Source organism: Mytilus californianus, unplaced genomic scaffold (genome assembly GCF_021869535.1).
Source record: "Mytilus californianus isolate M0D057914Y unplaced genomic scaffold, xbMytCali1.0.p SCAF_1, whole genome shotgun sequence".
Classification (NCBI taxonomy): Eukaryota; Metazoa; Mollusca; class Bivalvia; order Mytilida; family Mytilidae; genus Mytilus; species Mytilus californianus.
In genome coordinates this window covers 96,768,994-96,871,838 of record NW_026262581.1, presented here as the reverse complement: position 1 = coordinate 96,871,838, position 102,845 = coordinate 96,768,994, and the positions used below count along the sequence as shown (strand labels likewise).

General features: G+C 32.1%; 2 protein-coding genes across 6 annotated transcripts; both read right to left on the bottom strand.

Annotated features, from left to right (window-relative positions):
- Positions 1 to 1,728: 1,728 nt before the first annotated feature.
- On the bottom strand, positions 1,729 to 13,818 carry LOC127726591 (uncharacterized). Its single transcript, XM_052234010.1, has 4 exons — positions 13,589 to 13,818; positions 11,101 to 11,327; positions 9,447 to 9,600; positions 1,729 to 8,538 (listed from the first exon to the last, which is right to left on the bottom strand). The coding sequence occupies exons 1-4, from the start codon at positions 13,800 to 13,802 to the stop codon at positions 2,255 to 2,257; spliced, it is 6,879 nt and encodes a 2,292-aa protein (XP_052089970.1). The 5' UTR covers positions 13,803 to 13,818; the 3' UTR covers positions 1,729 to 2,254.
- Positions 13,819 to 18,550: 4,732 nt separating this feature from the next.
- Positions 18,551 to 80,901, bottom strand: LOC127726565 (uncharacterized). 5 transcript variants are annotated; one of them, XM_052233988.1, is made up of 7 exons: positions 80,841 to 80,901; positions 65,063 to 65,179; positions 37,761 to 37,837; positions 28,089 to 28,260; positions 23,558 to 23,703; positions 22,933 to 23,089; positions 18,551 to 21,451 (listed from the first exon to the last, which is right to left on the bottom strand). In XM_052233988.1, exons 3-7 carry the CDS (start codon positions 37,801 to 37,803, stop codon positions 21,232 to 21,234), a joined length of 738 nt encoding a protein of 245 aa, XP_052089948.1. In that variant the 5' UTR covers positions 37,804 to 37,837; positions 65,063 to 65,179; positions 80,841 to 80,901; the 3' UTR covers positions 18,551 to 21,231. The 5 variants fall into 5 exon arrangements, with proteins under 5 accessions (XP_052089948.1, XP_052089929.1, XP_052089962.1 ...); XM_052233969.1 differs by lacking the exons at positions 65,063 to 65,179; positions 80,841 to 80,901 and adding an exon at positions 60,407 to 60,648; XM_052234002.1 differs by lacking the exons at positions 65,063 to 65,179; positions 80,841 to 80,901 and adding an exon at positions 54,033 to 54,088.
- Positions 80,902 to 102,845: the final 21,944 nt, after the last annotated feature.

Below are 102,845 nucleotides of genomic sequence, written 5' to 3'. Positions count from 1 at the left end.
GCGTGCTATATATATATAACATCTTCGACCTGCTAGTCAAATGCGTTTTGTTAAAATATACTTTTTCACTCATTTTGATCTTTTTGAAAATGTTGTTTGTGCTGTATTTAGACCCCTCTACCAAGAAACTTGTTTTGCATGCACACGTATAAATATTGCGGTTTTTATCCAACGCAATCATAGGCTTGGACGTTGTTTTCAATTTAGACTTGTTTATATTTTTTCGTTTGGGATTGTATTATACTTGCCTTCGGCTTTATATGATCCGTTCATCCTATTTTGACTCTTTCAAAATTCAAGAGTCTATCCTAAATTGAGCTAAATTATATGGCCTTCCAAATACCGTTTCGATTCCTGACATTTCTGAAGAGACATTAATTGTCGAAATCCGGATATGGTGTACAAATTTTTGCACCTCATGTTTGCGGTATACCATCTTTTCTGCAAGTTTATTGTTTTCTGTTTGGTAATTAATAAATAATAAGATCTATTTTGTTACATCTTGTGATCCGTTTATTTGGCAATCGCCAATGGCAGTCAGCAGGGTTTAAGAACATCAGTTGTTCGACCTGCTAGTCAAATGCGTTTTGTTAAAATATACTTTTTCACTCATTTTGGTCTTTTGGAAAATGTTGTTTGTGCTGTATTTAGACCTCTCTACCAAGAAATTTGTTTTGCATGCACACGTATAAAAATTGCGGTTTTTATCCAACGCAATCATAGGTTTGAACGTTGTTTTCAATTTAGACTTGTTAACATCTCGTCCTGAATATACAAAAGTATTTGTCATTGAATGTTAAGTGTAGATAAGCAATCGATCAATCTTCAAACAATTCGAGTTCTGAGATGCCATCTGTGATTTATAGTTAGTTGTTAGTCAAACATAAAGTGTGATACAACTTAAAGATAGAGAGTTGCTGCAGATATCAATGTTTGTTTCGTCCCCCTTCTTTCACAGGTCAAGTAAAATACCTGAAATAAAATGGAAACCCGCAGTTCCCAACTATTCCCTCGATAATCAAAAGTAAATATTTGACAGTTAAACTACACTGTTCGCTCCAGCTTCAGGACATAGAGACATACTGATTTATTTAATCAGTGATACACAAACAAAGCAAGGTTCCCTACAAATTGTTGACTGAAGCAAAAAAATATTATATCAAATTTCAGGTAGAATATAATATGTAGTTTAGTGACTAATTTCCAAAGAAAATATAACATTTAGTTGACACATTATTTCTGGCTATGAAATATGATTCATTTTGGTTCGATTTATCATAGATTAATTCCAATTCTGATTCACAAAACAAAAGTTCCCTAAAGTACAGCAATGTATAAAATTTATTTCACACGAAGTTAACAAATAAATTCAGATATATAAAAAAGAAGATTTGGTATGATTGCAAATGAGACAACTCTCCACAAGAGACCAAATGACACAGAAATTAACAACTATAGGTCACCGTACGGCCTTCAACAATGAGCAAAGCCAATGCCGCACAGTCAGCTATAAAAGGCCCCGAAATGACAATGTAAAACAATTCAAACGAGAAAACTAACGGCCTAATTTATGTACAAAAAATGTACAAATATGTAACACATAAACAAACGACAATGTCCGCATATTTTCAAACTGTTTTGTGATAATAAGAAGAGAGTTTATGATTTGGGAGCAAGTTTTAATGGTTAATGTCGTAATGTTCAAAATATGCATGAAGAACTATAGCGTAAAAAAATCATGTTTAATTTGTGATTTCTCTAAAAATAGTAAATTATAAGAATATGATGAAACACTGCAGTTATATATAAATTAGGATGTCAAAATCCGACAAGAATATAAGTTCACAATATACTTTTTAATGAAAATGTGATTTTATATGAAAAAAGTAAAATAACAAAATTACCGAATTCCTGGGAAAATTCAAAACGGAAAGTCCCTTATCAAATGGCAAAATCAAAAGCTCAAACACATATATACGGGTTGATTTTGTTACGGGGACTGGATCATGGCCAGGTACTGTAAACTACCTGAGAGTCGAGGTGAACATTTAACTGTTCAAATTTATAAAAAAAGGAAATATAACACTAGTAGTAGTATACCGACTTTTTTCTACCACTTATAAAAATGTTGAAACGATTGCCATGCGCATCATTTTCCTTTCAAATTTGAAAAATAGTTTTGTTCCAAAAATAGATTTGTTCCATGGTTTTTACAATTTTAATACGAACTGTTTTCAAATCAGCTTTATTAGGCTTACAGAACAACACATGCCGGGCTTTTCTTTAATACTTCGCGTTCTACTACGCTTTTAAATTTCTTCTTTTGGTCCGGAGTAGGAGACTGAAAATCATCTCTGTCATTAACAGCTTTATTAGTTTTTATACTTTTAGAGGATCTTTCAGTTTTTATTAGTTCTGGTATTATATTTGTTTCTTTACTACGTTCAGTTAATGCTTCTGACCGTTCAGAAATTGTTTCCCGACATTCATATTTGCCCATGTCATTTTCGCTATATGGATGAGTGTTGTGCTTGAAGTTTTCACTTATCTCGAACTCATCTTGTATTGGTTCAGATTCATCAATAGAATAAATTGTCGCCAATCTTGCCATTAATTCGTTATCTTGCAACTGTGTGTGTGCAATACCACGACCGTCATTGTTATGTTTCGCTCTTGTTTTGAGGTTACCAGTATTGGTAAGTATTTCCGTAATATCGTCATAGCCATTTAACATTGCGACTGAAAAAGGAGTATGTCCTTTTTTTGTTGTCATGTTAACATCTGCATCATTTCTTAGTAACATATCAACTACTTTCCTATGACCTTCCGCACATGCAATAAACAACGGGGTTGCGTTCAGTCTATTAACATGGTTAACGTTTGCGTTTCGTTTTATCAGTAATTTTACTATGTTGAAATGACCTTTTTCACAAGCCGTATAGAGCGGCGTCGATCCACTTGTATCCTCTATATCGACAGATGCATGATGTTTCAACAACATCTGGGCTACCTCTAAAAATCCTTTATCTACAGCAACATGTAAAGGCGATTTTCCATCCTTTGTTTTCTGATTCACCTCAGCATTACGACCGAGAAGGAATTTTACGACAGGGATGTAACCATTTGAGCAAGCAACATGAAGAGGCGAAAGACCATTGTTGTCGCTGATGTTAGTGAATGCATATTGGTTGATCAGTTTCTCTACTATTTTCTCGTGATTTTCTTTACATGCAACATGCAGTGGTGAAAAACCACCAGATGTAACTTTATTCACTTTGGCTCTGTGTTTAAGAAGGACACTAACGATCTCTATGTGGCCCATTTCGCATGCCGTGTAAAGGGGAGAGAACCCATCTTCTTTACATTTGTCGACGTCAGCCTCATTTTTTATCAGAAGGCTCACGATTTGTTGATGCCCTTTCTCGCATGCCTTGTAAAGAGGCGTCGCGCCTGCGTTTGTAGCTTGGTTAATGATAGCGTTATGTCGAATAAGCAAATTAGCAACAGCAATATGGTTTTCCTGACATGCGAGATATAAAGGAGTCCCCCCTTCGTCTGTTCCTAAATTTACATCTGCGCCATTTTCTATAAGCAATGCTCCAATAGCCAAATTGTTCTTTACACATGCAATATGTAAAGGCGTTGATCCACGTTTCGTTTTCCGATTTGTGTCTGCTTCAAAATTTAGTAAAACTTCAACTATATCCCAATTTCCTTGCTGTGCTGCCAAATACAAAACTGAAAATCCTTCATTAGTTCTTTGGTCTGGATCTGCCTTGTTTTCTAACAAAAGATTTACAATATCAGTTTGGTAATTCTCACAAGCAATATATAACGGCGTGAGACCGTCCTCTGTTGTTTGGGTAACGTCTACTGCATACCGTAGTAATAATTCAACAAGTTCGCGATAACCCTTTTCACAGGCAATTGACAATGGTGTTGACCCATTTTGAAAACTACCATTCGGATTCACTTTATGTTCCAAAAATAGTTCAGCCACTTTTGAATTACCCGTCTCAAAAACATTGTACATCGGAGATAACCCACTTTGCGTACAAATGGTAGGATCAGCGCCGTATTTCATCAATAATCTAACAATGTTGAAATGCTTCTCTTCGTAAGCGATATACAAGGGCGTTGCACCTTCGTTCTGAGTCTGATTAACTTGTGCTTCATATTCTAATAGTAATTGCACAATATTTAGATGTCCCTTTTCACAAGCTATATACAACGGAGAAAAACCGCCTTCTCTGCATATGGTGCTATCGGCGTTGTTTTTGAGTAGCAGTTCTACTATTGAGGTATGTCCGAAATCACAAGCAATGTACAATGGTGTAACTTTCGATTCTGTACTCATATTAACATCTGCACTACTGTGAATAAGCAACTCTACAATTTCTTTTTGTCCTTCCTGGCATGCTATGTAAAGAGGAGTACATCCATCTTGTGTACTTAAACTAACGTCAGAATTATATTTAAGTAACATCTTTATTATATTTGTATACCCTTTTCCGCAAGCAATATGTAAAGGCGTAAATTCTTGTTTGCTTTGTCTGTCAACATCAGCTCCATTTTGTAATAAAAATCCGACCATTTTTTCATTTCCTTTACTGCATGCTATAAATAATGGAGTATATCCATCTGGTACTTCTTTGTTAACATCTGCGCCATGACTTATAAGTTTTTTAGCAATGAGCTCGTGATCTTTTTGACATGCAAACTGCAGTGACGTAAGTCCAGAAGGCGTTAATTCGTCCACGTCAGCGTTATTTTTCAGCAACAACTCTAGTAAGTCTGTCATTCCTGTATCACATGCAATCATGAGGGGTGTATACCCTTCGTATTTTTTGTTTGGATTTCCTTTATTATTAAGTAATAGTTCTGCTAACTTCACATTCCTCATTTGACAGGCCATATGTAAAGGTGTTAACCCACTTTCTCCGCATAAATTCGCATCAGCGTCATTTTCCAACAACATACGCACTAAATTGAGATTTTGGGTTTCGCATGCAATCATTAATGGTGCGTTCCCAAAATTTTCAGATGAACTTACAACAGCTTTATACTGTAGTAATAAATCGGCTATTTTCAGATCTTCATTTTTACATGCAATGTGAAGGGGCGAGACGAGTTCCTCATCCATTTGGTTTACGTTTGCCTTATGCTCTAGAAGTAGTTTCGTAATTTCTGCGTTCTTCTTTTGGCATGCAATATGTAATGGTGCAGTTTCATCTTCTTTTTTGGTAGAACTTACCCCAGCTTCTTGTTCCAAAAGAAGCTTAATTATGTGGATGTTTTCATTTTTTGTGGCAATCAACAAAGGAGTTTGACCATAACTGTCACAAACCTCTGTGTTTGCTTTGTTTTCTAGAAGAAGTCGTACAAACTGTTCATTATTTTCCTTGCAAGCGATGTGGATAGCAGTTTCTCCTCCTGGTGATGTTTCATTTATATCTATGTTATTCTTAAGCAAGATAGTTGCAACACCGATATCACCTTTCTTACTAGCAAGACATAAAGGAGGCATGAGTGCATCTTTTTTTGTGTCTTCAATGGCTTGTCTTTTTTGCAATACATTAGCTAAATCCATATGTCCATTCTGAATAGCGATGTAAAGTGGCGTTCTTCCGTCTGTGGTACTTTGATTGAGATCAGCTCCATGATTAAGTAATAGCTCTGCTGTTGGTTTGTTACCTTTTTCACAACAAACACAGAGTGGAGTGAAACTATTTTGTGATGTTTTGTTTACATTAGCGTTGTGTTTTAAAAGGAGTTCCACGATAGAAAAGTTGGCCTTCTGAGATGCTATAAATAATGGCGTAAAACCACCCTTGTTACTCTGGTTGACATTGGCTTTAAAATCTAGTAATACTTTAGCAGTATCATATCTATTTTTCTCACACGACATATACAGAGGAGTTGCACCTGTTTTAAAACTGATATTCGCATCTGCATTATTTATCAACAATAATTCTGCTACGGATGCATGACCATTTTGACTTGCAACGAATAAAGGTGTTACTCCATCTCGAGTAGTCTGATCAACTTTTGCGCCATTAGCTAAAAGAATGGCAGCTAATTCAGCAAATCCATGTTCGCATGCTATATGAAGAGGAGTAGCTGTGTTGATGGTATGTAGATTGACTTCTGCATTCTTCTTCATCAACATATCAGCAACTTTTACTTGGTTCTTCTGACAAGCAATATAAAGTGGCGAGGCACCTACGTCTGTACACTGATTTATATTTGCCTTGTTGTCAAGTAGCATTTCAGCAACTGATTTATGACCGTTTTGACAGGCGATATACAGTGGTGTGGTACCAGTTTCGTCACTTTTATTAACATCAGCTTCATTTTCGATCAACGATTTTGCCATTTCAAGATTGCCTTCCTGGCTCGCAATATATAGGGCCGTTGCCCCTTTATAAAATACAGCATTTATATCTGCACATTTTTGCATTAGCAATTTTAAGACTGTTGTGTGACCTTGTAAACAAGCGATGTAAAGCGGCGTATACCCACCATGATTTGCGTAATTCGACTCCGCGCCATTTTTAAGTAGAATTTCGACAACATCTGCATGACCCTCTTGGCTTGCAATATAAAGAGGTGTAATTCCCGACTCGTTTGTTCTGTTAAGTTCAATGTCGGTGTTTGCTAACGTTTCAACAACTTTGTTATTTCCGTTTTTACATGCAACGTAAAGCAGTTTGAATCCTGAATCATCTCCCTTCAAAATGTTATCATCTGCTTTCAGTAATAAATCAACTATAGCAATATGACCAAGTTCACACGCTATATACAATGCTGTTACACCTGCTTTTGTCTTTTGGGTGATATCGGCCTTATTTTCAAGAAGAACTTTAACGATATCTTTGTTGTTCTCTTGTGATGCAATAATGAGTGGAGATGTTCCATCCGTTTTACTTTTGTTGACATCTGCTTTTTGACCTAGCAATAATTCGACAACAGATATGTGACCATTTTTACATGCTACAATTAACGGAGTTGTTCCATCCAATTTTGTATTTTCAATATTTGCTTTAGCACTCAAAAGAATCTTGATAATACCTGCATGTCCCATGCTTGATGCCAGGTAAATTGGAGTTGCTTTGTCTTTTGTAGTAATGTCTACATTCGTTTCATCAAGAAGTAATTCTACAACCGATTTGTGGCCCATCATACATGAAGCGTGAATAGAGGTAAATCCACTCTCATCAACTGCTTTTATTGCAAGACATTTTTCACGTTTTTGGAAAAATTCTACGAAGTCTTTATATCCCATGAATGAAGAAACGTATAATGGCATAACTTTATCTCCAAACAAGGAATCCAGTCCCTCGTATTTTTCAAGAAAATTCAGAAACTGTATGCGAAATATTTCAAATGCTGTCTGTGAAGCTGAAAATACTTCCCACCATTTTTGGTCTTCAATGTCTTTTACAAGTCGCCTAAAGTAGACATGTTCCAATTCTGGAGGAATCAATATTGTGTATTCCTTACACTCTTCACTCAAGGACTGAAACTGAACCCGCTCGCTAATGTATTTACTACTCCCATGTTTCAATACTGATCGAAGTGCATTTTTGTTTTTAGCAACAAAAAGACTTGTGACATCAAATATTTTATCATGAATTGCTCTGATGTATTTATAACGTTCCTCTATAAATGTGTCTAGCAGGGCTTTAATTCTAAATGATATGAAAAGCATGGTAGGATGATTAAGTAATCCACAATCTGAACACACCTCGTCTATTGCATCTTGTTGTGATTTTCTTATTTTACCATGAAATAAACGTGTGTCCAACTTGTTGTCGAAAACAACTAAAAGTGTTAGAATGAAAAATGCCCATTCATCTGTATCACACATATTTTGCAGTTCTGTATTCAAAAGTCTAATTGGTTCTTTAAAGAAATCTACTTGATTTCTCACACTTGCATTACTACGAAGTTGACAGAAAAGGAAAAAACTCTCAATATCATCTACAATATCTTCGTCCAACCTTCTCATATTATCTTCTCCAATATATTTCGACGCTATTGTACGTTTCTCCTTCTTACTAAGAGTAAAGCTCTTCGATAACAATTTACATTCAAACATTTTGGTATTTCTAAATATTTTCGAAAACTGCTTTGAGTTATAAACTTGTTTTCTGCAAGTAATGATAAATCGAAGGTCCTGGGAACTTTTAAAAATGTCTTCAAAAAGGTCCATATGTATTGCCCATTCTGCTATGCATTTTTGGTCGGCAGAAAACCTTCCACAAAAATTATCAATTATAAACACTTGCTTCTTAAATCGTCGTCTTAATTTTACAAGTTCTGCTGATCTTTTGATTACAACTATTTCAAACCCTTCATCCTGGTTTAACTGTAATAAAAGATGTCGCGATGTTATTGTCTTGCCATTGCCAGACTCTCCAGTAAGAACAACGCATGCGTTCTCTTTGATTTTTTCCATGGCCATTTGTGATGCTAGTGTCGTAACAAAATGTTGGTCTTGCTTTCTCCACCTCTTTACCTTTCTATCAATAGATTCTGAAAAAAAATCAATGATTAAAGTTCAAAAGGAGATGTGTTTTATGTACCCCAATGGTTTCAAAATTTTCGTAATAGTCCACATATTATATGTTGTTGTTTTTTTCTGCAGTGTGCATTTCTAGATAACCATTATACTACAAGAAAACCTGATTTTTGTATTAGTGTGATTGGCTTTGAACTAGCTTTCGGTAATTGCGAGTACTCTCATATCTGTACTGTGTGTCTTTTGTGTTTTTATAAAAAAAAAATGTGCTTTGTGTCGATCTGATGAGTCAAGTCTTTTTCAACTGATGTTCTTGTGTTGTGCTGTTACACCACTGTCCTAGGTTAGACATTCTGTATGTGCCTGTCCCAAGCCAGGAGCCTGTAATTCAGTTGTTATCGTTTGTTGCTGTATATCATATTTGTTCTTCGTTTATTGTATTGTACATACAGCAGGCCTTTAGTTTCTCGTTTGAATTGTTGTACATTTGTCACTTCGGGGTTTTTGTAGCTTACTATGCGGTATGGGTTTTGCTCAATGTTGAAGGCCATACGGTGACCTATAGTTGCCAACTTCTTCGTCCTTTTGTCTCTGGTGGAGTGTTGTCTCGTTGGCAATCATACTACATATCTTGTCTTTATAAAGAAGTTGCACGCATTTTGTGCTAAACATAACCCTACTCGTAATTCATAGTAATCTAGAACAGGAAGATGGTGTCTGACATTCTAATATCCAAAAAGCACAACTCATTACTGTCAATCTGCTAACCAAATATGATTCCCAGGCTTATAATCATAAATCTTTTCGAGTACGATATCGTACTTAGTCTCTGAAATCAACCAATCAAAATATTTGAGTACTTAGTAAGTGGTTTAATATTTGTTATTTCCACATACTAAAAAGTTAAATATAACCTACATACCTCTACGATCTTTGGGTATAGGGTCTTCTGAAGAATTGATATCTTTCTGTTGCTGTATTAAATGAATCACTTGATTGATTTCATCGTTGTCAAGGTAACCGTGAACCTTGTTGTGTTCTTCAGAAATTGTGCATCCTCCAAGTCGTTCAATAGACTGTAGAAATCAAAACGAAAAATTATATCATGAATATCTTTTATATATATATCAAACATTCTATCTCATTTAGAATGAAAAATATATGATGGGAGTATCACTACATCAATGAGACATCAACCCTAGAACAACAAAATCAGATAAACACCTAGAGGGTTAAAGGTATAAAGAAATAGTCAGATTCCTCTAACACAGCGCCAAGCTCTAAAACCCATGAATTAATTACTTCAACATAGAGTTCTGCAATCAACAATGAATTTCAAATGTAATGGAAAACTCCCAAAACAAACCAAAAATGAATTTAAAGACAACTTCTTACAAGGTTCCGGTTAGTAGAAACATTCACATCTATACACGTTGCGGGTTAGAACAATATTTGCAGCATTGCCGCAATTAATCATCGTTTTCCCGCGTTTATTTTATAACATGTAAAAAAAATAAAACTTTAAATCTAACTGTTAAAACGAGGAGGTTAAAAAAAAACAAGGTTAAAAACCATAAAAAGTTATATTGGTCGATTACAAATGGTTTTCCTCTATAAGATTTCATGCAAAAACATCTAAGTAATTTACAATTGTTTGTCTTTAGGAAAAACACATTAAATAACCCAATATTCCCCAAACCAAAATTAGAACTTGCATATATCTCTTATATATAAAATGCTTTTACAAAAAAAAAAATGTCACCTTACTTTGTTCTTACTCTAAAAGACAAATTCACTGTACATTCCTTCATAAAATTAAATCATCTAAGTCACCTCCTCTTATAATGCTAAGCTTAAACGTTTTTTGGGTTGATCGTGAATCAGATAAAATCACCCAACTTTTTTCATTTAAATAAAGAAAGTAATAGTTAATATTGGATTAAATTCCTAGTTTATGGTTTGTTTATTTCATTGAAATTCTAGACCTTTTGTGTTCAGTGGCTCTTTTCACAAAAAATCTTAAAGAGTAAAAATACTCGTAAGTCATACACATTTCAGTACAACTTACGATCAATTTTAATCGTAAGTTTTTCTGTGAAAAGAGTCGCTGATATTTTACGATTCGATAGGGCGGATTACTCCCATACTACCTCTTCGTTGTTAGCTTTGGTAAATGTACTCCCAATATAACAGGTTGTACAAAAACTTTTTATTAAATAAACTTTTAAATACTAACGATTTTCTCTGCGTTGTTAGCTTAATATACAAATTAATTGGGTAATGTATGAAAGACGTGTGTGATCTATGAATAAGACCCGACACCAAGTAGGCCTCGTCCGATCGTTTCAGCGTGGTGCACATACATTATATTTTAGACTTATCATGTTTTATTTAGAAGATGGTTTTTTTTTTTGTTGCGAACAAAAACTGGTGTTGTTTAATCAAAAAGTAATCCAGCTTTCTCGAACTGTATTCAGTATTTTCTAATAGCCAAAAACTAGTTAATTTCACACAACATAACATTAAAAATAAAGATAATATAAAGACTGGTCTTATTTTCTTTAAAATGTACTAACTTTAGCTATGTCCTTCAGTTTTTCATAAAATTCTTCATCGTCGATCTTCTCTTCTTTTTTGTGAATGATATAATTCAGATAAAATTCAACTCTGTAAAGATCTGCACCAACCGAAGTGTCCAGTACTGATGGTCGCCACGGTGGAATCTTTATCCCTGTCAGAGATTTAACTAGGATCAACAGAAGTCCGGTATCCAGATCAAGACAGGGATTATCGGCATCGTCATCTGTAAAATTAATTCATATTCTTTTCTTTAATATTGAAATTATTTACGACTTAAATTATTAACAATCATAAAAGCCAAAAACACCTTAAAATGGGTAAAACTTAGTGTTGTCAAATTGAACAGTTTTGCCTAATCGGTTACTCGGATAATCTTTCGACCGATTATCACATGTAAGTTGATGTTTAAAGACCTTTTATCTATATTACCCTACGCATGTACGTTTTTATGATATGACAAATTGAAGAATATTCTTGGGCATTATAAAGCTAGGCTATGAGCGTTCCTGGTGAAGTTTACTTGAAATATTCCAATTCTACCGTATCTACCATAAAGTTTGTAACTTCAGATTGAGAAGATTAAAATCTTCTTGATCTGGTCGAGTTGACATGTCTGAAACCGTACGCGCGGTTGACTGTTTCATTTTCTCTGGTGTCTCGCCAAATTTTCAATTGGTTATATCATCTCAAAAACAAGAACACAGACCTTCCATTTTTTCTGCTTATTAAGTACCTTTATTTATATACTTTTCATTTATTATAGTCTTTTTAAAAGTTTGTTATTTTGAAACAGAGGAGCGAACATCCTTAAAGTATGACAAAAACTTGGACGATGGAGGTAGCATATTTACATGTAGGTCTATAGATATAAGAAGATGTGATATGAGTGCCAATCATCGGAGACAACTCTCCATCCAAGTCACAATTTGTAAAAGTAAACCATTATAGGTCAAAGTACGGCTTCAACACGGAGCCTTGGCAATATTAAATCAAAGATGAAATAATGAAGTAAATCGTAAAATGTAATCAAAATACATGCATGCTAATTATGTGAGTTGATTAATTTTGTAAGGTTAGAATGTTTTCAAGGTTAACAATAGCAATCAATATACTGGACAATTGGTCTCTCATACTAATTATCACGACGATCATTTTAAAATTCAACAAAATTTATTAATGATTTCAATACACATTTATATCAAATCTATTAAAATTGAAAAAGGTCCGGTTAACCGGTTAGCGTTTTTGGTATTCGATATTCGGTCCTTCCGACGGTTAACCGGTTAATCGTTGAAAACACTAGTAAAAATGACATTTATCTGTTTCATTTTCAAGATAATACTAGCAAACTAACAGAAAACAATGTCGAATATCGTAATTAAAGGGCAAAGGCTGCCTTAAGGAGCCAACAGCCGATTTCATCCGTTGTTTCTTATTTGAAGATAACGTCCAGTTGGTCGTGTTAGCTGTGTATCCAAAAGAAACACAAAAATGCATTAAAAATATCATCGCAGGACAATCACTCCTATAAGAAGTTGATGACGATTTCGGTCATTTGACTTCTTCGCTTCAAGATTACAATCTAACCACTAAAACTAAAAATGGGTAAAAATCGTCATTTAAGAGCATTTACTCCTTTAGGAATCGACTGATGAATTCAGTCAGTTTGGTTTATTTGACGAACTCACTCATTGGTAATTTTTCTCCTTAAAAGTCTCTTTCTACAGTAGTTTTGAAATTAATAACAAAAAAAAATGCGAAATTAGCTAAAAAAAAGAATATTTCAAGGCCAAAAACTCCAAATCCCGTTATCCAATATTTCTGAAAATTTCAGGGTAGATAGATTTAGACCTGTACTGATCACTTTAACCCGTCAGTTTTGCTCTGATTGTTGCAGTTTTTTTTAATATAACAACAAATAAAAAGCTGCTTTAGCCTTATGTTTTATTGTAGCTGTACATGTGACAACCGCTAGGAACAAACAAAGATCGTTTTTTAGAAGACATCCCTCACATCCTTACTGACACTGTGTGAAAACAGAGTAGAAGATGTTTCAAAAGGTTAGCGATCGAAAACCGAACGACGACGGAGGGACGACGAAGACGACTTCTCCAAATGATAGCACAATATAAAAGTAAGAAGATGTGGTATAATTGCCAATGAGACAACTATCCACCCAAGTTCATGTAATAATAAAAACTGTTAATATAGTCAGCTCTCTCACAAGTTAAAAAACCCATAACTGTAAAATAACTGTAAGATATAAGGGCATACACTACAAGCACGGGGACACATTCTATGGCATCAATATAGCACGAGCAACAAACCCTGCAATCAATATGAAAATAAGGACGACAAGTTCACATGGCCCTAAATGGTTAGGTAAGCTATATAAAAAGGGTGCCCTCAACTTTCAATTGACATGATTTGTCATTTTTTATGTATGAAAAGTGCATATGTGACCTCGCATATCGTAATGTTCACCTGTGATGGTATTCAGTTGTTGCCACTGAGCATTCGTGATGATCTTTTCGTCTTTCAATTCACCAAGTTTGTCTTTCTCTCCCAGTAATGCTGCTTTAAACCCGCCATTGTAATGTCTGTCAAACAACTTAGAAAATGCAGATGGCGCAACACGGAGAACAAGATGACCGATGTACAGGTACTGTATTCTGTCTTTCTTTAGTGTAATGGACATCTTGGTGCATTGGATAACTATAAAATACAATTTATTGTTTTGTTCTTTTGTAATTATGACTATTACCATAACTTGTAAAAAATGTATGTTCTTTTGTAATTATGATTAACTTGTAAAAATTGCAATGCTCCTCTGGATTTTTCTAGGTTATATTTAAGGGTAGTCGGATAAATTTGAAATAATTGACAGAGGCATAATACAGACTCACCGCTGATGTCATATCATAATCATCGGATAAACATCTTTAAGATAACATAAATAGTTTGAAATAAAAAACAATATTACAAATCCGCAGTTGAAATCTTTGAGATTGGGGATGTGTATTTCCATTGTGGCGACAACATTTATACCTCGGAACCTCAAGGAAATTATATAGGGTTTTACCTAGGACACATGTAAGAAGCTAACTGTACTGAGGTAGACTATAGACCTCATTAACTGGGCCTTTGTGAGCGCAGTGAGCAATAACGTATAGATACATAATACACGCCCTTGTGTGTTTGGTGTTTACCAATAGATTTGACCCAATACGAAAATTTGAAGGAATGTTTCACTAATTGGGGAAAATGTTTTAAATCATAGACTAAAATCCTGTATAGAAGTTTTGGCGAATATTTCTCAGTAGGACATCAACGCAGATTGTGTTGGTTTCGAATTTTAGTACCAAAAATTACACCATCAGTCATGGATAGACAATTGAAGATAAGATCCAACTACTGAACTACCTCTGTAACCACAATATAGGGACTCTTTTGGCCAGTCGATATACGTTATACTGTTAATCCGGAAATATTGGTTGTTGAGTAAATTATAGTTCAACCATTTTTTATGGGTTCCAAGGTTGACTTTACAGTAAGACATGTCACACCAGTTTTTGAGAGCAGATACTATAATATTGTCTATCAAAGGTGAAATCAGGGGATGAGCCAAAAATTGAGGTTAGGAGGTGTGCCCCTTAGAATTTCTCCGAGAGAGAGTGTTTTCCAATTGTAGGACTAAGGGCGCACACCCATCCCCGCCGCCCCAAAAAAAGCGATACTTTTATGATTACTTACAAAAAATTGCATGTTTACAAAATATGCTGAAACTGTTGATTTTACCTGATAAGCAATGCTTCAGAAAAAGTGGAGCACTGAGTATTTCATCACATACCTTTGATACATATGATCAGTGGAATAATTACAAAACTATTATTTCTGGATCATGGTGAACCGTTAAAAGTTTGTTTTGACCTCGACTCGGACGCTTTTTTCCAATTTTGTTGTTTCCGTCCTTAAAAAATCTTAATGATGAGAAACAACCAAAAAGAGAAATGTCACCAGTGGTTTCTTTATCATAGAACTAATTATATCACACTTTTTGTTTTTAAACAGATATTTGATCGTTCTTGAGTTTTTTAAGATAGCTTCTGTAGTGTGCTAATTAAATTCTCTGGGAGGCAATCAAAACAAATTCCAACATCTGCGTTTCAGAAATGAAATTGGAATAGAAATTTTGATTCATATGAAACTCCATGAATATGACTATTTGCATATGGATACCATTGGACAGTTCTTCACTCGACCCCTCGTTTAAACGTTTTAAACTTTTATTAACCATAGAGCTTACATGGTTTCTTCCCATTCATTGAATGGTTATGAGTACATTTACTTGGTTACAATTCGAATGCCAACGATAGTGGTAAAACCTTAATGAATGAACTGATATATTCACGATGCATTCATACGAACAATTTTAGGGGAGATTACTCACCAAATATCACCACATTTACTGAATTTCCATAGAAACTGGCTATGCAACTATGATCAACCATAGTAACACCAAAACGGCACAGCTAGTTTACATGTTTTAAAATTTCAGATAGTTCATCTTGCAAAGATTAAATTTTCAGAAAGTTTTGTCGATTTTGCCCTTATGCTAGTATTTTGTTTTCCATATGGATATCTTTTACAATAAGTTAGATCTGTAATTAAAAAAAAAACAAAATAAGGGGAGGGGAACGGGGGTGGTAGGGCTAAGGAAATCCTCTTTTAACGTTTGAATATTTCCCAATTTCGGCTCTTCGATAACCATTATGTGTTAAGGTGGCGTATAAAGAAACCAACGACCAATCGATCAGCACAAGTCAACATATGGAACATGATATACTAATCGTGTAAGTGTACTTGCCTTTATACAGATTCTTCTGCCTCTAGACAGTTCGTCACTTCTTGCCTCTAGACAATCCTCCGCTACTCACCTCTAGAGAGTTTCCCTGCTCTTTATATGTTTTAGTGTGCAGATATATGGAAAGCGTAAAGAAAGCTCGAGTAAATATCATTAATACATACAAGAATAGTCTTCACGGTAAATGGTTATGAATAAAATCAAATGACTTTAAAAGTCATATCAGTTTGCATATGCATTGTTTAATCATCATAAATGACACAAGAGACAATTGATTTTTACCGATACACAACTATGTGTATATAGTTACTAATAGTTTTCAATTTCTGTTTTTGGTGATATGTTTGAAATCAAAATATAAACGATTAACTAGCACGTATAGATAAGCATCATAAGTTGCCTTCCTTTGTATTAATTTTTCAGCATTTACCAAGATCTTTTAGCAAATGGAGTTTTAAAAGGTTACTTAATTCTTCATTCATGTTACAAATAGAACTAGGGTATTCCCCGTCATAGCAGAACTTATACTTATTGTACTTCTAGACTTATTTTCCTATTCGACTACAAGAAATTTGAGGACGATAAAAAATAAGGAGATGTGGTATTATTGCCAATAAGACCTATCCACAAGAGTTCAAATCACGAATATGTTGTCCAGCATTACACATCTTTCTATTGAATTTAGCAAAACATTTTTTTTTTCAACGTCATTAGTTCTCAAGAAAGATATTTATTATACTAATATGAATAGTGTCTTTTGACTTGATCTGCGGCTATGTTATTTGTTTTATATATTGAGTTGAAGTGTTTGTCTTGTGAAATGTCCATGCCCCCGGTAGGTCCATGATTTGAGCAAAAGTATGTACTAAGTAAGAGCTGTACATAAATGACTGTAAATCTAATAATAGTTTGGTATGAACTAGTATGTCGTATTTTTTTGTTGAATGTGTACTGTATGCATGCATTTGTTCGATGACTACAATGAAAGTTAGACAAGTTCTAATTTAGTTTTCCTATTCTAATAAAGAATTAATTATTGTTTATTATCATAGATCAGTTGCCTGATAAGCTTTTATCAAAACTAAAGGTGTTAACTATATCCACCCCAAACAATGCTTATAAGGAGAAGGTATAATTATAAGGCAACTTTTTGATCCTTGAATTCACTCGAAAATCAAAAGTATTATAATCTATCAAATAATATATCTTTTAGAAGTACACAAGACATTCATTTAGTCTGTTAGATATCATTGTCAATATTTTTTCAAACTTCTTCCTTTCATGCAAAACTGATAAAAAAGGCCTCATCATTAATAGTTGGATATGAGCTTTACACTCAAATATATTTAGCTACAAGACCTCTTCTGCAAAGATGTAAGTTTTGATAAAAAATCTTCTTGGTAAGGCATTGGCTCATAACTAATTTTATAAAAAAAAAAAAAAATATGTGTAAAATCGCATTTTAAGGTCATATGCGTCAATTTTCAACATGTTTATAATGTCATAATGAGGCAAATTTGACCGAAAATGATATTGCTTAAATTCAATAAATTTGTTCCGTATATAAAAACAAGTGTCAGAAATAATGCAAAATAACTGAACTGTTTTGCAAGCGGTAATATGGCGCTACGATGTCCTGGACAATGACGAGAGAATGACAAATTCTGAAAACATAAACTTTGTTAAATCATCTCAATTGCAACAATATGAAATTATTGTTGAAATATATGCCATTTTTGATAAATGCACACATAACACAGGATGAATGACTGGAGCTAGTGATCAGACGAATGACACAGGATGAATGCCTGGAGCTAGTGATCAGACGGACGACACAGGATGAATGTCTAGAGCTAGTGATCAGACGGACGACACAGGATGAATGTCTGGAGCTACGGTGATCAGACGGACGACACAGGATGAATGTCTAGGATGGGGAAATGTTACAGACGACAAAGGCAACGTGGTTTGAAAAAGGATTAATGAATTTTTGTGTTTAAGCGGCCAATTTTCAGAACTATTGGCTATATCGTGGCGTTCAGTTTTTATTGTTGGAGTCCTCACAGAGAACCACCGACCTTCGACAGGAAAACTTGCAATCCTAGTCTACAAAGATTAGAGTCGAACGCACCTACCATGTGCGAGGTTCGAACTCACAACCTCATTGTTGACAGGCGATGAACTCCTTAGATCAACGAGGCCCCGTGTGAAAAAAAGGAACAGACGACTAAGGAGGAATTCCTAGTAATAGGAGAATGTTGCAGACGACAAAGGAATAATGCCTATTCAAAAGCAAATATTACAAACAATAAAAGAAAGAATTCCTAGTATGGGAAAATGTTGTTAAGAGACAACGATGGAAGAATGCCTTAAAGATGACTAAGGACGAATGCCTATAGTCATTGGACGATGTTACAAACAACTAAGGACGAATGTGATCACAAAAAACGTTACAAAAATATAGGATGAATACGCAGGGATGGTGAAAATATTCGACGGACGGCAAATAACGAATACCCAAGTGTAACAACAGATATATTTATACTGGCCAGTAAAGCTATAAAATAAGTGGGAAAAATCAATAAAGATTTTTATTTTTTATTAAACAACAATGTTTTCATCTTAATGATATTTTATATCAGTATTTATAAAAATTGAATAAAACATAAATAAATATTTACTTAACTAACTGTAATTTGTATCTTAAAAAATAATAAGTAATCCTTTACTTAGATAAACTATACTTCTAATTTGTTTAAGCATTTCAACATAATTATACACCAAATGCATATAAAAACCAGCTGTCGCTAACGCCAAAATCCATTTTCCTAGTTTTATTGTTACACAGAACCTTTGACTCTTACAAACAATAGTAATAACACTAGACTGTGTAATGATATGCATTTAAGTGTATAGCTATAGTGATTTACATAAGAACAAATTGCAAGATAAAAATCTCATTTATTAACTCTTAAAACCATCTGGAGCCAGTATAAAAAATTAAACTGAGGATATCCTCTCAGTGAAAGAATGGGAATCGAAAAGTGATTACCACAGCTCTTTGTAAAGCCTGTTGAAATGTGTTAAATATATAATACTTTTTCAACTTTATCACACTGATAGATCTTTCATGATCATTATATTTGATAATACTCCTGGAATGTTTAATCTAAACATAAAAACTAAAAAAAAAAAATTCTTAATAGTCAATACATAGTTATTATCATCCCACTCTTGAGATACTATTAAAAAATGAAACAAACAAAATGAAAATAGAACAAAACAAAAAAGTTCACATGCTTCAACAAGAATCAATTTCTGATCCTGTATATATCACTTGAACTTAAAAAAAATATGATTAAATAATAAAAATTAAAGACAATTAACAACATTATATTTGTGTGTTAAACCTGTCAGAACACATAAAATCTTTCAAAACATAAAAATATCTTTTGATCAACAATCACTCTTAAAAGCATAAAAACATGCATATTAAAACAAGCATAATAAGCTTCAATTGTTCATGTACAATGCTAGTTTGTCACACACATGCATGATTGCAATTGCATAATGATACATTAAGCCATATTTCTTGCAATATACAAGACAAATTGCTGTTACATATTCAACAGAATCTTAATAGATCCAGTCAAACAATGGAAAGCATTTCCAACTTACAAATTTCCTTTTTCACAAATAGAAATACATTAAAAGGAAGTCTTATTTTAAGAATTCTTTCCCTTGAATCAAACAGTGATGTCCATGGCAACACTAACTGATGTTTATACACAACATTATAGAGGTGAAGTTTTGTAAATGAATATCAATCTATGTATTTTGTATATTTACAAACTTTACATGTTCACACTGCTGAGCCTACACATAATAAATTGACAGTTTTAAGTCAATACAAGAACATTAAAATATTCATTGTTTATTCTGAATGTTTAAAATCCAAAATTGAATACATAATATTTTGTTTGATCTTCAGAAACATCAGTATTTCAGTATTTGATCAGGACTATAGTATTTCCACTCCTTTAAAAAAAAGAATATAATTTGTAAACTTTTATCAATATTTTCTCTTCAATAATAATTCATAAAATAAAGTCTTTTGAATATTTGTATTCAGTTCTTTTCAAAGGAAATTCCAAATTGTTCCACATAATTATCGTATAATAATAAAGTCCACAATAAAATAAAGCAGAAGTCTTTTTTTTTTTTTTAAATGCTGACAAAATCTTGCATCTGCTAATTTTCTATTTAAAATATCTTAAGTTCCTATTTAAAATATCTTAAATTCTTATTTAAAATATCTTAAGTTCCTATTCAAAAACTTGTAGCAACAGTTATGAATTAATTCCTAGTAGAAAAAAAGCCTAAAAGAACTTGAAAATGACTGCAATGATAAGCAGGTAGTCTAGTCATACAAGATAAAAAGAGGATTTAATACATTTTCAGAAACAAAGTGATTGCCTACTAAATAGTCTTCTAGTTTCAAGTAGCTTTCAATACATAAAGAAACATAAAGGTAATACATATACATAGGTTCTGGTAAAATAACCACTTAAAGCCATTACATGGCAAACGTTCAACATAACACACATTTTTTCTCACATAACATGTGAAATGATATGTATCAGCTAACACTGAAACACATCAGACTTTTTAGGATCTAGAAACCAATCCTTTTTATTTTTAGTTTTAAATAACCGATAGAGCATATATAAATTTGCTTTTTACTTTGATAATGTTTGAGAATTCGTTAGAACTATCTTGATCTATACTTCATCGTGTGTTGAATAAATAGCATAGTTTTGTATGGTATTTCTAGCAATACCTTATGCAATTCACATTTCCGATACATTCTCTTAAATCTATATGCATTTTAAATGCTCAATTTTAGTTTATCATCTCAATTTTCCTCATCCACACATTAAATCATTCATTCACATACCAAATATGTGGATGTCTATTGGTGAATTATGGCCCTATTGTTCGAGACAAAACACTCAACATTGAATAATTGTTGTGTTTATATTAGCTATCCATCCACAAATAGTATATGCCGTCACATGATATAAATATTAACATTATTTTAACATTGTCTTAACAAGACATTTCGTTGCCCATTTAAGGTAAAGTTCATCTGTACTTTAGTTGCTAATGTACCAGTGCTTCCTTAGAAACACCTTGAAGATCTAAGTTGACAGTTTACTTAATGAATGACACTTATGCATCCACACACTCTCTGAAATGTCCATCACCGTAGACGGGAGAACAGTATATACGATAATGCACATGTTAATATCACAATAAACTTGGACGAATGCGAAGTCCTTGTTGATGAACTGTCTACTTGATAATTAAAACATAAAGGAGGAGTAATCCCCCCATTAAAGTCTGCTACTACAGCGCCAACTTCTCTTCCACACTCGTCTCCAAGTGGACCACTCAAACACTTATCTGTCCAATGAAATACGCTGAAATGAAGAAAGATTTGTAATTATTGTTCGTGAACACATATCGATTATAAAACGGAAATAAGTCTCCAAAAATATACAGCGTTTGAGCACAGAGTTACCAATGTTGCCTCGTACACGTTCTAATGCTCTTCAACTTCGTACTTTATTTAGCCTTTTTAACTTTTTTTCGAATCGAGCGTCACTGATGAGTTTTTTTTGGACGAAACGCGCGTCTAGCGTAAAAAATTGCAAGTCTGGTATCTATGGTGAGTTTATTCTAACATTTGTTCAACTTTTTTTTTAAATCGAATGTAGATTCGTTGTAAAGAAAACATGTTTGTACCCACAATTCAAGATGACTCAAAACACCCCAAATATGAGGTAAATTTTATGTTTCTAAGTGTATTTAAAATTGCTTTTGACCAATAGTGTTAAATCAGGAGTAATACATTACGTCGGTTGTAACTTAAAGGAGGTCATAGAATTGAGACGAAGGTTTTTACCAACTGAAACTTCCACTTGAAAAGTGTCTTTAAAATCGTTGTTTCATTTCTTCATTGTTATTAAATCGCTCCCATTTTGCAAATGATTTCGGACTTGATGAGTTTGTTTATACATTAATGTAAAGCGTGTTCATTTCCTCTAGAAACTTTCGTCAAAAACTTAATAAATTATCAGCATACACTAAATGTATCAAAATGACAAAACCTTTGGTTTATATGATCATATTGGATTTCAAGATATAGTAACAACTTCCCCTTTTGTAAAATTGTCTCCGGATTTCAAATCCGGACTCTTATGACAGTCCTGTCATGGTTATTGGTCATGTCTATACTCTATGTAAGTCGTGGAATTATTAATGACCAGTCAGTCTACTAGTATTTCAGTCCTCGCGCATGTTTACTTGCCAGCTGAAAAGTTTATTGTCATTCGTGGTACTGTTACTTTGCAGGTCAACACAGTCTTAGTAATTCTTGACATGATCGCTTGTCAGACAAGGAGCCTTTACCAGTCTTACATGGTTACTTTATAAAATAGGAGTCTATGAAAGTTCTTGCATGGGAATAATTGCCAGATTATGAGGCTCTCAGTCCTGACATGGATAGAGGCCAGGTCACGAGACTATGAGTTGACAGTCCTGCTACAGTCGCTTGCCAGGTCAGAAGTATACTCGATTTAGAGTGCCCTAAATATTTTTGTAACATTTGCTTTTTAATTTTATCATATGACAGTAACCCTTTATTATTCATTTTGAGTATTCTTCCAGCTTTGGGTCTGGTTGATATCCGTCTTTGTCCACTGATGTAATTGAAACTAATTACAGCTTTACAGCAAAATGTCAATATATGTCCCAAAAGTATGACATCATGTTTGGTCTGCGTTAGAGTACAAAATGTCTGTATGATAAAGATGAAAAATAACTACAGAATTAACATCGATATATAGATAGAGTTAGGTTTTTTTTTACTCAAATGTTATTCAGAATTATACAAACATACCTGCATGTAGGTTTTATTACATTTTCATCGACCTTATAGCCATCTCTAGTAGTAGCCACGTATTTTTGCTCATTGTTAAAAACATCTTTATTACTATTGACGCAGGCCAAAACTTTTTCGTTTTGTTTCTGGATACACAATTTCTGTTTTGTATATACTGGAAAAAAATGGAAATGTAAGTTGAATAGAAAAATATTGTGCAGAATTTTACATTATACTATTGTAATGATTATAGGTGATGTCTTTCTTGTAAGACATGGCGGGTGATACATATATAGCAGTAGACGCTTACACTGATGACGCATCCGGTCTGGCTTCGTTTGGAGTTCATGCTATTCCCTCAGTTTTATTTTTGCTAACCTGTTTGGTCTTCTTGATCGTTTGGTGAGGCTTGAACATCGGTAAACTGCTGTTGCGATTATTTGTAAAATTTGCATTTATATCATCACAGAGCAAAATCGCAAACCATTTTTTTTTACTTGTATTTTACCCAAATAATGCAAGAATGTCGAGATTTTCATTCCCATTCGTATACTATGTATAAAATCGAATATTTGCTTTGCCAACTTCAACATATGAACAGATGACCTGGTATAAATTAACCATTTAAACACCAAGTACTTACAATTTACATGTTTGCAAAACCTATCAAAACCAGCCTTCCATCTCCCGGGCTTAGCTAATTTATGTAACCACTCTTGTGCCTCAGGGTCATCACAACGTTTATATAATCTATCTAGGCACTGAACACTGTCGTCAAATGCTCCAGTTCTGAAAAATAAATTAAGTCTTAATCCGCTATTCTTCATTCATGGTTTGTCACCAAATACGTTTTATCGCCTGATTTTTATTTATTGCCCGAAGCAACACGACGTTTGCCACTAGCGTAACACATATTAATACTATAGGGATTTACCCTTCCTGAGCACATGGGCTCAAGCCAGATGATAGGAATTTAGTAAGTATTGCTTTATGAACCAATATTTTTTTCGTTATTATTTTTTTTTTTCCGTGTCTTTTATCGACTTGTGATTTTGTTTATAACTCCTTTAAAATCCTTTATTCTTTTTTATATTTTTAAGTCCAACATTTATTTACACATGGGTTTATGAAATGGAAAACAGCCATAAAAATGTGTAGCTTCAAACGAAACATAATTCTTATATTGATTTTGCTTGCGATAAATGGCAGGCGGAAGCATTTTAATCAATCCCCGAGGCTAAACATGATCAGATGCTTTCCTGTATCCTATCGCTATCGAAATAAAAAAAAAACAACAACAAAAAAAAACAAAAAACAGAGCTTCGATCAGTGTAGCATTACAACTGTACTAAGTCTTGATTCAATTTATAAGCGTGATTATCGATTTTTTTTATGCACTACTTGTATAAAAATTTTGTTTACCCCTTTGACGCATGATATCGTGGAAACTAGAGTTATATGAAAAATCTTTTTTTATGATTCATCATAAGGAAAATACTTTCATTTTAATTGGTTGAAAATGAAAGAAACACTGTATGTCCCATCTAAAAGTAAAATTTCGACACATTTGAATAACAGCGCTACAAGAAGTTTTATTGACAAGTAAAAAAAAAGGAATTCCATTGAAAAAAAACAAAGGAAAATATACCAAGATTGGACTTTATATTTGAAAGATTCAACTTCTCTGGGGATAGCCCTATCAAAATAAGAAGAGGTGGTATGATTGCCAATGAGACAACTCCCCACCAGAGACCAAATGACATAAAAGTTAAATATGGCCATTTATGGCTCACAAAATTAATGGCAAGAATTATACAAAGTCCATTGACACATGCATTACCAAAAGATCATGTCAAGTAGATGTTAATTTATAAATAACGCATAGTTGAGAGGTTAATAGTGCAGATTGTTACCCCGAGAAAACATTGTCAACTGAGGCGAAGTAACATCTTGATTACAACGACCTACATTTCACAGTTGACTTATTTCATTTCAGTTTGTCGTTCAGGTCCATCGTTTAGGATGAATACATCGGTATTTTAAGATTCCAACTTTTCTATTATTTCATACAGCATATCGTTTCTATAGTTCGGTGACATATTAGACACAATGAACACATATTGAAATCGACAGTTTGTTCATTGTCATATTTTTGCTCACCGCTATCAGCCGTAGGTTTTCTAAAACCACGATATGCGTGTTTATTTTTTTTCTTAGAAGTTTTGAACAAGTTGCGTTCAAAAACAACTCAAAGAAATTCTTGTATAGATGATGCTATGGACAATAATTTTTATATGACCTTATTACTCAGGACTAATTTGATTATATATTGTTTTTATATTTTGTATATATTGTGTGATTTGTTTTTTTATTGTGTTTATTTAAATATGTTTATTGATTTCTAAAATGTATTATTACTATTTTTCCAGAAAAAAATTTCGTTCAAGATTTCGGGACGAAATCAGCTGAAGTAGAGGGGAGTTGTCATGGAGTCATTTTAGACCTCATTTTATATTTTTGTGAAAATTTGGTTTTCAGCAAAAAGGAATAAGTTTAAGATATTTTATTTATATAAAGTCCATTTCGAAGCTGCAGTATTGATTAAAAGTATTTTTGTTTTATATTCGTTCATTATTGTTGAAGGAAATCATTTTTATATTCTCGATATATTTAAGATAAAAAGTTCAAATTTGACAGATATTTACTTTGGCATTTGTCACTTCAGATTTTCTCTTTGTTAGGCATTATTTTTATCAATTTAAGATGTTTAGCGACAAGCTAAGTGGACACAATTAGACATGTCTTTTTACTAAGTCTATTGTCCTTTAAACACAAACAAGTTGTTGTGTAAACAACATATGTCTAGGTAACCTGGTCAATTAGGGTTCTTTGTTCTGTCCAGCAAAGACCTTTCCACGCCCCTTTTTACCCCAAATTATCAGGGTAACTAAGTGGCTCGGGTGTTTAACGAATCTGATTGGTCGAACCTGAAACAGTAACGCAAAATCGAACAAGTGAATTTCGGTCTCAAAAGTGGCACTTTCTCATGCGCTTTTGAAGATACAAGTTCTAAAACCTACTTCACTGTGTTTGTTATAACTGTTTTCAGGTGAGTCAAGTATTTTAATTATTCAAAATTTAATATGTTTCTTTCATTATTTTATTCAATTAAATCATGAAACTTCGTAAAGTTTCGTTTCCATTTCATTTAGTAAAGTTGAAGTTAAATATCTATGAGTTCTGCAAGTAAAGAAGTTAAGACCAAATTGTTGTTTCTCGATCAGTGTAAATAGATGTATATATGTTCAAAAAAAGGTTGGTTTATTCTTCACAAACTTTCTGTACTCAAGGGTATTTTTAAACGCTTTATAGAATTTAGTTTTACGCTCGCATGTTGGAAATGATAATTTTAACCTATCGCTTGTTCATACTTAATAAGAATTAAGGTCAGTTCTGCAAGGGTAAGATGTCAATTATTTTAATAAACGCTTTATGCGTAATTTCCACATGTGTAGGCTAATTTAATAAGAAATTATTTATCGTAAACTATTCTTGTTGTTTAGCCCTATATTATTACGAGTCATGAATTTTTGATACAAAGCAAGCATATATATTTTAAAAAGCTAGTTTCCCCATTTCATATTATATTGTTTAATATTTATATTATTTGAATATTCACGATTAGTTTCGTAATGCTAAGTTTGTCTCGATTTCGAATATTTCTCAACCAATGCTCATCGTCGGAATTGATTATTTTTGGGTTAATAGGTTTTTATATAGTTTAAGTTTTTACTAGCGCAATATATGCTCTACCATGATTATAAGTCGAAAGATAAAAGAATTCAACATGTTTATTCATGTCCATTGTTAAGATATTATGCATTCAATACTTTATGCTGTTCAGCACATGCTTTATGCTCCGTTAGGTTCAAATATTAGGTCTCGCATTATGCTCATACATTTAAGATTTAGTCCGCATCTTGCTCATATATTTGAATGCTAAATACGCTTTTATTTATAAGAAATATTATAAGCATCCGTGTTCGTCAGCTAAAATGCATATGCTCATGCATTAACGTAAAGTTTGTATACCAAAGATATTAATTGATCAATTATATTGTAAAATTATATGAATTATATGTTTCTATTATTTGCATTATATACTATTATATTGTTATTAATTATATACACTTTCTCATGCGCTTTTGAAGATACAAGTTCTAAAACCTACTTCACTGTGTTTGTTATAACTGTTTTCAGGCCCTTACTCATCCCCCTAAGTCCGTAAGGTGTGCTGTTGGTTAAGTCCAACCATAACAGTCAAACAACAGGCCATACAACCCAGAAACCCAATTCTGATAACTACTAAAGGCGTAAAGAGAGTTGCTTTCAATCCTAACTTTTTCAAATTCTTTCTTTGTCCCCCTTTTACACATAAATAGATGGCTCCCTACGACTTAACTTAAACAGCATTCCATCAAACCTTTGAAATATACCGAATGAAAGAACCTATAATTCAATAAACGAAACATATTCAGAAACTTCAAAGCAATTGCAATTAAAGTGCAGATATTTTGTAGCTATAAACTACATAAAACAAAATACACAAGATCCACAAAATTCCTAATACACATGCATTTGGTTAGTTAAATATATAGACGACAGTCTGCATCAAGGAATAAAGACGCAGGTAATGTAATTGACGTGTATACGGCAAAAAAAATATTGAAACTGAAAGAGCAGTAGTGAGCAAGCCTCCGTATCTCATAAATCTAACACCTTACATAAATTAACAGATAAAAACCATCCACCCCTCCGTCCTTCCCTGTTCGAAAGTTATTTGACGTGCTTTCCCACAAAAAAACTAGGAAAGTTCAACTTGTACCGTACACACACTTTTCAGAAGTATATACTTGACACATATATATACATGGAAAGTTTTGAACTTAAAAATTGTTGCATATTTTTCCAATTATTTACATTATACAGTGTCATGTTCTCTGTTTTGTATCTTTCGCTCAAAAGAAGAATGCGGCATTCGCATCAGTAGTCGCATGTAGAATATCATATTTAATTAAAACCGATTTTACAATACATGCAATATCCTCATCTCAGCTAATATTTTCTTCATTAAGATTTATATGAATAATTAATTAAGACTTCTAATTACTTACCCACAATTTCTTTTCATCAGATCGACGTCAATAGATGAAAGTAGTGAGCTTTGATTACTTCCATGTGTTAAGTTCCGCAGGCAGCTGAAGACTTCGCTCAGCAGATCCTTTGGGCAGGTATGTCCTGAACAAGTCAAGTTGATTAACCAAAGTAAGACCATCATGGTTATATCTGAAAATAATCAGGTTTGTTAATATTAACCAAACTCCCGTCAAATGAAATTTTACTCAAAATAATGCAGTTTAATCCAGCATTTTAGAAACTGGTCGCTATTGATAGATAAGTGCTATTTGTCACATGTTTAATTATATTTCTTCGTGATTTCCAAAAATATAACATTGTAATGTACACACCCTCAGTTTAAGTATAAAGAATGTTGTGGCTTTTATATGTCAGTGTTTCTCCGTCTTCTTTGATGTTTTTTTCTTTCTTTTGAAATCAATTTATTTCAAAAGACTTTTTTTCTAGAGAATACGATTATTATCATGAATAAAATCGTTTTCAGTAATATTTGTCTATAATATTTTCTGCTGAAAATTCAACACAAACCATACAACACATTGCAAAAATAAAAAATTCAAGTCTGATTAAAATCAAACCTCTTACTTGTTATCGTTTATTTATATGTCGCGCGACATATCAGAAAACGGAAGTGCTGAGGATTTGATTTTGACCTCCCACGAGCGACATATAAATAAACTATAGCAAGTGAGAGGTTTGATTTTAATCAGACTGAATGAATTCAGACCAGCCCTTGACTTTGATAATAAATAAGGGTCCAATTCCATCAGCAGAGTTATTTCTAAAATTGTAGTTTAATCTTAATAACAGTTTACAATATATCATGGCTTCATACTTTAATTTTCGAACAAAATTATATCGAATACTTCTGAATGTTTAATCAAATTATAGAAGTACATGTTTTCTTCGGTAAATGGAAAATAAAAAGTTAGTACCTATTTATACAAGAGATAAAAAACCAAGAATACATATTTAGACATCTTTGCTATAGCTGTTTGGCCAGACTAATCACTGGTATTAATAACAAAATTATATAAAACTTCTGAATATTATAATCAAATTATAGAAGTACAAAAGATGACTCAAAAACTGCATTTGCAATATACTAATAGTCCAGTCCACATATATGCTTTCAAACTTTTAAACTTGAAAAAATCAGATTTCTTTATAACCTCTTTAAAGGTTAATATATGTTTTCTTAGGTAAATGGAAAATAAAAAGTCTGAACCTATTTATACACGAGATTAAAAACCAAGAATACATATTTAGACATTTTTACTGTTTAGCAAGACTAATCACTGGTATTAATAACCATTTGTGTTAATTTTTATACCAGTTTCGAACTAAAATAGCTAAACTAATACACTGTTAAATTAATGACAGTGTATTTCAATATACCAAATATTACGAAATAAATACTTTGAATATTATATTTGTGCATGCTTTTTATGTCTATATCTCCATGGAATACTGCATGGAGTAAATCAATGAAAGCGTCTATCTAGTCTACTGTTTTCTTATTGCATTTTCATACGTATCTAACTTGATAAGTGCTGCAAACATTAACCTTCAACAAATTTATTACAGTGTAAAAAGGAAAGATAGGAGTTTTGATACCAATATTCCGCGGACAGGCAATGAAAGTCGGGAGCGCATTGTTACATTTATTAAATTACATATGTTCTATAAAAGTTGTTTATTAACACTGCTGCTTATCCTCGCGAAAGATCGGTTTTAACATTAAACATTGTCTTTAATAACAATAAAACCGAAAACGGCCCTGTTGGTCTAAGATGTTGGTGAACATATATCCCAGTCGATCATGTCAGCCTATCGTTATTCCAAAATAAAACATGTTTTCCTACATTGTTCAAGTATAAATCGGAGTGTTGGTTTTCTCTTTTGAAGGGTTCACATTTTGTCATACCGGACCCTATTATAGTTTTCTATACGGGTACGGTATGGATTTTGCTCATTGGTAACCTGTAATTATTCGCATCTTCGTCCTTTGGTCTATGAATAGTTATATAGTATATGTCCAAAATGGAACTGGTGTATCATAAGTGTGGAGGCAGACAGCTATGGCGTTCCATAGACGACCATTGTCGAAATTTTATGTATGTGTTCATTTGTCGAAGTTTTATGTATGTGTTCATTTTTCCCTTTCACACCAATCAATCTTCTGGACAAATAACCAGACTCTCGTTGTAATCTCGTTTTCTTCAACCTGCTCACGTTGCTTTATGGATCAAATATGTTTTCATGTGTTTCACTATAATGAACTTAATTACGTGTTATGAATAAAAAAACAAATTTTAATTAAAAAGTCCTAAGGTAATCAATCACCATATCTTACAGAACATTTCAGCTCAAACTTGTCGAAGCTGTTACACATCCATGCATCTTTTATTCTAAAGTGCTTAATTAGCTGTAATGACTGATTCATTTATTTTTTCAACAATACGCCTTACAGTTTCTGCTAGGAAATTATCTTTCGAAAATTTTACGTTTCATCTTTTTATACAAGAAAATAACATTATCGTCAATGTAAACAAATTTCTATCAAGTTTTGTAAATCACTAAAACGCATGTTTCTCATACTTAACAATAACATAATCGACTACTTGCGTGTACTTTGCTATTAGTACTGAAGCAAACACAGTCCTTATGTTTGGTTGTAAGATGAATTTTGGTCTATTTTCCCTTATTCCATTTGGTGTACCTTTTATTTCCACGTTTAATTGTAACGCAACGAATGATACTATTGGACAGAGCGCTCTAACACTTTGTTACAAGTTGGAAATAAACTCGTTCTTTCGGTGATCGGAAAATGCCGTAAGTATTCATTGTATTGAGTTATCGGTAATAATGAGATATCAGACTATTGTTGATCGTTCGGGTACCAGTGCGTTCATCTCGGATTGATGAAGACCTTAGGGATTCCCATGCACATATGTCGACCTTAGGGTTTGTCGTGACTTCTCAAAATGAAAATCAAAGAATAATCTGTTTTTGTTTTATGCGATTTTCTTTTTTCGTAACCTTTCAGTCATGGTGAAAAATTAAAATAAGATATAGTGAAATGTCGCACTTTTAGCTGTAAGCAGTATACTAGTGCCAACTTATAAATTGAACTTTAATTTATATCAACGCTCACTATGATTAAAATCGAAAGAGTGGATACGTTACTGTTTTACTGTATGAACTGTATGCTTAGCAATTAAGACGGGTTTAGGATTTCAGAACCGTTCAGTATACGCGACTTACCATTACAAAATAAACAAACTCCTGCTTGCATACTGTTCTGATACAATATGGAAACCATAACAAGACTAACATGATCCTCATTAATTTATGATATTTTAGTTATGTAAAAATAATAATCATAACAGAGGGATGATGCATCTAAAACATGGTTTTTATGCTATGAGAAAGTGATCACTTGAGAGAATCTTATATCAGTAGTTGAATTGGAAAATCCTTCTCTTTCAAGATTAAAAACTTTGGAATGTTTAAGATGTTTATTGAAACAAGATTTGTGTATCAAAATGTGTTTATATTAACAACTGTTTCTCGCTTTACCTCTATATGTTATTTCAATAGATCTGTTGGGTTTGTACATGATTTCTGTAATAATCAGGGTTTGTCTGTCTTTTGTATAACATATGTTATTATATTTTCTGGCTTTTTGTTGTCGACATTTTAGCAAAGCACTGAAAAACCTGTGATATAAGTTGTTACAGACAGTTTGGATATCATATTTGGTATAAGCATTTGAAAATTAAATGCATGCCTTTGCAAATGTTATGTTTCATCAAAGTAAACTACTTATATACCAAAGTAATTCGATTCAAGGTTCTCGTTTCGGACTTAGCAATAGAGATATCGCTGACCTTGGAACCAGGCTTTTCTTGATTCGTAAACCAGTGGTGACAATTTCTCAATCACCATCTAGGGGAACAATTATTCGTGAATTCTAAACTTGATTAACGTGATTGTAGAATGAAACCACCTGCAGAAAATTCAAATAATAATAGCTTTTCAGCAGAACTGAGGATTGTGTATAAATAAAAGGAGGCGTTGAATATACGCCAATGAGACAGCCATGCAACAACTAAAACACCAGAACAAAAAGACGGATTGATGTTTGTTTTTATTGATATTATATTTTTAAATTTTCGGAAATGATTCATTAACAGGAATGTATGTTGTTAATTAAATTTCAATTCTGTTTTTTTTTTGTTTTTAATAGTTTAACTCATAACATCTTAATCTTTTCAATATGGTGCGATTTCGAAAATTGTGTATTCAGTGGCGGATCAGGGGGGGGGGGGGGGGTTCCGGGGGTCGGAACTCCCCCTTTTTTTTGACGATCAATGCTTTTGAATGGGGACATATGGTTGGAACCCCCTTTTAAAAATGGCTGTATCCGCCCCTAGTATTCATTGTGTTGACCAACTATCATACACCCGTCTTGATGTATTTTCATTATATTACACCCTATATATTCACACGACACAACATCGGTTTGCGTTTACACAAATTTCGGATTAAATGGCCATGAATCCGGAGTCAAAACACTTGAGGTAGGTACTTTGACATCCGAATTCAACTAGCATTATATTTGAGCCTAGAATGAATATACGTGATGACGCAAATGCGTATTGTAATCCAGAGTATCAGTGCGTATGCTTTCCACTTACTATTTCTTGCGCGGCCCAAGAAAACCACATGCATGCATAGATATTAATTTCACTCGCGGACTGTGAATTTTCGCATTTCTTATCTAAATTAAGGACACGGCAGTTAGAGCTGGACATGTGACGTTGAATCATGGTCATTATATAAATAGCACATAGCTGAGAGGGTGATAGAGCAGATTGTTTCCCCGAGAAAACATTGTCAACTGAGGCGAAGCCAAGGTTGACAATGCTTTTTCGAGGGGTACCCATCTGCTCTATCACCCTCTCAGATATGTGCTATTTAATCTATTATACTGAATGTGCAATCATTGTTGTCTTTTACTGTTAAATTTTGAATTGAAAGTACTTAACTATGACGTCACGTACACAACAACGTAACAGTAATTAGAAAAAACATCAGAAGTGAAGCAAGACAATTTTTTTTTTATTTTGACAGTCTATAAAAAAGTTCTTCTGAGGCAAAAACTTAGACCTTGGGTATCGTCTTTAATTTATTCACGTAAATTCAATTCATTGTCCTTTTAATTATCGAGTTTTGATTGGTCTGTTCGAGAGGGTGACATTAAAAAAATTGTCTCCCGCTGAGCCATGGGATAGAGTAAATTATCTATCCAATCAAAATCTGGCATTTTGACGTGAAGTTTAATAACATAAGTTAAGGTGTTCTGACCTCTATCTGCTTCTCTTTTCTTTTTCTTTTTGTTTGAGTGACTGTCCTTTTATAAACTTTGAAATTTTCAAAATACTAAGGATTTTCTTCCCAAGGAATAAATAGATTTCCTTAGATGTATTTGGCAAAATCTTTTTTTTCGAAATTTTGGGTCTTCAATGCTCTTCAACTTTGTACTTTATTCGGCCTTTTTAAACATTTTTTATCCAAGCGTCACTGATGAGTCTGTGTAGACAAAATGCGAGTCTGGCGTACAACATTTTAATCCTGGTATCTATACATTTTTATATATCTACATAGGATGCATATCTTGTTTTTATATTAATTGGTTCCTTTGAGAGCATATTCATGTATTTATAAATCTTCTTTAGAACTAAGTTTTTCCCATAGAATATTTGGATTGGTTAAAGTAACTTCAGGAAATCCTTAAAATTTGAGATGTTTTTATAGACCGAAATAATTGTCAGTTTATAAGAGGTCCCAATGTAGCTGGTGTGTTACTCTCAAAACATTGTTATAAGTTGCATGCCACAGAGTAACACTTCACATGGAAATTGTATGTATATTAAACACGAAGAAAAACTGATGTCTGTACACTCCCAAGTAATAAATAAAATAGTCAAGCCTTAAACGGTAAATTCATATAGTAGCTGTATACATTTCTCTATTTCCAACTAAAGTAGAACATGATTACATCGCTTTTAATTGACTTGTGTAAGAATCTACACACAATTGTATACGGTATATTATTCTATCCAGTCAATTATTTCAAATCTAAAGCAAAAAAAAAATTCAGCAACATTTTTTGGTTACCAGTCAGTGGTCTCGGGTTCACGTATTGCTTTTCTTTTTTTAAAGAAACTTAACTCTAGAACGGTAAAAGCGATGCCACCAAAATTCAAACTTGGTCTGTGTTTTGTGGTAATAATCACTGTGTGCAACAGTCATAACATTTGGTTGAGGCAAACTTAAGTTAGAGAACGGAAACGAAAAATTCAGAAATTTTTCCATCTGTAAAGGGGCATAACTCTAGAACGGTAAAAGTGACGCCACCAAAATTCAAACTTGATCTGTGTTTGTGGTAATAAGCATTGTGTATAAGTTTCATAACATTTGGTTGAGGCAAACTTAAGTTAAAGAACGGAAACGAAAAATTCAGCAATTTTTCCATTTGTAAAGGGGCATAACTCTAGAACTGTAAAAGTAACGCAACCAAAATTCAAACTTGGTCTGTTTTTTGGGGTAATAAGCATTGTATATAAGTTTCATAACATTTGGTTGAGGTAAACTAAAGTAAGAGAACGGCAACGAAAAATTCAGCAATTTTTCCATTTGTAAAGGGCATAGCTCTAGAACTGTAAAAGTGACGCCACCAAAATTCAAACTATATCTGTGTTTTGTGGTAATAAGTATTGTGTATAAGTTTCATTTGGTTGAGGCAAACTAAAGTTAGAGAATGGAAACCAGTGTACGTCCGTCCGTACGTACGTACGGACGGACGTACAGACGGACAAGGGTAAAACTTAATGCCCCATCCGCTATGCCGGGGCATAAAAAAACGGAATTTTAAGTACAATTCGTATACATTATCGCTTGTTTTGTGAATAATATTACCAAAAGAAGTTTAGAACTATCAGTAAGTTGAAATGCTCTACTCTTGCAGTGAATGTGAAGGCAGCAAGTAAATTAATTCATGACAAACACAGCTAAAAGCAAGATGGAATTACATGGAAATAAACATAAAATGTCATACTTATCCGGGAAACGTGTCATATTTCCTACTTACCGAATGAAGACATAGTCTTTGAAAATTCATCGATATATCCGTGTTAAAAATATTCCACATTAACATAACAAAGGTAAATATTGAGAGACTCCATGTTCATAAAATAATACTCCCTTTAACGACAGATGGGGTGAACAAGATACAAACACGTAAACCGACACAGGGCTTTGTTTTTTTTGTATGAAATAACAACGAGTACGGTGATGGATGGATACAACATGCAGTCTAAAGACATGTGTGAAGTTCATGCTTATCATAACATATCGCATGAAGTATAATTATTCATTTCTGACATTTCTGCATCATCTAACCTCTCTTGAGTAAAATAAGCGCTTAGGAAACAATGGCTTAGTGTCGCCAGACAACATAATAACTTCGTGACGTTTTAATTGACTTTCTACAACTTTTCTGCTTAAGGCTTATCAGTATCAAAAAAAGGTAGGAACTAAATTTGAAACGCAGAAAAGTCGACATAGAGAAGAGACAAAGGTAGTTTTAGTTAAATTTAAATTATGATATTTTTTTTTGTAAAACAGAAGTACCTGTCCCTATTTTGTGCAAAATTTCAAATCATCTTTTGAATCATGAAAGAGGGTGTGACACAGGGGTGCTGATTTTCCAAATCCCACTTTTTGTTCGAACTTGTTTCCCACTCCCCACATTTTTCCTTCTTTTTCTTAGATCCCATGTTTTCACCCCCTCTATCAAACAGCCCAACTTTTTTACACCCTATATCCCACATCCACACTTTGTTTACCCCTGTATCCCACAACCCAAAAACGTGTCACCCCCTCATGAAGTATACTGCAGATTGTTCGTAAAATATTTGTAATATTTATAAAGTTTATTTTATCAGTATTTCTATCATCGGATATATGCTATCTATTTGTTATACTTGCCTGAAGTTCTAGCTGAACGTTTTGAAATGTCTAATTTGTCACATAAGATTTAAAGAACAGGTGCTAACAAATTTGCTATCATTTGTTTTGAAAGATTTTCTTTTTATCTTTAATTCTTTTTACAACTTGATTCATTATATAATCAAGATCCCGATAAATAATGATGAAAATATATTGCTAGTTGTTTCTTTTAGTGAATAATATTAATCGGGAACACCTTGTGAGACACTACATTAGTTTGGACTTATCAATTGCTACCAATTAAAAATGATAAACAGAGAAAAAAATATTGTGTTATATAATTTGTTTTTGCCAGGTTGCAAACTGAATGTATTTTTTATCAATAATCTATAGAAGCTTTTAAAATGAGATAAAACCACAGGGATACCAAAGTAGGAAAGGCACACCATGACCAAAATAATAAAAGAACAGCCGTCCAATGTCTCCCCGCGTTGCACAAATTGTATCTGTCCAAGGGCAATAACTCCATAAAAGAAATTTGGAATCTTTTAAACTTTTTGATAAAATCTTACAAGATATGTAGGCATGACAACGCTAACAATGTTATTTACAGTTAGTCTGTGCTCTTCCAGGAACTTGCGGATATAAGCCTTTGATATAAATTTTATAACAACCCTACAAAAAATGTAGGTGTTAGAGTGCATACAATGCAATTTTCTATAACATTTATATTTGAAGGGGCATACCTCTTTCAAAAATAGTTGATCGGGACTGATTTTCAAACTCGTCTGAGACATTGCTGATATGAACCTATGATATAAATTTCATAAATAACTGGCGAGAATTGTACACTTGAATGAACTTTCAATGCAATTTGTATAGAATTTACATTTTCACGGGACTCATGTAAAATTATTTTATCAGCGCGGATCTTTAACTCGTCCAAGAAATCGTTGATATAAATCTTCGATATTAATTTTGTAATAATCCTACGAGAAATGTAGGTTTCGGAGCGCTTTCAATGCAATTTTTCATATAATTCATATTTCCAAGGGGCATAACTTCATTCAAATTGCTTTTCCTATATTTGATTATAGACACTTGTTCAATCGTCCACCTTCCATTTCTTCACCACTTGATCAAATAAACAAGCATCGGGGGTTCTGCTTTCCAAATATAACACATTTCATGACATCATTTAAGATTCTTTAAGTAAAGATGGGCCTTTATCAAAATGATGCGATGCGGGGGTCGAGATAAATTCTTTTCTCGCAGTTTCTCTGTTTCTTGTATGAATAAACATCTATGGAATAAACAAGATTGTGGCGAAATAGAAAATACCAAGGTCAGGGAACTATCAATTATTGTATTTCGAAGGACAGGTATCATGGCAAAAAGAAAACAATAAGACAAAAATTTAGCCACAGAACAGTATACCTAAAAGAAAATTCAGCTTTAATATCAGGGATACACTCATGTGTTCCGACCGGAAGAGTAAGCTACAGAGTGTCACTAATCTAAAACAAAAATGTCACTTTCAGAAATACATTTTACCTTCAAGGAAAATAGCATGCATTAAAAATTAAAAACTATGTATAATGTGTATATAAAAATCAATAAAAGAAACTTACTTATTCTGCATGACCAAATTACCATGGTCTTCGGTGATACCATGTCACCTTCTCATCACAGGTGTAAACATCTAAAGCTGTAAATAAACAAAGATGATAAGGTGTTACTTCCGTTGCACCAGATAATTACACTAACACACTCTATGGCGTACTTAAATCTAATCTAGCTAATTACTGCACACAGTCATTCACTTCCTCATCTTATATTCTGCATATTCTTGTAAAGTATCCTTCATTTGATTTAAAAACCATAAAATTCTTCAGTACTATGTTTTTAACACATTGTTTTTCCGCTGCAATTTTTAACATAATTCTTCACACTTATCTACAGCGGCGAATATTAAATCAAGGTGATAGTTGCTGAACTCTTCATAATTTGCATGATCGACTGCATTCGCCAAAATATGGTTCCGTGTCAGTCGATCCGTTACTGTGATATACGCTTTCCCTATTTTATGTACTTCATTACGCATTCAAATTGGTATCAGGGGAATTTTTGCAGCTATAGAATTCCGTTTTTACACGGCAGTGTTGTTTTCTGAAGTCGTTATACCAGAGAAATGTTTTTACTTGCACTGGATAGAGTCGAATTGGATAACAATAAATTAATAATATGTCAGTCTTTATTTGCCCACTGAAATTAACTTCTGTTTTCTATTTTATCGACCTAGTGTCAATTTAATTAACCCAAGCAAGCATTGATGTAGTTTCTTTCTGATGTAATTTGCAGTCCTAGAAAAATAAATATCTGGGAAAATATGCTATCAACAAATTTAATAAGTGTGAATCAAATATCGAATTCTTTGTGAAAGGCCTCATAATGAAAATAAAAACAGTGAAAAGAATTGATTGATTAGAATTGGAGATGATATTAATTAAAATTTATGGTCTGTATTTTATTCCTCTGGGTGTAGAATTAGAAATTATGGTTTTAATTTTGATTCATATTGGAGTCATCGGGAAAATACCATGAAATACAAAATTACCGGTTAACGAGGGGGAAATATTTTTATGTACACAGATACAAGATAAAGATTTATCAAGGAAACCAAGCGTTTCAGGCTTTTCGGGTGTGTTTTATTTTCATCAAGCAACGACATACATGGCTTTATAATTCCGAAAAGAAATTATTGTTTTTTTTTAATAAATTGTTTGCCGATTATTCTAATTAAATTTGTTAAAGAAATCTAAAATTGCTGTAGACGCGGGTGGGGGGTTAAAAGTTTCTATTGAAAACATGGATTTAAACGGAAATTATGTTTCTACTTATGTTATAGAAAAAAAAAATTTGTATTCATTAAAGTTTCAGAAATCGTTTGTCTCGAGAGAAAAACATATGCACTTCCCCAAAAAAAGATGAATGATCGGCGTCTTATCTTATTGGTGTATAGCCAAAATCTCCTTTTATTCATATTCTTTCTAGCTTATATGTTGTCCTTATTTTTTTCTTTCTTGTTAGTTCTTGATAGTTGTTCAGTTTGATCTGGTAATGTCTATTCTGTTTTAATACACCTGACTACAGTGGATTTCTCGGAGGATTAAATAGGCCAGGCGCATACAGAATGTAGCGGGTTAAAATGTTTGTTAGCGCTCAACCCTCACAAATAACCTGGGACAGTGATGAAACAGCACAAGTACAACTTTGTAAAAAAAAAAAGACAACTAATATAAAGACAAAAAAAAACACAAAGCACCGACCAGAGAGTATTCGCAGTTACTGAAGCTATAGTTCAAAGCAAATTACAACTAATAAATAAATCATGTTCTCCCAGACTAAAATATCTATCAGTACACATCCACCGGATTAAGATTAAAGACGACATAAACAGTCTAAGAAAAGCATGACCTTAATTGACTAATATCTAAATAGAGGATGTAGGAACATAAGTGTTCATTCCTTTATAACAATTCATATTCATTTAGGTTTAAATTTATTAAAACAAATTCAATGTTTATTGCTAGTTAGCATAATTTCTGTGTCTTACATAACATATGATCGATCTTAGCTGGAAATACTAGACAATTCTTAACAACAGTTCAATCATTAACAGCAATAATAAGACAAGCAATAGCTTTTCTAAAAAGCTAGCCGTCTCATTGCTGATGAAATTTGAAAAGGTTTTTCCATGCAGAATAGCTTTGTATTGTGAATTACAAAAAATAAATAGCAAATACTAATTTTGAGATTTTCTAATTTCTTTTTTGGGGGGATCACAGGCACTTGTATCTGTATATGTACTTTAATATAACATCAAGGTTTATTTGTTTTTTCAGAGACAAATGTTTGTGGGGAAATGTATAAACACCGAAAAAGGGGGGATAATTTCTCAATCATCTGCATTTGTATCTTTTATCGATTAGGTTTTTTTTCAAAAAGATATGTTATTCATTTACTTCTTCCTAGATCAGTTGTGTATTTCTTTTGTGTTAGAAAAGTATGGCCACTTCCGCCTGTACCTGATGCATTCAAAGTAGGTCTCGAAAAGTGTATATAATGTTAAACGTAGTCAAATTTAAACATTAAATGCGAGAAATCTTTTGAATATTTTTCAAAAGGTTTCTCGCATCTTTTCAAAATAATCCTAAAAACTTATATTGAACAATCTTTTATCTGCCTTCCGTTCAACTCCGAGGAGACGGTAACACAATTCCCTTTTTTTCTCACCTGTTTTTAATACAGTTTGAGTGGCCGGACTTTTTGTCAGAATATGCTTGTTTTATGAGATTCATTTTTTTCTGTATTTGTAACAAGAGTTGATATTTAAAACTGAGACATGTTTTGCTAACCGAGATGGCCGCTACAATCAGGTATTCCCCATTTCCTGCTTGAAAAAGGCTGTTTTAGTTTTGTTTATTTTTATTTAACGAGAGCGCCTTCCAGCTTTCCCTTCATTATAGTCATCTGTCCTTTGTTGAAGGTTGTGCGATAGTTGTCCTAATTTTGTTTTGTTTCTCAACTTAATTTGCAACCTAACATTCCAAAGTAAAAAAACTTGATTTGTACTTTAATTTTGATTCAAAGTAATATAATGAATTGTTAGACATGTTTCTTTTTTCAATATGTTGCTTTCTTAATAAATTTGATACGACTTGAAGTGAAAAAGACAATTTTTGCATAGAACGAAAATCAGACAAGAGAAAATTATATTATCATAGCTTTCCTATTTCAAGTATATATTGAATGGAATGAAATTTCAAAAGTTGGTGTGTTTTAGCAATAAATTTAATTCTGAACACAGACATATTTTCCAACTCAAGTATTTAGGATTGAATTGAAATAGATTTGTGTTCTGTCGAAATTGACTAAATGATTTACAGTTAAATAACCATGACTCATTTTTCCAATTCTGAGACAAAATTCAATCTTTTAAGTATATACAAAAATTATCTTATAGTAGTATTTTACGTAAACTATCTATTTTCTTTAATCCGAAACAACGGTAATTCACCGTATTCGTCAAACTTAAGCCAGACGCATGCTACTTTCGTTCCCACTTTCTGGATCCGCCAATGTAAAACAGGGACTTCATGTTAGGTTCGGAGAGATTTTCCTCTTGAGATCTCCTAATGATTTGTAAGGACATTAACAAATAAATTGCTGTTAAACGACTTTTAAATTAACTGTTCACGTGCTGATATCGCTAGATATAAAATGATATCTTAGCATCTACTTAACACAGAGTATCCAAAACCAATGCAGGAGGCTTTTGTCAAATGCAATCAATTGTTGTTAACATGCCTAATAAAAAGAGAAGTATCGATCATTCCTAAACCTCTTTTCTTTTTCTTTTACGGTTGCAACTTTAAACACCGTTCCAAAGTAAACAATGATATAATTGGCAAATAATATTGGTGAAGTCGATCAATGCCATGTTAATAAAAAAAAAATGGCCCCGAACGATATTACATTTCCATGCCGTTCTAAGGTTACGTGTTGTAGAATATTGTAGGTTTTCATTTTATTTGTTCATGTAAAAAATGGTATAAAAACATATCTTTTAGTTCCTTTGTAGTTTTTCATTTCAAACTTACTGTTTTCGTTTTAATGATTGTTTCGATGTTATATTTCTGTTTCCTTAATGATATTAAATGATTTGATGAAAATAATATGAGGTTTGATTGCCAAGTGGCACTTATGACCACAAGAAAGCAAATGTCGTAGATATAAGCAACTGTACATCACCTCACGACCTTCAACAATGAGAAAACTAATATCGTAGTGTACTTAGCTATTAAAGGATCTGACATGACAAAATATAAAACAATTGAAAAGAGAATCCAACTACCTGATCTATGTATAGAACTATATAGAAAAAAAAAACAAATATGATAGACAGCAAGCAACGACAACCACTGATTTACAGGCTACTGACTTTAGCGGGACATGCACACATAGAATGTGGCGGTAATTATATTTGAGAGTGCTCAATCCTCCCCTAAGCTGTCATATACGGTTTTAACCATTTCATGAAAACTTATTCAGCAGACAAACTCGTATGAAAATTCGTCTCAATTTTATATCAAAAACCCCTTTTCCTGCGAATCAACCTAAATCATACAATTTAAGTGACAAGTATGTCGATTTTTACTATTCTATTTTCACTGAAATATGTTCCATCGTGAAGTAAATGTGTAATGTATATTTTACATTACATCAACGTTATAGAAATTTATTCTGTTGCTTTTGAGTGTTGCTTTAAGTTATGAGCCTCCTCATGGGGTTTTTGATTATGTGATTACTTTGCCGTTTTCATAGTGATTATTTGATTACCAGACCAAATATTTCATGATTATTTGATTATTTGATAATCTAGGACTGTATTTTTTATTATTTGATTATCTTGTTTAAAAAAATAATTAATGATTATGTGATTAAATTGGCAAAAAATTTGTGATTATGTGATTACTTGGACACCCCCATGAGGCGCCTCAGTTATCCCATTGATGTACCTCTATACAACCTGCACTACTACTTAATAGGCGCCTCAGTTATCCCATTGATGTACCTCTATACAACCTGCACTACTACTTAATTTCTGATAAAACTGGGGGAGTTTTTTTCGGACAGCTAACACTATAGTCTACAATTGGGGGATCAATATGCATAGAAAAATAAAAATAACACTTTAAATTTGGTACGTCCGAAGCAGTTTTTTTTTATGTACCTTCATCAGGAACGATAAACGATACCCACAGGGACCAACACCGGCATCTACCCAGTGCTAAAAAAATGAAAATTACACTATATAAATTTTCATCTGATCTATTATACAACAATGTTTTATGATGGGTTGGAAAGGTAACTATCATCTATTCTATATTTTCCGAAATTATTCACATTTTCCGTTTATTTGTGTTGAACAATTAGAGCTACTAGTAGAGAATGTATGTACGTTTCAATTGAAAAAATACTTTTTTCTGGCGGAATATGTTAATCTTCAGACATTTATATGGCAGAATTTAATTAAAATGCCTTATGGAGTTGTAATACTAATTAAAACACAACCACGAAGCCGTGTTAATCAAACATTACGCTTTTGATCAGAAAACTAATTTCCTGTACGACTATGAAAGATCGTGCGTCGAACCGCGAACAAATATACCTTACCGAGTGATTTTTGCTATAAACCGATCAGTAACACGGGGTGATTTCTGTTGTAAACTGACTGGTTACAAATGGAAAGTCAGATTTTATCAACAAAAAGTCTGTTTTACTAAATCTTACAGAAAAAGCATCGTACATTCAAACGAAAACTGCATGTTTACTTATTGTGTTCTCAAGTTCCATACAATGAACAAAATCATGGCCATGTTTCAACTGGAATAATATATCATCATATGGCACTTAATAGGTTGAACTTCACTCTACACAATAACGGCCCTTTTAAAGGCCACCAATATTTTCCAAAATTAAAAGAGTCTTAATATGTTGTGCATCAAAATCAAATATAGTTGATACCCTTGTTGTCCACTATCTTCACAATAGGTTCCTAACTCACTGTAAAACAGTTACATTTACAATATTACTGTCAAAAAATCGGAAACAAAGATGGTAGTGAAACATAATAATAATAGAAAAAATGCTAAGCACCAGTGAATGGACTGGCTTCTCTACAACTAATACAAGATTTAAAACTAAAGAAATTTGCATACATTTTCATCTGAATACTATTTAATACAAAGATATTATTGTTTGGACTACACAACATAAATCTATTATACTAAATACCATCGGATCGTTGGCTGTTGTTCCCTATAGGGAATATGTATTCAAAATTCATGACATCGGACTTATTCAATAGTATTTATTAGACTTATTCTAATGTCAAAGCTATACCGAGTGTAAACACAGAAAACTAATAATACATTCAATATTTATATGGGGATCCAGCCGTCTTAAAGACTCGGATCCAATAGATTATATTGATAGATAAAGGAAGTGACAAGAATAAGACTTTTTTTGTCTGACAATATGGAGCAATTCAATGAGGCTTACCTTTTCATATCCGGATGTCAAGAAATAAATTGCTAATGCCTTCCAAATACCGTTATCCATGGTTTGCCATCAAGAAAAAAACACGACTAGAAATAATCCAAGAAAATCAATTGCATGCTAGAAAACCTTCTCTCCTATCAGAAGTTACATATTGTGTGAAAACCGATCGATGCTCATTTATTTCCTTTTGTGGCGATGATTAATGTAAGAAAATAGAAGTTCTTAATATTTTCGGATTAAAGTAGGTCCTTATTAAACATGGTTCGATACAAACAGCTTTCACTTCACAATTCAATTACGTGTCATTACGTTCATCGATCTGTAGTCAATGCAGAATCCTATATTTTTAATTGATTGAAGATTTTTGTCCATATAGATCAAGTATCAAGTCCTCATCATTAAACATGTTTTTCAGATGGTGAAACGGATTTTATCAAATCTGATTATAGAGAGACTTGATTTAAGTTTTATGTTAAGGTTTCGTGATTTAATTACCACTTTGATAATTAAGTTGTAAATAGACGGATTTCTGCAATAAATTCAGGATTTATTGAAATCAGAAATGAAAATATAATATTGACTTTTCTTACTGATCAAGTTTTATGTTCTCTAATGCTAAAATCGAATTCCTATTTATTACTCATTCATATTACATACATAATTACTTTACACATTATTACATGATAAAAATAAGGTGATGCGGTATGAGTACCAAAGAGACATCTATCTACAAGAGACTACAATTCAACATCATTCTCTAAATTGAGTCCTTTATATCATGACTGTATATAATATACCATTTCACGCAATATGAATTACTGTTAGATTTTATTGCATTTTTTTAAATTCCTTTAATGTCTATTTTCGTCATCAAAATTTAATTTAAAATTTATGATTCTGGGGAGCCTTTTTCAGTTTGATTTTTTTATCCGTATTCGGTCGATCTTTATTAAACAAGTGTCTGTTCTAGACTGTTTTCTAACACGTTATGAATTTGTGACTTCGGTAATGATTATGAGCTAGTGTTGCATAGAATATCACGAAGTATAACGATTTTGTACAAGTTCGTATCATAAATGATAGGTTTTTGTTGTGAAACCAAGCAAGCATCGTATTTATTTCAGATCTTCATCTTGATGATGGATTTTAATTATGGTAAACGGTCTCGTCCGTTACCATACATTCTATTCTATTCTATTCTATTCTATTCTATTCTATTCTATACTAATTCAATTTAGGAGCCTTTGAATATGTTATTGATTGTTTCAATAAAAAACAATCACATTTTCATTAGCTGCGTGTCTTATATAATACATATTTGAAACGACAAATGTGACAAGTTGTTTTAGAACATTGTCATTTATATCACTATACATGAGAGGCAACAGTGGGTTTACTGATGTTCAAATATCATCAATCCATTAAAAAGATACAACTCAAGGTAACAAAAATAAGGGAGTCGGAGACACTTCAACAATATAGCGAGACCCGTGAGTTGACAGGGCAGACGTCTGCTGTTATGCATGCATCACCCGCAATGCAAATCCACTCAGTCAAAATGTCACTATCGGTAAATTTACAGATCAGACGACTGTTCTGGTATCTGAAGATTTACAGTAGAAATCCATCATGTATAAAACTCATTTAATCAACAAATGTATGTATTTGTTTAGTTATAAACAATGCTTTATATAATCGATCGCATAGTTATGTATATCTATGTCTCTAAAGGGCACTTTAAGCAGATAACAAAATAAGTGTTGCGATTTGGTCAAATAGTGAATATATCACAAAAATAAAAACAAATAGTAGTGTATATAGCATTACAGTAAATGAGATACCATGGTACTATATATCCACGGTCCTAACTTAGCATTATAGTATCTTTTGCGTTATTTCGATTTTTCAATTAAATCGTGGTGTGCTTTTGGTAAATTAGTAAAGTTCCACAAACAACAAAACTCAATAAAGCTCGACCTTTTATCAAAATTTTTTTATCAGTTAATTTCCGCATGTTTAAAATATATATATATATATCTGCTTAGAAATTGTACATATCAAGTCTTAACTTGAATATTAAACAAAACAAGCGTAAGAAACAAGAAGTGATGTGCATCAAAACTGTTTTATGTTTGATTACAACTGCGTTATTCATAATGCACTTATCTTGTACAATATGACCCTGAACAATATATACAGTAATCGAATACACCTCAAAATGATTTTCCAGAAGCCGTAACGTGTCATAACTAACACTTTCTTTATAAAAGAACATTACAAGGACTCTTATCGTTCTGGGAACGAGTATAATGTTCAAGTATGACTGGCTATCCTTGCCTGGTATAATTAGAAAATTGCGGCATGCGATATGATAGCACCATTATCAATTAGTGAGGTTTTCGTTTCATTTAACGTTATTTGTGCAAGAAGAAACTTGGAAAGAAAATTGGAAATAACAAAAAATGAAATTTACTCAAGACATGGTATAAGGTTGTGTAACCGGAGGCCAGCTTTAATACACTTCGATGAAACAGATAATTAAATTTCGATTTTCTTTCGCTAAATTTCACCTCTGACATTGCTGTAAAATCACAACCGTTAACCAGAAAATATTTCAATGAATTTCGAGTTAGTAAGCTTATCGGAAGGAGACGATTTTGTAATTTCGTTATCAACTAGACCTCTAACTGGCATGCGGTCATTGTTTCTTATTTTAGCATTTATTTTCTAGAAAATAATTAATAACATATTTCTGTGTAAAATCACACTTATTTAGTTATAACATATATATTCACTTACTTTTCAACCTTTTTTATTTGTCATATTTATATATTACATACATATCCAATTACTTTAACATTTTCAGTTTTAGTAATTGTTTATTGATTATTACCAGCAATCTTAAAGGAGAGAAATATTGACAGTGTTTGTACGATATGTTACAGAGGAAGTCCTTCATTTATTTTATCTTTGTTCCAACAGATGTGACCGGGTCCTTACGATATCGTTAGTTAGCCTTTATTGAGTTACATCAATATTTATGGCACATAATAAAGTCATCTTTACAAACAACCAGTTTTAATTATATAATAAATACAGTATTGATTTATAGATAACATTATGTTTTAAGTTCTTTTATTCAGTCAAAATTATTTTCCTTCAATTTTACAAATTGGGCGATGCAAGTTAAATTTCTGTTAGATGATGATAAAAATTGCTAAATCGGGTAGCCGTACAAGTAGACGTTTTTAACACAGTCAACGTGGGGCGCTTAAATTCCACTTACCTGATATCCTGATCAATAGTCTGTTTTAGAACCTTTTTATACATTTCTGATTATGTTTAGAGTTTTAAACGAACAAGGCTAAACCAGGGTGCTACGTTACCTGTATACTGGTTTAATTGAAAATCTGGTACCGAGGGTATCATCAGCTAGCTTATCAATGTCAGGAGACCTGCAACGGTTCATACCGGGCAATGGACACATCCCTGTTGCTGTCAGACCATTTTGTGTGATTGTGGCTATACAGAGAGGATTGGTAACAGAGTCCACTTAGCGCTAATTCATTAACATGTTATCTTTATAAATCAGAGTAAAAATGTCAAAAAAAATTTCTTTGCATAGTCATTAAATGATGACTGTATTTGTTCAGTGGAGGTTGTAACAAAAACCAACCACAGAATTATCCATGTCAAGTTAATGGGATAAAACGCATACTTTCTAAATCTGTTTGCGATAAATATCACTCCTAATAAGATACTATTACGATATGAAACAAACAAAAATGGAAATTTTCAATGGATCACTGAATAAGGAAATTGATTAATATCATCATTTACCAATTCTAGTTTGGTTTGCAATGGGATTGATCACTGAAGCATTGAAATGTTTATTTCAAATGACAGAAACAACTGTTTTACTGAATGATTGTTTCTTGCTGATTACGTCTACGACGTTCACTGTATGAAAGGGAATTCAATTTGGTCAAATAATAGATAAAGCATCCAGTCTATCTACCTCTTTTATTTCAAAATCTTTAACCAATAAGATTTAGCGCCAGACGGATAACAACGATACATTATTGAATTGTCAACGGTGACAAAAATTTCAAACAACTTGTGCAGTTATAAGGAAATGAATCGGCCTACTAAAGTAAAAGAGTAGATGAATCTAAAGCTACATATAGATTTGTCAAATACCTAGGCAGGATCGATACGACATTTGGGTTTATAAGGAAATTGTCTGCTGTTAAAACTCATTAAATGACAAAAAAGAAGAAAAATCGTTAAACGTAAAAATTTAGAAGTTTAAATTAAATAAAATTCAACATTTTTTGTCACCCACAAGTACTAAACGGAATTCGAACCAGTTTATCATAATTGTTTTATTTACTTACCAACATGTTTTTCCTAATCCAAACTTAATGGTTGATATAGATAAATTGATTGTCGACAGACTGCTCTCATAAACTTGTGATATACGCACTTTTACAGAAAAGATCCCGATTTAACAAAGATGTCTTAAAGTCGTAAATAAAAAAAGTTGTATTGTACTATCGACGCCTCATGTAACAGCTTACTTATCTTTGAAGTTTATCAACTTCATTGCATGGATATGAAATTTCAAATGCTTTGGAAGCAGGTCTTCAGTTATCGCGAATCTGACATTTGAATATAACATTTCAATTATAATATTTGTTGGTGCTTAAAAAATCACCAGTAGTTTCATGCCAAGTATTTACAAAGTGATAAGTACAATATCTTGATATGATTAATAATCGGGAATTTAGAAATTAAGGATTCTAAAATCATTAAAAAATTCACCTATCAAGGCTTGACTGAAATGTTTTGCAAATTGAAAATATATATATATATATATATATATCTTAACAATAACAATGAAAATAACAAAAACATGTAGATTGCGTTACCGAATAGAACATTTCAACTTTAAAACAATATAATATCACATATTATAACGAAACATGAAATCTATACTTCAGGACTTTTCACGTTTTTACGACCTACGCGCGTGATATATATCATTCTGAACTTACAATAATACTTTTAAAGTTTTTACCGTTAATCTACAGAAATCGACTAGTGATATATCAGTATTTTTTCACGTTTTTACCGTAAATCACCAGAAATCAACAAGTGATATATTGGTACTTTTCACATTTTACTGGTAATCTCTTAAACATGAAAGAATTATATGTAAATATTAGTACTTTTCGTATTTTACTCTAAATCTCAAATAGTCAAAGAGTGGTGAATCAGTACTCGGTCAGTTAACAATAAGGGTTACGGATAAGGTAATTTATTTGTCGTACATAAGGAATTGAACAAAACAAAGACACAAAAAAAACCAAAATATCCATTTATAATTCATATAAAACCTGTTTTAAGGCCATCTATCTACAGATGAGGACAGAAGTTTTTTAAATGAAGTCATTTTAATGTTCACCGAACCAGTGGTTTACTTTAAACACTCTTGTCAAACTAGACAGCTGAAAGAAAACTAATAAAAACTTAATGAAGGGGGAAATTTGAAAGTTCCTGAAATGAAGCAATCTGAAATTAAATTTCGATTAAAGTGTCCATCAGGACTTTCCTCTACAATGTTAAAAGAAAAAAAAAACACGTATGATTATCACACTGCTTTTGGTTTGAAATAAACTTTTTCTTACTTAATTAAGTATATTTCTTATAGAGGTTAAACCAAATATGATTCATAGATTCAGAAGGGACATTTTAGTTGATTTCCAAAATTGTACTCTTCCAGCACATGTTTTTATTGAAACGAATTCGATTTGAAGTACCTTTTTTTGTATGAAAACTAAAATGGGACGCTGTGTGCTGCTGCATCCTAAAACCCCCTCCCAAAATCAAAACAGTTCCATTCATACTCTTAGAGGTACGTATGATTATTAAAAAAAAGTTAACTGACTATCTGCCTATGGTTATGTTTGTCATCTGAACGGATTTAAATGAGATATTATTTATATATTCCTCATTTGATTCACTTATACATTGCCTGGTGGTATCGGCTTTCTGACGGAAATCTGCAAGTGGTAGTTGCAGTTAAAAAGCCTTAAAAACTTGTTTACATTTGATTTTTATATGATAAATGAATAAATTTACATGATACTAATTATAGTTTTCACATGTAAGCAACGTTTTGTCGAGTTTCAGAAATCATATTTTATATGTGATATGATTCAATATACAATCATTTACAGAAGCTAAAGTAATTAAAGCAATTAGGATTGCTGTACAAACAAGATGAAAAAGTTGTCAGAAACAGATAACTAATTACATCGTTGTCAACAACCTACATGGTTGTGCTACGTCTTGTTTTCAACATCATTATATCAAAGGCCAATTTCAGGGAAAAACGAAATTGGATTCCAATATATATTGTTATGTTGATATTGATGTCCAAACATATTCATAGAGTTCAGATATTATAAAACCCGTTTCAAAACTTAAAGAAATTTTTAAGTCGGTAATAATTGAATTCAACTATTTATAAATTACATACTTATCAACAATGAAACCCGCCTTCGTGAAATGAAACAGAAGTCACTGTGGTATGAGGACAAACCCGTAGATCAGATTTTCAAAATTTAAACCTCGCAGTAGCGACTTTTACGTTCCCTTTTACGATTTAGATGTTCAATTCTCAGTTACTTAGTTAAAACATTATTGAGAAACTAAGGTACAAACTCCCTCGGGCAAAGTTAACCAAAGAAGAACTAGGCAATTCTTTTAATGTCCACTTTTTTATTATAGCTCCTCGCATTTTCAAGCATTTTTGCATCCTTGGCTTTCATTTTTATGGGGTTTCATCGTTCATGATGAAGGTAAATAAAGAAAAGCGCTTTGAACGCATCATATCCATGTCTTCCGCTTATTGATGTAGGAGTCAGGATTAAACACTGCACTATTGATAGTTGTCTTATTTCAAGTTTGCACGAAAACAGTAGCTGAATATCTTCATTTTAAAGGTCATTTTATATTAGGGAAAGTAACAGGAAATGTTGAAACAATTGTTTGCCACTCGATAACTTGACAAATCTTATTTCATCAGAGTTCGGAATAAATTGTTTAAAAAATATATATAATTCTCGTTTCTTGTATATGATAGTGCAAATCAAGACTTGGAGCCTGTAATCCGGTGGTTGATGTAGGATGTGTTGTCTGTCTGCTTTTATTTTATTGTTTTACTGGGGATATTTCGTAATCAGGCCGTTTGTGTACTCTTTGATTTGCTTCCCATTTGTTATCCGGGTCCTTTTATGGCTCTTTGAGTCTACTATACAATATATATGAGTTTTGCTCATTGTTAAAGATCATATGATAACCTGTATAGTTGTTCACTTCCTTATCATTTGGTCTTTGGTGGATTGGTTGTCTCATTGGCATTGATACCATATCTCCCGATTTGGTCTTTGGTATATTGCTGTTTCATTGATAATGATACCATATCTCCTGATTTGGTCTTTGGTATATTGCTGTTTCAATGGGAATGATACCACATCTCCTTATTTGGTCTGGTATATTGCTGTTTCATTGACAATGATACCATTTCTCCTTATTTGGTCTTTGATGGATTACTGTTTCATTGGCAGTGATACCATATCTCCTTATTTGGTCTTCGATGGATTACTGTTTCATTGGCAGTGATACCATATATCCTTATTTGGTCTTTGGTGGATTGTTGCCTCATTGGCAGAGATACCATATCTCCTTATTTGGTCTTTAGTGGATTGGTGTCTCATTGGCAATGATACCATATCTCCTTATTTGGTCCTGGTGGATTGTTGCCTCATTGGCAGAGATACCATATCTCATTATTTGGTCTTTGGTGGATTGGTGTCTTATTGGCAGTGATACCATATCTCCTTATTTGGTCTTTGGTGGATTGGTGTCTCATTGGAAATGATACCATATCTCCTTATTTGGTCTTTGGTTGATTGTTGCCTCATTTGCAGAGATACCATATCTCCTTATTTGGTCTTTGGTTGATTGGTGTCTCATTGGCAATGATACCATATCTACTTATTTGGTTTTTGGTGGATTGTTGCCTCATTGGCAGAGATACCATATCTCCTTATTTTTATATTGCACTGTCTTTTTTATCTGTATTGAAGCACTATGGTGTGAATAGTGTTTTCATAGTTATTTACAAACGCACCACAGAATTAAGGGAGGGGGTATGTTCAGTGCATTTGATGACAAACCTTGTAAGTACTGACTAACAGTTTAATCTTGTAAAAATGTACAAACTTAAATTTAGTTTTGTTATCTTGTCATTATAATATGTAAGTGATATCAAATGCATTCAGTTATTGATACTTTATCATTGTAAATGTACTTATTGTGTCAACTTCCGTACTGTTTACTAGTTTAGTTCGGACGTCCTAATATACCTAAATTTAGGTAAAACAAAAGTAATAGCAGGTATATATATATATATACTTGAATGGTGGTATGTAAGCGTCGCCGCAGGCTCCTTGTTTCCCAACCAAACGTGCAGTAACAAATAATAAATTAATGGAATCTAATTAATCTAATGGGATGTTATTTCTGTTGAAACAATAAAAGTTATTGAATATGCGAAGAAAAAGCTGTCAGAAGCGTAAAATCAATTAAATTTTGTCAACATGTTATACAGTTGTAGTACATGATTAACTGTTTGCAACAAAATATCAAATATATGTTAATTTAGTTGTTTTCTACAAAAATGTATTTGCTTAACAGTATTGTTGTAACCGATGACATACGTTTACTATACAATGCTGATTTCCTTGGTAACAAAGACTTATTCACTGCATTATTAAATTAATTACATTACTTTTCTCACGTATAGAAATATATATTGTTTTCGCTAAATATGTACTGTGATTTTTATTATTATGTTTTAAAAGCACCCGTCAGTAAGAAGTTCATCTCATCTGCACCTCATAGGCATTCAAATGTAAGACACAAGTCATCTGCACCTCATAGACATTCAAATGTAAGCCACACATCTGCACCTCATAGGCATTCAAATGTAAGACACAAGTCATCAGCACCTCATAGGCATTCAAATGTAAGACACACATAGTGCGAAACGCCACTTTTTGTTTATAGCTGTACACTGTACATGACACTTTCTGGCCTCTAATATTTTTGAAGCAGATATTACTGTTCAAGATGTGAAGCTTGTTCATTTGAGAAATAAAATATATGTTAACGAAATTTTATATGAAATGTAATCTTAAGTATCAATTATGTAGTTTAGAGGTCACCGTGGCATGATCAGCAACAGTTAGAATATGTGCTTCGACAGGGTAAGTATTCATTACTATGCATGTGCCACCTGATTTCAAACTTTTGTCAAAAAGTTAAAGTAACGATCATGAACTCGACAAACCCGATAATAATTTCAAATATATAGAAATAGAAGTGAAGAACCTACGACGGGATATATATGCCACGGTAAAAGATATTATAGGAATCAAGATATAAAAAAAACCGACTTGACTAAAGATCTGAGGTATCAAAAGACCTAAGATATCAAAGATACAAGATATCAAAAGACCAAAGATGTCAAAAGATGAAATACCTCAAAAGCAGAATTGTATACTTTATAATACAAATACAACAAAAGCTGAAAACATTTATGTGTTAAACAAATATGGAATAACAAATCATTTAACTGTAAATATCTAGACATCACAACATTTTGTTTCATACCAATGTATGGTCATGTATACCATTGTACGTACTTTCAGTAGAGCTATCAGTTTAAATCTTGATATGTGGATTTTGTCATAGTACTGTTGTTAAGTAATTGGCAAACCCCATCCTTGTTACTGTAAAAACAATAACAAATACTAGTACCTAGAAATCATAAACAATAAGAATTGTAGATCACATTTCAAAACATATGACAGATCTAGAATATATGCCATCGAGACGGCAAACCAATAACACAATTGAATAACACAAAAACCACCTAATATCCTCATGTTCATAGACTAGTAAATATTTGACTAAACAAGAAATATAGCTATTGTCATCGTAAGAAGAATCATTTATTAACTATATGAGTTCTAGATGGTTCTAAATTTTCCTGATTTTAGGTTTGGAAGAGAAGAGAAATCTACTAGACGATACAATTTGACATCAAGTAATGGAAAATAGGGAAACATAATATTATAAAATCAATGGAGGGCAATTTTCTCTTATTTTTCTTTGCGTTGGAAGCACACATAATAATAACGGTCTCTGGTTACGTATCGTGTACGGTCTCATTATCTTTCATTATCTCAAGACTAAATATATAGATCTTGTTTTAATTTCAGTTTTATCGATTTACTGTCCGTCCACGTTGTAACGTTCCCAAAGACAGGAAAAGCGTAATTGCACACATGAAGATCACGTTGCGTGATTTCTTATATTTCATCACGAAACCGACAATTTTGTTTTGTCGATTTTAAGGAGAAATTTCCTGTTTTTCATTGAAGTGATTTATAAAGGTGATTATTTCATTTACTCTCATGTTTAATTAAAGGGTTATTTAAAATTTTGTATATGAAAATAAGTACTTAATTGCAGACAACATCATAGTTTCTAAGTCATTAACTGTATATTTTACGGTTGAACTTCATCTAAAATGATAACACAACATGGTGCACAATTTTCATGTAAAAAAATAAGCAATTTCTTTTTTTTTTATTTTCATGTTTGTGTGGAATTACCCGGTAATGTTGTTTTGAAACGCAATCAAGCCATAAACCGATACTTAAACCAGTTTGGTCCATTTTACAGGCGATAGAAAGCGCAAATTGACTCAAAGGTAAGAGCTGGTTGATAATTCCATATTTGAAATGTATAGAAGCACCGTAAAACCCAGAGTTATTTATTATGTCATTGTGTAAGTAAATCAAAGTATAAGCATTTAAGTAAGATGTATGTTGGCATATAATTATTGCTATGTTTAAATCGATTCAGACAAGAACATGACAAATATACTAATTAAATCAATGAAAAAAATCAGAAACCGAAAGTCAAAAGTATCTGACATCACTCGACTGACCAAATAAATTAAAAGCGAGTGTCATATTCATGATTGGGAACATGCACTTTTTGGATTAGCTAGACAGACACAAGTTTGGTGCCGTTTTCTAAGGTCTTTGTTGGAAATTGAGTTATTGCATTGCAACTAGTTGCTTATATGCTTGAATGATTTGTCTAAAGGCTTCTGTTTTTCAAAACCATATTCGCTATATAACCACTTCTTTACTTGACCCGGGACATTGTTCGATTCGTAGCCACAATACTGTCTCGTTTGTGACATAATTGAATACTACTTGCCATGAGAAATATTTGGGTGCCACTTGTGGAGCAGGAACGGCTTACTCTTCAAATTAAAATCAATGACGTTCTTATAATGCAACTCCATAAAGGATTGTGTATTAGTCTTTTGTTCCGTTCTTATTTTCTCCTATGACTTTAAACATTTTCACTGTAATACGGTAGTATCAATAATCATTTTTAGATAGTCTGTATTTTTATCTCTTATCCGGACATGAAACAAAGTTCTTGGATCGATTTTGTGTTTCGGTTATTAGGCATAGATACAATCTTTTGTCGCTTTTGTTATAAAATCTACTTTGTTGCTTCTTTCAATTTATATACAAAGTGTTATAAACTCTACTTTGTTGCTTCTTTCAATTTATATACAAAGTGTTTCCTTTAAAACGCCGATGAAAGCAACCATCTGTTTGGTAAAGGAAGAACTAAGAGACTTCACAGGAATGTAAATTTGTGTAAATTGTTTGTCAGTAAAACATTACAGGGATTAGTTACGTGATTCTTTTCATCTTCTTGTAATTAACTTTGTGAGTAATTTAATTAATGTAATGATTTCTAAATCTTCGTCAAATTAATATTCAGACAGGCTGCATACTCATATTTTAATATTTTTACGTAATTTACCACTAACGATCTGTTTTATTTACTGGAAAGTAAACGAAAACTTAATGACCTAAAATTTAAGGCTATAAACAAAAACTTTTTAGTACGTATATTATGAAAAAATTAAAAGATAAACTTTATGTAAAATATTTCTATGATTAATACAACATTGTATCCGTATCGAAGAAGCAATCCTTTCACTTATGCACTATTTCACATTCGAAGGCTTTCTTATCAATCATACTGATTTTATGTTTACAGAAAATGATTTCAAAATATTAATAACGATAACACAAAATACAAAAGTCCAAGACAAAGAGACATTCCTTGGCACTGCAATGGTGGTCAACAACCAAATCTAAATTTCCAGTTTTTTGTAATCCGGCAAACAAAATGATGAACACATTACGAGTAGAGTGGTTTTTTTTTCAGATTGAATAAATGATATTAACGATACAAATCATATAAATTCATGTCACATAATTTAAAGACGAATACTAAAATGAATTATACAAACGAGGAGCTTCAAGATATATCTACGTTCATTGGTCATTAAATGTTTTTAAATTCTAAAAAGCCGCCTTTTCAATTTAGGAATTATAATATCACTGTTTTCAATTACTGACCGAATATGAATTTGGATGCTCACCTGTAGTTTTAATTCGAAGTGTCAAAACAGTTTAATTCGAAGTTTTAAACCAACTATAGACGTTAGATATCATGACCACCTACTAACAAAAGACAGCATATAATTTGGAAAACAGTGTCATCATGTGATCGCTACTACAGAGAGCTAGCTAAAGTATTTACAGCTGTTGGTTGAAAAGTGCCGTTCAAGAAATAGATCATAAAAACTACACGACCAACGAAAGTTAGGACCAATGTTACCGGATAAGTTAGAAAATCACGCCTGTATACCTTGCTTGTTGAAAGACGTAAAAAATTTCCCAGAGTTTAATCTTACATTTTTAAATGTTTTAGCTTTATTTACGACATTACAATAACGGGTAGGGGAAAATACTGTTTACTACTATTTTTTCAAGAAATATATTTACATTTAAGAAAGTAATAACGACTGTACAGTAATTATTCAAAAGTCTGTAAAAAAAGTAAGTTTTGTGTTAATGCAAGGTTACACTCGTTAAAGTAAGCTACATTAGAGCGTATTCTGGCAAAGCGTTCAAGTTGTGAAATGGGGTGGGTACACACAATATAGAGAATACAAAAAGCGAAACATCGCTATATCTTTTAGGGAGTTAGCTGTGTTATTTAATTCTGAAGTTTTTCCATGAAAGAAAGTTCACAACAGTGAAAAAAGAATAGAGGAAATTATAGGTGCCCGGTTAGTATAACCATAGGAATTCACACGTCCTCTTTGACTGTTATTTTAATTAAATCGAACCGGTTCCGTTTTATGTAAATTTTTAAAATTTAAACATCTTGTACAATACATTACTTGTGTCTGTGGCTTCCAATCTAAACTTACAAATTTCAAATCTATCACTTTAAAATCATCATGCTCTATACATAAAACTATTTAATGCTCTGGTTTTCGGCCAATTGTTTTAAACAAATAAACAAAAACTCACCTAAGAAAATATGCAGACTGATAAATACAAAGTACAAACAAAATCTGAAGTTGACCGAATGATCTTCAACGAAAAGAATAAACGCTCGTCGATCTTGGAAATACCTTGTTAAATCCAGCGTAAATCAGTCAGGTAACTGGTGAGTCGAGAACAATAGAATAGAACTCTTCTTGCTATGAAGATAAAGGATTTTTTTTTTTACCTCCGTCACAATATTAATATTATAAAAAGAACTTTCAATATAAAACACGTTCTTTATATAAGCATGTAACAGATAAAATTATGCATGCTTCGGTTAGATTGATTGATTGATTGTTGGTTGCTTAACGCCCAGTGGTCGTCGGTTAGAAATATTATGCAGTTGCCTTAGTGACTTGGTTTAAACAATGTTTATATTCGATGCATAAAATCGTGCAATATAAAAGCATACAGTGTTAAAAAAAATATATAGGTCCCAGAAACAAGCAACATGACTTATTCTAATTAGTCTCCAAAAAAAAAATGACATACAAAATTTTGAATTAATACTACGTGAGCATGCTTTGTCAATTTGAATATAGTAAGAAAAATAATTCCAAAAATATTGTAAAATGAGAAAAAGGGAAAAACCCAAAGTGAATGAAATAAACTAGATGAATCGCAAGAGAAGCGTTTAATTGAAGTTTTCATATCATGCTTTGAGCCTTTTACTAATATACTAGTTTACTTTTGTACCAATACGAAAGGAGTACTATTTTTTCTCTTTTATTTAAAAGATTTTACCCTATAAAAACAAAAAGATTGATTGACATCAAAACTCTGTGGAAAATCAGAAAGAGAATTCAACAGCACGTTGCGTATGCAAGTATAAAAAGGGCACGTTAATAAAAAAAAATGTGAGCTTCTTTCTTTAGCGCAATGTAACGACAAATTGGGGAATCTACTAAATTGCGTAAAAATAAATGGTAGTTTGAAGTGCTAGAGTTCATTCGTAAGAGTGCATCGATAGTTTGTTCAATGCGGTTTCCAACTTGTGACTTACTCACACAAAGTTTTTCATTCTGTTTTGCTGTTAATTTTTTCTTGGGACTTTTCTGGTCTAGCTTCGTACACGTACAGAATATCGTTGTGTTCCTGTGACATACACCATTTAAAAAATAAATTGAGGTTGGCATATAATAAATTGTTGACATAGCAATATTATAAACATGTTTTACACTCCCATTACCTTTCCTCTCCGATTGTTATATCAAAAGGGAAATGACATCATTAAGTCCTGAATTTTTATAATCATTGTTTACCAAACGTTTTGTAAGGAACTTAATTTCAAAAGGTTCTAAAAAAAGTAAATGAATAATCTTTATTTAAAGAAGATAACCTCATTAGCCAAAGATAATCTTCCTGGTGGTCCTCGAAGCAACCTGTTATTTCTGAAGGCAAATTATTCCATATTTGTGCACACAAGAGCACATTAATTTTTTCTTCATATAATTGTTTTTGGGGGGTTTTGGCAGATATACAGTTTTTATTGTTAATGGAACGTTACTGATGATTTGGAACTTTTTACATATTCATTTGTTTTTCTAAATAAGAAGCTGTCAGTCCATTTAAAGATTTTAATACATACTAGCTTCCTTATACATGTATTTATTTTTTCTTTCAAATATTAATCTATTTTGAACTATCAAACAGAAATGAGGATTGTTTCATTGTATTAGTTTATAAAAAAAATAGCTCTTGTTGATCTCTTGCGGAGAACATACCAAAAATCGAAATGTTCTATTTGTTCATATTTTTAGCCTAGGGAACAATACAAAAATCCACAATTTTTTTGTTTTCTTTTTATCTCAGTTCCTCTGTTATATTCCGTATTTTTTATTATTTATTGAAGAAGACTGAAGTATTCTCCCCACTACACATCATAACAAATAATAAATTTTCCGGGTATGGATGAAAGATTAAAGGTTCGGTGGACAAACAATTCATTTATTTGGAATAAAAAGGAGCTGTTGTGAAATGTTTTTTTTTCAAACTATTTTTAATGTTTTTGTGGTCCTATTTTTGTTTTTATTATTTATCTATATAATTTTGGTTAAAAGGTGTTCGTGGAGATATGTCTCATTGGTTTTTACCTCATATCTACTTTTATTCACCCTATATTAACCTTTTTTTGGCGTCGAATATTAAAGTTTTATTTTAATTGGTCAACCTTTGAAAACATGGCTCATGTTTCTGAAAGTTCTATACCTACATTGTATGTACTCATCGTTGAAGAGTTGAAATAACACAGAAAAATCGAAATACAACACAAAATTTTGGATACATTTTTTTTTTTCTTTTAAATTAAAGTTATTATCCGAGTTTGACACGAACTTAGATTTTACAAATACATATCCAATTGGAAGTGTCTGAATATAGTAGACAACTTGTTGATCCAAAAATTATAAACCAAAGTCGGAAATCTGTTTTTTTTTTTTTTATTAATTAGAATAACTTTAAAAAGAGATGCTGGGTATACGTCAATGTTACCAAAAGACATCTAGACGCCTGCTTTGCCTTTTAGAAAATAATTAAAATCTTTTATTACATTTTTTTAATCTAATAATACTTACATGTCATCTGTGCTGATTTTTATTTTCAGATAATCCAAATAGTTTTTATAAATCGGAAATAAAAATGTCCAGATTTGAATCAATCAGTTAGTTACAGCTAACAACAATCGATGGTGAAAGACAGATCTATTATGACTTGAGGAACCGCATACTTTACACCTTGTCGTCTTACGGAGAAAAATTGTTTTGTTTTACCGCGCTTAGCTGGAATCAATACACATCCTGGGGATCGATGAAGTTCTCTGAGACGCTAAGGGCTGGCTTTATAAATCCATTATTTCAATATAATGAAATATAATTGGGTGATTAATAAAAGAAAAACTTGTGAACGTGTCATCTGGTCTCTGATCATTACAGGTCTTATAGATGATTTATTTACGCTGTATTTACTTAATATCAAATTATTTTCTTCATTTGAAATTTTTAACGATTGAAAGGGCAAGGAAGGAAACTTTAAATTTGTAGTACTGTGACAGCTCTGCGCAATAAAGTTGACAAATTTCTTGTTCTAAATTAAATAAATGATGTTTCACCTTAATTAATCGAATTGTTCACCGACTAGCAAGGGAATCCAAATTAAATTGCTGTCAACACTTGAAATTCAAGAAAATTTGATTGTGATTATTTTTTTTTTCCAGCGTATTATATTCTGGCATCTGTTTTCGTGTAATGTCAATTTTCAACTTCAATAATTTCTGTAATGTTTCCTTGTATACAATTTCCATCTGTTATAAGAGTAGAGTTGTACCAGATAACAAGGTTTTCAATTTCTTAATAGGTTTCTAATTGGTTTTCCTTTCTTTTCTAATTAGAAAGAAATGTCACCTGTAGAAATTTTATTAATAATTTATGTGACAGTTATATTATTCCAGTTGGTACCATACATAGAAATGACAGCAAAAAAGGATCTGAGCATTGATATAGTTTATGATCATCAATTATTCATGGCAAAAAATAAAGAGAATACTATTTCCAATCAAGGAAGAAAATTAAAATCTCAGAAGATGTTAATTTTGTCTTTTGGCATATTAATAAGAAGTTGTGGTTTTTCACAGTAGTATATTAACACTCTATTCTGTAAATAAATCATCGAAGTTAGCGATGACTAAAGAAAAATCGTTATTATAAGCACGCTTGTATATTTCAAAAACTCTACAGTATCAATAATATGCTCGGAACAATTACTTTTATAGGAGACAGATTTTTCCTAAATTGAATTTTGAAAAGGTAGTGTAAATCCAAATTTTATTGAATATACGAAGTAAAAACGTAAAAGTTAAAAAGTGTGTAAAATAACAATATTCCCCATAATATCAGGTTGAACATAGTCTACTATATGCAAAAATACTAAATTTTGCGTGTTGGGTATGCAGTAAAAAGTCCATTGTCAAAGGGCAAAACTTTCAAATCTGTCGAGAAAAATCTTGGGGTCAGCAGAAATAATGTTTCTAATCTGATTTGGGCAAAATGTACACTCACTGAAACCCCATGGACTGCCTTTGATTGTATATATTCATATAAACTAAATAATAGCTTTTAGTTAACATTGGATACTAAGATAATAAAAAAGGAACAGTTTAATGATTCACATGGCTAACATAGAACGAATTCCAGTTATAAGGCTTCATTTGATAATAAAGAACCAAAACCAACTATAAGACTTGACGTCATGGATGACATAAAACGAATTCCTGCTATAAGGCTTCATTTGATAATAAAGAACTAAAACCAAGTATAAGACTTGACATGGATGACATAAAACGAATTCCAGCTATAAGGCTTCATTTGATAATAAAGAACCAAAACCAACTATAAGACTTGACGTCATGGATGACATAAAACGAATTCCTGCTTTAAGGCTTCATTTGATAATAAAGAACCAAAACCAAGTATAAGACTTGACATGGATGACATAAAACGAATTCCAGCTATAAGGCTTCATTTGATAATAAAGAACCAAAACCAAGTATAAGACTTGACATGGATGACATAAAACGAATTCCTGCTATAAGGCTTCATTTGATAATAAAGAACCAAAACCAAGTATAAGACTTGACATGGATAACTTTGAACGAAATTAAGATATAAGGCGTCACATTGATAATATAGAACACCTCTGCAATAAGGTGTCAAGGATAACATAGAACGAATACCAGATATTAGGCGTCACACGGATAACATCGAAAGAACATGCTATATAAGGCTTTACTTTATAACCTAGACAAAAATTAACTACAAGGCTTTACTTTGATAACATGGAATAAAAACCAGATATACGGCTTCACATAGTAAGTAGATAACATTGAAATAAACCAGCTATTAGGCTAAATGGATAACACAGAACAATGAATTTTAACACTTTGCGTGGATTGCCTTGACCGAAAACCACCAAATAACCTAGAAGGAAATAATAACAATATGCCTTCACCTTGATTACACAGAACAAACACCAGCTATAAGACTTTACGGGATAACATAGAATAAAACCTAGATTGATAAACCAGGTATAGAATATAAGGCGTCACATGATAACATAGAATAAAAACCTAGATTGATAAACCAGGTATAGAATATAAGGCGTCACATGATAACATAGAATAAAACCTAGATTGATAAACCAGGTATAGAATATAAGGCGTCACATGATAAAATAGAATAAAACCTAGATTGATTAACCAGGTATAGAATATAAGGCGTCACATGATAACATAGAATAAAAACCTAGATTGATAAACCAGGTATAGAATATAAGGCGTCACATGATAACATAGAATAAAACCTAGATTGATAAACCAGGTATAGAATATAAGGCGTCACATGATAACATAGAATAAAAACCTAGATTGATAAACCAGGTATAGAATATAAGGCGTCACATGATAACATAGAATAAAACCTAGATTGATAAACCAGGTATAGAATATAAGGCGTCACATGATAACATAGAATAAAACCTAGATTGATAAACCAGGTATAGAATATAAGGCGTCACATGATAACATAGAATAAAAACCTAGATTGATAAACCAGGTATAGAATATAAGGCGTCACATGATAACATAGAATAAAACCTAGATTGATAAACCAGGTATAGAATATAAGGCGTCACATGATAAAATAGAATAAAACCTAGATTGATTAACCAGGTATAGAATATAAGGCGTCACATGATAACATAGAATAAAAACCTAGATTGATAAACCAGGCATTTGGCTTCACATGGATAACATGCAAGTTATACTGCTTCAAATGGACAACTTAGAACAAAACCAGATATAAAACTTCACATTCTAACCTAGAACTAAATCTAGCTATAAGGCGAAACATGGATAACAATCATAACATATGACAAAACCCAACCATAAGGTTTTACATGGATTACATAGAAAAAGGTCTCACATGGATAACTAAGAACAAAAATCAACTATAAAGCTTCGCATGATAACAAAGAACAAAATTCAACAATAACTCTTTACATGGATAGCCTTGACAGAAAACCAGCTATAAGGCTTCACATGAATAGCTTTCAACAATAAAAAGCTGCAAGGCTTTACGATGTTCATGAACAAAAACCCGATATAAGGCTTCACATGGACAACCTAGAATGAAAACAAGCTATATATGTATAACCTTCTTATGAAAACCCCGAAAACAAACCAGCTATATATAAGGCTACGCATGGCAATTGACTATTGTAGAATCTAAACTATTTTTAGGATTTGCTTTAAGTTAACGGTCTACGTAAAACAGTCAAGTTGCAAAGAACAGAGACAAGTAAATACTAGATCTATATTGTCAATGAGTTTAGACGTTGGCCTGGTGTGGACAGAATTGTGCAAATTGATGTTGAAACAAATTACAGATTTGTATATATACATTTTCTTTGTCTCTTTTGAGGCTTTAATGTTTTGCGTACCTTTTTAATTGTTTTTCATGTCTTATCATTTGTACTTTTGTGTTTAAATTTTTGTGTTGTATTTTCTTATACTTGTGTTAGTTGCCTTTGGTATCGTTTGTGATGGATAGACAAGTAAGTGTTATGTATGCTGTCCTTTATTAATTAATCATTAATGTCCAATGACAACGATTATTATATTATTAACACCATTTCTAACTTGATGGGAATAGGAAAGAGGAACAGCGAACAATGAATATTTTTCATTGATTCATATCAAATGTGTGTAATTTTGCTCTATAAACACCAATTATCAAGGGAGATAACTCATCTAACTTTATGCAATTACTACACCTTTTTGAATATCTTCGAGAACCTGCAGACACATATATATATATAGAACAAAATTATTATTTCTTGTCGTTTATCACTATCTCATCAAAATCCACATGGCAACTTTGTATGATAGGAACTTTGTCTATGCATGCTTCATTTTTGGACAAAACTGAGTGGTTCTTACGAATACTTAATTCATTCAACACTTTCAGAAACATCCTTCAACGCAAATCATTTAGCTTCAAATAATTAAACATGAAAGAGGATGAAAAAAACTAAAAGAAATCGATGTTGTTAGTATCGTCTTTGCCTGAAAGGATTTGGCAACACGATTTTTAGTACAGTTCTATAACTTACAAACCAAAAATATACAATTGTTTTAATAAATGATGATTTCACGACTGTAAAGCCATTCTAGTACTTACATATTTCACGTCTGACGATTCTGTAAAATTCAAGGAAAAATTAAAGATTCCGATGTAATATCTGTTCCTGCTTTTATGGCTGGTGCTGGTTATCAGCTGCACCTGCCCTTACTCATACTGAAACATGGAAAACATAAGATTCAGATCAAGATAGATGTCCAACAAGACAGCTTTTCATTATCATTAACACTGTTATATCAATATTCACAAATAAGTCCACTTCCAAGTACTTGATATATTGTCTAAGACCTGAAACCAAGACGTATGTAATGTCAAATTACGATTAATGTTGGTATTGACTTTCTCCCAATCCTTACTCAACACTGTATTAAAGCTGTCAACGGGTTATAGCCCTAGTGTTATTACATTCTGTAGACCATCTATCTATGTTAATTACAAGTACGACGCATTACCATGCTGAAAAATGATTAAATTTCTTGACAGAAGTTTGCCTACATTACTTTGCTAAATCTGAACATTTTATCTTCCAATGCTTAAAAGAAATAAAGTGAATAACTGTTTCACATGTAATTATTCGGTACTTAATAAAATGTAAACATATAATTACATTTATGAAGCCACAATCAGAATGATCCTAGAGAGAATTGATGGAATTGTTTTGATCTAAGTGTCTTTATAGTCCTGGGCACTCGTGTATTGAGTAGAATGCTAAACATGCTATCAAAGCATATTCAATTATTAAGTACAAAGTACTTGTTAGTAAAAAGTAGTTATCAAAAATCTTTACTTTATGTGATAACAGAATTACAAAGTCATTATCAAAAAATATGGTCTTGCCAAATTTCAATATGTTTGTCAGTATTCTAACTGGATATATAACACTTTAATTTTATCAAATAATGTCTTGAGATTTGAACAGCAGACACATATTTTTTGCCTATAGAAATTTATCATTGTCTAGATTTTGAAAGAAAACAAATTCATTACAGAAGCTCCTATTTTTTACTCTGTAATATATTATACAAGACGTAATTTTCGAAGATTGTTGTATAACTTCATTGTAAAGGTTAAATTGAAGAAAACTTAATTGATGTGTTAAAATGATTAAAATGTATTCTTGACATTTGTTTTATCTTATACAAATACATTTAGTTTTTCATATAATAGGAACTGTAAATACCCATTTAAGTCATAAAATGCCCAATACAGCCGATCAATGTTTCTATACGTGTTACTTAAATTTTTATTGAAAACATTTTTTTTTAAACGCAAAACAGCAATTGAAGAAAATTCACACATGGAAATATTGTATCCACGGTTTGATTCAGTTTGTTTGCAACCCTGTCGATAAATCGAGTTAGCGGGTACATACTCTATTCATAATCATCCCCCGTCTTGAACACATTCAAAGAAAGTCAATATTGCCAATAAATTTCTATGCACATGTCAGTTCATATTGCGATAAATATCGTGTACTCCAAAGGTGTTCTTCCGGTGATTCGACGTTTTCCTAATGACTTATGCTACCAATATAATTTGAATAAATGTAATTCTTAATCTGTACTTAATTAAACTTTAAGAGAATTGTTGCTTGTCGGTTTAAAACTCAATTACTCTATATAACTGTCTTCTTTATTAATTTCCTGAAGATTAAGCCATGAAACCCAGATTGCAGTTTAAAACATTAACCATGAAAACAAACACACTTTACAGAAATAATGCAATACTAACCTCTTTAATCAAAAATCAAATTTCACATTTCGCTAGAACATTTAATAAATTATTCGTGACATTTTAAGAATAATCCCAATACAAACCTCTTGTTTTTTCAATAAAGTCTGTATCAATTACATATCTATTGAATGTAAACTAGTTTTGTTTTTAATATATAGTGTGGCTGGTTTGCAGAAAACGCAAACCCAGCTTATAGTATTGGGAAAATTGATTCATAGGTTGTCGTTGGTTGCTCTGTGTGAATTTTTTTTTGTTCGTTATTGTTTTTTTTGTCATAAACCAGGCTTTGGTTTTCTCTTTAGAATTATTCCTTATTTGTCATGCCGGAACCTTTTAAAGCTTACTATACTGTATGGGTTTTGCTTATTGTTGAAGACCGTACAGGGCATAATGGTTGTTTATATCCTCCTGTTTTGGTCTCTGGCGGATAGTTGTCTCATTGGCAATACACATCTACTTATTTTCCAATAATACCACAACTACTCATTTTCATATCAAGTAAATTTTCCGCAGCATTTCCGATTGAGCATTTTGTGTAATCAATTATATTTATAGTTTCAACCTAAACCCGTCAGGGAAAACGGTAGTTTTTATTCTTCCATAGGCGACAATACTAACATTTTCAAAATTTACCACTAGTTATGATAAAAAAAAACATAGACAAAACAGTTATGTGTGATATTTGTATTTTATTATTCTATTTTAGAAATTGAAGTTAAATAGAAGCATGACCATCCTCGAACGGAGCTTGTTTATGGTATCCATGCCCACCGTCATTTTACATCAAATTTATCAAAATTTGGAAGCCTTTTCGAATAATTCTCAAGAAAATATTTTAATGTGTTTTGAAATTTAAATTGTAAATATACACACTGTAGTTATTAATAAATGAATAAACAAATATATTATACCCTTATATCCAATCAACCCTTACATCAAATCACAGCTCTCCTAAGTTGACTTCCTTCACCTGCCAACCTAAAGCCAGGAAAATGTAATACTACTTTTTTCCCTTCAGACTATCTAGAATGTCTGTATATATAATAGTGGAAACGTGCACTTTATTTTAAATGAATAAATTGAAATGTGGGTACATGAAACATATAATAAATACTAGTGTCGTTACCTATATATATATATTATATAGACTTTCAAATTACAATGCATTACTTACCCGGTCATTTTAGTTTTTGGTAAATTTTAATGTGTTTGATTTTAAAATGAATGTCATACAGATCTTCTGTCTATTGAATGTTTACTGGAGAGGTTTTATCTCGAAATGGAACCACACTACTGGATACAAAACTGATTTAGGATTAGTTGTTGGTTTCTACAACGTCCAGAGGTAACTTGCTAATTTCTCTTAAAGGTTATCAACAGTTCATACTAATGTTAAATGCTAATGCTATAAGACTTACAAAATGAAGGTTTGTAACTTAGTTCAAATGCTAGAGTATACCTGAAGGTTTTAAATTATAATCGGGTGTTTAGTTGAAGACCATATGGTGATATCTTATGTGGTTTTTGTTTTTTGTTTATGTTTGTTTGTTTGTTGTTGCTATTGTTTGCTTTTGTTTGTTTTTGTTTGTGTTTGTTTTTCATTTTGTTGTTTTTTTGTTGTTTTGTTGTTTTTTAGGGGATCTTTGACGTATACACAACATCTATTTCTATTCCCCAAAAGCTTGTATATCATACTGTTTTCAACCAACTGCATGCTTTTTACTGACGGAGAGAAAAGGAAAGTTCTGTTTATGGTAGTGTTACATTCTGTTTTTAGTCCTACTGTCTATTTACCGAATAGTCCTACGTCTGAGGTATCTTGTATTGTGCTGATGCAAAAATACTGACTAAAACAAAGAAAATGTGATACCTTCGCATTTAAATGATTACATAAATTTTACGGAGCGAAATTATCCTTCAGGCGAGCAAGCAGATAAATTTTCATCATATAGTTACAAAACCCTTGAATACTTATCAGATTAATCATTTTTCTTAAATTTATTTAAATTTATTTACTTTATCTTTTATTCTTTTTTTTCCTTTTTTTTGTGAGGGGGGAGGGGGGTGGCTATTTTTAGTTTCGCAAATGTTATCAATATTGGTTTGATGTAGCGGATAATATCACCAGCGGATATCCTTACAAGATATGACAAACGAGAAATTGACTTACTGCAATTTTCCCGCGTCAGAGGAAGTTTGATTATTCTATTCTAATCAAGACTGGTTGATTAACTATGCTTCATATAACAAGAAAGTTAATCAAGGTTGCTTTCTTAGGCAGAAATCGATTCATATTTGTTTGCATACCTGAATTTTTAACAAGAACTAGCTTAATTTAATACAAGATCAATTTAATAAGACGCCAGTTTAACTGAATATGGCTGTTCATCCTTGTTGCTGGTAAAATTAATTTTCTCCATCGTGATGTTGTGTATTTAAATAAACTAGACTCGTTAGTCCGACAGTGATGGATAACTCTAGCCAATAGTTCACAATTAAGCTCCTTCATTCAACTGTATTTAGCGAAAGGTTAACAGAAATTCTGGCCCTCGTGTGTCAGTCATTAAACAAATTAGAGAACAGAATCAGTACAACCAAAATCATGTTCTACTCGGATCTGATTGAACAAGATTGATTCACATATCTTACTGCATGAAATTCCGGAATATAAAATATTCTTGTGCACTTTTCAGCTTTTTTTTTGGAACACATTTTACAGAAAGCAATCAATGAACAACACAATGTTGGAACATTTATACACTATATAATTTGTAATTTTCTTTTTAATTTCTCATTATAAGCACATGCTTTTATTATTTTTCTTCATGAAATGAAATACAGAAACATAAAAGGCTATATTATTACAGGGTCGTGTTTACAAAATGAATATCAAAGCTGGGTGAAGGCTATTATTATCGTTTTTATATCATGATTTCAAATATCGCGAAATTCATTATTCCGAAGGAAAGTATTGATTGCAGGTTTTATATGCAAAACTTATACCTTCGGTAAAATGAGATATATCACCGAATATATACGTCAAAAAAGTTCTTAAAAAAATATAAAAAATGAAATAAATGAATGAATAAATAAACCTTTACTATACAGGCCATATTCGGTTTGTAAACATATATACTGATATGAATATATTAAAAGGGGTATTTTTCTATTGTCAGCAATATATTTGAAAATAACTCTCGCAACTACTATCACTCCTGATTTTATCCACGTTTTTACAGTCAGGAAGAATTTATTTGATGTAGTTGTGTTTTGGCTTGCATTCTTAGATATTAATCATAGCGTTTGTTTAAGTAGATTTATTCTTTTTAAATTGTCATAAAATGCGAGTGAAATAAATGTTATAGATTCTTATCGTTTTTTATATGCACATATTGTTGAAATTTATGTCATGCAATTTCACAATAAAAAACAATTTTCAATACCAATTTTAATCTTTACTATATTTTTTTTACTGGTAGTTTAAAGTTGCTATTCGCTTCAAGATAATAATATTTCATTTGTTCAAGACAAGATACATTGCAAGTTAGTCAAAATAATATCATTTCTTTCCAAAATACACGTACAAATATGTCCTACTCATGTAAATTATCTGCAGCATACTTTTTACTGACAGTAGAATGTTTTAGAAATTAATGTATATAGTGCTGATAATCAGAATGTATTCTCAATTATGTTAAATAACTGATCAGCTGATGAAGCGTTTTGGTAAAGCTAAACAGGCGTTCTCAAAAAGCTTCATTTACAGCGAGCAACAAATATCATAGAAATATCTATATCGCAAGTTTTATTCTGGCGATTAAATGCCAATAGTATTTGTTTTACATTCGTACAATATGTTTCAATGCCTTCGTTTTGTTCATATACAATTTCTAGATTTCTAAATGTTTCACTATATAGTTTTTGACACAAGACGGATGAAGAGAAAACAATGCTTTTAAAAATATAGCGAAATAATATTTAATATCATATATAAATAAAGTCTTCATAGAAACTAGGATTAACGCCAGACGCGCGTTTCGTTTACAAAAGACTCATCAGTGACGCTCGAATCAGACAAGTTAAAAAGGCCAAAGTACTAAGTTGAAGAGCACTGAGAACCGAAAATTCCAAAAGGTTTTGCCGATTAAAGATAATGTTTTTTTTTTTCATTCAACAACAAATTACACTTCTGCTGTTAACAATGTTTTATAAAGCTACTGTAATCTATTCATGGGGTAGAACATCCTTAGTATTTCGAAAGTTTTGTAAATAGTTGATTAATAACTATGACCATATCAATGATAATTTACACAACATTGTACTCTTTATGTGAGTTCGTCAACAAGATAATTGATTGTCAGATGTCTTACCGAGCACATGAAACAAGAACTACGGACAATGATGTCCAGTGCGATTAACAAAAGTGTAGGAGGGATGACTATGACGATTATATCCAGGTGACATATAATTCATACCATAAATGACACGACGGGTGCCAGTAATGGAGCAAGAACTCTTTTTCTACCAAATTTTCCCAATACAGTCCATGGCATGCACGTGCTCATTGCCTTGGTTTATAACGCTTAACGGAATATTTACCAACCAAGAAATATATTTGCCAACATTATGTTGCATTTTGAATGAGTCTCTTTGTTCAATTTTTCAAGATACCCATTATCGTATCAAATCATATACCGAATCTGCTTTTTGTAATGTAACAAAAGATGTTTTGACAAAAACATTATTTTCAACCATTGATATGAAATAGAGGTTAATACCCGTCTTGCACAGCATTTAAAATTGCTTGTTATAACTTTTAAGCGATACCACAGTAATGTGCATCTGCCATGGTCGATAATGTTTAAAGGTAAAAGCAATTGAATGTGCTAAAATAATTTGTAAACATGTGTAAATATGCTAAAGACTTCCCTAAATTAGTGCACAGCACGTAATAAAATATGTTCAACATTAATTCAGAACTTGCATCTGTGTAAGACGTTATTCAAACAATCAATGAAGGAATCTTCCATCTAGCTTGCCATTGGTATTTTCTATAACCCCCGTGGGATTCCCTGTATTCTATGCTTTGATTGAAGTAAGATCTGTTTTCGGTAAAATCATTGCCGCCAATCAATACGGTAAGAAGTTCCTGATGTCATCTTCGGCCAATTTTAATATTTCAAATCGAACTAAGTACGGACTGTCAATAAAATGACTGTAATTTCAGCAGAACTTTATTCACTGAGGAATGGATTTCCTATCCTATAACAGCAGACAAGGATCATCTGACATTTTATAGTTTAATTAATTTTGACTTCTTGGTAGTTACAGCATCAATGGAATAATTTTGGATTCGTTCTGAAGAGAAACAATTTTAAAAACTCTTGCATTGTTGTTGTTTCTTATTCCCCTAATTGACATAATACAAAGGCAAACTGCTTTAATTCATGCAATTCCCCCATAAAAGTATTCCCATTTGAAAATCAGATAATCCACCATAACATCTTATTCTGAAAATTACAGTAATAAGATTCCTGTAAGATAACAATGTTAAATACACTTAAAGCGAAGAATAAATCAAAGCTTACATGGATTTTTATTATTTTGTTTGAATTCAGGGCAATGCTTTATGTTAAGTTAATTGGTTGGAGAAATGGATTAACAATGGAATACTTGATTTTTGCCTAGAAACTATTCCAGGATAATTTCAGTTGTGCACATTAAGTGACATATAAAACGTGACTCAATTGTCCTCCATATGAAAAACCCTGTCGAGGTCTGATCAAGTTAATTCATTATTTTATCCAAACTTATCCCTTTCTTTCATCTTCATCGCAGTCATTATTCCAGCACTATCCGAACAACGCTAGAAATTTCTAATGTATAGTCTACTATCTCTTCTCTTTTAAGAGTACATATTTCTTCTAAAATACGCCTTGACTAAGACCTTGGTCATAAAAAAGAATGTGTTCATGTAATTACATTTACCGCTGTTTTACATACAACCGACACTCACATGGTGACAACACGTGTCTTTCCCTATATATATACACTTATTTCTTCTAAAATCTACTCAATTTTGAAATTATATTTTAGTTTAAACATTTTATGTATGCCCCCAATTAACCTTTTTTGCGATTAAAAATATGGCATTCCTTTGCTCACTTTGTTTGGTTGATTTAGTTATAATGCATCTGATTCAATGATGTGTGTGCAACATTTGAACGAGCTCACAGTATGCTCCGAGTAAACGGACTCGTTTGTACGCTTGGTATAGTCTAAATCGACTGCAAATATGATACGTGTAGGTTGTATTCATCTCATTTATGATGTACACATCTGAAAATATCATGGAAAAGTATCTAGGCAAAAATCAATTTATTTTCATTTTCACAGATGACGACGGATATGTTCCTATTGTCGTAACTACAATACGGTCCCTTTTCCCCGAATGTGACCTACCGAATTAGACTTATCACCGGGTTTGTACTTACATGAGCAACACGACGGGTGCCACATGTGGAGCAATATCTGCTTACCCTTCCGGAGCACCACCTGGGATCACCCCAGTTTTTGGTGGTGTTTCGTATTGCTCAGTCAATGGTCTTGTTGTGAAATACATAGGAGTTTCCCATCGTTTGGAAATTTGCTGTGTACCTAAACTTGTAACGTTAATTGGGTTTTACTCATTATAGTTTTCTATGCTGTGTTTGTGTACTGTTTTGTCTGTTTGTCTTTTTTTTAGTTAGGCGTTGTCAGTGTTTTTTACTTGTGAGTTTGAATGTCCCTTTGGTATCTTTCGTCTCTCTTTTTTGAAGCCTTAACTGGTACGACAGGTGAATAATTACAAAAAATATAATCCCGAAACTCGGGTTGGACAGTGCATAAACCCAATTAACGTTACAAGTTTAGGTACACAGCAAATTTCCAAACGATGGGAAACTCCTATGTATTTCACAACAAGACCCAGATGTTTTGTGGTAATCCGAGGCGAATATCATTAAAAATGTTGTAATGGAATTAGCCGTTGCAATGGTCTTGATAAGTACTGATTTCCATCTTTAATTTAGAAATGGGTTAACCTCTTTGCTTGAAACCAAACCAATAGATCTTAAACAAGCAGTAAACATGTCCTTATGTCTTTTTTCAATATTTTTGTTCTGTAATTCATGTCTCCCTTTGGAGGCGTATATTTTGAAGAGAAAGTTACTGCAGCAATGAAATGTGATAGAATACAATTTAAACACTAATGGATTGCACGAAGATCTTATTTAGATTGTATCGGGTCCTATAGAGACCCATGCATCATGTCAGTCTTAAAGGCTGTTGTTTTACTATTGATCTTCGAGATCAGTTATCACAATTGTTAGTGTACTGCATTGGCATTTTAATTTAATTACAACTTAATGAAATCAAATTATACCTCTCAAAATGATAGAAGTAATTTAAAACAAAGACAATATGTCAAATTGGTCTTGGATAGCACGAGGAAGTCAAACAGATAAGTGTTCTGTCTCTGTTCTGAGTATTGATCGTGAATGACTAATAATACAGTAACCTTTGCCATATTTGGGGGATTATGTATAATGATAATTCAGAACTTACATAAAACACACAAAAATCTCTTGTTCCAGAAACAATGCATACACATTATAATTATAGAAATAAACAGATATTGTATGATTGTCCATGAGACAACTCTTGCATCAGAGACCAAGTGACGTAGAAGTTAGCAACATGTATATATTGTTAGAACAAGCCAAACATAATTCAATCTGTTTCAGTCCGAATCACATTCCATGAGTTTGGCGAATAGCATATTGAAATGTTTTTTTCAATTCTTAAAAGAATGTTATTGAAGCTTTAATAACAGGACCTGAGATTATTTAGTATGTCTTTATCAATACTGACAAATGATCAAGGTTGCAAAGACTTCCGGTCTTATTACTCATTGAAAGTCAAAATACGGCAATAAGTCGCCTTCGGTAATGTCACAATCGAAGAATACTAGTATAGGACGGGATTGTGGTGACGACAAGGGGAACATATTCGTGGTCATCTGTGACACAGTTATTTCACAACAACGAACCATCATGACTTTATGTAAACTTTACAATTTGGAACCCTTGATGCAGTAGCTTCCCTGTACGCAGTAACCCTCTATCAAGGACATCATGATAGGAAACACAAACCCTAGAATATCGTATCAACTAGGAAATGGTTTCAACTCCCTCGGGCAAAGTTGACCTTAGATGGATTTAGCTAATATGTTTTCGTCCTTTTTGATCATATAGCTCTTCAAGGGTCTCGATTCTTATACATCCTTCGTTTCTCAAATATTCATCTTTAAGCGTTCCTGATGAAGGTAAATTAAGAAAAGAGCTTCAGACGCATAGAATTTATAAATTGTTGTTAAAATTTTTTTAAATCTAAGTTAAGATATGAAACATACTTAATCATCCTTTATTTCAAATTTACTGGGATTGATGCATTCTAGTCACGAAACTTTAAATTATTCAGTGAAATGACATCATCTATATAGCTGAATGTGAAGTTAAAGGTTAATGCCAGCTTTTCATTTTTCTTGAGAAGCTTTTGTAGGAAGTCTACCTCCTAAGAATAAACGAACAATATGAAATTAAATATGTCTCCTTTGGATATGGTATGATTCCCAAAGGAGACAAGTGTTGATTAAAGCTAATAATACTGACCAGAAAATTCACACCTCGATTTCATCACATAAATTGTAAATCAACTTAAACATTCTAGAAATAAACAACGACAAAATTGTTCGAAGTCTATTATTTACTTATATAACGCACCTCTTTGTTTAGATCAATACATATCTTTGTTTATAGGCCTTTAGACAAATAATTGTCGCAGAAGAAAAACTGTTTACAACAATAATGGAAACCCATAAACAGACTAAAATCATCTTTATATAAAAGCAAATTGTCCTGAACCACTAAGTCTAGACCCACAAATCGATGGAAGGTGAAAGAAATCAAAATAAATGAAGTTTGTATGTCGGAATAATAGTGATTTACTCCTGTTGTCTGACAATGCTAGAAAGGGGGAAAATATACCAATACCTAAATTCTCCGTTGATGAATTTAGAAATTATTTACGAAACGAAGGTTTGAACTAACTCGGGCAAAGCTGACCTTAGGTGCATGTATTTGGCTTTTCTTTTTATGTCCCTTTTAGTCATATAGCTCCTCTGGCACTCAAGTTTGTATACATACATGGCTTTCAGTATTTAGGATTTTAGCACTACTGAAGAAGTTTAGTCAAGCTTCGGACGCACCAATTTACATCGTGTTATTTTCACTGTAGAATGATAATATTTCGATGAACGCTTCGTGGCAAATTTTACAACAATCCATAAGAAATGTCTTAAGAAAATGAGAATAACTCTTTGTAGATTCGTGGCTCCGAAGCACGTTTCTGGATTCTCCTGCATCAGGAACGCTCAAAGCCAAATATTTGAAAGCCAAGGATATTTGAGTACCGAAACAAGTGAAGAGTTATATGAGTTACATAAAAATGAAAGCCACGTCGATCTAAGGTTAAATATTCAAAACCATCTCGAATAGACAAAGTAATAGAACCCATAAAAGAACGCACTGAACACCTAGTACTTGTTAACGAGATATCATACCGATCAATCGGACTGGAACATATCCGAATATAAATTACTATATAGAATAAAGTTTGAATCAATTCAATTAGATTTGTTGTATGTTGAAACATGTAAAATTGCTATAAAAAAAGAAAAGCAACACGTGAACCCGAAACCGCTGACTGGTCACCAAAAAATTGTTGCTGAATTTTTGTTTGCTTTTGATTTGAAATAATTGACTGTGAATAGAATAAGATAGTGGTGATGTTAAAACACCTTTATTGAAAACATGTAATTGTGTGTAGATTCTTGCACAAGTCAATTGAAAGCAATGTTAGATAGTTGTGAATAGAAAAGTGTATATATAATGCTACTATTTGAATTTACATTTTAAGGCTTGACTATTTTATCTAATACTTGGGAGTGTAAATCATTTTTTCATAATCATATTGCAAATTTCAGTTTCTGCAAAGCGTATGTCTAATGCAAATTGCACAAACCAATCGCAATATAAATTTAAGTTTGCTTTATAATCTGGATGCATTTATTTTATCTATCATATCTTCGTATTTTGTTTCCTGGATGCCTTCAATTATTCTTATACTCGTTCTTGAAGCTGTTTGTACTCATGGTTGATGTTGTATAGATAAATTTAAATTCCAATTTCCATGTGAAGTGAAACCATGTGGCATGCAACTTGTAAGAAGGTTTCGTATATTTTAAGGATTTCTTGAAGTTATTTAAATCAATCCTAATATTCTACAGGAAAACTCGGTTTTGAAGAATATCTTATTTTCAGAAGTTTTATGAATATACCTGAACATACTCTCAAAAGAACCAATTTATTTTAAAAAGATGTGTAGATATAAAAAGATACCAGGATAAAAATGTTGTACGCCAGACGCGAGTTCGGTCTACAAAAGACTCATCAGTGACGCTCGAATAAAAAAAAGTTAAAGAGGATAAACAAAGTACGAAGTTGAAAGGAATTGAGGACCCAAAATTTAGAAACAAAGGTTTTGCCGAATACATCTAAGGTAATCTATTACTGGGGTAGGATATCCTTAGCAATTCGAAAATGTCAAAGTTTATAATAGGACAGTCACTCAAAAAAGAAAAAGAAAAGAGAAACAGCTAGAGGTCAGAATACCGTAAGTAATGATGACCATGCTTGAAAGTCACATATGTCTAGCCCTTGTCGCCGTGTCCTGAATTTAGATAAGAAAAACGAAAATCCACATTGCGCGCAAGAAATAGTAAATGCATGGAAATCATACTCTAGATAAGAATACGCATTTGCATCATCATATATATCAATCTTGGCTCATAGTTGAATTCGGATGTCAAACTACCTACCACAATTAAGTTTTTTGATTTCAGATTCATTGCCATTTAATCCGGAATGTGTGTGAACGCAAACCAATAGTGTGTCGTGTGAACAGGGTGATAATTATGTAAATGAACCAAGACGCGTAGAATAGCTGGTCAACACAATGAATACAGTTTTAAAAATCGTACCATATTGCAAAGATTTAGATGTTTTAAGGTTGAACTATTAAAAACAAAAACAAAAAAAAGAATTCAAAATTTAATTATTTACATACATTCCTGTTAATGAATCTTTTCCGAAAATTCTGAATTTTAATATCAATAAACACAAACGTCAAGTATTTACTGATGGACATTTTATTTATCAAATCAATCTCTTCTTACTCTCTAACGTTCCACTATATGAATATATTGCTATACAAAATATAAGCAGAGACTTAATTATATATCTTTATTAAAACAGTATAATGTAGATAACTACCTGTATAAATTATCGAACATTTCGAATCTGTTTTCCGGAAATATCCGAATGGCTCATAGAAGCTTCTAGCCTGGGATCCTGGCTCAATGATCGACGAAGTATTAGATTGGGTCAGGTTGCCAGGCTAAGAAGCTTCCAAAACCCTGAGGGGTTAACGCAAAAAATGACAAACTGTATTTTGAAATATATATTTCAATAATTCAAATTTCCAGTAATAAAGTTCTAACATATATATATATTATGAAAATTTTGTTTACATGCGCTTGAACTCTTCTCGAAATCCAGCGATGTTTTAAATATTTAGTTTTTTTTGGCGGAATAAGCCGTTCTCGAGAGTTTAGACGACTTTAAACACGTGTGTGACAAATCAAAAGACATGTTCGATTCAGAATATATATATTTATGATGTCAATCAAATTACAACTATAAGATTTTGAAGTAGAAAACATAAAAATGTGGTGGAATGAAAACGAATAAAATGATAACTGGGGTACACGTCAACAAGCGATACAGCAACCAAAAGACACAAAAAGCAAAGGACATCAAAAGACCAACAACAACAATGATAGACATGTCTCTATATATTATGTTAGCTCTATAAATCACCCAAAGTAAAAAAAAAAACAAAGCTGTGAACAAAAGTATATGCTATCAACACAAAATTGCCAAATTCAACTACTGACGAATGGAAAAGAACTAGCAGTTTTTCTTCTAGTTGACGTTTAGGACATCCTGGAATGATTTTATCAAACAAAATGGAAGAATGGGAAAATTAGAAACTACACTGTTTGCAACTTTCAGATTGCAAAAATGTAAATAGAAAGTCATACTTAGTAAGAGCGACACTCTTTTTTCAAAATATCTAACGACTAAAAGAGGAGCTTTATATCAGAACCACCAAAGAAAAGAACGTCCAAAGGTTATCATGCGGTCTTCAACTGTGAACCGACGCCAACTTAAACAATATTGGTAAGCCCCAAACGGCTGCAGGAAATACGTTAAGTGTTTTGAAGCCAGAAGTGGAAGTTATAGCCACTAAATTTGTTCATTATTTATTCAGATAGCCATGTATGTAATATGACATTGCTATCATTCTGAATGTAGACGTTATGGTTCTCACTTTAAATCATATTTGTATTGTTGAAGCCATGTAATAATTGACATAAAATTGATTAAAAGCTATAAAACTTGTTTGTTTCCAGAGTTTCTCAAAATAAAGTTTCGTTTTTCAGGTTATGAAAAATATTAAAAGGCTTCTTTTTCTGATTAAATAGTTTTTCGTTAATTTCATTTTGAAATATATACTGTGAGACTGTTTTTATTTGATGTTGTTTTATTACGAATGGTTTCAAGTTTAGATTAATTTCTATTGATTACCTTAATTCTGATGTTGAATGTAGTATAACATTTGTTTTTGTAATCTTAATTTAATAATATCCAATAGAAAATCACATATATATCGTTATCTGAAGGGAATGATTGGGTATATACTAAGGATATTAGGAGTTTTACATTTGGATATATCAAAATTTCCAAGGTGATACAATTTTTCAGATACGATGTTTTTGTCGAAATGTTTGGGAGATATTGTATCTGGGAACGGATGTGCAATAATGTTAGTTTAATAAGAGGAAGTCCTCGCAGTATAACTGTAACGAATGGGGACGGTTTGTACGGAGCCCTATTGGTCTCATATAGATATCGAGTTAAGGGTTTTAACGTCAAGCACTGGAAATGTAAAATCTAGCGCTGTAGATGTAACTTCCAGCGCTAAAGATCTGAAATCCAGCGCTGTAGATGTAAAGTCAAGCGCTGTAAATTAAAAGTTAATCGCTGAAGATGTCAAATGCAGATCTGGGGGTGTATAGCGCTACATTTCTAATATTTCTACAGCGCTAGACTTTACATTTTAGTACTGGAGTTTGTATCTTCACCGGTGGACATTAAATATACAGCGCTGAACTTTACAACTCCAGCATTTGACTTTGAACCTCCAACGCTGGACTTTACATCTTCAGCGCTGGACTTTAGATCCAAAGCGCTGGTTTTAACACGCATCTCCAGCGCTTGACTTTAAATCTACAGCGTTAGAATCTACATCTCCAGTGTTTGACTTTAAAAACAACAACTCTTTATCTGTATATGAGACCAACAAGGCTCCGTAGGTTTGCAATACTTTTGGTTTAAGAGTAGGTCCTAGCAGTATAACTGTAACGAATGGGAACGAATGTGCAATAATATTGGTTTAAGAGAATGACCAAGCAAAATGTTTACAATGTTATTTTCCATCGACTTGCGGACTTGGATAAATGAAGGACAAATGAACGTTCCTTAATTTAGTAATTAATTTTAATATAACCTTTTGAAAAAGGCCATACTTGTATATAAATGCATCTAATACCGATCTGCATGAATGAAGTTTGTCAATCGTTTGAATGTTTCCAGTGGTTCGAGACCATCATATTATCTGGCAACTGGTTCATTATTGATATTAGATAGAGAGAAAAATATGTTGTGTATACGTTCATTAGACACCATGATTTGCGATGATGGTTCCATCCATCCGTAACGAAAGAAATTCTTTAAAAATTAATTATAAAAAGTACGAATGAATTTCATACATGCATATAACTAAAAATTGTAAGTCTCACCCTTGAGTGTTACTTCCTCATAAGAACAAGATGTTTCAATTTCATATCTTTTCTTCTTGTGGATGTACTTGAACAAAATATGCCTTTATAAGTGTTTCATATGATTTTCACGTGTTTTGTTATCATGAAGTATATATGGATATGACGATCTTTTGTTAAAATTTTGTAAGACCTAATTATAACATGTTTACATTATGTTCCAGTATAGGCTATAACGACCAGGCGGAAAGTGCTATAGCAAATTTCCATGTGGTAAACTCTCCTTTTTTTATCATATGCGTTTATTTGATCCTTCAATTATTTATTTATGTATCTTTTAAATCAAGGGAGTTGTATGAAACTTATATGATGTGTTCAAAGCTGGAGCGTTTATAAACAGGGGAGTATTATGAAACTACCACACCGATATTATAGATTAAATTTTTCTATAATAACTGGTTTGTATTGTACATTATCTATGCACAATGGTATGGACCAAATGTTGTCGGGTTGAAATTTATAAAAAAAATAGTTTTATATCTTAATATTTCTATTGTTATATGCACGCTTAGATTTCATTGGTTACATATACTGTCATGAAAAGTGGAAGATTTTTTTCTTTTAAGTTCATTTTTTATATAATCACTTGAAGTATTGCAATCGACCCGTTGACATCAGAAACTTGATTAAAGACAAAAAGTATTGCGCACTGGGAGTTTAGAATAATAAGGTTTAGTACGGTTGCCGTTTGATTGAAATTAAAGCAAATGATTGTCATTGGTACAACGCCTGCTTTATGTCAACAGTCATTCCATTCAATTTAATCAATCACTTTTTCCAACACCGTTTTTGTTTATCGGTTTTCATTGTAACGATACGAATTTGTGTATTCTATCAAATTTCCTCAATAATGTTAGGTTATTTTTGAAAATGTGAAACTGATGTATTAAATCAGGCATAACTTGATAAAACATATATATATAAGTAATCATGTATCCCATATTAGCAAATGAATGAAAATGATATAAACCATGATAAAACGTCAAATCCTTCAACAGCACTGTGTCTGAGATACATTATGTTGTGTAATATTTTTGCACTTTATAAATGTTATGCGTTCGATGCGCTATTCTGGATTTACCTTCATCAGGAACGCTCAAAGCAAAAAATAAAAAAATAAAAATATAAAGACCAATGATATTTATACGTGAAGAGCTATATGACCAAAATGGTCCTATATAAAACGTATTGCAATCTCATCAAATATTACTGTTTATGAAATGAACAATATAAAAATCTTAAAGGAGATGTGGTATTCTCGCCAATGAGACAAGAGACAACTATCCACCAGAGATCAAAGGACGTTGATGTAAGCAACTATAGGTCACCGTACGACCTTCTACAATGAGCAAAACCAACACCATAAAGTAGGCTAAAAAACGAGTCTGGCATGACGGAATAAGAATTTATTCAAACGAGAAAACCAACGGCTTTAAAGATGATGTTTGAAGACGTTCTTACTTTACATACAGTTTTTTTTTGTCAAGATAACCAATGAGTCTAATATAACCTCCTTAATATAACGAAGAATAAGTCGCGCATAGAGCCCCAAAAAATGTGGTCGTTTTGAATTGCCTCTACGAGGGCGACATACGCATAGCTTACATTAAATAAGTTTTTTTTTAATAAATGTTTTTTGTAAGTTTATGCATGCCGAGAAAGAAAGCTGTAAATGGGAAGTCAGGAGATCGAAACTCTTTTTTTTTTCTCCAAATATCTCATGACTTAAGAATGCGTTTTATATCATAACCACCAGAGAAGAGAACGTCCAAACGTTATCATGCGGTCTGTGAACAGACGCCATGTATGTAATATGAGCTTTCTATCATTCTGAATATAAACGTTATGGTTCTCATTTTCAATCATATTTGTATTGTTGAAGCCATGTAATAATTGACATAAAATTGATTAAAAGCTATGAAACTTTGAGTTTCTCAAAATAAAGTTTCAGGTTTCAGATTATGAAAAATATTAAAAGGCTTCCTTTTCCAATCATAATAGTATTTTGTTAATTTCATTTTGAAATATATACTGTGCGACTGTTTTTATTTGATGTTGTTGTACTAAGGATGGTCTCAAGTTTAGATTTATTTCTATTGATTACTTTAATTCTGATGTTGAATGTAGTATAACATTTGTTTTTGTCATCTTAATTTAATAATATCAAATAAAAAATCACATATATATCGTTGTCTGAAAGAAATAATCGTGTAAGGATATTAGTTTTACGTTGACAAAAAGAGCATTTCCATTGTGATACAATTTTTCAGTTACGATGTTTTTGTCGAAATGTTTGGGAGATATTGTATCTGGGAACGGATGTGCAATAATGTTGGTTCAAGAGTTAGTCCTAGCAGTATGTACCTGTAACGAATGGAAACGTATGTGTACGGAGCATGTTTTTTTTTTAGATTTATGCATGTCGAGAAAGAAAGCTCAAATGCTACTTTTCCAATTTATTATCAAATTAAACACATATTAAAAATTTGGGCAATGATTTTGATCAGACATTTCCTGTAGCTGGCCGAAATAAACAAATACATGTAGGTTTAACTGACCGTATTTAATTTTAATGACGAGACCCTTCCTTAAGAAAAGAAGTAGGGTTGTCTCGGCATGTAAGGTATTCGACACTATTGATGTCAGTGATCTATTACTTTGCAAATTTCTTTGCACATGTATAATCCCGTTGATCATATGGTAGATCATACCACACTGAAAGACATTTAAGTTTAAAAAATGGTAATGTATAGTTCCACAAGGTTCATTGTTTGGTCCTATACTTTTTGCGTATTCATAAATGATTTACCTATACACTAGTGTTTGTTTTGACATCTATGCCGATGTTACGCAACTATTGGTAAGTCCTCTACTTACTTAAATGTTTTATCGATTTTAATAACAAGTTGCTATGGTGTTGTGAAACTGACATTTTACTGAACAGTGACAAAGATAAATTGATGGCGATTGGTTCAAACAGCGACTGACTCAAGGCAAAAATTAATTGCGAGCATTTGAAAAAATTTCGTTAAATCTGGAAATTTATTCTTTCATTGACAAAACGTAGATTTGAAACTCAATACTTACTGCATGAACAGCCCACTTTTAAGCGCATCTATCACCAGCTTGTTTTTTTTTCAAACAGAAAGCCTCATGAAAAATGTATGGTTTGTCCATATACACTTTATTGTATTGGTTCTATTTTATCTCTCTCTTATGAATAGATGCTGATAAGAGAATTACAACAAACATCGGGACTAATTAATACTGCAACGTACAAAAACATTCAGAAAGAAATAGCGATAACACTCAATTCGATAATATATATAGCTAAAATATATTAAGAATATATATCGAAAGGCTAAGCTTTTAAAAACAGGTTATATATTTTATGGATTGTATTGTTAATAAAAGATTTCTCTCAGAGTACTATGTACCATGAGAACACTGGTTTCAGGCTAACCCTTTCAACAATCCCGAAGTTGTAGATGCTTTATCATCTCTTCAAAAATATGTTGCTGTCAAAGCCTAAAACAATACTGATTCAACTGATTTTGTACAAACAAAAAAAACAGCATTTGGATTGTCTAACAAACTATGGTTTTCACGACAATTATGGAAATACCGGTTATACAACAACATCATTCACGAAAAAGGAGATTTTAGAAAATCACAAATTCGTCCTTCACTCCTATGGTATAAACTTCATATGGACGATGGAATCTCCCTTTTTTTATACTGGATACCAAAACTTCACAAAATTTGTTTTAAAGAACGATATATTGCCGGCTCGTCTAGATGTTCAACAAGTTCAACAATTCTTTCTACGGTAAAAGATGACCTTTAAAAATGTTGTGATGATATATATTCAACCAGCGGTATCAATTAGATGGGGTTTCTTAAATGAAGTCTACTTCTAAATCGTATTTTATTTGGCATCTTTAACTTTATTATTCGAGCGTCACTGATAAGTCTTTGGTAGACAAAACGCGCGTCTGGCGTACAGACTTTTAATCCTGGTATCTATGATGAATTTATTTTAAAGATTTACAGCAAAATAATCAATCACAATCATTTCAACTTTGCAATAATATTAAATCTTTTGATTTTTCTCCACTCTAAACCCCATGCTTAATTAAAAAGGTCGACTTCACATTTTCATTCTACAGTTCTTTTTCAACAACAATGCGAAGATATAAATTTCTTACTTATAGGTAACGAAAAATGTTATTTTGTGAAGTACAACACTGATTCAAACAACCAATTCACCGAAGACGATATCATCAAAATATAGTGGAATTTTTGACCGACAAAATATTTTCTGAGTTTGTTGGATTGATATTCCAGCAATATGCGGTTTCCCATTGGGTATTAATTGTTCACCACTACTGGCCAACTTGTTTCTGTACACATATTTTACAAAAATCCATGCAAAACCTCCTCAAAGACAGAAACCAAAAGCATCTTGCCAAGATCTTTTACTGTCCGATATATATTAATGTTGTTCTGTCACTAAGAAAGTGTGCTTCTTTTGGGGATATTTTCTTGATATTGATACAGATGGGTTGCTTCAAGCTATAGGATCTGTCGGACAAACATGATTTATTTCAGCTGTTCTATTGCCAACTTCCCTTTTCTCATCAGTAACATACATCTTCTGTCCGTTTACTTTATAAACAGAGATGTGCTTCTGGTGCAAAAACTGCTACATCAGGGTTACGAGTAAAGTTTTACGCTCACCATTACTATTTTGTTGACCGATACGACGTGTCTGACATGTTTCCGTAGTCTTAGATCATTAGATACCAGAAAAGTTGTCTCATCGGTACATTTACCGAGTCGAGTGTGTCCTTATTGTGACATTTTGACTGAGTGTGTCTATTCGCATGACAGGTAATGCATGTAAAGTAGAAGGTGGTTATATTACCCTGTCGACGCACTCGGTTTCGATACGGTTGGTGTTCATACGCGATTCCCTTAGGTTTCTTTTCATTCATCTTGATTTTCATATACAAGATCGGTTAACTTCTGTTGTCTCTAATAGAATCCAATTGTTGCTCACCAACGGTGTTTGTACACAAGAAGACTCCACTAAAATGGGGAAAATTTCGTTGGAATATTTCAATAGGTTTATGAGAAGTTTTCCTTACACAAATATAAACTAAGCCACGGTTTACACGAGTGTAAAGTTTTAGGACTCCTCAAACAGAATTTTTTTTTACTATACAAGGAGACTGACGAAATGTCATTTATATCTTTTTATGGGCTTCGGTAAAATGTACAATTAACCAAAAGCGTGAAATATAGGTTTTCAAGACAAAATGTAGGTTATCAAGACAGAATGTAGGTTATCAAGACAGAATGTAGGTTATCAAGACAGGTCTTCCTGAAAAGAGTTGTCTAGTATAAAATGGCTTCAACTATAGCAATGAAATGTTTAAACAAATGAATTTATTTTATCTGTATTTTTCTCGCATGTTAAAATCTTGATGGTTTGTGATTTAAGTTAGTGCACGTCAGAAAATCCTCTTCATGTGTTATTTTTGGCAAAATGTGTTGTTCTACAGCTCAGTATAAATTTAGCAAAGAGAGCGTTCAAATGCATTTTATAAATGTCAAAAAGGTATCAATGAATTCATTCAAACAAAACTTTGATGTTTTGATGTTGTTAATGTACAACTTCTCAGTGAATGAAAAGTGAGGAGTTTGTCAGAATACCGGAGTCTAATCTAATTAAAAGTTTGGAAAATCCTAAATGAAACTATCTGTTTCCAAGATATTTAAGTCTTCAAAACTGGCATTTATACTATATTTTTAATAAATTTCATTAGTTAATAGCAACAGAATGTCTGCGAATGCATATTAAACTCTGTTTCTTTTAATTAAAGGAAACACATTCCCTCGTGCTAATTCTCTCCTTTAATTAGATTTGTATTTACAAAGGGTGCTAAACTACATTTTATCCATGTTTTATCTTAATAAGTTATCATAACATAATTAGTAAATACGTGTTTATCTGTGTAAACAAATATTCCGCTAGATTACCCAGTTATTCCACTAATAAACTGGGAGTAAATTTGGAGTGATGATCAGCCACAGTAAGATTAACGAGGTGCTATGATCTGTAACATTTTCCATTATCGATTTTAACTAGTTATGGACGTTATTTCAAGTTAAAATGTCATTTAATTTGACTGTGGAGATACCAAGATAGAGTATAGGACATGTAGTTAATTGTTTAATGATGTTCCAGGCTGATATTGACACTTACTCCTCGAGGGAAATCAACATTAGTTGTTACAGAAGTAAGAGTCACATATGCTGTGTATCAGATGTATGCAGAATAACTTCATTAGCTTAATAAAAATGTTATGTCTCCTTTCATATAGCACATTATTTAATAAGAAAACTTCCTCAAAGGACGACAATTTTATTACTAAATAACAATTTATCCGGTAATTAATCTTCTCTCTGTTTTCGAAGTCTTTTTCCTGACAGCTTCCCTTACTTGTAGTACGTAAATTGGTTTTATGTTTCACTGAAATGTATTTAAAAGTGAAATAAACTGAATCTCTAACAAAATCTTCGAGCTTCTGGTATTATTCAGAATACTTTGTCTCAACATAGATTTGAAGTAGCTTTATGTCAGGAATACAATGTTTATGTTTTTTTAATTCTTTTAAAACAGTTTAGTACCATTTTCTGTCTATCGATTAAATAATATATGACTAATTCTTAGATTGCCATGAACACTTTGATGTTCTTTAAACATTTAAATATTTACATTCGCTAAGGTAAACTCCTCACAGATTAAAAAAAAAAGAAAAAAAAAAGTAATAACTAAAGTTCAAAAAGGGTGTATTGCTTGCGTGGTATGCATGTCCATTGTGACCCGATAAAGGCTAATCTGCCTCTTTTAGTTGGATACGCACTAAACCTTACAAATTATTTTTTTTTTATTTTTGTTCCATTTTTCCATTTTCTTTTGAAAAATGATAAAAATAATAAGAATTGAGTCAGGTGACCTTTTTATAACACGACCATGACAAAATGATATATTCTTATACAAACAATTCTGCCAAACTTTTGGTTAACGTTATAATTCCAACCAATAGTTCTGTCTTTGGCCCATAGTTTATAAGAGATAATCAGCATAAGGACAGTATATCGATGAAGTATACAGGGAGGTTGGTGGTCAATCGGAAACCGTAAGTAGACCAGTTAGATCGACAATGACAGAATTTCTAGATGATCCTAGATAGCATATTCTAACTACGTCAGTTGGTTTCTGGTGGAAAATTGTCTCATTTGGCAATCATACAACATATCACCTTATTCCATAATATAAAATCAAGAAGACGTGGTCGGTTTGCCAAGGAAACAACTCTCGCCAAAAACCCAAAGGACAAGGATGTGTATAACTATATATACAGGAGAGTAAAAGCCAACCATTTCTCGTATAGTTAACTAGAAACGACACCGGAACAAAATGTAAACCAACGATTTATGGGGTACCTATAAAGTGAGAAACGGAATCGAAACGAAACGCAACGAAATATAACGAAACGCAACGAAATATAACGATGCGAAACGAAATGGAAAATGAAGAAACGAAATATAACGAAATCAAAGCGAAATAATATATTTTTAGTCCAATAGCACTTAAGAATCCGACCCTTTAGGTTTATGCAATTGTGTGGTGCTCTTGATAATTATCATTGTTACAACCACGTCAAAACAGCATATATTTAAGCTGGGAACAGTATATCAATATATATGTTCCTAATTTAAGATGAAAGGATATACCCTATGATCTTGTAATTAATGATTGCAAATTAATTTATTGTTTATCAAATTTATTTCGACAGTGCTTGTAGTTTAATAAACAGAACTTAAAACATTTTGTTGTTGAGTCATTTCCATTTTCAGTGGCAAACTAGCTGATATCTGATATCTTAATGGCAAAATATACAGATCAAACAGACTTGAGTGTCTAAAAATATACTGTTTTATCGTGGTTGTAACAATGATAAATATCAAGAAACCTAAAGGGTCGGATTCTTAAGTGCTTTTGGGCTAAAAATATATTATTTCGCTTTGATTTCGTTATATTTCGTTTCGTTTCGTTTCGATTCCGTTTCTCACTTTATAAGTACCCCCGATTTATGTTATAAGTATCTATAAACAAAACACAGTAATGACAGACACCAACCAACAACAACCATTATGCTTCATGCTCCTGACTCCGGACATGCATTTTGAGAATGTGACAAAATAATAGTTAGGGGAAGCACATCCTTATTTTTACGGCGGTGTTGTTTATAGAGCTCGTAAATTAAGATCCGATCAATATAAACTTATTGTTCCGTCCAATTAACTCATTCTTAAAATTTGCCAATTTAATAGTGTAGCAACATTTCCAAATGTTTGTTTTTATCGGTTCTAACATTGATTTTATGTTTAATACTTTACTAGTAATACATAACTAAACATGTATATATTATTATTCCCCTTAACCTATAGGAAAGTGGCGTAACAACACTACATAAGAAAAAAGTGTAGAAATCAGTCGGAACGAAGCACAAACACAAATGCTAGTAACATAAAGACATAAATACAAGCAAAATATATACAAAGTACTCGTCTGTACTGAAAGCTTGTTCAAAGCCTAATTTCATCTGATAAATAAACCATGTTCTCCCAGACTAAAATGAATCAGACGTCAAGAACAGTCTGAGAAAAAACATGACCCTGTGCAACGCCAAAACATATGAATGTGTAAACGCTGGTAGGGATGAACGGTCACAAACATGTTAAACCCGCCACATTTTCGTATGTGCCCGTCCAATGCCAGGAACCTGTAACCCAGTGATTGTCTTTGGTTGCTCTCTGCCATATTTGTTTTTGGTTAATTATTGTATTATAAGTCAGGACGATATATAGTTTTCTCTTTTGAATTGTTTCAAATTTTACCATACCGCGGCTTTTTATAGCTGACTTTACGAACTGATCTGTTCTCGTTGTTGAAAACCGTACTTCTAATTTTTCACATTTTTGTTGGTCTTAAAGGGTAGTTGTTTTTTGGCAAGCATGCCACATCTCATTGCGTTATATACCGGTATCATTGAAGTTTTCTTCACAATACAATATAGATAACAATGCATCATTTAAGTGAGCACGCAATTAATGATAGATACAACAATATTATTAACTGTTAGTTCAACTGAAATACGAAAGAAGCATTAGTCATTGGAATATGTATTGAAACCCTGGGCACTTTCCAGAGTGATTTTCTTTGTATTCAACCTTTCTTGTTAACTTGATATGAAATTAAGACCTTGTAAGATGTAAAAGGAATGATTAACCATATCATTTTATATAGAAACGCTTTCATTTTGTATTCCTTATTTTCGTTTGACTTTTTGTAAAGATATTTGTTGTTAAAGTCCATTTCCATTTAGAGTGAAATTATACCAATATATATATATATTTATCTTACCTCATATAGATTTATAGAGATATGATTGGTTAAAGAACTACACGTGGTGACTATGTATATTTGATATAGGGTGCCCTAAAAAATATAGGGTTAGCAACCATACATGGTTAGTTACCATATGGGGTTAGTAAGGAGTTACTTCCCTTTCAAATCAAAAATGATGCCACAACCCTTCATAAAATTAAAACAACACGGTGTTGAGGAAAAATCTGAAAGGATTCAACAGACGAAGAAATTGATGATGAAATGTTGAAATAAGTTCATAAAATATAATTAAAGCTAACAAGTTGTTATTGTTGGCATAACGGGGTTACTTCCCTTTCAAAACAAAAAAAGAAATCTGAAAGGTTTCAACAGACGAAGTAATTATAATACATGTAATGAACGATTGAAATTAATTCATAAAACAAATTTAAAGCTTAAAAGTTGCTATTGTTGGCATTTGTTTTCTGTATAGACAAATGGAAGTAGGATCTTAATACTAAGTTTTGAAGACTTGATCACTTTGATAGGCCGCTAGTCAAAATACCACATGTGAAGATAGTCGGTAAGATAAATTCGTTACACGGTGTGCTAGTGACCTAATACGATATATATGGGGCCAGTAAATTCCATATGGGGTGAGATTCGCTCTCACCCCATATGGAATTTACTGACCCCATATATTTCGTATTAGGTCATTAACACACCATGTAACTAATAATATACTTGCATCACGACTACGTCCACATTAGGGATACCAAGCATTTTCTGAAGTACATTTTAAAATTTAAGTCTAAGATATTTTGTTCATTGTAATCTTAATGTCTACATATGTCATAGGTCGAATAACGCAACAGCAAGGTAAATACGTGGAAAACACATGAAGCAAAAGTACGATTACAATTGTTATTCTTCGAATGGAAAATTGATGCACGGTTTTCAAACATCATCATCATGGCTTTTATACGGTAAGTGTAGATATGAATTGGAAAATCTAAAGATGTATAAAAAGACGAGGAGCTGTGTGATATACAAGAAGGTAAGGTAGGGGCAATTTCCCTGGATTTATTTCAAGCCAGGCCATTTTTAAAAGGTCAAAATCAGGCATATTGAAAGTCAGGCTATGTTTTGTCTCTTAGATACAAATCAATTTTCGTTGGTTAATGATGTCTTTCATTACAACATTTTACAAAACATGCACAATTTGCATAATTGTTTAAAAACTGCATGGTGTCAAGAAAATTGTATAGCGCTGAATAACATTTACATTTTATGGGTATGTAAAATCGGTGTTTAATCTTTATTGTTTATTGTGTAGACCCTTTAGTGTTCAAATTGTGAGATTTTTTATCAACATTGATCATGTGAGTACAAGAAATTCAGAAGAAATTTGCCTAACCTCTTTGAAATGTCTTCCTTTGTTGAAGTATTTCAACTTTATTGTTTTTTTTTATAACAAAATTTATCAACTGCTACTATAGTGATTAATGAAATGTATGAAATAGAACCAGGCCATTTCTGAAGACTACTTTAAGATGATACTTTCGGTTATCAACAGTCCTTCTGCATAGAACCAACTATGGGTAAACCAAAGTAAAATGTTAAATGCCGTCCTCTTTTCCTCGATTGTGACATTATCGAACGCGATTTATCACCGATTCTACTTGCCATGAGCAACATGATGGGTTCCACTATTGAAGCAGCATCAGCTTACCCTTCCAAAACACCAAAGATCAACCCTAATTTTTGGTGGGGTTCGTATTACTCGGTCTTTCGTGTTCTGTTCAATGCATACTGAGGACTGCTGTTCGTCATTTTGTTGCCTTTCTTTTTTGTCATAGTATTGTTTGTTTTTCTTCGACTTATAGCTTTTAATATTCCCCTTGATATCTTAGAACTACCTCTTTTTCAAATATATTAAATGCTACAGTGAATACGAATGGTCGAATAATACACGTAATATAATTGGATAGTTTAGCAGATAAATGTGTTATGCAGACCCATTTGGTTTAAATGATATAATATTCAGATTGCTGTCTTAAGGAAATGCCCAATTGGAAAGTAGGATTAGCTGTAATGAAAGAAATTTGTCATTGAAATATGGATGTAGAAATTGTGATTTGTAAGCAATGAAATTTTATGTGAATTAAAGCTCTTTCAATCCCTTTCATCGGTTTCTTTGGAAATCAAATGGATTGGCTCTAAGCTAGTTAATGTTGTATTGTATCTTATTAAATCTGTCTATTTTTCTTGATTTCCTTCAAGAATTGGAAAGCAATATTATCCTTAACTAATCTAAAACCCAGAGTTGTAAGAGTTCTTTCGGAGTGTCAAGTTGATGAAAACATTACAGTAGCTGCAATTATTGATTTGAAAAACTATCCAAGAAACTGTTAGGAGTTTGACATTTAATTTTGGTTCCCAATCTATTTGTCTCAATAACACAACTTCCAATTCTATAAATTAAAGAAATCTTATAAGACGGAGTCGTCGACACGATATAATGCAATAGTTAAATTAAAAACATCTACGTAAAGAAAATGAGGGCCATCTAATAAAACCTTACAGTAGTTTGTGCAGGGAATTAATCCATTTTGGCTTTGATTATTTACACAAATCGAACACGAGGTTGATTCAATTTCGTGATAGATCTGTATTGAGAATACAAGAAAAACTACTTACTAAATCGCTCTGGCGATGTATCCGTTATTTCGTCTTGACAGTCTGCTAGCGATGGGAGACGCATCAATCTCCTAAAGACCAATCAAACCAAAAAGTCAATTTTTCAATAAAGTTTCAACGAAACTCTTAAACTGCAATTAAATGAAGCAATTTTATTGTAATAAGTTAGATTGAAAATAAAGATTTAGTCGACATAGACATAGATTTATTGCGTTTTTTCTGAATTTTCTTTTATATTGCTGTCTGCTTACTTTGGAAAATTATTCAGTGTTATCATCTATTCTTTTTCCATATCAGTAATTCAATTTTTTGATTAATCAAATTGACAAAGGAATTTCCTGACTTCCGATTCTAAGACATGGCACGCAAGAATCTTCTTTAGTTTTGCATGTTAAATGATGATCTTGTTTGACAAGCAGACACGGGAACATAGAAATAATTCAGGAAAGTGAAAATTGGAAATCTTTTTTCGCTTCACATCTCACTGAGTTTCTGTCAAAAAGTCACTCAGATTTCACCAGTTTTTGACATATTCATATAAGTTTTGACAATTTGGTTTTATTTTCTAAATTAGTTCTAATCCACTAAAATTGAATACATTAAAAATTTCCATTTTGATATTAAAACTATCTGCAAGGTTATTATCGTCTATTCTTTTTCATCAGTAACTCAATTTTTTTTTAATTTTGCTTTTAATTCAGTAGATACAAAGTTTAAAATATAATTACATGTACTTTATATTTGATAAATATACTTTATATTTGATAAATATGAAAAAAACTCTCTGATATAAAATGAATATATGGTATGTCTTTGGGTTTCTGTGTGGTATACTTTATTCATTTTTTGTCTTTAAAAAAAATCTATAACATACAATAAACCTTTTGAAAGATTCACACTGTATACAAATCTTTTAAAAAACGTTGATTACATTTATAATTAACAAAACCAATTTCCAAAATTATCTTTCTATCTTCAAAGCCATCGACCAAATCTAAAAAAAAAGTATTAACAAAAATACCGAACTCCAAGGTATATTAAAGAAGAAGAAATCCAAAAATCCAGACAATCTCAAATGCTCGACAATTTCTACCAATCTACCAACGGCACGAATTGAAACAACTGTCATATTCCTGACCTGGTACAGGCATTTAAAAAAAAATGATGGGTTAAACCTTGTTTTATAGCAAGCTAAACCTCCAACTTGTATGACAGTTATTTATAGAACTTTGCGTTAAATTGAAAAAAAAAAAACAAATGGGTGAGCAACCTAAACAGACATGAACCCATTGGCCATTGCAGCTGACTTAAGTTTTGACTTATATAAATTTTGCATTTTTTTTGGGGTTGATTACAATGAAAGACATTGCAAACTAAATTTAAGCGATCTCCAGCAATAAAATAGAGGATATGGTATCTATGATGAGTTTATGTATAAGGACATAGGGCATCTTTAAAACTCAACTTTAGATTGCTTTATCCAACTTTACTAATTAGAGACCTTATTTCAAAGATTTCTATGCTGGAACTCTTTGTTAAATTCCTTGCACATGTTTGTTTTAAATACATTGCACATACTTGTTAAATTCCTTGCACAAGAGTTAATACATGTCAGTTGACTTATTATTTTTTTAATGCCTTATTTGAATGTGTTATTTTTGGTGCTAAATGTTTACATTGGCTTTATTAATCTTGTACTCGCGTATTGTCTTAATGAAGCTGTCAAATGTCAGACTGGCCAACTTATCTTATTAATCGAAATGACTGGAGAGAAAATTATGGATTTTGAATCATATTTCAAACCCACCATATAAATATGGCTTTACTTAATGATTCAGTCATAAAGAAGAAAAATAACGTGACAGTAGCCCGAACTATTCTTGAAACTTAATCTTGAGTATGAGGTTTAATTGTCTTTAAGGAATCGATTGGTTTTAAAATACGTCAAGGTAGAAGCGTTTATAGAAATTCTCTTTTCCGACAACTAACATTTAGCAGGTGATTAAATATTTTGATCAAACATAGGACTTGTCAATTATTTCTCAATATGATATTTAGTTTAAGCACAAGCACACCTGCTCAGTTCTTTTGATATGACGTACGAGAGGCTTAGATAATCTATAATATTAGTTCAGAGTGGAATCAAACATGGTCATCTTGTAATCAGTCATGTTTGTGCACTTTCAGGACAAGAGAAGTGATTTTAAGAAAACGTTGCCATGGTAACACATGGTTCCTGAATCCGTACGAAATCATAAGTACTTTACTTTAGCCTTACTTTATGTGAAACTTTAGCTGTAACAAGTGGAAACAAATAGAAATCAATAAAGGTGTTAACAAAACGTCTGTTTGGATTTATGTAACAGAAATCTTCAAGCAAACAAGCGTGTAAAGTATTTAACTCCTATTATGAATTCTTTGTCAAGCCTGATTGGACTGATTTAGCTTGAATGTGAAACATCAAAGCAAAGTTGGATTTTCCGAAGATTTTTCTATAAATCTCCATTATATTTGTAATCAAGCTGCAACTATCACTGGGTAACAGATGTACATAGTCTTGAGGGTTCAGCTCAGTTATTTTTGTTACTTTCGCACAGGACTACAATATAAAAGTCAGTAGTGTAATAGTCCACGTTTTCTCATGGCAGTAAAGATGAGAAATATCTTTAGTAGTTTAAACGCATGTTATTGTTCGTTTGTTATTCCTTCGTCCATTCGTACGTCCCGTTATATGCATGTCCGTAAAACAAGAGGTTAAGGCTCCACAAAGCTCTCAGTGTGACTAAAGGGTGATAGGTGAGAGATGAAGGTCACCTGTTAAATTTTGTTTTGCAGAGAGAATGTGCTGTGCTTTTGTTTTTGTTAAGTCTGACTAAACTCTATTTGTCGTGTAGACACGATTCACTTTGGATATAAGAAGATTGTTGCTTAGACACAGTAATACTTTCTTATAGGTATGATGAATTACTAAAGACAGATGTATTGGTTGTTAATAAGAATGATACACTTGCACGACGGTACATTGTACCTTAAACAATTAAGAGACTTCCGACAATGTTGACAAGTAAATTTATTTTAGGATCATTATTTTTTTTACGTCGGAACTGATGCATATCAATTTATCAGATAATACCCAAGTAATTTGTTATTCTTTTCCAATTTTGCTAAAAATGGGTTTGCGCGATTTTTCATTTCCCTTTTTATGATTTCAATATATTAGGGACGCAAATTATGCTATGGAAATGACATTATACAATTCATTATATCGATTTTAATCCGGAATCATGATTTTTAAAATTTGTAATCTCGAATTAAAAATACAATTTGTCGAGGTCCTAAATGGGCTTCAATTAGTTAACATTACCAAAATTGTAAATCAACTCCACATTGAAGTTAGTGGTCTTAAATGATGATTTTCACCCATTTTTGTGTTTTGTGACTGAAGATCTAGAAAATTGATAAAGATAGAGAATCTGTACGCAACAAAATTGATCAGCAGATCTACAAATAAAGTCTTATTACCCGAACTGTTGGTCAACTCCTTAAACGAGTTATGCCCTTATAAAATGGTGATTTTTAATCTTTTGTCCATCTTGGGAATTATTATAGTTAGACAGAAACTTTAAATAGCAAAAGATGATCAACAAGACAAGATCTACAAATGATGCAATATGACAGAAATCGTCAGTCGACTCCTTATAGAAACTGTAGACAGCAAAAAAATGATCTACAAGAAAATCATATGATGTGAATTGTCAATTGACTCCATATAGTGGTTATGGTAAATGAAGTTACTATTTATAAAAAAAAATTCTTAAAGTGGATCTTCATCAAATCTGACCACGATCTAACTTATTATGTGACATACAGCTACCATTGTTGTTTCAACCTTATAGTACATGTACATATACGAAGCTGTGATACTGTATATTTAGTTTTTTTTTTGGTATGAATTGAAGAATTTTTTGAAAATGACCCTAGTGTGAAATAAACTTAGTGAAAACTGACCCTACCATTTTAAAATTAAAACATTTTCTGTAAATTCATAATATAGTCTGTATATAATATTTTTGCTATTAATCAATTGTTGTTTAACATTGCATATCTGCAAGAATATTCGGCCAATAGCGATCCAAAGCTGAACAGGAGTATATTTAAAGAGAATATAACACAGTAATTCACTTGGCACAGTAAGTATAAATTAGCAGGTTTTCTACACACGGCATGAACAAGCAAAAAAGCTTTACATAGTGTCAAGTGGCTGATATCTATATCAGAAAACCAAATAATCTGAGCATCTTCTTTTTTCTGGTCTTTCCCCCTCCCTTAGAGTGTTTTCCCTTAAAGAAAGTAAGATAGATAAAATCTCACAAATTGTGACATAGTTGATAAATTCTCCTCAGACATTGTGACGTTGCTAATAAGTTCTGGTCACGTCCCAAAGCCATGATACAAGAATTATGGAGCGACTAGGCAGGGTGATATAGGCGAAAAGAAGGATAATAAAGGTTTTTGCATACAATTCATAACTGCAAGATCACCCCTCTACCTACACTACAGCTATGAGTAATGCATAATGCTTATCTGACTGAAAACCCATTTATTTAATCAGAATTCAAAAATACAAAAACAATATATGTCCATAGAAACCATACCCCAATCACACTATCAAATTTTTATGTTCAGTGGACAGCAAATTCTGAGTCAAACCCCTAGTTTGGCATATATTTTAAAAGTTAACTTCATAATGAAGGTGTACTAAAATCCAAGTTCATGTGACCACCAACAACCTTAAACCAACACCAATATGGGGGCAAAATAAGGGTTTTACAGCATAGGCTACTTTTGGTCTACAACACACTTGATGAAGGTTAGTCTTAAAATAAATGGGGAATATGTCCATGGGACACAGATGATGGCTTGCATATAACGTTATAAAGGGACATAACTCAAGAATTGGTAATAAAAGACCCTACCCAAATTTGTACTAGGTCAGAGTTTTGTGGTAATAAGCATTGTGTATAAGATTCATAACATTTGGTTGAGGCAAACTAAAGTTAGAAAACAGAAACTAAAAATTCAACAATTTTTCCATTTGTAAAGGGGCACAACTCTAGACAGGTAAAAGTGATGCCACCCAAATTCAAACATGATCTGTGTTTTGTGGTAATAAGCATTGTGTATAAGTTTCAAAACATTTGGTTGAGGCAAACTAAAGTTAGAGAACAGATACTAAAAATTCAGCAATTTTTCCATTTGTAAAGGGGCACAACTCTAGACAGGTAAAAGTGATGCCACCCAAATTCAAACATGATCTGTGTTTTGAGGTAATAAGCATTGTGTATAAGTTTAACAACATTTGGTTTGGGCAAACTAAAGTTAGAGAATGGAAACCAATTTCAGGAGGTACAGACGGACAAGAGTAAAACTTAATGCACCCTCCACTACTTCAGGGGCATAAAAATGTTATAATTTATTTTATTAATATCACACGTTTTGTGACTGTACTGGGGGAATGTCAGTTCCCAATAGTAACCTATACCCAGTAGCCAGAGCTTCAGTAATGGTATTACTTCAATCATAATTTTTATAAATTTCAGTTTATACATCAGTTTAACTTAAACTAAGCTGGTTATTGCATCAGGCAAACTTTAATTTATTTGGCATCCATAACTTTTGGTCTTGGGTGTACTTGAAATTTTATTCCCTAAATATGTGTTGTGTGGACTTTAATATGTGTCATTCTTTTAATGTTAAATGACTATTTTGTAATAATTGATAGGGTTCTTGTTGCTCCGTCTTTAGTTTTCTATGTAGGGTTTTGTGGATTTGTAGTCTTTCATTTTTGCCATGGCTTTATAAAAATAAACTGCTTAGCCGAGCGCAGCTGGATACGACAGCAGAGGTCCAACCCTGAACAGTTGGGGCAAAAATGGACACAATATTCATTTTAGGTTTCTGACAGAATAAATGTGTCATAGAACTTGAAATTGGTTGTATGATTTGAATTTATATTCAATTGAAGATTTCTTGCTGTTGTGCAATACACTGTGCTGTTGCGCAATACTTAGTAAATCTGTTTTCAGACTATGTACAAAGAATTAGCAAAATAAATAGTGACCCCCAATTTTTTTCTTTGGAAAATTGACAATTTCTTAAATCTCGAGGAAAAAAAGATTGACTCCCCTCCAAAAATTTTTTTTTACACCCCTCCAAAAAAAAAAAAAAATTTGAAGAGAATTTTCTTTCAAGGAAAAAAAATTGCCCCTTCACCCCCCCTTTTCCAACAAAATTAATTTTGAAGAAATTTTCTTTTTATAAAATGTGGTACAAATTAAGAGACATCCATACACTTAAACACAAGTTATTGTCTGAAAACTAGAAAAATGCTTGTTTTAGACCCTTTTTGGCCCCTAATTCCTGAACGGTTTGGGCAATTAACCCCAAAATGAATCCCAACCTTTCTACTTGTGGTATTGAACCTTTTGGTAAAATTTCATAGAGATCCATACACTTAAACTAAAGTTATTATCCGGAAACCAAATGTCTTTGGACGACGCTGACGCCAACGACGTGATACCAATATATGACCGCAAAATTTTTGCGGTCGTATAAGGTGATGTGGTATGATTGCCAATGAGACAACTATCCACCAAAGTTTAAATAAAGTGGATGTAAGCAATTATAGGCAACTGTATGGCCTTTAACAATTGATAAAAACCCATACAGTATAGTATAGCCGGCTATAAAAGGCCCAGACATGAAAAATATGAAACAATTCAATTGAGAAAACTAACAGCCTAATAAAGTTTCTCTCTGACTAATGAATTTAATCTCAATTTTCCTGTAAACTCTATATACAGCATGTAATGGAATTCTATAAAAAGTCAGGGAAAAAATGTAATAAATAAATATACAAAAAGTCATTATATGTTTGGTAAAATTTACTTATAATTTGTACATAACAATTAATCATAGTCTATATTACTGTACAATCATATAGAAAGCAACATGTCAATGTAACAATTCACAAAATTCAACAAAACTAATGTAAAGGTGCAAAATAGATAGAAAGCTGTAAAAGCTACTAAATTAAAAAATTCTGGTGCATACATGGCTGTTAAACTGAAACTCGAAATATTATTAATTCAAATAGAAATTCAGTATCTAAATTAATATAAGATATACATAATCAAAATTTAGTGTTATTTTCATTTAAACTAGGACAGTTTTTTTTAACTACTTACTTCAAAAAATGCTTGAATATACATTATAACAATGATGGAAAAAGTTGTTTTATCAATTCATCAAAATCTTCATCCAAAATGTTTTTGTCACAAGTCTTATTATACAGACTTCTGGTATACCTTTAATTTGGAAGAGAAACTTTTTGTATTATTTGATGTTTTTCTCTTATAATAAGACAGAAATCTTTTTTGCATATAAATTAATTAGTAATTATCACCTTTTGTATTCCACCATTTGAAATATACATGCAAACTTGTGGAGAAGATGCTCATGACGTGTAAAATATTTTTTTTTTCACAAAGATTTTAACCTTGAAGTGAAAAATGAATAATAAAAGAAAAGTGAGATTTTGCTCTGTTTTGTGAAATATAGAGATTCCACAATGCTGTGGAGATAGAAAGATCAGAATAATAATGATGAAAAAAGTACATGTATAAAGACAGATCCTTTATATGCATCTGGCCTGCAGACACAAAATATACTGGTAATGTAGAAATATCCGACAGAATCAAATCTATATATCTAAAAAAAATATACCAGTAACTTCATGTATAAAAAGCATTTTGAAAAACTTTTGAACAAAATGATTAACCTTAAAATAATGTTGTGACTTAAAGCTTTCAATTATCAGTTCTGTCATCAGTTTATCACTTATAGTGACAAAAGATACACATTTGCCTGATAATTTTGAATTTAACCAGTGTGCAATTGTTAATTATATGAGACAACAGTTATCTGATCTGAAACATCAACATTAGTTTAAAGATATTTCTTATTTCATGAAAAAGGAAGGCAATACAAAAAATAATTGAATCTTTCGTTTCTAATTCACCATCTGAATTAAGTTATTAAATATTATAAAGTTCAAATAATGGTCCCTGATTGGATTTGAAACATTAGTTTGCCTTGTATTCTTTTCTATTACATTTTTTGTTGTAAAATGTTTCATAAAACAATCCCTAATTTACAAGGTTTGCCCTCATGTTTAGGTTAAAACTCACTTCCCACATTAAAATATGAAATTTTATTATTGTGTTCAATTTCGGTATTTGGACCTATACCATCTAATATTTTAATTTATCTTTCATTTTTACTTTTATAAATGGTGTATTAAAATTGAAATTGAAATCAAGTTTAAAGACAGTCTTTTCAAGAATGATTATTTTGTAATCAAAATCAGAATGCATTGTCGGTTTTAAAAGCTCTTCAGAGCTTATGTTTGTAATTGTTTTGCATATACAGACTTTAAATAAAGCTGTATGTCTTATTCAAAAAAAATATTTTTCGAAAATTTTTGTACCTTTTCCCAATAGACTATCTCATATTGTTTCACATTTGGTACATTGTATAAAATGACAAACTAGAGGCTCTCAAAAGCCTGTGTCGCTCACCTGTATTTACTGATGCTTTGGAAATCATGTAAAATAAGGTTAAAATCATAATTAATAGTATTAGATATTAGATATTATAATGATATCTAAGATAATAACAAAAAACTGCAAAATATTTGTAAAATTACTAACTCAGGGGCAGCAACCCAACAACGGGTTGTCGGATTTGTCTGAAAATTTCAGGGCATATAAATCTAAATCTGAACATTTTTGCCACCTGTCAGATTTGCTCTAAATGCTTTAGTTTCAGAGATATAAACCAAAAACTGCATTTTACCCTATGTTCTATTTTTAACCAAGTCAGCCATGATGGTTGGAAGGCGGGGTCATGGGACAATTTTTTTAACTAGATACCCTAATAATGATTATGGCCAAGTATGGTTAAATTTGTCTCAGTAGTTTCAGAGAAGAAGATTTTTGTAAAAGATTACAAAAATTTACAAAAAATTGTTAAAAACTGACTATTAAGGGCAATAACTCCTAAAGGGGTCGACTGACAATTTTGTTCATGACAACTTATTTGTAGATCTTACTTTGCTGAACATTATTGCTGTTTACAGTTTATCTCTATCTATAATAATATTCAAGATAATAACCAATAAAATGCTCCGCTGGGGCACAGCTTGATACGACCGCAGAGGTCGAACCCTGAACAGTTGGGGCAAGTATGGACACAACATTCAAGCTTGATACAGCACTGAATTTGGATTGATATTAAATATTTGACACAGCATAGGTTTCTGACACAGAATGAATGTGGTCTAAGAACTTACAAATTTTTAAATTTACCTATTCAAACCATATCATTATTATTTGCTTTTATATATAAATCAGAAATAACCAATTTAAAATGGAAAATTTTAAAGAAAAAAAATGAAAAAAAATCCCCCCCCCCCAAATTTTTTGAACCCCCTTATGATTCATCATCCCCAAACTCAATCCCAGCCATCCCTTTGTGGTATGGTACCTTGCAGTACAATTTCAGAGAGATCCATACACTTGAACACAAGTTATTGTCTGGAAACTAGAAAAATGCTTGTTTTTTGGCCCCTTTTTGCCCCCAAATTCCTAAACGTTTAGGGCAATTACCCCCAAACTCAAACCCAGCTTTCCCTTTGTGATCTGGAACCTTGCAGTACAATTTCATAAAGATCCATACACTAA

Excerpts from the sequence above, each read along its gene's own strand:
- LOC127726591 (XM_052234010.1), bottom strand. The coding sequence starts at position 13,802 with ATGTCCATTACACTAAAGAAAGACAGAATACAGTACCTGTACATCGGT. Across the intron at positions 11,328-13,588 it reads ACAACTGAATACCATCACAG|ATGACGATGCCGATAATCCC; the intron begins GTGAACATTACG and ends TTAATTTTACAG. Across the intron at positions 9,601-11,100 it reads AACTGAAGGACATAGCTAAA|TCTATTGAACGACTTGGAGG; the intron begins GTTAGTACATTT and ends TGATTTCTACAG.
- LOC127726565 (XM_052233988.1), bottom strand. The coding sequence starts at position 37,803 with ATGGTATCACCGAAGACCATGGTAATTTGGTCATGCAGAATAA. Across the intron at positions 23,704-28,088 it reads CTGATGAAAAGAAATTGTGG|AACTGGAGCATTTGACGACA; the intron begins GTAAGTAATTAG and ends TTTATTTTTCAG. Across the intron at positions 23,090-23,557 it reads GTTTTGCAAACATGTAAATT|TATATACAAAACAGAAATTG; the intron begins GTAAGTACTTGG and ends ATTTTTTTCCAG.